The following is a 121896-nucleotide window of genomic DNA, read 5'->3' as shown; positions in this document are numbered from 1 at the left end:
TCTTTTGACGGATTTAGATTTTATATAATAAATATTTTTGTTTGTTTACTCCGGCCTATGTGTCTAAATAAACAACAAAATCGCTTGAAAAGTTTCTTCGCTCCAGTTTTAAAATACTTATATGCATTTCTGCTTATGCATTGGCGCCACGTTCATAGTTCTGCACGTCCGGACAGCACAGGCGTGTTCTGATTGCTAGAATGACTGAATGACGAATCACAAGTTTCTATGGAGATCCGTAGTTGCGCGAGAGCCAAGGCGCGCGCTTCCCAGTCAGCTGTCAGTCGCAAGCAGTGCCAAAATCAAGCGCGCGGATGGGGTTGGTTCCATTGTGCTTTAGATGCAGCTTCTTACGATAAATCAAATGGCCAGTCGTGTCACTTCGAGGTGACTACGTCGTGGACATGTTCTGAAAAAAACAGTAAGGCACGCGCAAAGCGTGGAGGAACCGCCACCAAACCTTTTAATTCGCTGCATCTCTGGCTTCCCACAAGAGCTCAAACATGCTCCACTCGTCGAGGGATGACAAGATACCCGTGAGTCTGATATTTATGCAATGCACTTGAACGTTGTAGTTGCGTTTTTGTTAAGTTAGATCCTAAATTAACAGAAGCACTGATTTTAATGAACGTCGCACCTTTACGTGCAAACTCGACAGACCAGTGTTGCTCTCTCTCTCTCTCTCTCTGTGTTTCGTTCTATATTTAAGCGTATTGAGAGCAGCCAAATTAAGAAGCAACAGTCTGACCTACATCCATGCGTGTCATACTCCCCCTTTCTCCGACGTGAATTTGAGACGCGCACAGTGCAGCGCGCGCCGCGTCTCCGCTCATTGCGCTCGTGCTCTCGCCGTTTCAGGTGGTCAACAACTTCATGGACGCGGGGCACGAGACCGGCAAAGGGCTGTACTTTGCCGACGGGAAGAGGAAAGTGGACTATGTGCTGGTGTATCAGTACCGGAGACCTTCCTCCGTGCATGAGTCCCCGGGTCACCACCGGCTGTCCGTCATCTCCAACGGCAGCTTCCCCCGGGTGGGTAGCAAGGAACCCGACGGGGTTAAGGACGAGCACGCGGAGGTGGTGGTGGACATGGGTCCCATCGACCCGGTGGAGGGGGAAAAACTTCTGATCCGGGAAGAGTTCGAGGCCAACCTGAAGGAGGCAGGGCTCGATCTGGAGCGGGACAGCGAGGTGGGTGAAGGCTGAATAACTCTCCGGAGTAATCCGAGTGTTTCTGTTGACTCTCTGTTATGGTGACAAACTGTGTTTCACTTACTGCCAGTTCAGCGCATGGTGTCAGCCTCCCAGAATACACTAGTGGCTGTAGTTTTGTAAAAAGAAAAAAAAACCCCAAAAACAACTACTGTTATTGAGGTTGACGTTTAGAATGTTAATATATTTTAACAGAACCGTTGTACTATGTGCTGGATGGATCTTAGATGGAATGATTTTTGGCAAGCTGTTTACAGGAGCTGTGTTTCTGTCACCAGGCACCCAGTACAGAAGGACTTTGATACTTTAGACTTTAGCATCAGTTTCTTGAAGTTTCATCTGGCTGTTCTTCATAAGCAACAATCAGTGTTACTTTCCAGATATTTAGTTCATGTCTGCCCTTGCTTCATGAATCATGGTGTTAAGTGGTGTGTGTCGTGCGTATCCGAGAGAGAACGGGTGGGTGGATGTGTGTGTTCAACCTCACATGTGCATCACAGCGGAGTTTCGGTGTGTGGGCGTTTGGTTTGGGTTTCTCCTCTTGGCTGTGTGTTCAGTGTGCAGCAGAATCAATGCCAGGTTCTTCTGAGAAGGTCACTCTCTGGCACTATACCAGCCTGTGAGGGCCAAAGAGCACCTTGGGTTCATGGTGTAACCGCCCCAGCATGTATGGATAAAACCCATTAAGCGCTTGAGCTCTGTGTACGAGCTGTTATTGATGATCCTTCTACAGCTAATGCTGTTACTCATTTGCATGGTTATTCTCGGCGTCTGCTTGAGGCAAAAAAATATGAATAGGTTATAAGGAAATTCATTTTTTGCACCCAACCTACACCTGATCTGAAGTGTTTTTTGTTTGAGTGTGAGAATCACCCTGCTGACGTGAACGTGTACCACTTTGTAGTTGTATCACATATTTTTTGCAGATCAGGCGTCTTCGTCTTGCTTGATACTATATACAAAAATTTAATTACAAACAAATTCAATACAGGTGAAGGGGCTGTACTGCCTAATTAGTAGTCAATTTCAATTTTTGAAATAGCACTAAATGACCAAGCCTCCAATATTACTCTAAAAGATCCTTTATATTGGATATTCTTTGCTGCCCTTTTAGATGTTGGATTTGACATTAACAAACAGTGACTGAACACTGGTTAAATTGCAAAACATACCAAATGTCAGGTAGGTGTGATACAGTTGAATAGCACTGAGCAGCAAAATCTTCACTATTTTGGTGCCCCACAAACTAAAATGGGTCCTCCTTAAAGTACTTTATGCTGAATTTGAAATCTGTTTTTAGACATTTTTAAAGTGGCAGAACAACTTGTACAATATGTATATTATTTATTTATAAATAAGGTTGCTATGATACTATAAACCTCCCATTTCAGAGTCCAGCAGTCGTAACACTTTTCCGTGGTTCCACTGTTCCATACCGTATATAATGCAATGCAAGTGTGCTGGAACTAAACATCTATGAGTGACAAATTCAGCAATGGCAGAATTTCTTGACTCGGTTCACCTGATCGTACATCTGTAAACGTGTTTCAAAAGACTGAAGCAGCAGGAGACATGGGGGAAAACAAGACACAGTGTGCTTCAGCTAGACCCATTATTGTATATTTAATCATTTACATTGTAATGCTGACTGAATATGCAGATCTTAATCAGATTGCCAGCGCACCTTGCCAGAGTACATTTTAAAAGCAATGGAACTCCGATAAAAGGCGCGTTGACGAAATTCAATTGCACTTAGATGGGTTTGTTTTCCTTGACTTTAATAAACAGTTTATAACCTGAGACCGGAATTAAAGTGATATTGAAGTGCTGTTGCGGTGCCGTGTGTGTGTAGTAAGCCCCTGGTTGGCCGATGTGCTGGGACTCGTGCGGGACCGAGCTGTCGGTCCGTCCGCAGGTTCTGAAGGTGCAGCAGGCTGTTCTCAGGTTGGCAGCTGATGAGCCATTTCGTCCTCGTCGTCATGGCTGATGATTTGCGGAAGAATGCTGTGTCACCCTTCAGGAGCAGATACACCATGCGCAGTGTGTGTGTGTGTGGTGTTTTTAGACATGAGATTCAGGTGAATGAACCTTTGAGACCAGAGCTGAGGAATAGAGCAGATCGGAGAGGGGCTTCCTGGACTCACACTGAGGGCTTGGCCGTTCTGGGAATGGCACTTTGGTGGAGAAAGACATGAGACGCCAGAGCCCTCCGGGTTACATAAGTAAATGAACTTATTCACACTACCAGTCCGTCCCCTTTACCAGATTTCCATACGGAATCATTTGCTGTTGTTAATGCACGTTAGAGTTGGTACCACTTTTGATATGAAACTGCATTTTGGAGAGTAAACGCTAATAAAAGCCCTTGGATTTAACACCATGGTGTGTCTCTTAACTGACCTGAAAACAGGTCTCCCCGGGGCTCTCTTTAACGCTTATCCTACTGGTAGACAGTATTTTTCTTTGTCAGCAGATCTCAAAAAAGATCACTCGTTTGTAGTGTTTAAACATTTGGCAGCAGGCTTCTGCAATCACGGGGCTGTTTGTCGTGGCTTTCTCAGCATTCATTGCTAATGAAGCTTTGTTTCGAAACTCTTAAAAGTCCAGCGGTCTCGCGTTTCTTGAGGCTGTGCACTGTGACTGTGGCTAAACGCTGGAAGCTACAGCCTATAAATTATTCACCTGTCAGGTAATGGGTTAAGCAATCTGGACAGTGAAGTTCTCCTTTCACCAAAGTATCACAAGAGTGATCAACATCATCATCATCATCATCATCATCATCATCATCATCTTATTATTATTATCGACTTCATCTTCATCATCATCAGTCAGGTCTATATGTTGCTGGAGCCTCTTTCACAGGCCTCATGGCTGTCTGCCCTTTACCGCTGTCATGAACTACTATTTCAAATGTCAAAGGCAGGATTCACCCTGGCATGTGGGTCTGCTTCCCCTTTTGGGGCTTTGGAAGCCCCTGAAATGTCAGGCCCAGTTTGTGCAGCTCCTCTTCAGCCCAGGCAAAAATCGACCTAATTGCCTTATCCTGCTGAGATGGAGGACTAATTGGAATATCTTATCCTAATTAACCTTCTCAGATCCACATGTTATTTTTATCCCATTTTTGTGTGTGCACGGGCGAGCGTGCCCGTGTGTGTGCAGGGGGACAGGAAGGAGGGGGAGGGGCGTCGGAGTGCGGGACAGAGGGAGGTCGGCCTCAGGTTTCCATCTGTCCATCTCTCCGGCCCTGTCGTTTATAGTCAGCGTCACCTCCCCTCTTCTGTGAACACCCGCATACGCGCTGCTCACGATGGCATAGCCGAGTGTGGCCGAACAGATACAATTACTGTCATCGCCATGTGGGTAGGAGGGAGAGCATCGGGGTCCTGTTACACTACCAACACACACACACACACACACACACACACACACACACACACACACACACACACACACACACATACACACACACGCACACACACATACACACACACACACACACACACACACACACACACACACACACACACACACACTGCATGTATACTCCAGGCAGGTAATGTGTATAGAGTCTCCTTAAAAATATGTATTATGGAGTGACCTCTTATCTCCATTAGTGGCTGTTGTCTGCATGCAAAATATTTTCTAAATGTAATTAATCCCTCGGAGAATACCCAAAGAGCACCCTATCAAAGTGCTGCCCAGTGTGTCAGACACGCAGACAGATGCGACCCGGGTTCGTGTCCCAGTTGTGCTGTGTGCTGTCTGTGTTTGGATGTAGCAGAGGTAGCCCAGGTTCCTTAGAGCTGGAAAAGATGGCAGGGTCCGTCTCATCATTGTAGTCATGCCTGCCAGGCAGGTTTTTGTATGGTCGTATGTCACACCTCTACACTGTCAGAGTTTTGATACATACTGCCTGACTGCTGGTGCAAGTTCATTGGCAGGCATTGCATGCATCCCAAGAAGCCTTTATCCCCCTGGACTTACGAAATACGAATGAGACACCTGCTGGTGCAGTAGTGATCCAAACTAAGGAAATCAGTGTTAATTATGCGTAATGGTGATGTCGCCTCTGTCAGTGCAAACGATGTCTGGTGGGCAGGCTTCTATAGCCCAGAAATAAAGGTTACCTCTGTGCCCTGAGGACATGCCGGGGATCAAACCTCCCAGACTGAATCTCTCTCTCTCTCTCTCTCTCTCTCTCTCTCTCTGTCGCAGCACAAGGTCCACGGGCATGGTTTCGTCCGGCTACACGCCCCCTGGCAGGTTCTGAGCAGGGAGGCGGAGTTCCTGAAGATCAAGGTGCCCACCAAAAAGGCGAGTGTCCTTCTGTTCCACAGGTGTATCCACACCTGCATCCTTTCTGTCTCAGCTTACCTGTGTGTTCACCTCTCGCCTTCCCGCCTCCAGAGCTACGAGCTAAAAGAGGAAAAGGGGCTGTCGGCCACGATGGCGTCAGTGTGGAGGAAGCTTAACCAACCCTTCCAGCCTCACGTACCCAACCTGCACCATCAGAACCGCACCAAGTTCCTCTCACACAGCTTCTCCCGGGACAAGCTCCACCTGTGAGATGCCACCTGGGAACCTCTAGAGGTGGAGGGAGGGGAGTGGTGGTGGTTCATAGCATGTGGTGGGGGAGGGGAATTTAACGAGCTTTCTCCTAGTGCCGTAGGCATCCAAGCAACTCGAAAACATAAACCCTGACTCATGACTTTTGCTAGACCTACTTTGAACCTTAATGTGGTTGTCTGTTTCAGCTACAGCATCGAGTGCAAAGACACGTTCTTTGACAATGCCACAAGGAGTCGGATTGTGAGTTCTTTATTGTTGTATGTTTGTGCATGTTTTATACATATATATAATACTACCTTCAGAAATCCTGCCTTCCTTAAACTGGGCAGCGTGTTAAGTTGGCCGGTCTGGATGTTGCGTGGAGCTGCTATAATGTGCTTATTTACCAGCAGTCTGAGATGACGCTACTCTCCAGAGGGCCATTACTAGGATACCGTCCCACTGAGGCCTTTCCGGGAACACTTTGTTGTGTTTGCCTCTCTCACTCTCTCACTCTCTCACTCTCTCACTCTATCGCTCTCCCAGGTGTACGAAATCCTTCGACGCACCGCCTGTGCACGGACCTGCCAAACCATGGGTTAGTAATGCAGCGATCTGTAATGCAAAGCAGCACGGGGCTTTAGAGGAATCCTGAGGAAAGCCAGGCTGATGGCGAGGGGTCCGGCACTGGCCCGCGTTCTGGAGGGCTCTCCTCCATATGTTGGCTTGGACCGCTCTGCTTAGCAGATGGACACTGCCGGCAGTCATGAGGAGATTGAGGCTAGCTGTCGACAGGAGTTGGGTTCACACACACTTCTTTTTCTAGTCCTCTCCTTCTCCCTCTCTCTCTCTCTCTCTCTCTCTCTCTCTCTCTCTCTCTCTCTCTCCCTCGCTCCCTCGCTCCCTGTCTCTGCCCTCACTCAGCCTTCTATCTCTTCTACTCCACAAATTGGGTCATGCTAACCCAGAAACTAGCTCAGAATTGAAGCAGGGATCATTGGATGAGGAGGGAGGGGTGGGGGTGGAGGAGGGGTGGGGGTGGAGGAGGGGTGGGGGTGGTGGGAGGGGTGGGGGTGGAGGAGGGGTGGGGGTGGAGGAGGGGTGGTGGTGGAGGAGGGGTGGGGGTGGTGGGAGGGGTGGTGGTCCCTCCAGCTGGTTGCTATGGAGTCACTTTATTAATTGAGGGCTAGTCACAGGAGTGTATGTGTAGTTCCTTTGAGGACTGATTAATTACTTTGATTAAAGGTTGTGTTCTACATGTTAGCTGCCTTCCATTTCAAACAGGACCGGTGTGTTGGCTTCTCAAAAAAAAAAATCCATCAGGAGTCATCTTGTGTGCCATGGTGATCTTTCACTTGAGTTCCATGGTGATCTCTTGTATTCCATGGTGATCTCTGGAAATCTACAATGACCTATCTCATATTCCATAGTGATCTCTCTCTTGTGTTTCATGGTGATCTCTCTCTTGAGTTTCATGGTGATCTTTCTCTTGTGTTTCATGGTGACCTCTCTCTTGTGTTTCATGGTGACCTCTCTCTTGTGTTTCATGGTGACCTCTCTCTTTGCAGGCATCACCACCCTAGTAGCTAAAGGGGTGTACGATTCCGCCTTCCCCCTGCATGATGTGAGTCAGCCGAGTGCATTTCTCCTCCTCATGACCAAATGCGCTTCATTAAACCAGCCACTTTGCGCTCACTGCTTGTAGTGACTCTGATTGTGTGCTGACAGGGAGACTTCAAGGACACAGTACAAGCAGAACGGAAGAATGACAGACAGGTGGGATGTCACTCTATTGGGCTTTTTATTTCAGCATTATTTATTATTATTGTATTATTTCACATTATTCATGTATTACGTTCAGCATAATCTCTTCCACATGTTTTTAATTCCTGTGCCCCTTTTTTATCGTTTTCAGCTCTTACACGATGAGTGGGCCAAATATGGAGCTTTTTACAAATATCAGCCTATCGACCTTATCAGGTATTTTTTAACATGTACTATATTTAACATGTACTATATTTAACATGTACTATACCACAAGGCTCCTCATGAGAGATGAGGCTGTAAGGGCTAATCCACACACACGTAGCGTCTACAGCTTCTGCCCTTTGACCTCAGGAAGTACTTCGGGGAGAAGATCGGCCTTTACTTCGCCTGGCTTGGTGCCTACACTCAGCTGCTGGGCCTGGCCTCTTTGGTCGGCATCATTGTGTTCCTGTACGGTTGCTTCACCATTGACGCCAACGTGCCCAGGTAGGAGATCCCACACACCTTTATACAGAAATGCTCCGCTAGCAACTATAGGCCGCATAAGATCTGAAGACACGGTGAAAGCATCTAATTTGAAGCTGCATTGGACACTGTCTTATTAGATTAGTAAGCACTTTAAAAATTGCCACGAGCTTGCTGTGTAAACAGGACGCATCCCTGAGGAGTTCTGTGATCTTTTGAAAATGTCAGTACCAGAGTGAACACAGTTTGAGTTTCCCAAATGCAGAGATTTAATTTTATTTGCTCCACAGAGAAACATCTGTAGACCCCATTCATATAAAAGGGACAGGAGAACAGAGTAGCTGAGAGTTCCTCTTCCTTACTGCCAATTCACCGGTTGACATCATGTGTGTGTGTGTGTGTGTGTGTGTGTGTGGTTTGTGTTCCCCCAGCCTGGAGATGTGTGACGAGAAGCAAAACTTCACCATGTGTCCTCTGTGTGACCGCGCGTGTGACTTCTGGCACCTGAGCACGGCCTGTGGCACAGCGCGGGCCAGCCACCTCTTCGACAACCCGGCCACCGTCTTCTTCGCCATCTTCATGTCTCTCTGGGGTAGGCCTGCTCATCTCCTCCCTCACTTCAGCCCCCCCCCCTCCACCCGGTCTCCTCCCCTCCGCGCTCACCTCCCCACCCCCGCCCACGTGTCCTGGGGGGGGGGGCAAAAGAACAGGACGGGATGCACCCTCCGCCGCGAACGAAAAACCACATCGGCGAGCGGATCTGTTGTGTTGCGTCGTCTCTATGGAGATGCGGATAAAGGCTCGTTGCGTGCAGTGTATGCAGGAGGTGAATGGGCCGGGTGTAGGGTTACCTGTGTGCGCCCGCCGGGCCCCCAGACTCTGTCCCCGTCTCGCCGGACCTCCTCGCTCTGCCCTTTGTCGTGATGCTTTGTCTCCTACAGCTGCGTGTGGCAGAGGGGCATATGCATTATTTCTCTCACGCAGACCCCCACCGAGGGCCAGGTGGAGTGTGTGTTTGTGCCTTTATGTGTTTCCGAGCGCAATCACTCTCCCGCGGCGGGCCGACGTTTGTTCAGCTTTGTCACGTGTCTTCGTAGCTTTTGTCGAGCGTGAATGGCGTTATTTCGTAATCCCGGTTTGTAAACGTACGATGAAGAGATCGAAGTGTGCTGGTGGAATGAGAGCGATGGGGTTTCCACCAGACCAAACGAACCACTAACACAACAAATGAGTCACTTATTCATTTTGTTTCATGAATGGTTTGGTCTATCCCCCCCCCCCTGCACACAGCGGTCATGTTTCTGGAACACTGGAAGAGGAGACAGAACAGTCTGAACTACAGCTGGAATATGACTGGCATGGAGGAGGAGGAGGTGGGTGGAGCTCTCTCCCAGTGGCTGCTGGGAGTTCACCTGTGGACACGCCCAGTCACACAGTATAATGTGGTAGCTAGGAGTTTTTCCATTACATGTTTTCATCATCGAGCACTGAATGTGTTTTAAAAATATATTCACAAAGCTTTAAAGAGGGAATCTGTAAGAGGCACTGAACAAGCATTTGTGTTCATCAGATTAAATGTGCTTGTAGTTAGCTTGCTGTAAACGTCCTGTAAGCTAAAACGATGAGCACAGAGCTTTGCAGATCATATAGATTTGATTTTAATTTGAGATATTCCCCTTTCCCTTCCGAAAATGCAATCTTCCTCCGTCAGGAACGAGCAAAGGTTTGAATGTTTTCAATTCCTCTGCTAAACTCTCCCCTTCAAGGTTCCATTGATAAGTCTTGGAGCTTTTCTTCCTTTGCGTCTCTGAGTTGCAGTGGGTTTTGACCTGTCCGCATGGTTTCAAAATCCTCCGAATATAGTTTGGACGGTCGGCAGGCATGTCACGTTTCGAACACGAGATGAATATCACCGTTTGGCTTCTCGTCTGCAGGAGCACCCGAGGCCTAAATACGAAACCATCCTTCTTCAGAAGAGGCAGAGGAAGAAGAAATGTAGGAAAAAGAACAAAGCTGAGGTGAGTAGCTTGCTTATCAAAAGTGGTACGGTTTCATGTTCTGGTCCCTACCAAGTGGTTTATTTTTTTCACATTTGGGTTAGAGAGCGTCAGGAATGCCTTCGAATCTGCTGTTCAGGCTCTTTAGTAAAGGCTGCGTTTGTACCGACGTGAATCGTCAGATGCTGTCGGGTTGTTGTTTGGAGCGGTGACGGAGCAGATTTTCTGTGTTGGTTTGTGTCCTCTGTGGAGAACCACCATCCAGCAGTGCAGCGATAGCAGCGGACAGCCTTTGTTTTCTTGAAAGGAATTAGTATACAGACTTATGGGTTCGAGGGCTGGTGCCAAATGTTGTAAGCTGGCAGCCAAATCCCCCACAATGCAATTCTCTGGCTTCGGGCTTTTGGCATGGGAACTTCTGGAGGTTGGTAGGCCGCTCCCTACACGGGTTCGGCCAGGGCAGAAGGGACAGGGCTAGGGCAAGAGAGAGAGAGAGAGAGAGAGAGAGAGAGAGAGAGAGAGAGAGAGAGAGAGAGAGAGAGAGAGAGAGAGAGAGAGAGAGAAAGAGCTGAGCAAGTAGTGAGAGGATGGTGAGAGCACAACTTCTTCGCCTACGAGCGGCACCGTCGCCCGGACACCTACCCCTACTCGTTTACGTGCTGTCACCTGTGAGTGTGTGATGAGTGAGCTCTGTGTGTTCCAGCCTGAGAAAAGTATGGAAGAAGGCGGCGATCTGGGCAAAGACAAATGGAGACAGTGGTTGCTGTCTGCCGTGGCTTCGGGGAACCCGGTAACTGCACTCTCTCTGTGTCATTCTCTCTGTCTCGCGCCTGCTGCCGTTCTAGAACCTTCTGCGCACCTGCTGCTCTCCGAGAGCCGCTCGCTGTACTTCTCTGCCGCTCTGCCTTGCTGTTCCTTCCCTTCCCGAACTGCGGGGTGACCGGGGTGACCGGGGTGACCGGGGTTCCCTCTTCCGCCGCTGCTTGGCTCTTCTGTGGTTGGCTTAGACGAACGCCTTGGTTCCTGCCTTAAAAGTGTCGTTCTTTCCGCGAGACGTTCTCAGGCATGGCTGCCAAAATCTCTTGCAGACTGCACGTGTTTCCTTTCGCTAGATGTGTAGATGGAAAAGCATTTCAGCACGTGGTGGCTGGGAGCAAACCGTGCGGAAGTCGGTTTCGTGTCGCTGACTACACTTGCTTGCTGCAGTGTGTCTTGTTACCCCTGTAGTACCTGTCATGAAAACCCGAGTGTGCCTAATGTATTTGAATCCTGAGAGTGGTTTATTGTGTCTTACAAAACACATGAAGGTTTGCCAGAAACTCCACAGCTCTGCATTGCCATATGGAGCTATAAAAGAAACTTTTCACAACTTCTCCAAGATCCAATTCACAGGGTTACATCCAATCGTCTCTACTGATATGTAACTGGACACGTAAGTGGGTCAAAGAAACAGTGGGAGGTGCACGTGTGACTGTGACTGAACGGAATAAACGTAATTTGTTTTAGTCCGTTTCATCCCTCAGAAGAAAATCGCCCTCAAGGTTAGGCCAGATATTTTTATTTTTGCTTTCAGTTACAGCTAATGTCACTTTCAGAAGTGGAAGCTTGTGGGTGGATGTCTCTTGCTAGTTCCTGCGTCATGAGCCATTGATGGCTGGGAAAGGTTTTGACATGGTGCACAGCCTAGAGTGAAACCAGCGAAAGGCTTTCTGATATCATGGAGTTCTGAGAAGTCATGTCTTTGAGGATCACTTTTTTAATCTTAAAATTGGTTAATGGGATCATTTCTGCTGTGTGGAAAAGATGAAGGATGCCAACATCCACTCAGACCATTGTGTTATAAGTGTATCAAGTGGTGTTACATAGGGTATATGAATATTCATAGTATTCAGAGAGACTGTTTGTGATTGGACTATGGAAAACTAGTGGATTCCCTTAATGATTATCATGGCTATCTCTGTTCCTCTAACCCTTGCACTATGGGTAATACCATCAGATCAGCTCTTCTCCTCCATTAGGCATGGGGTTTGGCTCACCAGCTCCCCCTGTCTACATAGTTGAAAACTACATGCCCACAGGATCCTGTCATTGGCTGGACTTGTCATCCAGAAATCTGTGTCTATCTTCTGGGCCCCTGAGGCGTGATACTGGCACTCCTGTCAAGATCGAATGTTGTGTGGACAAAGGAGTGCACATGTTCCACTCATGTTCTTCCCACTTGTCCTGCCCAGAGTATTTAAATTACCACAGGTATCATTAGATAAATTAGTCAGGTTAAGCAAGACTTGTTAGTAAGAGGATGGCACACGGTGATAAGGAACACAGGCCAACAGGCAGACAGAGGTGTGGGAACAAACATATATATATATATATACAACCATAAAAACCATTTAAATCATGGAAATAATAATCAGTAAAACCGTCTGTACCGTAACACATTATTATTTAATCCTCAAGGTTTCTTGATCCATGTTTAAAGAAGAGCATATTATGTATGAATATGAGAGAAGGAGGGAGAGAGAGAAAGAGACAGACATTTGAATATCGCTCTCTCTTTTCCTTTACACGCACACACACACACACACACACACACACACACACACACACACACACACACACACACACACACACACACACAGCTCAAATACATTTTTAATAACACTAAACCCTGAATTGGATCGAATCGACTAAATCGGATTAAATCGAAATAAATCGATTCTTAATCTTCAGAATTGGAATCGGATCGATTCTTGGAATTTGAATCGATATATATATATATATATATATATATATATATATATATATATATATATATATATATATATATATATATATATATATATACAGAGAGAGAGAGAGAGAGCATTAAGTAAGGTTAAGTCCAGACCAGGTACAACTGATAGATGGCATTGACTAGATGACTAGAGGCATACAGATGATTCAGAAGTGTGGGGAACAGGGAGATCTCTCTCCCGGGGTTTTCCCAGGGCCATGCTGTCCTGACCGTGGCCTACTTTCTTGGGGTTGTTCCTAGATCCGTCTGTCCACAAGTTAAAGTGACTTTCTGCGTGAAACCCTTGTCTTATGTGAAGGTCACATGTGATGTATTTGGGTCTTCTGTCCGTGATAGTATGGCTGACAGTCGGACTCGATCTGTCAGAAATCCACATCTGTGTTAAAGGACGTCTCTCCCGGTGTGGGAGTTGGGTGTGGAGTGTCGACCACCGTGCTAAGGGTCAGGGGACGTGGGCGCCTCTGGGCTTTTACGCTGTAGGAGGCACCCATCATTCCCAAATCACTGGGTCTGTTTTTAGTGCCAGCGTCACATTCGAAGAATGTGTGTAACACGCGAGGTTTGAAGAGTGTGCATAACACATGAGATTTGAAGAGGATGCGTAACAAGTGAAGTTGGAACAGTGTGTGTTACATGCGAGGTTTGAGGAGTGTGTGTAACACGTGAGGTTTGAGGAGTGTGCGTAACACGCGAGGTTTGAAGAGTGTGCATAACACATGAGATTTGAAGAGGATGCGTAACAAGTGAAGTTGGAACAGTGTGTGTTACATGCGAGGTTTGAGGAGTGTGTGTAACACGTGAGGTTTGAGGAGTGTGCGTAACACGTGAGGTTTGAAGAGTATATGTAACTGTGAGGTTGGAACAGTGTGTGTAACACGTGAGGTTTGAAGAGTGTGTGTAACACATGAGATTTGAAGAGTATACGCAACATGCGAGGTTGGAACAGTGTGTGTAACACGTGAGGTTTGAGGAGTGTGTGTAACACATGAGATTTGAAGAGTATACGTAACTTGTGAGGTTGGAACGGTGTGTGTAACACGTGAGGTTTGAAGAGTGCATGTTACATGCCAGGTTTGAAACGCTCTGAGTAAGCAGTCCCGTGGGATGATGTTGTTGCCGTCATACACACGCACATGAGGGACACATGGTGTGTGTGTGTGTGTGTGTGTGTGTGTGTGTGTGTGTGTGTGTGTGTATGTGGTTGGGAAGAATTGAAAAAATTCAGGATGTGGAAGTAATGTATTTGAAAGGTATTTGGGTCATGGACTCTGAGAGTTTGGGGAATGTTTTTTCGAACTTGAGATGAAGAACTTGAGATGAAGAACTTGAGATGTACTTAAGGAAATGTTCTGGAGGGACTGTTCTTCTAGGATCTGTTGTTTCCCCAGACACATCTAGCTGTAACTGTAGTCAACAAGTGAGCTTATGCTTCTCATCCTTCATCATCGTTCTCTAGACTCCACACTGTGCAACAGCTGTCCTGAGTTGTGTACACACACTGGCCAGCAGAGAGAGCTAAACTCCAGCCTAATGTGTGGTGTTTAAGAATATGTGTATCTCTGACTTCATACGCGTGTGTGTGAGAGAGGGAGAGACGGAGGCGGAGAGAGAGAGAGAGAGTGAAAGAGAGAGTGAGAGAGTGAGATAGAGGAGTGCGCTGTCACAGCTCGCTACCTGGCGTTGAGCCAAACCACCGGATTATCTGCGGCTCCCGCCCCATCACCGTGGCAACCCAGCGACACTCAAATCTTTCTTCTCTTGGGTGTGGAGTGGGGTTGTTCTTATCAGGCATATTCCAGTGGCCTTATATCTTTCTATAACAAACAGTGCCATTACTAACTTCTATTAATAAACAGCAGGACTTCTGATAAGAGAGCGTATGTTAGGCACAGCCACACCCCCCTCACAGATAAACATGCTTTGATCGTTACCATCTGGGAGTAGGAGAGTGTTATTCTGAGAGTGATCTACCCCTGCTCTGTTTGTTTTTTTGATTTGATGCAGTAAAGATGCTCACTTCTAAACATGTAATCAGATCTCTCTGTTTCTGCCCTGCTTTGCTGTACAGACTGACCCAAATCAATAAGCTGGCTGTTTGCTGCAGGTTTTTACGTGGTCTATATTGACCTGAAGTGGAATTCTGCTGGTCTGTTTGTTCGAGGCCCGTGAGCTTGGTGACACGGTGACAGGGTCTGGGCTTGTGTGTGTGTAGGCGTGTGTGACAGTGGAGTGGGAGCCAATCAGCTCTGGGGTATTATGCAGGAATGAGAGTGTGTGTGGGTGGGGTGTGTGCGGGATTTAACAATGCGTGTCCCATCAGCTTATCCTACCAAACGCCCCGAAGTCGGTCATCACTCAGCCCTCTCCAGACATCTTTCACATTCCCTCACCAGACCCAAAGTGTGCATCTCTGGAATTACGTCCCGCAACCACCCCCCAAAACCCCCCCCCCAACCCGGCCCAGGATGGCATGTGCAGCGCTGACCTGGCCATAATCGTCCTGAAGATCCTGCACTCTACTTAGCGTGATGCGTGTCATGGCTGAACAGTGTGGCCAGCGAGGGTGCAGTTCAGCTCCTCCTCTCTCTCTCCCTCTCTCTCTCTCTCTCTCTCTCTCTCTCTCTCTCTCTCTCTCTCTCTCTCTCTCTCTCTCTCTCTCTCTGTTTGTATGGCTTATGGCTCTGGACATTGGGAGAAGGAGAAGAAGGCTGGCACACGCTGTGGCATCAACTATGCAAAGCATCATGGGGCCTCACAGGACATCCCTGCGATGCCAAGCTTTTTACTGGCTACCAGACGGGCTTGGTGCAGCCTGGTCCAAACCCCCCCCACCCGAACCCATGGGTCTGTCACCATGCCAGCAGAGCTGTGGGCTTGGCTTCGGGGTGATTGCTTTCAAGGCGATCTGGAGAGGAGTGCGGAGAGTGCGGAGAGTGCGGAGAGTGCGGAGAGTGCGATGAGGCCCACGTTCCCTCTGCTGACACACAGGGTCACGAGCGCCCCGGCGTCGGGTGAGTCTCTTCTCCCTCACAAACGGGCTCCCCCACTCACGTCGCTCCACTTCCAGCCCACGTCTGGGCGCGGGCCGACCCTCGCTGACCTGCAGGACCAACCCAGCGAACCGGATCCGTGTCCCGATGGCCCTGGCCCACTGGCGGGGAAAACACACGCTCCCAGAGGCTCACACGCCCCGGTCCAGATGTACGACTGCAGGCACCACACGTCTGACATTGGGGGACGGGGGGGGGGCCCTTTTCACCGCTGCTCACGGCCGCTACTTTCTCCGTGCACAGCAACTGGTCAAATTTTCACTCATGAATAAGTTTGTCTGCACATTTTTCCACCTTTTCAGCCATTGATTCTTGGAGTGTGTGTGTGCTAGACTGATGGCATAGTTGCACCATAATTGAAGGTGGAAAGTTTTCCCATGGATTGCACTTCTGAGATGCCCTCTGCCGTGCGACTGGTGGTGTACATCCTTCCGCACCACTCCCGCCCGCCTCAGGAGGAAGCCCGGCTCACCCTGGTCATCTTCCTCCCCGGATGGCATGCTGGGTAGCCGATCGCCGGGCTTTCGCACGCGTGGCAGAGGTCACCGGCCAGTCGTCCTGCTCCGAGGTCCGCAGTTCGTTATTTCACAGACGGCAAAGCCGCGGCGTCCCGACAGCTTCGCTGGAGCGTGGCTGAGCGGCGTGTAGCCGGCCCGGAGCCTCCCGTCTCCTCGCGTGGTTTAGTCTCGGCCGTCTAGGGGGTGCTGACGCTCACCTAATGGGCCCAGTCAGAGCAGCAAGAGGCTTAGAGTGTGTGCATGTCCCAGAGCTCTGACTGCTGCATGGAGCGTGCGTGTATGTGTGTGTGTGTGTGTGTGTGTGTGTGTGTGTGTGTGTGTGTGTGTGTGTGTCAGTCATTTAATGATGCCATTTGCAAAAGTTTTGCCACTTTAACAGTGTTTATATTTCTCCTTGTTTTGGGTATGCTGAGGTGCTGAGAGACTGGGACAGTGAATGGCACTCTCTTTCAGCCATACTGTTTGTGTGCCAGTGATTAACCTGACTGTAGCTTTTAAAGTTATAAAAAACAAGAAACAACAACAGATTCACTGAACTCATCAGCTTTGATCTCTAATCATAGGGGTACGCGGTGGGTTAAGGCCTCCTGCCAACGCCCCGATCACCGGATTTGCTTCTTGGGCTTGTGCTGATTTATGGTAATGCGTGACACCAGTTCTCCAGGTGCTGTTGTTCTTGGCTTGAGTGCTTTTATTAGGAAGTAAAAGATAACGTTAGAAAAACTAAGCTAGTTGAAGCATGTTGTTTTTGTTCTCATGGGTGTCTGAAGGTTTTTAGCCATGTCTGATTCTTCTGAGAATCCTTTGGCGAGGCTTGAAATGCATCTTGCCATAGTGGAAAGTCATTAATGTATAGCGGTAATGTTGCTCGGTTTTTGCGCAGGTAACACTGTAGTCATTACAAGTAACGCTGTCATAATTAAAATAACCCTGTAGGGCAGCATGAACATGGGAAATGTCATTTAAACTTGAACAACGTCGGGCAATAACTTGGACAAGAACAGAAAAGCCAAAACATATTCACATTAACAAACACAGACTGTACGCCAGGTGTACACACACACACACACACACACACACACACACACACACACACACACATTCACTGAATACACAGTTCCATTAGTCACCATATGCTATCACACGGTTTACATTCCTGTCAGGTTGTTACTTAATACCCCTTCTTTTCTCTCTTTCTTTCTATCTCTCTCTCCCTCCCTCCCTCTCCCTCTTTCTCACCCCACAGCCTGGAGATGAGAAGCTTACCTGGTGGGACAGGGTGCCTGGATATTTCATTAACATCTCCTCCATTCTACTCATGGTGAGCACTGGTGTTTTAAACATAACCAGCTCAGCTTAAAAAGTCAGTTCCGCTGCTTCAGAAACCGCGTATTTCCTCATCCTGGCTTCTTGGGTCTTTCCTCTTTCCATCCCTTTCTTTCCTGTCTTGGCCTGTGCCGTCTCCCTCCTGTGGCGTGGCGAAGTTCGGCGTGACCTTCTCCGCCGTCTTCGCCGTGATTATGTACCGCATCACCATCTCCGCCCTGCTGGCCATGAGTCCCGACCCGCAGGTCAAGTCCAACGTGCGCGTGACCGTCACGGCCACCGCCGTCATCATCAACCTGGTGGTCATCCTCATCCTGGACGAGATCTACGGCTCCGTGGCGGTCTGGCTCACCGAGCTGGGTGAGACTCCCCCCCCCCGGACTCTGCCTACACTCATTTATTTCCTTTTTAAAATCCCTTTAAAGTCACTCCAAAGTCACTCATTTGCTCACCATATCAGAACAGTACCTGCCAACATACTTGCTGTCTGTATCCGGACACCTCCTCTCTCCTCCCTGCCCTCCCTTACGCCCCCTGTGGGTTCTCCGTCATACTGCGGCCATGAAAGTGTGATTGTGCTCATTCCTGCCCATGCAGAAATGCCCTGAGAAAGAGGGCTCGGATGTTCCCGATATTTCCTTAAGAGACCTTTAAATAAATGAGCGTGGTGGGGCGTGGTGGGGCCTGGACATGTTTAACCACCTACTGAATAAGGCATAAACACTCCACCACATACCACACGGCTGTGGCAGCCATGTTTTAACCTACTTCTTAATGCACTTAGATAGTGTATTAGTTTGGTTTAGATCACCACACACTCTATATTATGTCTGAAGTATTTTAAATGCCTTTCTCTCACAAAGTTTATGAATACAGGTTTAGAACAAACACACAATCTCTCTCTCTCTCTCTCTCTCTCTCTCACACACACACACACACACACACACACACACACACACACACACACACACACACACACACACACACACACACACCCTCTATCTCATATGCATTATGGATGCTGGTGCTATGGCCTTATTGTGCTTTTACTACCGGCATCCGTGCAGCCCTGACAATAATCTGCATTGTAAAATGGAAGATTTAGCTGCAACTGCCTTGAAGCATGTAATTAATCCCAGAACAATTTACACTGTAAACTGGTTCTGCTGGAAGCCCCTAATATCCCCAGTGGGCTTATCTGGTGCTTCTGAACGTTCGAAGAATCTTTATATTGACCAGATTTCTTAGACCATGACAGGTCTTTCTTTACCTTACCTTGGTGTGTATGTCACATATACATAAAAAGAGGGTCAATGTAGTCTGAAAACAATGTAGCACAGAAACCGCTTTTTCCCGCCTCAAGGATCCTATTGCGATGTGCTTGCAGAGATTCCAAAGACGGAGAGAAACTTTGAGGAGCGTCTGATACTGAAGGCCTTCCTTCTGAAGTTCATGAACGCCTACGCCCCCATCTTCTATGTCGCCTTCTTCAAAGGGAGGTAGGCGAACGTGGTCCGCCCTTAAAGCAAGAGCATTTTACCACTAGCTGGGGGAGAGAAATACAAAAAGATGAGACTGGGTAAAGAGATGGGAGAAATACACACACACATAACCACACAGACACACACACACACACACACACACAGACACACACACACACACACTCTTGTTCTCCGTATGCTGTGTGATAATGAAGGATACAGGTGGTCAGGAGGAAGCCCTTTGAGTCATCTCTCCCTGCGGAGGAGGTTTGAGTGCGAACACTGCTTCTAAAATAAACCAGACACACTGCTCATTATGAGGGCTGCGGGGAGAGGCAGAAAAATGAGGAGTTGTTTAACCAGCTGGGACTGTTGGCTTTCTCTGTCTCCTTTCAACAGGTTTGCTGGCCGGCCTGGGGACTATGTGTATATTTTCAATGAATACCGCATGGAAGAGGTAAATTTAGTTGGGTGTGCGTGCATGCGTGCATGTCTGCTGTGTGCTGTATGCTTCTCCTCTCTCTTTGTGTACTTTCCTATTTAGATTTAGATTTAATATTTAGAGCAAATTTTTATCTCTCTCTCTCTCTGTCTGTCTCTCCCCCTGCCCCCTCTCTATCTGTCTGTTTCTCTCTCTCTCTCTCTCTCTCTCTCTCTCTCTCTCTCTCTCTCTCTCTCTCAGTGTGCTCCCGGTGGTTGTCTCATTGAGTTATGTATTCAGCTCAGCATCATCATGTTGGGGAAGCAGCTCATTCAGAACAACGTCTTTGAGATCGGCATTCCGTAAGTGCTTCGTCCGCTCCACCCGCACACCTCCGTCAGACGGGGCTCGCTGTGAGACGCTCACATCCTCCCTTTAAAGTGGAAAAGACTCGCCAGCAGATGGTGGGACGACCTGTTCTCCTCTGATAATGACTTTGTTAGAGGACTCCATGGTTATACCTCAGGAATGGGCTCAGATCAGAGATCTCCTGGCTTTTTCCTTTACAGGAAATCCTCTGGGCCTTTAACTGGTATTCATTACATTTTAGTCTTGGCGTTATCTCTCTCAATCTGTCTCTCACACACACACACACACACACACACACACACACACACACACACACACACACACACACACACACACACACACACACACACACACACACACATTCTTGCTGCATGCCATGTGTGTACATGTACAGAGGCACCTGAGCAATCATCATGTTAAATACTAATTAGACATGATATTATACGAGATCAAAGGTATTCATGCTTGGTTTATTTCTCCTCTGGTGCAGAACTCACCCCTGTGCACAGGGCTTCCATGTCCACACAGGAGCTTATGCAGAAACAGACATTTTGAGCTATACATCTTATGCGCTTATGTCAGAGACAGTAGGGATTAACCAATTCTGAACTCCAAGTGGCCCTGAAACCGAAATATCCCGCTTTCTTTCTTTTTTGCATTTTGTTTTTGTTTTCAAAGTAACAGTGGTGGATGCTTTGCTAGACGATTCTGCATCTAACTGAAGTTGTCATGTGTCTGATGACTTTTCGCCATGAGGACTCAATAGTTCTTGAACAGGAAGGGTGGAAAACTAGGACACGACTTCCCCGGAGCAGAACGGACCTTGGGCCGCGCGTTCCCCACCACTGAAAATCCCTTTTTAACCTATTTCTACCCCTCCGCTGTTCTTTAGAGGAGCTCCGCCCCCAACCCGACCTCCCGTCCTGCACCCCCTCCTTCACGTGTCCCGAGGAGCACGTGGGCCTGAGTTGGAGCACGTGCCCCGGCGTTTTGGGGACATCCTATATCTGGATTTGGTTTCCCAGGCCCAGGAGCTGAACCTGGGTCAAAGCTCCACGTCACTCCTCATCCCCACCCCTGTTTCGCATCTATACCATACTGTGTTTCAGACTCCTTTTAATTAAACCGATGTGCCAGTTTCATAGCACGCGTGCCCCTTCCCGCCCCTTTGCCGGCCCGGCCCGAAACGGCGGGGGCGTCTCAGGTTTCGGGCCTCGCGACTCGGCTTACACCTGTCGTGGTGTGCGGCCGCAAAACGGCTGTTTACACTAACAGGCACACCACATGCTCATACAACAGTGGTCGGAATCAATCATTCATTGGCTCCTGAGCCTGCTCTATCTTTTGTTTGTTTGTTTGTGTCTGTGTATATGCTTGTTTGCATGTGCAAACACCTCTACATTCTTCTGGAGATTTCCGAAGTGACATTTCCCACTATGTATTGAAGTGTAACTAGTTGATGTGATGACCGTGATCCCGCCAGCACCGTGTGCACCGGAGATGGTGATTGGCTCCTGATATGACCAACCACCATCAGTGCGATGCCCGTCACACTGATCCTTCTGTCAGACGCACTCAGTCTACACTTATGGCTGTTTAAACTTTCAAGGGAAAAAAGTCCTCGCATTAAAGTAGTTTGCGAAAGAATGCAGATGACAAGAGTGGAGTCCTTGGAAAGGCCCGAGAGAGGAGGAGGAGAGCGTGACTTTAAACCAATTCTCCTGTTCTGCTCTATAAATACCCACCTTCGTTACTGGTGAAGGCACGGGGCTGCAGTGTGCCTGGTGCCAAAGCACTATGATGGAGGCCAGGGGGGACAGGAGGACTCAATATCCCACAATTCCCTACACAGACCTGACCTACATCATAGTTCTAATCTCCCCACAGACTTCTCTACTGCCTATCATACTCTTGTCACATCGTACAGGCTGTGTGTGTGTGTGTGTGTGTGTGTGTGTGTGTGTGTGTGTGTGTGTGTGTGTGTGTGTGTGTTGTGTAATTTTGCTCCGTTAAGTATTGTCCATCTAGCTGCACTTTAGAGTTTGCCAGGCTTTCTGTGTGTGTGTGTGTGTGTGTGTGTGTGTGTGTGTGTGTGTGTGTGTTTGTTGGTCTGGCGCATGACCAAATGTGAATGCACCTCAACAGCTGCTTAATGACAGATGTAACACAGCTGGAGGAAAGCACTTATGCTACAATGCCATTAAAAAGTAATGCGCCGTAAAAAGCCAATGTTTTGGGGGTATAAATAATGCATCAGTTACATTTAGTGGTTTTGACTGGGGCCATTAATCGGCAGAGTTGTGGACTACATTGTCCGTGTCCTCCTGAATGCGTGGGCCTTTGACAGGACTATTTCCACAACTCTGTCCCCTTGTTTTCTCTCCTTGATGTATTTTCACTCACGAGGTGCGTCTCACGTCGGCTCATGTAGGTACTTTGCAAAGTGTCCAGTTTTTTACTTTAGAGAAGTAAAAAAAGATGTTTCCTCAATAAAATGTAGAGGCAGTATAGCGGATGACGTAAATGAAAGCTACAGGAAAATGTAGCTTCAGAATTGTTGGCTAAATTGTTGGGAAACGGTGCTGTAGGTCTAGAAAGTCTTTACAAACAGCTGTAGGAGGTCTTTATGAGCAGCTGTAGGACGTCTTGACCAGCTGTAGGATGTCTTGACGATGAGCTGTCGGAAGTCTTTATGACTAATGTTAAGAAATCTTTAAGGCTAGCTATATAGCACATTTTTCATCTGTGCGTCATAACTTGTGTGCTTAAGATAATGATTTTACTCACATGAAACCATTCTGTTACTCATCTTAACCATTCTGTTATTCACTGAACACTGCTATTTTGTTATGACATGCCTTTGTGATGAAGTACGGTTATATTTACAGATCCACACGCTGAAACTAATATCCAGGTTGGCCAACAATGAGTGACTATGTTTTATGGTTCTTGGGCAGATTTGTTGCTGTTACAGTCACTTTCGCCATAACCTTTTGACATCACCAAATAACTTTTTAAGTAAGATATATTCCACATGTAGTCAAGAAAACACATAGCAAGCAATGTATCCAGTTTATTAGCAGCGTGGCAGGGTATTGATTACTGAGATGAAATGTCTGCTATTAGAAGGCTGGCACTGTTCTCTTACACTGTAACTTTACAGCACAAAGCAGTTTATGGGCACCGGGCGAGCTACCGTTCTGTGACATGCAGAAGCATCGTACCACGCGGGGCACCTCGCGGGGCACCTTACAAGTATTGCCCCTGACAGCAGTATACAGCCTGGATGCTGGTATATGCTTTCTTTTATTTTTCCTTTGGTTGAAGGTTATTGCATTTGGGTGTATGTGAGGATTAAAAGTTACTGTGTCATAATGAGGAAGAGGTGCAGTAGGTGAGAGTTAGGAGAGACGGGTCCAGTGCCGTCTGCTGCCTAATTCCCCTTTGGCGGAGTCTCAGCGGTGCCCTCGTGGCCAGCGGTTCCTGCTTTTACACCCGCACGTTTGGTAGCGGCCACCCGTGCTCCAGGGCCTGGATGATGGATGGGGTGGAGGACGGGTGCAGGTGTGATACCTGCTGTCTGGTGCCTGGTGTGGAAGAGTCGGGTCCACACAGGTGAGCCGAGGGCGTCTGCAATTAAACATCCATTTGTCCTCGTGCGTGTGTGTGTGTGTGTGTGTGTGTGTGTGTGTGTGTGTGTGTGTGTGTGTGTGTGTGTGTGTGTGTTGCAGTTCACTTTCAAAATTTGGAGGAAGAGACAGATCTGAGCTAAACAGCGTTAGGCACACATTGTGCAACAGTGAGGTTTCTAAGGCATGATCCAGTCTTAGGCTCCTCTGGGATGTTTTGTCTGGATGATGATGATGATGATGATGATGATGATGATGATGATGATGATGTATGTGAGCATTTGCGGATCTTTCTCTGTACTGCCAAACTATCATGGATTATGTACTATACTTAGACCTGGCTTGTGATATTTCTAATCAGGTAACAGCAAAAAACAAAATCCAAGAAAGAAATATTGACATCATAAGTGGTTTAAATTATACAAACTATACAAATCAATTGGATGAATTAAGAATTAATTGAATCATTAGGCACCAACATAGCCATGAACATTGCAAAAGACATTATGTAATCATATCAACTTCCAGATAGCATGTCCTTGTGTAAGATATATGCTGAAGTTAAAGTTGATCAGATGCCACGTTCATACGTTATTGACATAGAGATTTTTGTTCTCTCCCACCCTCTAATCTCTTCCCTTGCCATCATCTTCCTGTCTAACCCGCCCTCACCTGGCCCCGCCCCCTCACCTGGCCCCACTCCGCTCTCACCTGGCCCCGCCCTGCAGCAAGCTGAAGAAGCTCTTCCGCTCCCTGAAGGAGAAGAACCTGAAGGACCCAGAGGAGCGTGTGGAGCAGACCAGCAGAAGTCTGCGCCAGTGGCATCTGGACTATGACCTGGAACCCTTTGAAGGCCTCACACCTGAATACATGGAGATGAGTGAGTGATCTCTCGTCTGAAGGGGGGCGGAGCCCTCGGGAAGGGAGGCGGTGCCGACAGAAGCCGAGCCCCGTAGGAATGCACGCGTCCATGACCCCAGGCTCCTGGTTTTCATTTTAAGACCCCTTGGGCTTGTAGAGTGTGCATGCTACTTACAAGTATTTGCACCGACAAGTTGAGGTGGGCTGCGTTTTAATTTCAGTCATGTTAACAAATGTGCAGGTCGGTTTCCATTAGAGACTGATCTGTATTGAATTTCATGACTCATTGCTTATAGCAGTCGACGTGAACACGTGCGCTTGGCTCCACGTGCATTCGACGGCACTTTTCACAATGTGTATGACGTCCAATAAACGTGATGGGCTTACAGTTCAGCTGATTCATATTCTCCAACCGCTCAATAGGATTTTTACATGCCAGTAAGATATTTATATGTATTATAACTAGAAATAAGAAATAAATGCAGATGTTTGAATCAGGCTAAACATGTTAGCATAACAGGTTGTATTCTAGTGCTGTAGTTGGAGTTTTCAGAGTTCTGACAGACATAAAAAAATTACTTTCTGTTGATATATGACACAAAAACCAAGTTCTCAGATTTCATGTCCATATTAGCCTTTAAATCCTTTTTGTCTTGAGTTCTGATTGTTGGCAAAAGAGGATTTGAGGTCATTGATTCTAAATAGGATTGTACTGTATGTAAGAATCATTGTAATTTTGTAGTGGATCTACCTGGCTCAAATGAACTTCTCTAGCAAAGAGAAAGTGTTTGAATTTAACTAGGCATACATTTCTTACATAATGTAAGACAATGTTTCAGAAAGGTTTCAAAAAAGGCTTCAGTGATTTCATATGTGACTTGTAAGGACCTTTTAGCCTAATACAGTTACATGAACTGTGTGACTATGTATGATATGAGGAAATGCAAGAGCGATAGAGCGAATGAGTGAGATAGAGGAAAAGACACACATAGAGCAGGTCAGATAGAAACTGTGAAACCCACCGTGCAGGTCACATGGTGCGACAATGTGTTCAAACTGCACTTTTGTGAACATGCACAGCTCGCAGATCTGAAAGAGTATAGCGTCACGGTCTTGGGTGTTTTAGTAGTATGCCCCCCGGCCTGATCTGCACAAGCAATTGTTTCGTTGTGAAGAAATATGGCGAACGTCAGTCAAGTGGAAGCTGGAAATGCTATTTCCCACAAAGGTTATGTTCCATGTGCGTCTGGGGCCACAGAGGAGAAGCCTTTGTGTTGAGGCACAGCAGTCAAACACTGCACCCTGCTGCCTCCTATGACCGGAGCTCTCTGGTTAATTGGAGAAAGTCGCCAGCTCACCACACTGTTGGGACTCTTACAGGTTTGAGTTGCTTGGGGGTCCTTTGTTGTTCAAATCATGTTCTAACAAATGGCTAGATATGTTTGACAAGTCGAGGGCTAGTAGACTAATTATAGGCTTGATCTTGGTCTCAATACGTGCAGGCATGACTAGATCTATGGCGTCTAGGCATGGTGTGTTTTGACAGATTATAAAATGGTTTTTATAGACGTAGAAATCACAATCCAAATGGTCTAAATTTAGATTCAATTCATAGTTCAATTCAATTCAGAGGAATTGAGAAGGCTTACTGGAAATCCAAGAAGTGTTTCAAATGTTTTAAATAAGTCAGCTTACTCTGAGCTCACTCTGAGCTTATGTTTTGTGTGAGGCAACTTGAGACTCTTTTCCCCCTCAATATGCATATAAGCAAATGTAGGCTTCTCTCCCTCCTCTCCTCCCCTCTCCCCTCCTTTCCTCCCCTCTCCTTTCTTCTTTTCACCTCCTCTACTCTACTCTCCTATCCTCCCCTCTCCTCTCCTCATACTAATTCAGTTTTATAGGCCACAGTAAAGTACACATAAATCTTTCCCTCAGTGATATACACAAAACAGATGAGGGTGTAAAATCCACTTTGTAGTGGGTGTTTATGGCCTTAACACTTCTAATCAGTGCAGGCTTTTATACCAGGTCTGCTCATTTGTGTCTCGATGTCTTCTCGCAGTCATCCAGTTCGGTTTCGTCTCCCTGTTCGTGGCGTCCTTCCCTCTGGCCCCGCTCTTCGCCCTCCTGAACAACATCATCGAGATTCGCCTGGACGCAAAGAAGTTCATCACAGAGCTGCGCAGGCCGGACGCCGTGCGTGCGAAGGACATCGGTAGCCGACCGCGCCCCGCTCGCACCTCGCCAAGCGCCTGTTCAAGATGTTAGCTAGCTGTCAGTGCTAACCTGAACCCGCGTGTCAATGTTCTCTTGCAGGGATCTGGTACAACATCCTCAGTGGCATGTGCAAGTTCTCCATCATCATCAACGTGAGTGCCAGGCCCAACCCTCAGGCTGTCGTCCATGGACTTGGCTTACCCCAAACTACACACGTCTGGGTCTGATGTGAACTCCCCCCCCCAAACAAGCCCATTATTCTCAAAGATTCAAAAGCTGGGGAGACCTGAGAGGAATCACGGCACAGAAAGCCGCGCCCTAATGAATTGGTAGTCAAAGACCCCAAAGGAAGAGTTACCCAAAAGTTGGCCCAGTTGATACTACTTTCATTCCATTATAGGGTAGAGTTCTGTCTCTCCCTGTGACTGTGAGCTTGTAATGGGAATTGTTCAGTCTCCAGTGTCAGATAAGGACTCTGCTCAATATGGGCAAGAGACCTCCAAGGAAAACATTTGATGGAATGCTTTGAAGTGTGCCGTATTAAGCAGGTCGTCGTCAAAGAGAAAAAGAATGATCTTAAAATGATGTGCTTATTTTTTTCACATATAATGTTTCACTCATAATCGTCTGAGATCACTTGATATAATCTGGAATTATGCTTCCAGTATGCTGTGTACATTATTTAAGTAGAGGCCCTTTAGACATGTTCACTCTCTAAGCCCTGGCAAGGTGACTTTTATACAACTGAATGTAAAAGTGATTGGTGTGTGTGTGTGTGTGTGTGTGTGTGTGTGTGTGTGTGTGTGTGTGTGTGTGTGTGTGTGTGTGTGTGTGTGTGTGTGTGTGTGTGTGTGATTGGCTGGAGAGAGCAGTGACAATGATCTGCATCTCCTCCAGGGCCTCATGAACTGTGTTAGCTCGCTATGGAATCAGAACAGTGTTAAAATGATTCTGAGCTTTGAAATTGATTTTAAGCTTGCAAAATGATATCCACCAGAACAGTTTAGAAAAAGAATTTTGTAAAAAATGTAAAAAGTTGCAGTTGTATTTTTCTTCAGGTTTGCTTTACTTGCAAGTATGACTTTCTGACCATGTTTTGAGTTATGAAACTCAAATTAACATTAACAAACCATTTCCAGTTATATATAATACTATAGTGGTTGCAGTCAGTCTTGTTATAGTGTTTTTTATTAGGTAGTCACAGCAAGCTCATATATCGTGGTCAAAACAGGATCACAACATACTTGTAAAAAAGGGTCCTAAATCCATACTGCTCAACTTGGTCAATCTTTCTAGGACATTTACACAATTACACAATTTACGTATGAGCTTAGCAGGGAGATTCCTCCTGCATGCGTTTCCACTAGCGATTGCTTAACCTGACTAATCTGTAATCCCGCACGTTCTGTCTTCTGCACAAATGTGAGGTTGACATTGACGCCTGAGGTGAACTAGGGGGATTACGCCTATCATTCAATGTAATTAAGAAAACAGTTACCAGCATAGAGTCTCTTTAATCTGCTACATATACCTTTGTTTACTATTCAGGCCTTCGTCATCTCCTTCACGTCTGATTTCATCCCACGGCTTGTTTATCAGTACATGTATAGCGAGACCGGCACCATGAACGGGTTCATCGACCACACCCTGTCTTACTTCAACGTCAGCCATTTTAAAGAAGGCACCGCACCTGCCGGCGCCACGGTGACCGTGTGCAGGTGAGCCCCCCGCCGCACCTCTCCGCACCTCTCCGCACACGTTCCTAATGTAATGCACACACCTGAGTGGCGGGGGACCGTTAAAATGAAGCTGGGAGGAGGGGAAATAGGGAATTAAATGAAAAGTAGGACAAGCGCTTGTGTGCGGTGTGTATCCTAGGTGAACTTCTGATTCTGGATCTGCAGGGTAGGCCAATTTAGCTGGGGAGTCAGACCTCGTTAAAAAAAAAAAAAAAAAAAACGTAAAGAAAATGAGAGTTTAACTCTTTACCGTCCTAAGTTTTGCAGTGTTAGGCTGTGGCTAAAATAAAGATGTCCTATTGTTTTGGGCTACAGTGTGCAGGGCAGGCGGGGTATTGTGTCTTCCCCATCAACCTTTCGCCATTTCTGTACCCAGAATGCAGCGCTGCATCTTTCTCAGCTTCTCAGCTCTACAGCGTAATGCCGCGTCACCTCTGTGGTGCGATGCCAGATCTTTGTTTTGGTCTAGCATGTAATGAAGATGAAGGGAAAAGATTACTTCACACTCTCCTCCTAGCATCTGGTCTTAATGGGCCAGACGTTACAAGGATTTAAATGTTTAACCGCATATCAAAAACACTGACATCACGCCTGCTTTCAGCACCCCCCCCCCCCCCCCCCCCCCCACACTGATGGACAGTGGACTCCATCTTTTGCCAGTGGCTCCAAAATACAGTAGTAGTGACTTCTAGATCAGCTATATTATCTGCATTACTCTTAGCAGCAGCGTGAATTAAACCGACACACCATCACTGCCCATTATTTCATTCCTCGGCACTTTGAGTGACACTTTAATTGTATGTTTCTTTCACAGTCAGTAACAGGTCTGACCAGAAAGAAATGGCTGTTCCCACAGCACTAAAACTACATGGGAGTTACATGTCCTCCCAACATCCATAACTTCCACAATCCATATGCTTGAGAAGTATGAATTGTTCTTGGATTCTCTCACCTGGATTTCCAAGTCCCGGGCATGAATGTTTGCATACCTGTGATTATCTACCTTACTTAGTGACTAAATAAATCAAGCAAAATCCATGCTTGAGTTACTGAAATATCCTTCAGCGCTGCCAGTTCAGTTTGAAGTGCAAGTCATCTGAATGATATTTGTTTCCCCAAACCGCATAATGGTCAAGTCCTATGGGACACAATCTCCAGAGTGGTGAGCGATAATTATCCTCATCTAATTTGGTCTCTTGCGAATTGGGACTTTCCTGTGTTTTCCCAGTAAAAGCTGATGGGAGGTAGCTGCATCGCTGTGCCAGCTCCATCACATCCAGCCGTAGATGCCTGTTTGGGCGGGGCACCAGGTGGAGCACGCGGGTGGAGCACGTGGGTGGAGCAGGATGGTGGAGGACGCCTCTCCTGGCTCAGGCCGCTGGGAGTGGGCTGACCTCTCTGCTGAGGTCCCTCCCTGGAGGTCCTGGTGGCAGCGTGATGGCGGGTTTTACGAGCCGTGCGTGTGCGTGTGTGTGTGTGTGTGTGTGTGTGTGGGTGTGCGTGTGTGTGTGTGTGTGAGACTGTCAGAGGGAGGGTCTGTGAGAGCCAATGTTTCTGTATGAGTGACGGATGTAGCCGGGTCTTAAAGGGGTTCAAGTGCTGTTAAACGTCTATAAATAGTCTTCTATAAATAGTCTAAAACATCAACAAATCAAATAAATCCTTATCTGTGCCATAGCATGTTCTTTATTTCAGCTGCGTAAATTAAATCCCAGGCAGTGGAGGGCCACCAGCCTTAAAGATCCAAGCTTTACTGTATATGGCAACAAACTGAAGAATGGTCAGGAACTCTGCACTGAAGCATTGTTTTCATAATTCAATGCAGGACATCAGAAATATGATGGCCAGGCAGACTGCAACCGATTTAATCTGCAGATAAATATTTAAATATAAGGAACTGGATGATGATATCTGTTCCGATAGATCTATACAGAGCACTGTTGACTTTAGGCACTAACCAAACTCTTTACGTATTTTGTGATGACTGCCGATACCTGAAAGCTCTTGCAGTGTCCCTCCACTCTTTGCTCCCTCGTGAAGTCCAGCACGGTACTGCGAAGGAACCCTGGAGGAACCCAAGGAGAAGTCAGGGTGTTCGTGCCTCCACGATCCTCTGCTTTAAATCACCTGGAATAATCAGTGAAGATGTCTCAGACCTAACATGCTAAAGGAATGTGTGGAGCATGTGCGACTGATTCACCCTCTGTTGTTATCGCCAGCCAGAAGAAACAGCCGGCGGCTAAAGACAGCTACCGTAAATGCCTCTCTCTTAGCCCACATGTTTAACTGCTGCTCTGCCTGCAGGTACAAGGACTACAGAGAACCGCCGTGGTCGCCCCAGCCGTACCAGTTCTCCAAACAGTACTGGTCAGTCCTCGCAGCACGACTGGCCTTCGTCATACTGTTCCAGGTGCGGCATTTAACATCGGCAGCAACCAAACACCGTGACGTTTTTTAAACCGGCCTTTCTCAAACGGCAGGCTTAGCTCGAACACTACGTAATAGCTGCATGCGAAATCCAGGAAGGATTTTCTCTGTTTCCCCAGTGGGTTGAAATACTTTTTCGCCCGATCACAGTAAGCAATTACATCACATTATGCATGCTGCTTCTTGTGTAACATGCATCCCAGGGAGCAGCAGCTTGGCTGTCATTGCAGCACGAGCTCACGTGTCCCATCTTTAAAGTGCATTGCCCTGTGTTTATAACCCCTATTTGGAACACCGCAGCACAGACAATTTCCCCATTTTTTTATGCATCCGCATCATAAATTAGTCTGTTGACCACCACTGCAGGTACCAGTTGATTGGACCTTGTTAGTGATGTTGGGCAGTAACAGAATACATGTAATAGTATTCTGTATTTAAAATATAACACGTATTTAGAATATAAATGTGAAAACAGTGAACTTCTATAGTGTTAGGGTTATGTTTTTCTAGAGAAAGCTTAAATTGCAAAGTATGTGGTTCTCAAATGGAAAATAATTCAAAATTAATGGACCGTAACTTGAATAGGTCGCTGATATTGCAACCTATTTTCTTCAGTTAGCTAATCAGTCATCTGTAACACAATATGTTTTGAAAGTAATCATCCTAACCCCACTGGTGGAGACCAGCTTGACGAAGGGAGACACACTGAAATGCAATGCCATTCAGGTCAACAGACGTCCAGCCTCTGTTTTTTAACACCAATTATCACCCTGTGTGTGTGTGTGTGTGTGTGTGTGTGTGTGTGTGTGTGTCAGAATCTGGTAATGTTCATGGGTCTGCTGGTAGCCTGGGTGATCCCGGACGTGCCCAAGAACATCAGTGAGCAGCTGAAGAGGGAGAAGACCCTGCTGGTGGACGTCTTCATGAACGAGGAGAAGGAGAAGCTACAGCTCATCCACAGTCTCTTCTCCAAAGAGGTGGAGCCCCTGCGTCCGCAGCAGCCCCCCCGGGTGGAGTCTGACCCAGCCTCCGAGGTGCAGCTCCCTCTGCCCCACGCCCCCCTGCCCGACCCCCCCGGCTTCGGCCCTCTGGCCCCGCGGCCCCGCACCCGAGCCCGGGCCGCCAGCTTCAGCCAGTTTACCCGCCAGGCCTCCACGTCCCCCCACAGCGACGCGGGCAGGCACACGGCTGTGTGAGCACAGGGAGGGGCGGGGTCGGGTTGGGCGAGCGGGGCGGAGTCTCCGGATCGCCCACGCTCGGAACGGAGGACTGAGAGACAGGGGGAGGGCGGGGCCGAGCCGCCCGTCTCGTTACCCAGGGCGCCGCCCCCTCTTTGCAGTGTTTTTTTTTTCCACTGGACTTAAGAAACAGAAGAGGTCGTTATTTTACCCGTCTCTGTACTGCATGTCCGACCATATGACCACAAGCCACCTGTTGGTTTTTTTTGCTGTTTTTCTTTTTTTTTTTTTTAAACCGCGACATATCTAAGCAGTCTGTGGAAGAGGCCCTGCGCATGCGGCCCGGTCTTCCCTGGACAGCTTACGGTCATCCCATGCACAGAGTGACTGGTTGACAAGCGTGGACAGTGGAGTGGGAGCGGGACTCTTCTCCAAGGGGCCTCCCACATATTTTGGAATGTTTTCTCCCTCCATCTGTTCTTGAACTGAGAAGATGGTGTTCCTTTCGGTTTTTTTTTTTTTTTTTTTTTGGGGGGGGGGTGGATCTCGAACACTGGTGCACATCTGGTCCATACTCATGCAGTCATTGCACAATTCAGGAAACTGCACAAACAGAAAACTGCTTTTGCAAATTTGATGAGATGTAGCGTATCACAGCAAATAAATAGAACTCATCTTCTCAGGTAATGGCGTCACTGTAGGCTTCATGTGTTTATCTGAATAATGTGACATCACTTGGTTTAATAGAGAGCCTGAAACTCTTCAGTCAATAAGAAATAAGGAGCGAAAAACTGTACTTTAATCCACAAATTGTATTGTACAAAAATGAATACATAAAACTGAATGAGTGTCAAATCTTGTTACAGATCTCTTTCTCTAAAGATGCAAAATCCTCATATTTTACATACACAGTGATTTGTTCAGTTTTTTAATGTTCATGTGTCGGTTTGTTTAGCTGAGGTAAGTTGCTGAAGTATGTGTTGGGGGTATGTTGATAGGTAAGGTCTATTGTACCTACTTATGGCCATATCATAAATCTTTTTAATCTTAAAGCTCATTGTTATGTTTTTTTCGTGGGCTTCTGTGGTATTTTTTACTTACGTTGCAGCACATCTTACCTGACGAAGATCAGTCAGTAACCCGTACCTACTCTGAAGTCAACTAGGCCAACTTTATAGCAGGTTATAAACATTAAGACAGGATTTAACTTCTTCCATGATGCTGTCATCACCTATTGGTCCACTTTTCTAATTCTACAGCTTGGTGCTCGGGACACTGCTGGATGTGTTTATGACTGTGGGCCCTCCCGGGACCTTTTAATGGCCACATCTATAACCTTTCCTCACGTTTGATCGCCATCACTGAAGGAACCATCACCGCCATGTGGCCTGGAGCCGGAAGGATAAAGACCAGCCTCTAGCCGGCACATTCCCTGCTCCTTAAAGGACTTGCAGGACTTAATATTCATGCAAGAGGCTATTTACATAACATGCGCATGCAATGTATTCCCAAAAGCAACATCTCTAGGCTGCAGCTATGTCTGCTCCCAGTTTAGAGTATTTAATGTCCAGTCAGGCCAAGGAAGACTTGCCAATAAGGAGCAAGGTGTCGTTTGTATTTGTCAGACACATTTTATTTAAAATTAACTTAAATTTTTTTAAATTAAGTTATGGAAAACTTGGTCTACAAATATCAGGCTTTTAAAAGTCTCAGGTTAACTTTGGTTTTGTCTTTGCCAATCTTTGTGACTCTGTGGGACATTGCAATGGCATGACAATGTGGAAAGAAAACATTTTATTTGATGAGAGCACCCTCAAATAACACCATAGCTTTGTAATAATACTGTAGCAATACCGTCTCTGTGTTCTTAAAATCTATATTTTAAAACAGATCTGAAGGTATTGTGACAATCCTCAAACGTCCTTCAGTTTTAGAGGTCCTGTGATTGGCTGAAGTCAGGGCTTCTCTTCAGCTTGAGTAGTGTGTCTGCTGGATACCAGAGGCTCTTGTCAAACGTTCCTGCTTCACGTTGGAATTGTTGTGCACTCTCCACTTCTTCTGACTGCAGTGGCTCTCTGCTTGAATCACCTCAGGCTCCGGGCAGCATGTGAATTGCTTGTAGACCCCAATTCTGTGCAGCCATGCCGAAATTGCAGAGCAGTTGTATAGTGATTTCATTAATAATAGAGGCCTTATCCTGACAGCCACGTAACATACCACATACCCACCATCAAACTGGAAGAGTCGGTATTCAAGGCCTCTCGATATTTTGTTGTTGTTTTTTTGGTAGGGAATTTCTTCACAACACCAGCAAGGTGTGGGATAATGTTAAAAGACTTTTGGCTGACACATTTTCAGAGCAACACACACACACACACACACACACACACACACACACACACACACACACACACACACACATTTATAGTGCTAGCACCTTGCTCTTCCTGCTGTAGCAGGTCAGCTACAGGAGCACTAAAAGTTGTTTATTTATTATATATATTGATATTGTATCTACCTTTCTCATAGCATATAGCATATATAAATATATATTGTCAATGCTTGGAGCTGGATGCTATATAAATGAGGGATAATAGAGGCTGTATGTAGGCTTTCAAATCTGAGGAGCAGCGGTCACAACATCTCAGAATTTGCTCAAGGGCAGCTTCTCTGGAGATGTTACATACTTGTGTTTCACCTGGTTTCAAGTGTTAGCTACACAACTCTGCGTGCGCGAGTGTGCATCTCTAAATTCCTCCATTTTGTGTGTGCAGGCATGTAAAGCCTTGCCTGTAGCACATTCCTTAGTGAAACTGACAAAACCCCAAGCTGACCTGATTTGTCCACGCGGTTCCTCTGTCATGTCTCTTGGTTAGATTCCTAGCAATCGGTGCGGCCATGGAGAAGCTGCCTCCAAACCCTGGCAGATGGAGACCATCTTGGTAAAGCTCATTGTTTGCTGTACCACTGAGAATTAGGGCAACGTGAACGAGCGGAAGGCGACATGAATGACAGGAGGCTTTTATTAACTAACAAGAAAATACAGTGGGAAGATGTGTTAAGGCGACGTGCGTGATAGCGCAGCTATAGGTCAGAGCAAAAAATATACAACATTACACCCAGTAATAGCTGCCTAGTTCCAAAGCGTTTGTATAAGTGGCAGTGTAGTATTGTAGCATCTCGGTGGTAGCAGCCATGTCTCTCAAAGAGAGGTCGAGCGAGAGAGGCTACAGCCTGGTCCTTTTCTGCCCTCAGGGTCCAGACACGCTGCAACATGATTCTACACATTCTCTTTTATTTAATACCCAACCTGCCCTGTTGCCCCCCACCCCTTTCTCTCTCTCTCTCTCTCTCTCTCTCTCTCTCTTTATGTATTTTCTCTCTTGTCACGAGTGGCAGTATAAGGTTCTTTAAGAATCGAAATAAAGATTCACATGGAAAAGGAAACACACCCCTCTTTCAGGGTAACCGCACACATAACCACACCTCCTAGAGCCTTTGTCTGAGATTTGGTCAGTCTGTGCCCCCTAACGAGGGTCACATCGGGGAGCTGGCTTGGCCTGTGCCTATGACGGCAGGTTTTTGACGTTCCGTGATTGTCATTTTGTCTCACAGCCATTTTACTTTCTGCTACCCATGATTCCTAACACTCTTTTCCATTCTCCATCGCTACAGTTTCATGAGGAGTTCACTGAGCTTCTCATTGTCTGAGCTTGGATCCAGGCCAAGGTCTTGTGTCAACACTTTCCGTTGAAAGTTCTGTAAGGTGAAAGTGTAGGGGGTAAAAAGATTTAAAAACAGCAATACAAATATCTAAACTACTCACTCTCCGTGGTTACCGTCTAAATCCATTTTAATCACAATTTCAAACGTGACCTGACACAAGTTTACAAACTCTTCTTTGGTATGAAAGAGAAATTTGAAATTATGAATGAGCTGTTGTGTAATTACTATGGGAGTGTCACAAAGCCTATAAGAATGTCTGCGTTATTTCAAGTGTCTCATTGGCTGTGTTCTCATAGGAATTGTGTTTGTGAACATTTGAATAATGTTAACTTTGGGTTGACTGGTGTATGAACATATGCCTCAGGCAGCCTGACTTGATACTGCTTATTGTGCTGTATGTAACAACTGCTTGGTTAAGTCAGCCTGTCCTTGAATCTCACATCTGTGTATGTGTGTGTGTGTGTGTGTGTGTGTGTGTGTGTGTGTGTGTGTGTGTGTGTGTGTGTGTGTGTGTGTGTAGCAGTGGGGTTACCTCACCCTGAACTCACGTAGCCTGTGTGATCTGTCACGGAGTGACTCGCGTTCAGATGCTAGTTCTGCCACATGCCTCTTCCACAGCTCCTCCTTCTTCTGTAGAGGGCCCTCCCCAACATACACACACACACACACACACACACACACACACACACACACACACACACACACACACACACACACACACACACACATGCACACACACACATCCGGGACACAATTTAGTCTAACCCTCAGTTATCTGCTTGGCAAGATGTTAGTGTATATTAGTGTCACTCAAAGCTCTTCTTTGCCAAAGCTGTTTCTTACTTTAAATTGTGTTATTACACTTCAAAGAAACAAACTGCAAACGTGAGTCTTATTTTATTTGAAAATAGTGTCTACTGGTCTTGGGACAGTAACTCACTTTTTTAATAGAGGTTCTGGCATTTTAACGGCCCTTTTATGAAAAGGGATGTCTTTTCCTGAACGTTAGGCCAATCCCTAAATACAGAAAAACACCTAATGCTGAAAAATTGCTTCCTGTGTTGCTATGAGACAGGCCTTGCTGTCCATATTGGGGCGAATCAGTTGATGTAGTGCGAGGGAACGGGCCTGGCTGTGACCTGTCCGTGACCTCTGCTGTTCAACACTTCAGACATGTCTGCCGGGGACCGTCTTTCCCGTCTCCGCGCCGGTAATAGAGTAGCTTGTGTAAGCAGAGGCCTTCACCTTGAGATCGTCGGCATGTGGAAAACATTGAAAAGCGGCGCCTCCATTTGTAACGCCTTTTAAAAACACGTTCTGGCACTTCATTGTGCAGACAGTTGAAATGTCCACACCCGCCACGCCCCCCCCATCTCCTTCCGAGTCACATATTCACAGATTCGCATGAGGAGAGGCTGTCAGGGGTGTTTGTAGTGTTCTGTTTATTTGTTTCTATGGAAATTGGTGGTGGGGCATGATGAGACGATCAGACGGGGGGGCACACATGGGTACCAAGGGCCAACACTACAGTGCAGCTGTAGTAAGAGCAATTAACCCACTAAGTGCAAATAGCTTGCACTAATAACAACAAGGTGGTCCTTTGGTGTGACCTCCCATGCTGGCGTTACGAGCCTCCCATGCTCGCCGACAGCAGAGAGCGCGCAGCGGGAAGGCCTCTGTCCTTACACACACACACACACACACACACACACACACACACACACACACACACACACACACACACACACACACACCATCCCTAAACCTAGACAGGGGCTTATGATTTTCTTCCCATACAGCCCTGAGCTTTCAGCCAAGCCGCCGCATGCTTGCTGCGTCTGTGGTTTATGGGGGGGTAAGTCCAGACTGATTTGTCAGCGCTGTACCATCCGGGGCAGCAGGGGTCATCGCAAGCGCAAGCTGTAACCAGGAGCGATGCGCAAACAAGCGTCTGCTGGAACACAGAGGTCTGCTGTGCTTAGCACGGCCTGGGCTGTTAGCGGTAGGGTGCAGGTAGGGTTCTCGTCCCCCGCCGCCGGGCGTAGCGAGCTGGACGTGGGGTATCCACACCCACCCTCCTCTGCTCCTCCACCTCCCTCTGCTTCTCCTGCTCCCGCCGCTCCATTTCCAGTCTCCGCCACACCTGTGCAAAACCAGAACGCACGCTCAAACGCTGGACTAGCAGCCAACGATGCTAAGGAAAACGGGATATAAACGGCCCCCATCCGCCCGATGATCTTCACCCTTTCCCCACGGCTGTCCTGTCGTTCGGGTCCCTCGTCCCCCTCGGGGACACTTGTCTCTGGCGTCCTAGTCGTGTCTCCCTTGGCGTTCAGGAATGCGTAGTCCTCTTCTTTGCACATCTCCCTCATGCACTGTAGGGAGGACACCGTATGACAGCACACAGGCGCTGAGCGTTTGGTGTGAGCATTGCCATCGCGACAAAAGTGTCTATTTCACCTCAGCACACGCACGGGGCCCTAACAAATAGATCCGACACTAAGCCGGGTTTGCTTTTTAACGAGCTGAGTGGTTAAAATTCACTTACCACCCACTTTTCTAGAGACATTTGCTCATATGAAACATTTTGTATACACTTGGAGAAACAGCCCGTCTGTTTAATGCTCAGCTTGAGTTAACCATCATGCACCTCATCAGTGTTCAGCTTCTGACCACATGGCATGTATTTGCTATTTGCTGGAACTTTCTGGAAGGCAGACCGCTCTCAAACCAGCAATCACGCTGACACATGTATAAACTGTCCGGTCATGAGCACAACAACGTGATTGAGAAATTGTGCATGTCAAACAGGCTACGGTCTGAAATCGTATGCCTATAACGTGCCTACTACCAGTGGATGTAAGTGAAAGGTCAATTTTTCTAATAAAGGAGGAGTTTATATGTCACATTACCTTAGACATAGGAATTGCAGCAAACCTCGTCATATGAGCCATCCTTAAAAGAAGAGTTTAACAGTAAGGTATTTTGTTTTTTCACGTTTTTTTTTTCCAAGCTTTTTCTAATAGAACACTTACCAAATTCCCTTTAGATGTAAATGTAATATTGATTGTTCAAATATATCTAACTGAACCATCCAGTGTAAAGCATTTAACAAATCACAAATCTTTCTTCCTTCACATTCACTCTCACGGTGCCCCACTGTTCCGTCTCCAGTTTGTACCTGTGCTGCCTTACGTGTTAACGGCTCTGCTGTTAGAATAATCCAGCTCACTCACCTGGAATAGACCCATGCAGTGTTTCTTTTTTCTTGTGTGTTCTCCTTTGGCTGTTCCACTGATGCAGTGGGGTCCTCAGGCTATTCCAATCAGTAATATATCCAGTCAAAAAAGAGCAAATATTACAGCTATTTCAGCACAACCGTGTCAGAACTGCCACTGGGACACTAATAAAATCCCTCCGTCCCATCAATCTTAATGAATTGCGCCTGCTTCTGTCATGACGGCCCCTGTGCTATGTGGTTAAAATCTGCCCTTTTGTACTGTTCCAAAGACGCATAACCCTAGCCAGCACCTAACCCTTAATCACGAGAGGAGACACCTCACAACTGGTCGAGGATCAGTGGGAGGCCAACCGCTCCCAGCGGCCTCCCCTCGGGCCCAAGCCCTCATTTCTGCACCGAGGTCAGGAGTTAACTATGACAGCACCTTGGTGTGCACCGAGGTGCACGTAACTTCCGCGGCAGGGGACCGGGGTGAGGCCGATGCCAGTGAAGGCTTTAGGGCTTCGGCACTTTTGTCAGTAAGCTGCCACATGCACCACATTCAGAAGAGAGAGGGAGAGAGAGAGAGAGAGAGAGAGAGAGAGAGAGAGAGAGAGAGAGAGAGAGAGAGAGAGAGAGAGAGAGAGAGGAATGAATATCGCTTATTGAAAGCAGGGGGAGACATAGGTGGATGATCTCAGCAGGGATGGAGTGTGGTATCTTGTGAATGGTTCACCCTCGTGTGCTTTCGGACAGGCGTTAAGGTGTTAAGAGTCATAGCCCCTGGCACAGTCGCTGAAGTGTGAGGTCAAAGGCCACTGTGACTCATCATTTTGGGATTCACTCTTGTTTTGTAAACATAAGACTTATTTAGTATTTAGGTAACACGTCCTGGTATCATTAAATGCAGCCGAAGCTGAGACAAGGAAACTTATAGGTGCAATAAATAGGTGAGATTACAGTGCTCACCTCCTTGGTTACTCCAGTGGAAAATAAATCCCATTCTAACTTATACAATTCACCATGAGCATTGGCATATCTGCCATGAATATGAGTCTTAAGAACTTTTCAGGACAAGATGCTCGAGGATTCCACCCTAACTAACCACAGTCCACAGCTATTTCCTCCCTGTGCAGTTTGGCCTTTGCTATATTTATGGGCTGCCAAATGTTGGTGGTCCCTTATCCTTGTACTGGTCTCATGGTAGCATGCCCAAGGGGTCACTTCCTTGATAGCTCTAATCTAAGAGCCCACCCTGATGGCCCATATTTACTTTCTCCTTGTATTTGCATTATCTGCCTTTGGTCACATGGCGTGACCAATTTGGCTTTTACCCCAAACAACAAGGCAACCCAAAATAAGTTTTCATAAAATGTGGGAACTTCACCCTTAATTCTGAGCTACTGTAAAGGTCACATGGTGCTAACTGGTTTGTGCTTCATTGGCTTTCTGCCCAGCACATGACACATGTAAAAAAAAATGATTCCACTGCTGTTGTTTATATAACTCAGTAAACATAGATCCGATCACATGGAAGCAGATGTTATAAAAACATGTTTATTCAGAGAAGTCCTTGGGGTAAAAGGAGGAGGTGTCATTGTGTTTAAGTGGCAGTTTCACTCACAACACTCATTCAAGTATCAGAGAGAAAGAGGTGAGAAAATTTGGTCAGACGTCCAGAAAAAAAAAAAAAAACCTCAACGTACAAGCGAACACAGGAGAGAGACATATGGATGCAAAGATGACAGGTGAGTGAGGGTTCAGTACTTATCAAAAGAACCTACTTCACTAAACAAGACACGTCCAATACAAGTATTTTCCTTACTAAAATAGAAATCTGTTTTTGTCACAGTTAACTCAGTCTTGATATACCCAGAGAGGAAAAGACATTTAGAATAAGTATGTGGTCCATGAATACATTTTTTTGGCACATTCTCCTTTTGAAAAGCTGGAAGTATTCATCAGCAATCGAGAGCGATCCTCGGTGTGCTCCGGCGTTAGAAACGGTCGAAGAGCCGTGATCAGGATGCTTGCATTTGTTTAAAGCAGCAGGCGTTGTATACAGTATGCACAACAACAGCAGGGTCTTTTACACACAGTAAAAACATGTGGAAATGTTTTACTGAACTAATCACAATCCGAGCACGAGGGGCGTGTAGGACTGCACGGTTTCCAGACTGCAGTGCTAGATTCAGTCTTACATCAGGAAAAGCAATAAATGTGAAGGCTAATTCCTTGGGAAATGAGAGCAAACCGAATTCATCTACTGTATGAATGTTCTTTCTATAGCTGCAGTCCGAGATGGAGTAGGCACCCCACTGGAATATTGAATGAAACACAGGAGGTATGTTTCCTGTATGGTGGTCCAGAGCTCTGTTGATTGCTTTTTCCTGAACTCTTTCCTAACCTCATACCCAAAGCTGTCACTCAAAGCAAACAGCATCTGTCAGTCATGATGTCTATCAGCATTATCCTTTTTCATTTAAAAGTTCTGTTCATTTCTTTTTGTTGTGTCACCCCTGTGTCTTAAAATGCTCCAGCACTATGTTTCCTACAAGGCATTACAGAACAAGATTATTAATGTTTAATAACCATGTATAATTTGATACAAGTTTTTATAATTAAACTTTACACTACATGGCCTTTTAGACGGAAGCGGCCTGTCTTAGTTCTGTCTATGATCTATTAATCTTTAATCGTATCATAGTTTCATCCAGATTGCATCCTGTTCTTGTATCCTCCTCATTCCATTCACTTGGAAGCAATGGAATAATGGATATAGTTTAATGGGAACTTAGAGTTTTATCCATTTCTTTTAAGTCACGCCTTTTGAAAGGCCAAGAGGTGAGTGGAGACTAATAGTAACAGCATTTGCCAGCATTCTTAGAGGGAGAAGGGAATTTTCTTACACTGGTCTTCTGGGATTGCTAGTGGAGGGTGTAATAGTCTTACAGTCCTCTGTGTTACGCACATTGGGCTTCCTAAGCTCAACTGACCCCTGAGCTGTAAAGCACCAGCTGTATGTGCTTTCAAATATCCCTTACGCAGTCCAGTCCTCTGAACGCAACTATATCTGGTTGTCAATTAAAAAATTTTCAATAAAATTAAAAGCTATGACAAGTATTAACAAGTGTGCGACTGGAATGGGCATTTTTGTCTCTGATTTGCAAAGCAGGAACTGGTGTGTCATTCACCAAATGATAGATGATGATACATTTGTCTTTTTTCCATCAACGTTAACCTCAACATCTGAGACCTCAACATCACCCTCATTTTTACGGAGTCATCACTGTGGTATCAGGTTTCCTCGTTGTAGCCAATCACAGCTACACAGGTATTCATCCCAGCGTGTTCGGTAAATGGCCGTAACACAACTGAAGCATGGGCCATGATTAATTGATCAGTCATAACATTACTTATGTTACACCTTGTTCAGACATCTCCAACTTTAAAGAAGGGTACGTGCCGAATTTACGGGCACTTTATCTTCACGGTGACACCTAAATCGTTTAGCTAGCTATCACCACTTGCCGTGGAAGCATTTTTGAGGGACCTTTTATCTGGGGGTGAAAAAAATAGAGAGAGACTTTTTGTTGTCAAATAAGTACTGAGCACCATTACTACGAATCAGATATCACTATGTTTAGCTCTGAAGTCAGATTTATGAGTAACAAGATGTCTCTGCAGATCTCAAAGTTTCATATAGACAAATCGGAATTTGCTGTGCTGCCACTTAAAAAATCGTAACCCAAACGTGTAATGGTGAAATAAGCCAGGACTTTTTATATTGCGAGTGCCCAGGCTAAAGGCCTGAGGCCTAAGATAAACCTAAGAGTGAAGCCCTCTTTTACTCCTCTGTAAAACTGCAATGTCATTAACACATTTTAGAGCTGATTTGTCGCCTATGACTCTTCCTACAGACTGGTTGGATTTTTTTATTGGATGGGGGCAGGACAGGCAAAGTTACAGGCAATACTGGTGGACTAAACATGAAGTGGGTTTGCTTTGGGGGTGATTCCAGGCCCGGAGCTGGTGGGAAGCCTCCAGGAACTAGAGCATGTCTCTGAGAGCATGACCAGTCCTGACGGATGGCCATGGCTCCTCCGTTTGCTGACTGATTTTACTCAAGGGGCTTCATGACGTTGTCCCAGCCATAACCTCACACGTTGGTGCTTTGCTCTTTGTATTATCTATTACCTTCACTACATGGATTCAGTGTCCATGCACTGGAGTTTCGCTTTTTTACAGACCCGTCCCGAATAATTTCATGTGACACGAAAGTTCCTCATGGTTAGGCCAAGGAGGGCCCTCCCAAAACAAAAACTCTTATGTGCAAAACTAGTAAAAGAGGATGTGATAGGTTGAGTAATTAATGAATTATTGAACTGATGAATTTGGAACCAATGACTTAATAAGCAGTTTTACACAAGGCAAAATATGCTGCTTAAAAAAAAAAAATTCCATAGCAACAACTGGACATCATCCAGTCCATTAAAATATAAGACCACCATTGTTAAGTTTTGTTTTGTTACTTTCTGTATTATAACAACCAATCTCCAGTGCTAAAAGATTTTCTGTGAATGACTTTTTTCTGCACAGTTTAGCCTGTATACCCGTGTGCACCGTGGTTTTGTTTGTGCACAACTAAATGAGTGATATAAAAAATATATTTATATATGTATTTCTTGCTTATTCCATGCGTTTATGTGATATACATAGGTGTCATTATTCTCTTCAAAGTAAATGACAGAATCTCAACATTGACTCCCCCCCACCCAACCACCGACTTGATGGCGATACTGCTAAAACAGTATCAGTAGCCCAGAGTATGTTTCTTGAGCAATACTGCAGTAATGAGAATGTAACTGACAAATTTATACTTTTATAAGTATTCTTATATATATATCATGTAAATTGTATTAAGTTCTAGTACATTTTCTGCTTGGATTGCAGCTGATCCCAGGGTTCAGATCTAAAGGTGTGATATGTGTGAAGACGCTTGACCAAGGCACATATTTTCATGTAATACTCCTGTAGCTTAATGGAACTGGGCAGTTTTTTTATCATGAGTTCATATGCGTTTCTCTTTTTAGATTTTGCTCTGATAACAACTTCAAATAAATAACACAAATACATTTATACATCATATAGACATGTGTAGACTACATGCATTTCATATAACTTAAATAATAATTTATATTTATATATTTACAGCCCCCCCCCCCCCCCCCCCCGTTCCCCCAAAGACAGTGGAGTGGTCGCGCAACCTTTCGCTTACGTCCTGCGGTGTTTGCGCGAAAGCGCGCAGACGCACGAGGTGTTAATCCGTATCCAGCGCCACTTCATCACGTTGTTGTGCTTGGTGAGCGCGCGCACGTACGTTTGCGAGGTTTTGCACTGCGAGTTCCAGTGTTTGTCGTCGATGCCGCGGCACCCGCTGCTGAGAGTCTTGCTGTTCTGGCAGCTCGTCTCGTAAAAGTACTGCTTCATGCTCGGCCACACCATGTCAACCTCCGTCAGCACCGACACCTGCTCCCCATGGATGTCCACCGCCGTGGTCTTGTCCGTCACCCAGCGGCTCTTGCTGTCGCACACCGAGTACTCGCCCCGGTAGCTCTTGTGTTCGGCGTAGCGCTTCTGCCGCGTCTTGTTGCCGCCGTCGAAGTCGTCGATGAGGTAGAGCGGCGGTGGCTGCAGAGGGGGCCGCTCGCTCAGCAGCACCCGGGGCGAGTTGTAGCGCTTGTGCTGCTGGAGGAGCTCGTTGGCTCTCACCCTGCTCGGCTGTTGCTGAGCGGACGGGCTGAGCCGCAGGGGGCGCTCTGTCCCCGCGGCGTTAGGCAAGGGTGTATCCTGAGTCCCCTCGTCTTGTCTCTGCCGGCTTCGGCTGATGTCCGCCTGCAAGAGCTTGACGATGAGAGTGTTGATGGGGTCCTGGGTGGGCCTCTGCTTGTTCATCGTGGTGGCGGAGATGCCATAGAGGTACGCGAGGAACATCACATACAGCAGGATGGACATCACTAGATTCACCTGTAAGATCTGTAGAAAGAAGGCAGAGAGAATCTCTGTAAGGAGGCAGTAGCACATTTTAGCATCCAGGGAGTCGTGAAAATTTCTGCACCACTATATGAATTTGATAGACAGTTACAATAAACGTGGCCAGGTGGCTGGATATTCAGTGACAGCATATTATATGTTTGTCAGTTTACTTTCATGTTAAAATTTATCAAACTCTCTCATTTATCAGCTATATAGGCTGTTGATTGTAACATTGTTAAATAGCATTCACAAAAGAAAGAAAAGAAAACACACATTGCAGGCTGATTGGTGTTAACATTTCAAACTAGCTCTAGGCTGTTATTTGTATAATAGCTCTGAACTGTGCTTTCATCTTCCTTAATGCTTGCTGTGAAGGAATATGAGTGACTAACCAAAACAAATAAATTTATTTCAAGCTTTTAGGGAAACAAAGTTTCTGACAGGACAAGCAATGCCAACTGCTGGTGAGAACTAGAAGCAGTTCCAGCCTGCCAGATTCCTGTAAGAATATGTAGCAGTTAGCTTGTCTGCCTGTTTAGCACTGATAGCTGCAGCTACAGAATGTACCATTTTAGATAACACTTGGCACAGTGAAGTTGATGAAGGCAAACTGGCTCCAACATCAGTCAAACTGAAAGATATACAGACACGTCTGAAGGGAGCAACCGCCCTGTCTATCCCTGTTAGGACTGGCCGTGCCCTCCACTCACCCTGCTGTTGGTATCTGTGTCTTTCTGGCTTCCAGCAGTCTGCACCCATCCTTGTTTGTGCATTATGTGTGTATGTATGTGAGAATATGTGTGTACCTGTGAGTGTATTTGTGTGTGTATGCGTGCAGGTTCTGGTTGTTGGTGCTATGTTGTCACACGGTTACGGTCTTAAATCTTATTAGATTTATAAGCAACCAATGAATACATTATTAATTTAAACCATTAATGAAACCTGTATCTACTCCAGTGGTACACGCAGGTACCCCCTACTCCCCAGAGTTTCAAGTATAGACCCACGCACACACGCATGTACACATTCAGCAGACGTTCTTATCCAGAACTGCTGTTTAAAACCAGACGACATCCTGTGCACACCCTGGGCCGTGAAGCCATGACCTTGGAGGTGTTAGCGCTTTGCTTTAGCTGCTGTGCGGGAGCATATCGACTGTTCACTCTGTTGTGCTGAGACAGGGAAAAGATAACATTTCATATAATAGTGAGTTCCCACGACTAATATATTGACTAATGACTAATGATAAGGACATTTAATAGCCAGTATGACATCCGGAATGAGCAAATCATAGATGGCATTATGTATCCAGTGCAACCAATACGCTAACATGAAGGACATCACATATCAGCTTTAAAAGCCTCAAGAAGAATTGACGCTCAAGTCATCATGCCAAATCCCACAATTAAGACATCAAAGAAATAAATGCTGGCCTTTGAGCCACATCTCTCATGCCTGGCGTAGTTGCTTTGGAGATCCAGGTGAGTCAGAGATGAAGAGTGCAGAAATCTTGCAAGCAGTAACATGCACTAACATACCATGAAGAGGAACATGAGGAACATGGACCCTCTGCCTGATTTACTGGAGTGAACGGCACTTCCGTTGGCCCTGTGGATTTTCCACGCATCCATTTGACCCCTCTGTGTTCCATATGTTACCGTTGTGCCTCCTCCCACAACCCAAACTGCAGTTGCCCTGAAGAACTCCCTGAAGACTATTCGTTCCCTTAGCAGCTTCTGCCCTCCACATATCAAGGTGGGAGAAGTTTCCTGCTAAACGCATTCGCGGCGGGGCATTTTGGAGCCTGGCTTGTGTCTCGTCTGCTGTTTGCTGCTGTATTCTGCATGTCTCTGAAGTCCAGTAAAGGCTGCTTTTCAGAAACGTCTCGAGCACATCTTCACCCGACAGATGCTTTCAAACACCGACGCTGTGTTTATGGCGATTGCTTGTATTCTGCTATAAATCACCATGAAGTCAGTAGCGATAGCTGGCGTTAACAACTTTACCTCCTCTAAGACGTCTACGCTGGTTCTGTGAAGAAGTAATGATTCAGTGTCATATTACAGTGACACTTTTTAATGTGTCATCGTGCATGTAAGCAGCTCTTGACAGACAGAACCTAAGCAGGACCTGCAGTGGGGGGACAGCATGCTTCTGCAGTGGACATTCTTGGCTGCTTGGTCACAGTACTGGGAATCATCAGCACACACTGTTTAAACAGAGAGCTGGATACGGTCAGCTCTTCTTCTTTTAATGACCGACTTTACTGATTTCCGTCACAAACGTGCTTCATTCTTCCAGCGTGCCCGTTAGCATGACAGCGAGAGAGAGAGAGAGAGAGAGAGAGAGAGAGAGAGAGAGAAGTGTGAAATCTGTGGGGAAAGTTATGGAAGATATCTTACCACGCCGCTTATCCCGGTCAACTGGGAATGGCGCTAAGCCCGAATTCCAACTCGAGGAAGCGTGAGCCTGACTAATGCCGAGAGACCGCGGCACCGCAGACGTCTGAAGCTGCAGCTGGTCCTACTGGCACCCGGCGCGCCTGGCCGCGGTACCGAATACACGCAGCTCTCCCGGCTTCCGAGGAGCTCCGCGTGTTTATATCTCTTTTCTCCAGGAGATCCCACAATAGGCCCTGTGATTTACGGCTTAAAAGAAGCAAACAGGGGGAAGACACAGGACTCGACAACATTTCCTCCGAGGGAAAGTATGCAGAGATCCTGCCAGGGGTGCATTTTTTTTGTTATGCAATTAAAGTTTTGCTTGATGTTAGTGTCTTTGCTAGGGCTGCGGAGCGAAATAAAGAGTGTTTAAGTGTGACGGAGTGAAATAAAGAGTGCTTAAGCGTGTGTAGCTTCGGCCTCATAGGAATGCCCTTGTTCTGGGATGGCGAACTTGAAGCCAAGGGTCAGTAACAGAAAATTCAACTGTTGTGCTTGTGTGTCTTGAAGGCCGTGCACACTGTACAGAACCCTAGAAGCAGCCACTTCTGTTTGCTGCCAGAGATTCAGACAAAAGGGCGGAGATAAAGTGAAAGAGTTGCTTTTAGGTTGAATGGTATTGTTAGTCCTCACAGGTGTCAGTGACTGAATGGACAAAAAGTGCGTGTGTGTGTGTGTGTGTGTGTGTGTGTGTGTGTGTGTGAGGGTTTGTCTGGTGCTCACAGAACATTTAGTAAATCACACACTTTACCTCATAAGGCCCTGCTAAATTTTCTACCTGCTGCTGTGACCCATCATTTCAGACCATGGGTCAAAGTCACCTTAGGCACTAGCACAGAAAAATACTAAGGACAATTTTATAGCCTTTTCAACTAATACACTGTCTACTTGCTTTGCATCTAAAGCTCAGCTCACTGGTTCATTCTTCTTCAAATAACATTTGGTGTAAAAGAAGGTTCATGTTACAACTCTAATGCCGTCTCCAGCTCAGTGGATGAAAAGGGAGTTACATTTAAGAAAGCCAAAGAAACACAAGACAAACACAACTCATTAAACACATTGTAAAATATTTCACTTATAGTTCATCTACATGCTGCACTTATCCAAATCATTAAAATGCTATATCCACAGTACAGAAGTAACCAAATAAAGGAAAATCAAGCAATATTATTATTGCTTGAAATGATTATTTTTAAAAAGATTTTAAAAAGAAATTTATATTATTAAAAAGATTAAAAACATGAGAATAAGTACATAAGAAAGTGTGCTGCATACATGAAACTAGATGTTATCTTGTACTTAAATAATAACACAATAGCCACAAAAATTGTGTCATTTTAACTAAGGAAATATAGTTTCTGGCACTTTGTTAATACAACATAAATAATGCAACATAAACCTACTAGATACTTCATTTAACTATTTCAAGCAGACAACACACAGACTTGCTAACTTTATTGCTTTTATGTGTGTTCATCCACAGGCTTGAGGCAGATAATACCAGGCACATTGTGTTACGTATCATTGCATAGTACTCGCACACAGAGATTTCTACAGTTCACTTCTTGTTAGTGTTGAGTATAATGCATTACATGTTCATTCCACAGAACAAACTCGCTGGAGGATTGAGAAAACCTGCTTTGCAGAAAAAAATTTTTTGCTCCACTGTTTGGAGTTCACGCTCGTATTTCGTGGCAGGCAGGTGGATGCAAAGTGGAACTCCACTGTATGAAAACCCAAACCGTGTATCATCTTTCTTGTCTTTTATTATGTGGGCAGATTCTCAGCTTTCTTTTGGATATATTCTGGTTAGGTGGCTTGTGGGGTTTGATGTTTGTTAAAACATGGAAAAAAGGTTTTCTAATTGCTAATACAAAATAATATCATGCTCCTTGCCTCTTTTAAAATGAAATACAGAGCACTTGATATTGTCATACATTTTTATGTACTTTATTTCCCTCACACTAAGTTGTGAAGCAGTAATCCTGGGTATCTTCTTACATGCTCTTACCTCACTGTGTATTCTTGTGTCCTGAAATCCTTCTCTAAACAAGCAGAAGGGTTGAACTGTATCACAGTACAAGGGTCATTTCCGCAGTCTCCCCTTAAATCACTTGGCTTGTAAATTGGCGTGGAGTCCCTGTACTGAAATGCATGGTAATCCCATATCTTCCTGTCATCTGTCACTGTGTTGCATAAGCAGGGGAAATAGAGGCCTCGTCAGAGCACAGATGTGGACGTGGTCTTGGTGAAAACAGGAACGGGAGAGAGGCTTCAGTGGGGGAATGGGGAACATGGAAGAGGCTTCATTTCACCTTTTGAACAACAGGAATGCCCCATTTCTACTGATCCACAGTCAGTTTCTGGCTGGTTCAGCCAAGATGTTCAGTAAAATAGTCCTGATATCCAGAGTATGCTCATCTCAGCCTTACTTGATACACAGAGCAGACAAGACAGTTTGATATAACACAACTTTAAGAATGCCAAAGCTAATTGTAGGTTTATACTTTGGGTTGCCAGTTTACCATCAGACTGGCTGCAACCAGGCAACCAGATGTACATTTAATTTAATGTGTATCTCAATTTGCACACTGAGCATGGCCACTGAGCACTGTTGATGTCATCAACAGTGCAACACAGCACATTTTCGTTGGACATAGCTGGATGAGGTCATGTTTCGTGTGCATCATCGATGGGAGAAATTTGGCAGGTCCATCAAGCCATCGTATTTGTTGTCAATAATACAGGCCAGTGGTGTTGGGCAAAGATTTGATTGGACACATTAGAGCTCTTCATACCTGTGAAAGATTGTCTAAAAGGTACAGTGTATCTGAGCATCGCTGTTGAAGTTTATCCCATCAGAACTATACATAGACGCTGCCAGTACTACACCATGTCACAAGATACGTATCAGTAAATGGTTCCAGGAACATGGCAGTGTGTTTTTCACTGACTTGCAGGGAAGACTATTATTTTATTAAAAAATCAATATGCAAATGTATTTATATATCAGTGTAGACTACAGAGGCAAAGGCAGTCAGTATGAGTGTGGGCTGAATTAAATTTCAACAATACTCTCATATTTGTTCTGCAGTCCAAATACCGCTCAGTATTTGTCATTTACCAATTAGAAAAAGATCCAAAATCCTTTTCTCCCCCTGGTTGGGGTTGACTCCCTCACCCTGTGCCCTGTACTGATGTGATGTGTACTGGTGTACTTATATATATTTACTCTGTCTCTCAATGTTTGTGGCTATTATTTCCCTGTAAGGTATCTCACTATATCATGCATGTCTATTAGATTAGGTTTCTACCAGGGCCGTGGACTGCTATGAGCTCACGAGCCATTTAGTACCAAGCTGCAACAGTTGCCAACTAACACATAGTTCAGGTAGTAGGATAACTGCGGAATGTCCCTTTTCATTTTAAGACTTAATTAAAACTCATAAAGTAATTATATGTGAGTTTTATAATATCAGTCATGACAACAGTAAAGTTGCAAATGAAAACCAATGCAGATTCTGATAAGTCCTCTGACAGTATTATGGGAACTTCAGTTAAGCTGAACACAGTCCTAGCCCAGCACCTGAGGAGCAGTTGGGATTACTCAAGGGAACTTCAGTCATGACCTAGGGCCTGGGAATTAAACCCACAACCCTCTGGCCAGAAGACCATGACTGCCCCATATACAGCTGAGCCATGCAATATTATATGCACACAGACCAACAAGGCTGGAATAAGTTCAACCCCATTCAATTTGTTATGGGGTCCAATTAATGAATTAATGAAGGTATTACCTTCATTACACCTTGGCAACTCTGCTGCTCCTTCTGTGATACGAGCTAGCAGAGTAGGGTAGTGTGTAGTCAAACCTAGCAGAGTAGGGTAGTGTGTAGTCAAACCTAGCAGGGTAGGGTAGTGTGTAGTCAAACCTAGCAGAGTAGGGTAGTGTGTAGTCAAACCTAGCAGAGTAGGGTAGTGTGTAGTCAAACCTAGCAGGGTAGGGTAGTGTGTAGTCAAACCTAGCAGAGTAGGGTAGTGTGTAGTCAAACCTAGCAGAGTAGGGTAGTGTGTAGTCAAACCTAGCAGGGTAGGGTAGTGTGTAGTCAAACCTAGCAGAGTGGGGTAGTGTGTAGTCAAACCTAGCAGAGTAGGGTAGTATGTAGTCAAACCTAGCAGAGTAGGGTAGTGTGTAGTCAAACCTAGCAGGGTAGGGTAGTGTGTAGTCAAACCTAGCAGAGTAGGGTAGTGTGTAGTCAAACCTAGCAGAGTAGGGTAGTGTGTAGTCAAACCTAGCAGGGTAGGGTAGTGTGTAGTCAAACCTAGCAGAGTAGGGTAGTGTGTAGTCAAACCTAGCAGAGTAGGGTAGTGTGTAGTCAAACCTAGCAGGGTAGGGTAGTGTGTAGTCAAACCTAGCAGAGTAGGGTAGTGTGTAGTCAAACCTAGCAGAGTAGGGTAGTGTGTAGTCAAACCTAGCAGGGTAGGGTAGTGTGTAGTCAAACCTAGCAGAGTGGGGTAGTGTGTAGTCAAACCTAGCAGAGTAGGGTAGTATGTAGTCAAACCTAGCAGAGTAGGGTAGTGTGTAGTCAAACCTAGCAGGGTAGGGTAGTGTGTAGTCAAACCTAGCAGAGTAGGGTAGTGTGTAGTCAAACCTAGCAGAGTAGGGTAGTGTGTAGTCAAACCTAGCAGGGTAGGGTAGTGTGTAGTCAAACCTAGCAGAGTGGGGTAGTGTGTAGTCAAACCTAGCAGAGTAGGGTAGTATGTAGTCAAACCTAGCAGAGTAGGGTAGTGTGTAGTCAAACCTAGCAGAGTAGGGTAGTGTGTAGTCAAACCTAGCAGAGTAGGGTAGTGTGTAGTCAAACCTAGCAGAGTAGGGTAGTGTGTAGTCAAACCTAGCAGGGTAGGGTAGTGTGTAGTCAAACCTAGCAGAGTAGGGTAGTGTGTAGTCAAACCTGACCAGAACGCCCTGGTGACACCCCAGGGGTACGTCCTCCATGGTAGTAAGTGTCCTCTGATGTTGGTGCAATGCAACTCGCACAACTTGTATAATGAGACTCTTAGTTTGATGTAGACAGAAAAACAGCTCCTGAAACTATTTAGGTCATTTAAATCACTTATTTTACGGCTTACTTTAAGCAATGAAAACCCAGACATGAAACAACCTGTCTGTCAGTTCTTAAAGAGGCATACCAAAATTACTATTCTATTTGTCATATGATCGATAAAACCCATCCTACAATGGGTGAAGTGGTTCAGGTGAGGTCGTTAAAATAGGTGCAGCAGCAAACTGAAATGCCATTCTCAGTACCATACCTCCTACCAACATTAGCCATTCCTCCCCAGCTGAGTTAGGCCAAGCTATAGCTGCAAACAGCCGGTGAATGACTGACACCATGAATCATTTGGTCGTGTGATTGGCTCAGTCAGCTGACCAGTTATCAATGGCCTCCAGATTTTTATTTTTATCTGAAAGGTCTATATGCTTTCTGGCCTTAATTGGTTTAAATTAAGCAGAGGGTGGGAGACACTGTTTACATGCATTGCAAAATTACCACCCTGTCATTCAAGTGCTATTCTATACCAGGTAATTCATATACCTGATTTGTGGAACTTCTCCACCATGTTTACCTTTCAGCATTTTCTATCTGGGCTCTGTTTGGCTTTTAACATTTAAAGAGCCCCTAGGAGTTCCTCATAGTCTAACAGCCTTTCTTTGATGACTCAACATTATGCAACAGTTTGCATGCATTCTGCACAGGCAGACACGTCAGCAGTCACATGATAGGGCGGAGACCAGAACAAATAGCTGCAGGAGTGGACTGATCATCAGAGGATCGGAGGTGGCTGGTGTTTTGACGCCGTGGCCCCCGTTTCGGCCGCACTTGGGCCTACTAAGGGCAGTGGGGTGAGAATGTGACGAGATACCCAGTGCAGAGCTTTGTGGTTCCATCTGACACAAGGAGCCTGTTGTGGAGCAACTCTCGGGCATGGAGCTCTCTGCCAGTGTGAAATGAACAACTTCGGGCTAACGACCGATTGTAGGGCATCAAGGAATTCTTTCACTGGTGCACAATAGACCCTCACAAACTGTCCTCGACAATCTGTTTGATCTAAGCACAGAGGCATTGCTAATAAAGTTAACTTTTTATATAACCTCAGTCTTGTGATATATGGCAACTTTTCCCCCTGGTTTAAATAATAAGCCTCCTGGTGAGGGTATTGCGTACAAAAATGATCGTAATGGCATCATGTTAAATCATGTTTAAAGAGTATTTGTGCTCAAGGTGTTCAGGCCTCATTCCAGGATACAGGAGCATAGTTAAGGTCGAACGCTGTGCGCTACTGTGCCCTATACGACTATAATAATCCCCAGGCCTGAATTAACACCTGCAGCATTCATTTACATCCACCTGAGCTCAAATGAAGGCAGGGATTTTTGCTGGGTGGGGGTTCTCCCTCAGCCATCTTCATGCTCTAGGACTGACCAAGAAGGCTTGCAGCCCTCTGAGCTTTTAACTCCCCAAAGATTGTCCTGGGATTAATTTTGAGCTCTGACCTCCCCGATATTTTGCGAGCCCCTCGTTTAAGCACATGCAGCTGCTCTGGACTGCTTTACTCAGAAGGAGAAGATACTCCACCGACTGGAGCAGTTCACATAAAGCTGATCTGAGAAGGAAGCAGAGCATTTTAGAACTTACGTTTGGTTTTTATTCAGTTTCTTCAAGTTCTCTCTGTGTATATATGATGCAGGAGGACACATTGGATTTCATGATGAAGGTATTAAGCAGAATGCCCTGTGTAATCAGACAGTAAGTCCTGTCTGAATCTTCTGACACACATTCCATGCTGTATTTATAGTATTTGGCAGACTGACCTATCTAGAACAGCTTGCATCTACAGTATATTAGCCAGACAGTATACAAGATTCCTGGGAATGGAGGAATCGATGACCTTGGTGTTGTAAGTTCTTGCTCTACCTGATGAGCAGCAGGAGTCTGTGATCCATACATGGGCATTTACAAGAGACCCATGTTGGCTTAACATAACCTCAGTAGTTTGAGAACTCTAGTGATAGCTACTCTGGGACTTCATACTTCATACCATATGTTGTTTCCTATCAAGTTACTTGTTCTATCAGATGAAGTCTGATATAACAAGCAATGGGAGTAGGGTTGGATTTAACCGAAAGAAAGTTTGAACTACTATATGCTATTCTATCCCTAAACGTATCCTTTCTTAATCTTTCAGATGTATTTGTAAAATTTCCTATGGATCTGTGGTTGTGAGAACTCCCTGACCTGATGTGCAATAACTGAATTGTTATATTGGAAAATATCTTGATAGGTGTACAGTCAGTGATAAAAGCACATGAAAACTGCTAATGAACATGACAAAAAAAGGACATGACAAAAAAGAAATTATTAATAAGCATTAGGTAAGATCTTTAACTTCAGAATGAAGAATTCATGCTGAATTCTCTAATGAGTCAAATTTACTCATTTATTTATGTGACATGAGGGTTGAATATATTCTGTCTCAGGATTCTAAGAATGGTTAGCAGCAAAAAAAAAAAAACGTTTTTCAAGAACGATCGTGTAAACCCTGCCGCCTTCCAATTATCTCCAGATGTTCTCATAAAGTGGGGAATCTCGAATCTGGACCTGTGACCAGCACCCCACAATAATTCCCATGTGGTGCAAGAGAGAGGTGGAGAAAGAATGCTTTGTGCACACCTCCCGGATTACATTCTGAGGCCTGGGAAATGACTTCCAGTGCTCAGACCTGACAGTGTTTGTGATTTCCTCAAGATCAAGCAAAAACATTTCCTTCAGTGAATTTTTTTACAGAATTTCTGTAGTGCAGGGTTCACTTCTAACTTCTTATATAAGGATTCCAGTTTTGATCTTTTTTTAAGCTAGAAAATATTGCCTGCTCTTTTACCATTTCCGGCCACATGCTAAGCCTAGTCTCAATTTAGTATGTGCCTACATAACCCAACATAAAATATGTCATCTTCGGATCAGCCGTGTTGACATACACAGAATCAACCTACGATCACTTTAACCCACTTTCTCCCAACCTCCCCTTCAGCCATTCATTTATTCTGGAATAGTATGGACTTCCATGCATTACTCAAAAGCCCCCACGATCGGTGCAAACAGACAACAGGTGACAAGCACACAAAGAACCACAAGACTCTCCCTAAGGATCAGTGAAGCAGTGTCCAGGAACGGTGTCATCTGTGCAGCCTGTGACCTCCCAGCTCTGGAGCTGTCCACATTTGGGTGTGGAGTTCACTGCAACTCCCTGGTCCTGGAATCTGCACTCATCATCTCCCATTAGCACTGATAGCTGCAGACTTCCACATGTGGGCCCTGAGTGCGCTGGCTTCTTGCCCGTGCCTGAAATGCTATATTCTCTAATGATTTTAATGTGCTGAGTTCTGAGTCAAGGCTTTTATCAGCCAGCGCTTCCCTGACTTTAACAAAATATGTGCTGTATTGTTGTTCCACTGATCTTTGGAAATACATAAAGTATGTTTACATACACAAGGATCTCAACAATTTTTATAGAAGTTAATGCCAAAGAGAATGCTGTGGTTAAAGTACCTTTACTCCCATTCACCGTAAATCACACAAAAATAAAATCTACGTAAACCGTGATGGCATTGCCATGTTTTTCAAGTGTTTAATTAAAGACACGTCCATTCAATCTAGGTTCCAGAGCACAGATGTCGAATAGTTGGTCTGGAAAAAGAGTCCAAATTCACCCAGGATGCCTTTAAAAGGCAAAAAGAGGAGGGTACAGTCTCAGAGCCCCCTCTGTTCTAAGGCATTAGCATGGATGTGTCAAACTAAACAAAAGAAATAAGCATTCAGCACAAGAACCAGCAGTTACTAAATGAGACTTGTTTTGAATGAATGACAATGACAGTAATACAAGTATAATCTATGTAATACCTACAGTATATTAGCATATTAGCAATAGTTCTACTCGTGAGATATTTCTTGCAGTGGTGATCACACACTCTAGAGTGCGTGATCACCACTGCAAGAAACTTGCATCTCATCATTTTATCTCATCACATCATGGTTTTAATAATATTCGACTTTCTTGATCTTAGTGCTGCTTTCAATATGGTTAATCACAGTTTCCTACACATACCTAGAAAATGGTGACACTTTTTTAGGTAATACCAATCTGAAAGAACTTTTTGTCTTCAATGGCAAATAAAACTGCTCTGGTCTTCAAAGGTGATCCTCAGGGGTCCGTCTTAGGGCCCATTCTATTAGCTGTCTCTAGGCTCCCCGTTGGTTCTGTCGCTTGACAACAATGTCTCATTTCGTTTCTATGCTGATGACACTCGTATCTCTTGTAACAAAACCCACTGCTCCCTTACCCCCTTTTCCTGTTCGAGTGCCTTCAATATTACAAACACTAGATGGCATCAAATTTTCTTAATTTAAACCACAATTAAACTACAGATTCCAAAGCGAGTTTTTCTAGTGATTTCTCTCTTTTAGGGAAATATATTACCTTCACATTCTTCCACCTGTGCAATATTGCTGATCTACACTGGTCTCTCAGTTTTCATAATTCCAAAAGTTTAGTGCCTAAATTCATTTCTTATTTTCTTATTCTGCTAATAAATCCTCCAATTAATTGCAAAACATCCAACATTCAGCAATTCAGCTACTTTGTCATACAAAGAAAACACAAATGACCACTGATCTTGTTACATTGGCTTCCTGTAGCTGCCTATATTCAATTCATACTCTTGGTGATTACATAGAAAGCACTGAAGGACCCTCTTCCCTCCCACCTCTCTGTACGGCTTCATCCTCACACATCAAGCCGGTCTCTTAGATCCTCTTGCACTGGCCTGTTCTCTATTCTGTACAATAAGAGCAGGATTATTTAGTGCTAGGGCTCCCTAACATTGGAACGTCCTTCTTTTATTCCTTAACATCTCCCTGATTGCACGACTGTTCCTTCTTTTGAAACGAATCATAAGATGAACCAGTGCACTGCTTATGGAACATTTACTGTACATAGTATCCACAGCAGAGGCAGTATAGCTGCTGGGATGTATTGTAAGTTACTAATGCACTTCTGCAAACAGCACATTCAGCACCAGGTTTAGGGATGTTGCTCAGGAGACAGCTTGCTGGTTAACCCCACCCAGTCTGGATAATTTAAACCTCTTCTTCATGAGTTTGAATCCCAACAAATTTTCATGAATAAATCATGAATGTAGCTACAAATGCTATGAACCACATCAGTGGCAAAAGACGTTAAAGCATGGCAAAACGTGCAACGTACACATCTGGTCAAAACGTTATGCAGCAGCAAACCACCAAAGCCTTTTCCAAAAGTTACTTATCAAATCATCACGCTATAATTAATGTATAGTAATGTAATGAATGTAATGCATTCTGCAGTATAGTTGGGTCTGCAATATCAGGTAGTGATTGTAGTAATTGTAATTGTAGCAGTAATGTAATTCAATTACGTTTAATTAAATGTAATTAAAATCAAATGCAGTATAATGGCTGAATGCAGTTCAAGCAACTGAGGGCTAAGGCCTTTGCTCAGGTTCCCACCAGTGGCAACTTGGCAGTAGTTGACCTTGAACTGGTACTAATCATAGTACCAGTTGAGTACCATAACCACTGTTTTAGGGCATTTTATCTGTGATGTGGTAAAATGGAGATGCAACAAACTATTTGCAATATGTTTTACTTGTATCACTGTACTGGTTTCAGGCAGACATGTATTTAGACTTGGTTGCCATGATGGGCCTATATATAAGCAATACAGTTACAGTTCCTTCACAATAACCTACCAATGTAACTCAGCATTCTTACAAAGCAAACTGTTTGTTTATTTAAAATAAAATAAAAAAATCTAATGTGTGATCATGCACAATCTTCCAAAATGTTCCAGACAAAATTATACAAAAAGACAAACCGGGGTAGCTGCTCATCCATATATAGACATTGTGGTACATTTCCCACAGTATAACCCTGGAGACAGAGACAGCCTGGATGACTACTGACGATCAGTGTTTGAATGGGTTGGATGGGATGCAACTCTTCATGCAGTACCACGCACCTCTGACCATGGCCATCGTGCACATGCTATAGGGACAGGCCAGCTGTGGAGGAACATGGTCAGCGTTTACCAGACAACTGGGTCAGATCATGTCTGGGAGAACAGAGCAAATGGCCAGTGCAGGGCTCATATATGGATATAAGACATGTGAAGTCTACAGCAGTGGTGAAAAGAGGAGTGTAAATCTCTGACCTATGGCACCCATGCTGTTTCTTCAGACAGAGTGAAAACAACAGCAGTAAAATATACTGTAAATGGCTAGCTGATTTTTTTTTGTTGTTGTTTTTTTACTGAAGTAAAAACTAATTTAAAAAAATGTATAAACTGTAAGAATAAAAAATGCACGGTGGCAGCTGAATTATAATGGTGTATAACACCAGAATTAGACTTCTAAATAACCCAAATAATGCACATGAATGTACATGAATTCATTTTCCTCTTACTACACAGAACATGTATTGTGTGCTATATGCCCGTGTGCTATACCTGGACATAGTAGAAACCACAAAGCACAATTAGATTATCTTTGTAAGGGGAACATTACTGATAGGAACTTTACTGTTCAAACAGTACTTTATTTATAACATTTTAAATACTTGTTCTATTACATCCACAAGAAATAAAATCAATGGCAATAAGGAACTGATTACATTTATTTCAAGAAGCCAACTACAAACAATTATGAAGTATGTGTGTGATTATTATGATAATATTGTTGTTCATATGTTGAGGATTCTTTCGTTAGGCTACTTTTTGCTCCACTTGAATTGTCTTACATGCCGAACGATAATTCCAGAGGAAATACGATTATAATGAAGATGTGACCACCAGAAACGTAAAGGTAAACAGAGTAGATTTAAAGTTTCAGATGTTGTTTGTCTTTACTCACATCTGTATGAGATTTTACGGTACTCAGGGTATCTACAAAAATTACACATTAATATGTATTCTGAATATACAGTGTCAGACATTTAGACTGTCGTCTGTGGCGACATTTTACAGGGCCCTGCCGTCCGTGGCGTAAAGGCTTTATGCAGCTGATGTTTACTACGGTATAGTATACTATTATAAATATCTCGACAAATCTTTTAGCTTCCATAAAATATACCATTTAATCTTCGACGGATCTGGTTTGGGTTTAAAGTGTAATACGAATCATACGAAACATACGTTTCGGGTTTTCGCACTGTTAAACGTTACAGAAATGTCATATTTCATGTAGCCTACTCAGCTTTCTGGGTGAGCCCAAAGATTTTCCGAATTGAGTGATAGTGATTTCCTGTGTATTTGCTAGTAAAAAATGACTAAAACCAATAGCGCAGTGTATAAGAGGCAAACGTAGACTATTCTCCCAATTCGTCTTCTTCACGTTCTCCGTTTTGTTTCAGAACTATTAACCATTTTTGACAGACACCACAGTGCGGCAAGCCTATACAAGACTCCCTTTACGCGCCCTTTTACGCAAGGTGACGAGATTGAAACCCTCTCTCTCACTCTCTTTCTCTCTCTCTCTCTCTCTGCGCGCGCACTTGCTCGAGCTGTTGTTGGTGTCTTCGTATCACACACATAACTGTGAACGTTAAGTGTAGCCACAGCCCAGAAAGGAATTGCTTTACGAGGTCAATAACACATTCCGAAGTCAACGCAGAACTCGCAAAACACCGGCCAGACTGCCGGTCTGTAGTACAGACCTTTCTAGGACAGGGCTGTACGAGGTTCCGAGAGGAACTCAGTTTATGCCCGTTTTGTTGTGAGTTCGGCTGCCTGCTCGGTAGCATTTTGAATATTCTCATTCTCATATAGGACAACGAGGTTTCCAAATAAATACGTACATGTCTACCTTGTTTTCATGTAAGCTATTCTGTTCATATCAACCTTTTAATCGTTAATTAATAAATAAGCACAATGACTGACTTGGCAAAAAAATGTTCAGAACGTTTCAGAGAAAAAAGTTTGGGTCTCATAATCGTTTTCCACCCAAAGGAGGAGTACATACCACGTAAGGTAAGACGTGAATTTGCCCGTACTGGTTTCCAGCTACCCTGGGGCTGTGCGCAACGCATAGCACTCCACATTCTTCCCAAATCGACATTTACAGCAATATTTATTTAGCTTGTACAGACACACCACTACTGCCTTTACGCACAAGAATAAAGGAGGAAGAAGGTCAACGATAGAAATACAACACTAAACCGCTCATATTTCTCTGTGAAAATCACTTGTCCTTATACGACGCCTTTTCTGATGTAAGAACTCGGTGACCAAACTTTCTAAATTCAAGAAACTTTCGTACGCTGCCCACTGGCTGTCTGGGAACCTCCTGTACCAACACCAAAGCGCACCGTGCCAACTCCGATCATCAACCCATCAGGTTCCCACGATATAACGAGAAGATCAAACAACTAAAAATACATACCGTAATAAAGGTAACCATAGCATCGGTGGGGAAATATTCAGCAGTCCCGACATTAAGGTGACGAGTTTATAGAGGATCCTTTGAAACTTCCCAGATAAAAGCGCACTGCACGTGCGTGCTGCTACAACAGTCTTACTAGAGTGTACGATGCACAGCGATGTTTCTCTCTCTCTCTCTCTCTCTCTCTCTCTCTTTCTCTCTCTCTCTCTCTCTCTCTCTCTCTCTCTCTCTCTCTCTCACTCGCTCGCTCACTCACTCACTCACTCACTCACTCTCTCTCGCTCACTCGTAATCTGTTGCTCTGCTATACACATTCATCTGGGACAGATGGCTTTTAAGAAGTTGCTGTTTGTACTTTGCTGAGTGGCGCTGTCCACTTTGACCAAATTAAGCAAAGTAATAAACTGCTTTCAGTAGTGTGTAAGGTGAGGAAAATTCAGCCACAGGAACTGTCTGTGTGTTACTCTCTCTCTCTCTCTCTGTGTGCGTATGTGTGTGTGTGTGTGTGTGTGTGTGTGCGTGCGTGCATAACATCTTAAATAATACATGTTAGATTCTAATCAGAGTGGATATTTAGCCTGATATCTAAAATGTACTGGATTTTGGATTTGGACTGGAAACAATGTGGTTTAATAGGTGACACAATAATAGCATTATAAACACTTTACCTACACTGCTCCCAGGCAACTAGCATGAGTCACGCCAGGCTTCTGTAATCACTACACTGGTATGTTGCTAAACAGTAATGAAATATTTAGACCGCTTTCTGTGGGTTAGTCTCTCTCCTTTTCCTGTTGTTTGTGTAGGACCATGGATGTATGTACAGCAGATGTAAGTAGCCACAGGGTTACTCTGTAGTATTTAATATATCTCTTTGAGCAACCTCTGACCTTTTGAACCAGAGTCAGACTGATATTACAGTTAAAATGCATGTACATGGCACTGTCTGGCTTATGACTTATCAGGGACGTTTATTCATTGCTATTTCTGTATGTTTGAAATGTTTCTCTTGTCATAAATGAAATACCAACATGGTTGTAGATGAGGTTATATCCAGATATCAGATCATAGCTTCACCCTCCTGGGTAATGGACTTTCCAAAAACCTTGTTTGGAGTTAATTTTAGAGAGTTAATATACGGTGTGGTATACAGCATGTTGCCATGGTAAGTACAGCACCCCCAGCCCACTTTATCCTGGAGAATTTGTTTGCTGTGATCTTGGGTCAGTATGATTGTTTTTTCTAAGCAAATGTCATATTTGGGAATCTGATGTTCTTGGGGATACTGCTTTCACAAGAAAATGAATGAATGGTAGCATCATTCAAGGGTATCCTGAATTCTGGCCTATCCGCACTTTTACTAGGATAAATTCTGTGATCAGATGCAAAGCACTTTGTAAGTCGCTCTGGATAAGAGCGTCTGCTAAATGCCGTAAATATAAATGTAAATTCAAGGAATCGAAGGTAATTTTACAATTAACATACACAACCTTTACAGCAGTCATATGTCTCTGAGAAGCGGTAACCAATTGTGCACTGCATACTCTCAACTTGGAAGTTTCAGCCCCCTGGGGAACTGAATCAGGTGCAGGGAGGGGAGAGAGGACACCCAGGACACCATCCACCCCTGGACACACAGACAGAGAGGGGAGAGAGGACACCACCCAGGACAGAGTACCATCCACCACTGGGCATGCAGACTCACAATCGTTCACACACACTCATACAAGGACAACTTTATTAGGGTAGGATCCACTAATTGCACTATGCACACACACACGCACACGCGCACACATACACACACACACACATTCACACTCACCAGAAGAATTTTAGGGGGATAGTTAGTTAACCTAAACTCCATGTTTTTTGACTGTGAGGGGAAACTGGAGACCCAGTTCGACGTGATGCTTGTTCAGAGATGCTCTTCTGCATGCCTCGGTTGTAACGACTGGTTATTGCATTACTGTTGCTGTTCTATCAGCTCAAACCAGTTTGGCTATTCTCCTCTGACCTCTGTCATCGACAAGGAATTTACACCCACAGAACTGCCACTCACTGGATATTTTCTGTTTTTCCGACCAATCTCTGCAAATCCTAGAGATGGTTGTGTGTGAAAATCCCTGAAATACTCAGACCAGCCCGTTTAGAACCAACAACCATGCCACGTTCAAAGTCACCTAAATCACCTTTCTTCCCCATTCTGATGCTCGGTTTGAACTGCAGCAGATATTCTTGGCCATGTCTACATGCCAAAACGCATTGTGCCATGTGATTGGCTGATTCGGCATTTGCGTTAATGAGCAGTTGGACAGGTGTAAATAATAAAGTGGCCGGAGAATGTTAGGCCAACGAAGACAGCTAACCAGAAATGACAGAATGGCACATCTCTCTAGCAGCCCTTTGATTGACTAATCTCACCAGCAGGCCACCAAGCCCTGGAGTCTTAATGAAACTGTCAGAAAATTACAGTCAAGTTGAAGGGCCACAGTGCTAATGGTCAAGCCATGAATTACTCAGTGAGAATTCTGTCAGAGAGGCATTAAAGTATTTGCTCCTGGGTGTTCTCCTCGTGCATGTGGGCGTGACCTGACACGCACTCATTCATTAGAACACACATCGAATTGTACGTTTCACCGAGCGTAATGTTACTGATGCACACGAGCCTGTAGAGTAGAAATCAATAGCTCCTTGACAGGTCGTAAAATTGACTGTGTAGTGCTGTGGATAATTATTGGTGTTGGTATATAATCCTCTTCGGATCTAGCTCCAGATATATAGAGCGTGTTTTCAGTGCACCGTCTGTGACTGTGTCTTTATTTCCAGAGATAATAAAGAATGTCCAGTGAGGAATTGTGGGATAGGGGACAACACATTTTGCAAAGAGGGTTTAATTTATAAAATAAGTGTGTCTAATCATTTTCCTGAAATCTTGTATAAGAGGATGGTAATAACCACAGACGTAATTTTGGGGGGGGACGGGGGGGACATGTCCCCCCCACTTTTTCAAAAGCCGGCTTTGGTCCCCCCCAGTTTTTACGGTTAAAACCAAATATTTAAATAGCGACGAATCTATGTCCCCCCCACTTTTGAAATCAAAATTACGTCCATGGTAATAACATAACACCGCCTTTGAGTCTGAGGTTAAGAGTGAAACCCAGTAGATTTACATTTGGCAGCAGTAGCAGGCTGTTAGGAAGCCTGATTAGGATAAGGAAGCCAAGGCAGCCTGCCAGGGCCTCGTAGATACTGCTGCTTAGTTTGCATGTAATCACAAACAGCTACTGGATACTCCGAGTTACTGCAGATGGACCTGATTAGTCTCACGAGTCGCAACAGTAAACGTCTCTCGGTCGCAAAGCCGATGTGAGCACAGGTGAGGATCACCTGCCATAGCCATTCTTCAAACATAATAACAGACTCTTTCACTCTGGAATGAGACTCGTCAAGCATTGTTTGAGCAAGTACCTCCTTCTTTTTTTCTTTTCTTTTCCTCTTTGTCCATTTTGCAGAACGCAAATTATGGCTTGTCGTATTGCGCGCACCCTCGCCAACGACAAATCCCAAGGACCGGCGGCTGAAGTTCTGGTGACGTCCATCGTCTTGTGTACACACACACACTCACACACACACGTGCTCGTCGCTGCCAGGGCCGGTGTAACCCTGGACACGCCTGGCTGACACAGCCACGCATGCATCACTCTGGCATGGCTCCACAGCACCGTACACAGATCCCGCCGTCGTGCACACAGTCGCCAGGAGCATCAGAAAAACGACATAAGAGATGGGGCGTGTTAACGCAGCACCGGCAGCCGTGGCCGGTGAAGGAGCTCCCCTGTGTGCTGGTGGTGTGTTTTTACCTCACGTTTCATGATGACACGCTTCTTTTCTCAATCGCTCATCCTGTGTGGTGACGTTAAAGCTTCCTGTTGACATGTTCATAAACACTTTGCTCTTTGTTGCGCTGTTATTGTGCTTCTTCCTTTCTAGGTCTCTGTCAGTGCAGAACTTCACAGCAATTTAAAAACCTCACACAAAAAGGTTTTTTGTCATAGACCATGTAAATCCACATTTTTTCCAGAGGAAATATTTTCTGCTAGTACAGTATATGCAGTTAGGAAACATCGGATAATCGTTCGGTACTCACTGACCCACACAGTGGGCTCATGAGTTTCACCAGTCACCACAGTCAACCTTTTGTTTACAGGGCCATAAAGGTTCGGTCACGCCTTCCTGAAGTCACATGCGTGTTACTGGTGTAACAATGCAAGGCCTCCTCCTGTGGCCGCCTGTCCCTGATGGACGTGGAGGGAGTCTCCCACCTGTGTTCCCCGGGCCCCGGGCCCCCCGGGCCTGGCGTCTCAGTGTGTGTTGTGGCTGCAGGGAAAGGCGGGCAGCAAGCATCAGAGGGGCAGAAAGAAAGAAAGCATAAGAAAGGGAGACGGCAGAAAGGCGAAGGGATGGAGGTGGGTGGGGGTGGGTGGAGGGGGGTGGAGGGGGCGGTGTCTTTGCTGGCCAGATCAGGTTTCTACCAGTTTACATGGGTCACCACACAGCTTTTCACTCTTTTTCATTGCCTCATTGCTTGCATAAACACACACACACACACACACACACACACACACACACGCACACACACACGCACAGTCACACACACAAGTACGCATTGTGCCTATATACATAAACACGCATATAACTGGCAAATAAACGCGCCATACCCCCCTGTGTAACTCATGTTAACGCTGCAAACCTGACAATGAAAGCCAGCTTAAAATAATAGCCTGGTTGTGTGGCCTTCATTTATTTGTGGTGAATATGTGCTGAAACATGTCATATCCATGTTGACACAGTATCCACATGCAGCTCTGTGTTGGGGTGAAACGCTAGCGGTGGTACCCCAGGTCCCCCTTGAGCTGTGGTGGTCCTGAAGCCCCGCCTCCTCTGTCTCCAGTTCAGCCTCCCTGACCTGTCCTGAATCTTTCTACCCCTCATCATTCGTTCCTCTTCCCCCAACGCGGCGGTTTCCGTCAGAACCGCTCCCGTCAGAACCGCTCCCGTCAGCTCCCAAACTGGGTCTGGTGCTCAGAACGTTCACCTGGAGAGCTCGTGTGTTTGGACTAGCTCGAGCGCGCCGTCAACGGCGACGGGTCCCGGTGCCACGGAGGGGCCGGGATGCACCCGCCAACGTACACAGGAACCCTCTTGTGCTGCTGGGGAGTCAGACAGCGCAAAGCACTGACCTGGAAAGCAAGCAGGGGAGTTTGGCGTAACTCAAGGCCCGGGGTTCATCTTACCAGGCAGCCACTGGCGGGAGCTGAGTGGAGTGCTCTCTCCACTGGGTTAGATTGCCCATTGAGATTAGGGCCAAATACCATATGGGAGTTGTTAAGCAATACTGCTACAATACAAGCCAGAGATAACGCACCATCGAGAGCCCAGTGGGAAATTTTACCTTGGTCTGTTAGACAGTACAGAATTTAGAATCAAGTCTCTTCAAGAGGTGGGAAGAGGTTTTTTGAAAAAATGTCTCCCTTTTTTAACTTACATGGCTAATACCCAACACATATAAGATGCATAACGAAGGTTTTTAGACCATTTCAAGTTTTGGAACACTTCAAGCACATCTTGAAAATGTACAAGTTGAACCGTACAAGTTCAAAGCAAAACATTTTGCTCTAAATGTTCAGGTCTGGACTCTAGGCAGGGTTTTTTCAGAGTGAATTTCAGAGTTCTCTCAAAGCAGTTTGGCGGTACACTTCAGGTTTGTTGAATTTGCCCAGCTTAAGATCTTGGGGACTGTCACACTCGAGGGAGGAGGCACGACGAGTGTTGAACGGTGCAACACTGAACGTTTATTAGACACAAAAAACACGGTAGGCTCCGTGCGGAGGGCAAGTACGCTTGAACGACTCTCACACAGGCACGAAGCTTTAGACAAAGACGAGCACAAGACATTGCGCGAACGCACATTAAATAGGTGATTAGCACATACCCTCGTGATCACGAGACAAGGCACAGGTGCGACTATGAACACGCTCACAAATAGCCCACACCCACGGAACTACAAACGGACATAACTGCATGCAGACGACATAACGACACACCCACAAGGAGGGGTCCGGAGCTGTGACCGTGACAGGGACACTGGAAAGGGTTGCTCTGTATTTCTGCATCCTTATTTCTGTCTATCCAGACAAGTCTCCCAGTCTCTGTGACAGAAAAAAACGTGTCCACCTCATGATGCTGCCACCACACTCCTTGACTGTATGAATTAGATGATGCTCGGTGTCTGACTCCCTCTATACTCCGCTGGGAATTGTTGCCAGAGTTCATGTTTGTGGATCTTATGGTCTGACATTAAATGTACAAATGAAGCATCTGCATTTTGCAGTTAATTGACTTAGCAGATGTAATTATTTCTACTGTGCGTGTGTTTTTGTATATGACTTCATGTTCCCATAACATGATGTGGGTTCTGTGGCAGGAATGGTGGGAATATTGTTTCGGAAGTTTTCCATAAACAGTAAGTCCCTACAGACTTCTGGCCCACTCTAGGCTGATTTTAGGTTGAAAATGCATAAAATACATTTAAAAATTGTTTTGTAAGAATGTGCAGTGTGTGTGTGTGTGTGTGTGTGTGTGTGTGTGTGTGTGTGTGTGTGTTGTATAGTTAAAATTCATTAAATCATTAGACTACAACAGCAAAAATAACTAGGAGTGGTGACGGAGGAAAATAGTGTCCTGGCTACATGTGCAGAGTGAGTCTACAATAAATTCGTACTCCAAAGGCAGACAAACTTGTTCAAACCCAGACAAACCTAGAACCCCAAGGACAGAGTCTAGGTGATGGAAACTAGGCCCAAGAAGGCTTGAAAGAATTGGTAAAACTGTAACGAATTACTTGGGAGAGGATCTTCTACACGTAGTCCCGATGAGTCCTGACAAACTCTTGAATGACCTGCAGGTAGTGGTGATGATCGGTCAGCTGAGCCATCTTGGATCCAGAGGAACAACAGACCAATACGGAACAGAACGGCACGGAGTGGAGCCTCTCCCACTGCAGCCTGTGTAGCCTGAGCCAACATCCCCGTCCTTCCGTGGCCCAGGGTGAAGACAAACAAGGACCATGCTGCAACTGCCTGCATGTGTTCACCTGAGGGTAGCAGTGGGAGAGATTGTTTAGGACAGAAATTACAAGAAGGCACACTCTCTCTCTCTCACACACACACACACACACACACAAATATCCTTTGGGTTACCAATAACCAACCTTCTAATCATTTAAGATATTTTATGCCTGCAAGGTAAGTCAGAGTTTTATCATGACTTGTTTTGATTTCATACTTTTCATGGAACAGTATGAGGTAAAAAGTACAAAAACACACATACACCAGCACAGCACAGCACAGCATAACACAGCACAGCACAGCACTAGCGGTTGTTACCAAGGAGTGATTCACACTTCCTCAAACCCACAGACAGTGTAAGTGCACCTGTTCCCTCATATTTGTGCTGTTCCCTGCCTGGCGAGGTGTGTGAGTCCGTGTGTGTGTGGCGTAGGGGCATATAAGTCTTTACCTGGATGTTGTGGGAGAGTGAGAGATGAGTAATGTGAATCCAGGATCAAGGGTATCTCCCAACACGCTCTGGGGTCAGACCTTTCCTGGAGCTACACAAACTGCAATGTAGTGTCCTTTTTCGAAGCTTCAGGTTTCAACACAGATCAAAGTTGAGGTTTATTATTCACCGAGTTGCGCCAGCGTTTGGCAAGCATATGGATTTCATTCCTCGTTCTCTTTTTTTCTTTTGGGGTCCGTAAGGTATCCGAGTCACCCCCCACCCCCCCTTAATTGGAACAGAGAGGCGATTAACCCCGCATCTCGGACGCAACAGGGCACGTCTCCCACGTAACGTACAAAATGGATTCCAGCCGCCATCGCCGCCCCACCTTCTTCTGTCAGCTTCACAGTCGGACGTCGCTCTGTTGCGTTAAGCCGATACAGCGGAGCTGACCCTAAGGTCACAAGTGTCATAGCCCTCAGGTCAGGAGCTACGGCCTTCCTAAATTGAAAGATAACATGTTTTGGCTTGCTTTGGAGGGATTTCCGGCGTGCAGCAGGTAGTAACACTGACATTAAAATGCAGAGCAGTTTGTTCACAGCACCCCAGAAGTCTGACCACAGCAGCTGCAGCCTGGGCACTGCAGTGAATGTAGTACTGTGGTTAAAACACTAGTTGGCGCCTTTGCAAACCTGTAGTCCCCGTGCAGCTGACGGAGCAGCTTAAAAGAAATCTCCTGGATGTCCGATGCGTTTGGGCTCTGAAGGGAACGGCCAGGTCTCTGCAGGAGTGAATCAGTTCGGTCAAGGTTGCATCACTTGTCATCCGTGCTAGCCGTGTGCTGGGCTCCAAACTGAGCCTGTCCTGTCGTTGCTGTTTGTTGTTTGTGTTTACGATCTTGATGTGGTCTTGTTTTCCAATACCTGGATCACCATTTTATTAGTCATGATCTTAGTAACTGATACTCTTTTTCCCTTCCATTTACGGTAACTGTGATAACAAATGGCAGATAATCCGGCACGTGAGGTGAGATAAGACATGTCAGAAGTCCTTAAGCAGCACAGCTGATGCTGGGATCAATGAGTTCAGCCCATCTCGGGAGAATCTCCTGTGTTCTGTCCCTGATAGGACTGGTCAGTCCGTGAATATGGCGGGAAACTGCGTTCATCGGCTCCCCTGTCTGGTCCTTTTAACGAGCACGAGAGGTCACCATGTTGTTTCCTACTGATTAGAAGGTCACTGGGGTCTAACTGGCCCCCACGGCATTTAGATAAGGACTTGTGTTTGGCTTGTTTGTCTTCTGGTGTCTATAAATGAGTGTTAATATATAATTTTATGTTCCGTTAATGTTCAGTGTACACCTTATTTTAGTGAAGCACAGTACATAGGAGAGGGGGTTGTAGGTCTTCAAATGACCCATTTCATTGTACTGACCTGCTCTCACCTTCAGGCAACACTGACCACTCCAGCAAAAAAAGCTCTTGAACTGTCGACATCACAAAGTATCTTTGTATCTCTACTGCCCTCTCTACTGTTACCCCTCTACTACCCTCTAAACTACACCTCTATACTGCCCTTTCTATTACCCTCTCTACTACCCTCTAAACTACACCTCTATACTGCCCTTTCTATTACCCTCTATACTACCCTCTAAACTACACCTCTATACTGCCCTTTCTATTACCCTCTCTACTACCCTCTAAACTACACTTCTCTACTGCCCTCTCTACTGCCCTCTCTGGACTCCATCCACACTTTTTTAATTGTTTGATAGATATTTTAGATATTTTGTAGCAATACAGGATTCATTTTCTTTCCTGTTTATTTCTTTCCTATTTTCTTTGCTAACTGGCAAATACAGCTATGCAAGACAAGAATGTCTCCAGAGGCCCAACAATGATTAATGAGAATGATTAATGAGAATGATTAATAAATAGTTTAAATGTTTAAACCAATAATCATTAAATTAACATTAACAATTCTGTTCTTCTTGTACAAGTTTTTTTTATTACACAATGAAATTACATTTACACAATGCCAACATTTAATTTTATTTGCCTCACCGCACTTCAGTGTTTGCCAGGTGTTTTATAAGAAGCTGAAACTCTTTCAGTGTTTCCTTATTTCCTGCCAAATTGACCTCTACAAGGCCCCAGTGCATTAAAAAGCAGTGAATCATTTCTGTTGATTTAAGGTTTGACAGTAATTTTAGGATGTTGATGGCCAATTCATACGGCGAAAATTCACTTCTGGAAATGTACTGTGGACTTTGCCAAAGTTTCCACATAACTAGCGCTGTGTGTACACGTTCCAATCTGCTCGAAGATGCTTTAAAGTGTGAAATATTGTGCTCTTTTTTGATGCTTGTTTGAATGAGAACACATTAATATGTGATGTGTGACAGCTGTGGACATGTTCTCCTTGCTAGCAGATAAAGTCGCCCTTTCATTGTTAAGTACCTGCCAAGTATAGTCTATAAATATTGATATTAGGCTTGAAGCTACAGGTTGAACAGTTAGTCCAAAGCTGGGCTAGGGTATTTGGGTTTTGGGAGGGTGCCTGTCTCTATCATAAGATCTTATCATACCTGGCACCAAACGTGAAAAGCAAGCACTGGCATTGGTGTGGCACATGTTATAAATGCTTAAAATTTGAGCATTCGCAGTTACTATGTAACAAATTGTTACAAGTAATTACTGAGTAATTAATGGAGCCAATTACAGTTCACAAGTGCTCTTGACATTACAGTTACTGGAACCTTTGGGAAATGGTACTCTAGCACATTGAAGGAACAGAGGCATTGGTAGATAAACCCCCCGTGATCCTTGAGTCTGACCTATAGTGAGATCTTTCAAACCCCAGCTGTACAAATCCCTGCCTGGGTTTTTGTAGCCCTCTAATCCAGCCCACAGGCTAGTAATATTACACAAGTATTTACCTCATTAGCTTGTTTTGTGTGGAAGTCTTGCATCACAGCAAATGGCTGCCATCATCATTTTTTTGCTCTCTGCTGATTGGATAATGAAATATGTTTGGCTTGGTGCCCTATACTTGATCAGTGCAAGTGCCAGTGTGTGCACATTAATGCTTAGTGAAGTTTATCAACCGATATCGACTTGGAGCTTTTACTAGGTTTGTTGTATATGGGCCCTGTTTTAGCCATCTGGACTTCTAGAAGACTCTGCTTGATTATGTTATGTGAATGAAAGTAACTTGATGTCCTCCAGCAGCTCAAAAGGCATAATTCAAGCCATGTCCAGACTTGCTAAGGTGGCTGTGTGTTTGGGAGTCTCTGTGTCTCACCTCCATACCCCACCCCACCCCCTTATCCCCCCCCCCCCCCCCCCCCCGCCGCCCTTTTGTCTCTCTCATACACTTCAGTGACCCCTCTCCCCCCCTCACCCCTCGTGCGCTAAGCTGTAACCCCAGAGGTATTACTTACATTATTTGCATTGGATTCTTAGAGATTCTCAGCCATTAAAGGTCTGGTAATGGTCAGCGACATGTACCTACCTGAAGAAGAGGCCGCATTGTTCTCCCGTATGGGCAAAGATACTTGTGTGTGTGTGTGTGTGTGTGTGTGTGTGTGTGTGTGTGTGTGTGTGTGTGTGTGTGTGTGTGTGTGTGTGAAATGCTTCCTCATTTAGTAGTGGATGCTGTGGTTCATCTTGCCTGATGTTTGTGTGTGCAGGTTCATGTCTTCAGGTTCCTCTAGGGACACCTACAGGTGGACAAAGAGAGGTACAAAGTGCCGGAACGAACGTGGGTCTGATTGTGGGTTTGGAAAGGAAGGAGATGGGTGATGCTGTCATACACTGTTTCTCATAAGAAATCCTTGATTGTCCAATAGTATTACCTTGCGAAAGTCATTGATTAGCCATTAGTTCCTGACTCATCATTCACAGGGCAGCTTGGTACAGAATGAAGGTCCGTTATGCAGTCAGCCTGAGATCAGAACTGGGCCAATAAGGAACAACAGCACATTTGGAACGAGTTAAACTAGCGATTCTCTTCGTTTCCCTCCTGCCGTGGGTCAGAGGTCGTCCCCTAACCTGCTGCTGCCTCATCTGACCCTGGAACAGTTACTGAAGTGAATATGCACAGCTGATTGTACTTAGTGCTGAACTCATGTTGCTGTGTTACAATCTGGTGCACGATACAGTTAATATTCATTCATATTTAGAATGAATCAACCAACAAAATGTTTAGCAAATTGAGATGTGCTCACAGTTTCATAGTTCATAGCCCATAATTGTATAGTGTTTCAATGCACCAATAATGATAAAGTTCCTAACATGAAGAAATCACTTTTGTCTACATACAGTAAAAAGCAAAACTTGAACTGGCAGTCCGGCGGTGGAATCCTTCATGGCCCCAGGGGCCTTCAGTGGTCCTCGTGCGTACCCTCAGGAAGCTGTCGTCATCCCCAGGCATCGTTTTACTGCTGACACTAAGAAAGACTCGGGAAAGGGGGTCACGGGTCTGGTCTAAGTTGAACAGCGAAAGACTTTCCACAGCTCAATTAGAGCTATGAGGGGATCTAGATACCTGACACCACTCTTGTTGATGTTTCGAAGCCAGTCCAGTGCTGTTCACTGGATCCAGTGCTGTTCACTGGATCCAGTTCACGTGTATGTTCTAGCCGGGGGGGGTGTCACCTTTATTCATCAGGTTTTGATGTCACCTTTATTCATCAGGTATTAGCTTGGCCATCAATCATCTGCTTCATGTAAACATATTTTGAAAATATTCCATGACAATGCCATATTCTGCAGAATAACTGGTTGTTATTCTATACAGTGCACATGTGGGTACTGCAGCACGTAAAGGAAACTCATATATGGATGCAGTGAGCATGGGTGAATGCCATTTTAAAGCATACTTCAACATTATTCATTGCGCAGTATTTTTGGCATTGGTGGGAAACTACCTATGTCCATGTGATTTGCCGCACCGATGTGGGAACATGGTTAAGAAGTCGCTCGCTCCAGGATAACTGCAATTTGCTGGACTCACTCACAGGAATGTGCTCCACCCAAGCAAAATGGGGCTCGAAGAGTTGACTGTCCTATAAAAAAAAGTCCCTCTGCTGGGAAGAGCACACAAATTCTTTCCCATTGAGTTTACGCATGAAGCACACGGTCCTGTCTGCATACATATATTGCTTTTAGAGGGAGTACGATCCTGCCGTGACTTGCGATTTGTCAGATATTGGCACTCTGTCAGACACAGAGACTAAACAGACAAAGTAAAGAACATAATGTTTAGCTTTTCTTCATATTCACAGTTCACTTGACATATTTCTAGCATGTTAGGAGTTCAAGAATCAAATCATGTAAAGCAGGCCGATGCCTCTGCATGAATAACTTTATACGGTGGCCTGCCTGAAGTCAAGATTAAGCAGCAGTTCTTTCTGTAGTTGCTTGATAACTGATATTTTTTTTATGTAATTGGAGTTCTAAACATAATTGAAAATGGTCTTTATTGCAAATGTATGCGTTCCTTATAAACCAAAACAGCCTTAACAAAGTAAATATGTATCTGATCCATGTATGAGTTCCTCTCTGATTGTGGATTATTATAGTCATTTTTACGATGGCCTTCTCAGTACTCTCTGTACTGTAAAAAGGTTTGTGGGTGAAACACAACATGTAGAAACAAAGAGAAGAGAGAGAGTGTGTGTGAACAGAGGAAGAATCCACATCTAACTGTCATTTTGGGTAACATTAAACTCATCACTGAAGCATGCCAACACTCATTAAACCGAAGCATCTCCCCCCCCCACACACACACACACACACACACACACTGCCATCTCCCTTCTACAGAAGACAGACATGTGGACATCAACATGCGCAAATGTGTGTGAGCACACACACACTCCCACAAACCACTTCCTCCGCACATAATCCAGGAAATACTGATGAGCTTTAATCATGTCTTGTCATGCACACATGGATTACAATGTGTGAGATTATGTCAGGGTTGTGATGGGATAGGACAGGCTGTGTGTGTGTGTGTGTGTGCGCGCGTGCGTGTTTCCATGTATGTATGAATAGCCACTGCAGAGTGAATTACCCATAAGAAGGATCATCATTATTGCAGGCCTGTAGTCATTCAAAGGCATTTGGTCTTGACATTGGTGGAGTCCATGCCCGATTATAAACAGCTTTGGCTTTAGTGATATGACAGTGATATGAGTTTAAAGATATCTAGCTACAGTGGGGAAAATAAGTATTTAGTCAGTCACCAATTGTGCAAGTTCTCCCACTTAAAAAGATGAGAGAGCCTGGTAATTGACATCATAGGTAGACCTCAACTATCAGAGACAATGTGAAAAAAAAATTGAGAAAATCATTTTGTCTGACTTTTAAAGAATTTATTTGCAAATAATGGTGGAAAATAGGTATTTGGTCAATAACAAAAGTTCATCTCAATACTTTGTTGTATATCCTTGGTTGGCAATGACAGAGGTCAAACGTTTTCTGTAAGTCTTCACAAGGTTGGCACACACTGTTGCTGGTATGTTGGCCCATTCCTCCATGCAGGTCACCTCTAGAGCAGTGATGTTTTGGGGCTGTCGGCGGGCAACACGGACTTTTAACTCCCTCCAAAGGTTTTCGATGGGGTTGAGATTGGGAGACTGGCTAGGCCACTCCAGGACTTTGAAATGTTTCTTACGAAGCCACTCCTTTGCCCTGGCAGTGTGCTTGGGGTCATTGTCATGCTGAAAGACCCAGCCACGTTTCATCTTCATTGCCCTTGCTGATGGAAGGAGGTTTGCACCCAAAATCTCACAATACATGGCCCCATTCATTCTTTCATGTACACGGACCAGTCGTCCTGGTCCCTTTGCAGAGAAACAGCCCCAAAGCATGATGTTGCCACCCCCATGCTTGACAGTTGGTATGGTGTTCTTTGGATGCAACTCAGCATTCACTGTCCTCCAAACATGACGAGTTGTGTTTTTACCAAATAGTTCTACTTTGGTTTCATCTGACCATATGACATTCTCCCAATACTCTTCTGGAACATCCAAATGCTCTCTAGCAAACTTCAGACGTGCCTGGATATGGACTGGCTTAAGCAGGGGGACACGTCTGGCACTGCAAGATCTGAGTCCCTGGCGTCGTAGTGTGTTGCTGATGGTAGCCTTTGTAACGTTGGTCCCAGCTTTCTGCAGGTCATTCACTAGATCCCCCCTTGTGGTACTGGAATTTTTCCTCACCGTTCTTGTGATCATTTTGACCCCACGGGCTGAGATCTTGCGTGGAGCCCCAGATCGAGGGAGATTAGTAGTGGTCTTGTAGGTCTTCCATTTTCTGATTATTGCTCCCACAGTAGATTTCTTCACACCAAGCTGCTTGCCTATTGCAGATTCAGTCTTCCCAGCCTGGTGCAGGTCTACAATTCGGTTTCTGGTGTCCTCCGACAGCTCTTTCGTCTTCACCATAGTGGAGTTTGGAGTGTGACTGTTTGAGATTGTGGGCAGGTGTCTTTTATACTGTTAACGACTTCAAACAGGTGCCATTAATACAGGTAATGAGTGGGGGAAAGAGGAGCCTCTTAAAAAAGAAGTTACAGGTCTGTGACAGCCAGAAATCTTGCTTGTTTGTAGGTGACCAAATACTTATTTTCCACCATTATTTGCAAATAAATTCTTTAAAAGTCAGACAAAATGATTTTCTCAATTTTTTTTCACATTTTGTTTCTCATAGTCTACCTATGATGTCAATTACAGGCCTCTCTCATCTTTTTAAGTGGGAGAACTTGCACAATTGGTGACTGACTAAATACTTATTTTCCCCACTGTACTTCTCCTGACTGTAGAAAAAAATAGACGTGTGGTCTTCTCTCCTGAGTTGCCCAACACACTCTATGATTTATCATGACTGTACCTGGGTGTGTGCGATCGGTGAGGCGATGGGGAGGGTTGAGTGTGTGTGTGTGTGTGTGTGTGTGTGTGTGTGTGTGTGTGTGTGTGTGTGTGATGGGGTTTGGGGGGTGAGGCTGAATGTGTGTGCCATGGATATTGATGGAGACTCGTCACTTCCGTCCGAGATCATTTTATGCCCTTAAGTTAATTATCAAGAACTAGAAACAGCTACTCAGCTGCAGGAAGCTTTTTAAGGAGTCTTCATCAACACCCCAGGATGTTCCACCAAGCAACTTGGCAAAATAATGACTTTTATATTGCGGTGCATTTGGTTAGCTAAGAGCTTAGTTCCACATGAAGAGAAATCCTTTCAGAGTTTGTGTAATTGCTGTGTCTTCACTCAACAAAAAGGGCAGATACTCCACATTTTATAATATATATTTACATAGCACAGTCTGTTCAGTTCACAAGGCAGGACGTTTGCAAGCTGGGTTCGCCTTTCTTTCTGTGGACTGAGACCATATGGATCACACTTACTAGTCATGCATAAAAATTATACAGTTTTTATTTTACTGTATAATTGTTTAAAGTTATTTGAGAAGTGAAGTGTTTCTTTTGAGTTTTTGCTCCCCAGTCGAAAACTGTGTTAAATATGCTACTGTAAGATGTGTGCTGTAGCTCTCCTCAAATTCTTGGACACATCAAATACTTATGAATCTCCTGTCATCATGCTGAATACGCCTTAGAAGATTTGAAGGAGTATCTGTTCTAATGGCTTCGCAAGGCACCCGGTCTTGTGTAGGTAACGTCCAGCTTTACCCTCTGCTGCAGCAGATAAACGACTCTCCAGAGGAAGCCGACACGCAAGCAGAGCCCGGGCCTGGGTCAGTCCCAGAAGCACCGTCTGCCCACTCGATCAGCACGCAGTCAGTCCCCTGTTCTTCTGGGAAATCGGGGCCCGACATTTTCTCACAAGCACACAGTGATGCATATAAATCCAGCAGAAATGACACACGCTGTTTATTTAAGGGCTCTGGGAGAGAGATCAGAGCCAGAGCTGGAGGTCTTGCCTAGTGATGGGTTTGAGGAACTCCTTCACTCGGGCCAAACTTTATGGTGACAGTCATCAAAATGGAGCCAGTATGTTTGTCATCTTGTCGTCTCGCCTTTCTCCAGCCTGTGTTTATAACTGTAAATCATTATTCAAACCTCTGCTCTGAACTCATGGGGCCAGAAAATGGAGGGACAAGTCACTTTCACTCCTGGTTCCTCTCATTCTGGCAGGAGATATGCCAATGTCACTCCGTTCTCCATAGAAAGAAGCAACGCAGAAAGAGAGGAGAGAGATTAAGCTTCCTAGTGAGGAACAGGACAAGCCCGAACAGCAGATTGGGTTTTTCCCATCCAGCAGTCTTTGTGGTCATTGGTCAGAACTTTGATGTTTCTCCCCAAACTTTTAACCGATGCACGCTTGATTCAACCTACGACATCAACCACAGCTGAAGATATGCATCAGAAATGGATGTCATATACTGTAATCACAAGGCACTAAAACATACACCATTATTGTGCTCGGTGTTGTCTATACACAATAGAATATGAATTAAATTATTATGGGTTTTTTATGTCTCAGGGTCTAGACCTTTCGTATTGAGGCTACAACTAATGACTCCACCCTCTCTATGGAACTTTGTCCCATAGACTGTAGATTATTTAGTTTTCTCCCAGATAGACGTGAAGGACTTGTGGTGGTTTTTAAACACTGTCTCAGATGTCAAATGTTAAACACATGGAGAAGTTCTCGTTTTGAGGCACGGGCTTTTATAGTTCACTGCTTTACTCTACGTCTTGGTACGCAGACCTCCAGACCTCCTACAACACTGAGATGAAGGCCGCATCTCAGTGGTGTAGGAGGTTAAAGTTTGTGCTTTGTTAAAGTTTCATGAGATTCTACACAGGTTCTACCTACATGGTGAGCTGGAGTTCATAACCTGCATCTGGTCTTTAACAGTCAGAAGAGAAATGGCTTCAGTCTTCAGTTGACACTCATCTCCCCAGGATTCAAGGTTTCCAGAGCTGCGGGAGATATGAGGGAGAAGGGGGCGTTGAGCAGCTGTCCAGTGTGTGGAGTGATGTGACAATATCCATCCACCTATCCATTCCTGGTACAACCCATAGAATGTTCCGGAAAATCTGACCTTGCCATGGGCTGATGGCACATTATATACACATTCACATGTATTTTTACACTCTTATATGTTACCTGTCTTGGTGTGGTCTTCTAAACTTTGGTGGAATTTTTTTTGAGGTCCTGCAAAACCTTTAATCCCTGAAAATGCTAAAAAGATCACATTAAACTGTCAGACAATAGACTTTTTGGAACTGTAAAAATGTGTTTGTCCTAATAGGCAAATTTACTATGATAATACACAAATTATGAGCCCCACTTTAACTGTAATGTTCTGACAATGTGGAGTGCTCTGAGAAAAAAATAACCTTTTACAACAGCAGCGCCCTCTAATGGTATATTGAATGAAGTAAAACTCACGAGGGCTGTGTGTGCGTGTGTATACACCCCTTCTTTTCAAAGCCAAACTGACTTGACATCCTTGGAGGTTACAGTCCAAGCCTTGAATGGGCATAAGTTTAAAAATATGTTATTGCTATCTTGCGTCTGAAAAGACCTGTGAAGACAAATGCTGCATGAGTTCAATCTTCTACAGCTCAAGGTTCAGAATATTTTGCCAAAGTTCAGGGGTTCTACGATGACACTACCGATAAGATTCCTTCATTGATCCTCAAGGGAGAAATTTACGTGTCACAGCAGTGGCTCCAGAAGATTTAGACAGGACAGAGAAAAAAATAACAACCCTTGGGGGATTCTGCAATATTATTTATGATGACATTTGCACAAGTGAATCCCACCCCCCCCCCCCCCTTGATAAAAATAAATTTATTTGATTAAAATAAATACCTTTGATTTATACAACAGCAAAAAACTATTACTAATATCAATAATAATAGTAATAATCTCAACTAAAATCAGTGTGCTGTAGAAATTTTATAGTATGTGTAGTTACAGGAGTATATACATGTGTGTTATGTGTGATGATTCACAAGTCTGGTGTAATATAAAATGGGGGAGAGACAGTTGAGTGGCTGTGTGAGGAGTGTGGTCAGTGTACAGACTGACTGTGTCTTCAGCTATTGTTTTATAGTGTGAATGCAGTGGGCGCAAAAGGACGTCTGAAGCGTTCCATCTTGCGCTAGGTGGAACGAGACTGGGACTAAATGAACTGGCCATCTGCCACAGAGCCTCACCGGGAGGGTGAGAGAGTCCAGATTCGTTTTGGTTTTGTCCTTCATCCTCCTCGAGTCTCCAGACCGTTCAAGTGCAGACCCGCCACTGACCCACCTTTACTCACGCGCTGATTCAGTCTGTTAGCCTCCCCGGCCTTGATTACACTCATGTGGAAGCAAACTCAACAATTCTTTAACTGCTTGAATTAGCTGAAATGTTTCTTGCCCCATCTTTGAAGCAAAGTTTGTACGTGCGACAATAGATTATCTGAGCTCATGGATACACGTCATTGAGGAATTTAAATGTGTTGCTCATTTCTCGGACTCAATGTAATGGTACAACAGATGAGCAGACTGCTGTAATGTTAACAACACATAGCAGGACCTTATCATATAATGAGTAGACAGTGAGGTGTGGGTTATTCTCTAAGCAGGGTCTGTGTACAGGGGAAGTTCTTTATCATATTAAATTGGATTGTACAGAACACTGGTGTGGAAAAGAACTCTCAGGTCTTCTCTTATTCATGCTTGATTTTTATTGACTGTGATGACGTGATTAACAGAAAACACGAACAGAAAAAGGACATATTCCATGGTACATTTAGAATATTTACGCATTACATTTCCCTGACTCAGAACTAGTCAGTGAGTTCTAAACATTTTAACCTTAAGAACTGAACTGAAGGGCAGAGATTGGATGGTTCCAGTTCAGAGTTCAGAAACGGAACCATTGTGGGAAAATAGCAATAATGGAAATAATGAAGAAATAATAGAAAACCAAAATGTGACAGGACAAAAGGACAGAAAACATTAGCAAAAACGCAAACAAACATGACAGGGCCTCTTTTGCAAATCCATGAGATAAAGTCAAGTGAGCTGGGTATCAGTAACACACTTTGGGCAAATTAGATTTGTGTCTTCAGTTTTCTGTTCATAAGTGAGTCACAGACAGAGCGAGGTGTTTACTAGTCAACACAGGATGCATGTGGACTCAAGCAAGCTTCTCTGCTCTGTGGCACATACAAAATAATATCCATTTGGTTTGCAGCAAGATCCAATAGCCTCAATATGCAGCAAAAACATTTAAAGTTGACCAATATGCTGACTAATACTAGAGTGAAATATTTTGTTGTCTTGACAGAGTATAAATTCAGAGGAACCTGTTCTTAACACGCCTAAAGATAAAACTTTTCAGAAATTCAGTCATTTATGTTTATTTTATGACATCTCTTACCAACCAGTGTACAACTACAACTCAGTAGCATATGTGATGTATATTTCTGTAACTTTCCATGAGAATCTGCCCAAATTGTCACAAAAAGAGTAAGTGCATACCCACGCAAGGTCAAATAAATGTAGTCTCATCATCGCCTCCTGGTGGCTGTGGATGTATCGGCTCCCAAGCGGTTCACGGTTTTGCTCATGTGTGGAAAGTGCACAGTGGGGGTCCTGGGCGTGGGGCCGTAGAGCCCCAAGTTCCTGGCGGCTAAGGACTTGCGAGGTGCTTTCACGCAGGGGAAGGGAGAGAAGACCTGTTGTGCTTTGGGGGCCGGCACAAGGGCGGGGTCCACCGCGGGGCTCTGCCCCAGAGAGCCACTCCTGCTCTCAGAGCTGGAGGACTCGGTGCGGCGGGTGGAGCAGGGCACCTTTGGGTCTGGTGGTGGATCTTGGAGCTTTGACTGTGGAGTCAGCGAGGCTGGTATGGACCCAGACGATACCGGCCCAGATGATACCGGCTCAGACGATACGGGCCCAGACGATACGGGCCCAGACGATACGGGCCCAGACGATACGGGCCCAGACGATACGGGCCCAGACGATACGGGCCCAGACGATACGTGAGAAGGGCTTTGCTCTGGTGAATCCAGTTCTAGGGCAGACATGCGCTCTTCTGTCTTAATCATTTCTCCCTCTTCCTCACACCCACTGTCCTGCGGGCAGAGCTCAGAGTCTCTAACTTCCACTGTCTCCTGCACGGACTCATCCGGCGTCTCCTGTTCACCCACCTCCTTCCCCTCACCCTGCTCTTCCTCCTCTTCCTCCTCCTTCTCGCCCTCCTCCTTCACCTCCTCTTGGGTCTCCTCTCCTCCCGCTGCCTGCAGTTTGGCCTCTGAGCCGTCGTCATCCTCCAGTGACAGCGAGTCATCGAAGCCCAGCTGGGCCCGGGCCCGGGCCAGATTCCTGCGATGGGCGCGCACATGGGCTCGCCAGGGGGACTGAAGCCTGAATCGAGCACTCTGATCCAGGCTAGGGGTGGACTGGTCTTGGGGCAGGGGGCCGGCGTGGCCTCTGGGTCCACAGATGATGCCATTTCGGGGGGGGCGCTGGGCAGGTTGGAGCTTCTTCCCCAGTAGAAGGTGGTTGACCACAGGAGAAGAATGGACCTGAGACGTGAGGACACTTGTGGCTGGACATTTGTCTGGAACAAATTGAAAGATACACCGATGATGAAGAGTGGCAAGACTAGATATTTTTACTAGTTGTAGCAGCTTGAAAAGCAAAATTCAGTGCAGCTGCAATGCCTAAAATCAACAAAAGTGAAAGAATCACATTGCACAGATGATCGATTGTAGAGAGAGACACATGGTGAACCGAGATTCATAGGAAAAAAGTATCAGATACAAGTTGTCCAAGTTAAAATCATCCCCCAAAATTAAAAAAGACCAAAAACAGGTACAGCATAAATCACCGATGCAGTGATATCAAGAGAGCACTAAAAATGGCCATCAACCCCAGCGCCACGTTCCAGACCACCAAGGTGTTAAAGAATTACTACAGGAGGCCCGACACCCAGAACGGTGGCAGAAGAGCGACCTAGCTGGCCAGTACCAGCGCCATGGACCGTCCCTCTGGTGACCTGATGGGGGGGGACAGCCTCAGCTTCCACTGGCATTTCTGAGGAGACACGTGAACACGTGACAAAACGTGAGCCTAAAGTTGCGTTCCTACACGGCTTGGAGCGGACGGACCTCTCTCGGGGGGGGGGCATGACCTCTGACCTGTGTGGATGTACAGCAGGCCGGCCTGCTGCTGCTGTCGTCTCTTCATGCGGGAGTACTGCTTGGTGAGCGCCCTGATGTCTGTGCTCATGCGCTCCAGCATCATGCTGTTGATGGCGGCCTGGTGCTCCGCGCGGCCCGCGCCCACCGCCCCGGGACTCAGCTCCGCCATGCTGCTGCAGGGAGAAGAGGTGGGCTCGCCCCGCTGGTCTGGAGGGTGGAGAAGAAGCGAAAAGAGGTGAGTTGGAGTTCAGAGGTGCCGATGGGGTTAAAACCTTAGCCCCCGCTAACACAACACGCTTGCACAAAGACACGCAAACTAATTCCCGAGCCCTGCAAGATTCCCGTAAGATTCTCTCTACTTTCACCTCCAAAAAAGGCAGCGTTCTGGTCTTTACTGCTTTTCTTTGATAACCATCCCCTTCTGTTTCCTGTTCTGCAGGAAGTGGAGGAGAGAGCAGGAAAGAGGAGGGGTGCCAAACACAGCGGGCTGCCAGAACAGATCCAAGCCCGTGTTACCACCACACTGGAGAGTGAGCAGCACTAGGTCTTCACTTCTACCTTTTAAGTGCTTCTGGTATCTCTGGATCTCTGGAGCCAGGAGGCCACCCAATGGTCCCAGGCATCCCAGAGCTGTGATGACGGAGTCCTCGTCGTCCATATCACCATCATCATCATCACTCTCCCATCCATACAGGCCCTGGCTACTATAAAGGAAAAGAAAAGTTCCAAAGTTCACAGAGGAAGGAATAAAAAATGATTATGGTGAACACAACAGACATCGGCTTCCTGTTGTTTTGCCGTCTCCTTCTGCATTTAAGTGACGCACTTTGATTGATATAAATGTTAACAGGTGGGTGGCCATTTAATTCATATGCTTACAGTAAGAATACACTTCTTATTGTTAGTGTACAGTCACTCTGTTTGTCCAGAATGATGATCGGGTTCGTTTCAGGCAGAAACTGACCACGCTCCCCTAGTCTGTTGATCCAGTACTCCAGAAATACTGGGTTGTAGACGGTCATTTCCATTGTATCAGTAGAACGTCTGATAATCAGTAGCTGTTGGCTAATCTCCAGCTGCTTCCAGCTAGCATTCTCCCTTATCACTCCCATGACCTTCTCGAACGCACGCACGCACACGCACACACACACACACACACACACACACACACACACACACACACACACACACACCTCAGCCCTACAAATACCTTCCCCTCAGCTGCTCATAAACAGGAGCTTGTCTGACTACAGCCTCCTCTGGCCTCTATTATGAGTCGCTCTCTGAGCTCGGACAGAGAAGACACTGGACAGAAAGGAAGACCGCTTCACGTAGTCTGAACAGACTGAAGAACCCTACACTCACTACACCAAAAACACCTCACTGAATTGGCAGACTGTCAAGCAAGGAATGATTTGCATTTGACATTTGTATGCCCATGATATACACACACACACACACACACACACACACACACACACACACACACACACACACACACACACACACACACACACACACACACACACACCTGCCGTTGGTCCTGACTGGAGCTGGGAAGGGGGTGATGTTGTAGGTGTATTTCTCCCTCAGCTCTGCTAGCGTGGGCATGGGGAAGACAGCCATGGAGTAGACGGTCTGTCAGAGACACACACACACACACGCTGGGATCAAACCAAGGTCACGTTTTTATGATATGCATTCAATGCAAAACTACCATCGCTCCATCACATCCACTGTCCATAGAGCACACGTGACTATCCGGGGCAGGGCCGACACCACCATGTCGGACTCGTGACGGCTACAAAAAGCACGACCTGGATGGATTATAGTCTACGTTGTAGACCGGATAACGCATTAGTCAGCACGTCTCTTACCTGCATGAGCTCATTGGAGTCGATCAGGTTGTGTTCCAGCATCTCCTGAGTTAGGCAGCCCATGGTGCTGTAGAACTCATCCGCACTCTTGCACTCCTCGATCCTCCTAAGGGCAGTGACGTTTTTTTTTTTTTTTGTGAATATATCATGATACATATTTTCCATGAATATATATTTTCGAATGTACAGTACACATGCATATGGAAAATGTGCATATATAGAGAATATATTATATGTATATATTAGTGGTGGGCCGTTAACGGTGTTCGATAACGTGATAATTTTTATATCGCCCGATAAGAGTATCACCATTAATCTATTCTTAAAGTTGGGTTGGGAACTGGGTCAAAATAGGTAAGCAAACTATGATGAATTTCACCTTGATAGTTTAGCTCAGGTGTATTCTTAACCAAATTGCACAGTAGGGGGCGAAATGAGTTTTCAAACCTGTGAATTAAAACCCACAACAAATCGCACGTGTGCTTACTATGGAGCTCTTTTAGTGTCACCAGAACCTGAACCTGAAATCATTATTACTTGAAAAAACAGTCTGTGAAATTCATTCAGGTATGCAAAAATTCAAGGTAAAATTCAGGTTCAGGTCGAAATTCGGGTTCAGGTCGAAATTCGGGTTTGGGAATGCATCCGGGATACTTATGATGAGCAAACAAACTCGAAGCTAATAGAACTGCATCTGGCCAATCACAAAACATCTCAGAGGTCATTGGGAGGCGCGTCTTTCTGTGTGACTGTGGCGTCCATTGTCCAGAAACGCCGCTTGCCTCTGCTAACAGACATCTAAAAAGTCTTTTGGGTGACTGCTACAAAAGTGGTCGACCGTTAACGACAGCACTGTAAATTTAAAGGATTTATTATTATAGATGTATGGTTATCAGTGAATGTTCCTCCATGCCATCAGCGTAATTTAAACCTCTGCAAGCGAGTGGCATCGCATTTGTAATATTTGTGCAAATGTAGATAGTTTAGCTTTGTATTGGTTTCGATTGTTAGTCTAGATTAGAAAAAAGTTATATTAGTACTTCAAAAGAAAGCGTCCAAAACTCACTCTCCCAGTTTGGCCCAGATGGCCAACGCCACACGCAGCAGCACCTCGGAGCCCTCGAAGAAGACCGAGTCCCAGATCTTCAGCACGGTGTGATGAGGCAGGCAGGTGGCAAACATGGTGAGGAACCACTGCATGGTGAACACGTTGGTGAGCGGAGGCTCGTAGTTGCCTGGTGAGACAGGAGTGAGACAGGAGTGAGCCGTACAGAAGGCGACAACAGATGGACACGGGGACGTGGGTGGAAACCCAAACGGAATGCATGTTCATCCCGATTTGAGAGGTTTCTTTTTTTTTTGTGGGTGAAATTAGTGAATAGAGATTAGCTTGGTTACATTTGCTCCGCTGAAGTGGTGCCCAAATCTTACTACCTAATGAAATTTGTGCAAATACATTTACCCATTTTTTCTTCACTCTAAAAATGCATTGGTTACCCATAGCCACAATGCTACATGCTGGGAAGGCCACTCACCCCCACCCGCCCGATTGGCTACTTTCTGGAGGTGATGGAGATGGTGAGAGAGCTCTGGAAGTCTCAGCCTCAGCAGGTCCCTGAACACGGCCATGTCCACGGAGAGAGCCCGCAGGTTGTTGGCGAAGTAGCTGTCCGGGAGCACCTTATCAATCAGATAAATCATCACCTGTGAGGAAGCACAGCGAATGAAATTACAAATCACGTCAAGACCGAGAACGAATCCGAGGAACAGTGGCGACGTCGCCGACCTTTAACGCGTCGCCCTCGTTGCCCTCCGTGACCTCTAGGATGAGGGCGGCCAGCACGTTGAAGCCCTGGCAGTAACCCACGGCCTTGTTCCAGCGCGCATAGGCCAGCAGCACCCGCTTCAGCACCACGCGGTCCTGCTCCGCCTCCTGGCCACAGTAGGAACTGCAGCCCGTCCTGTGCAGGTCCTGCAGGAGAGGAAGGCAGAGGCGATCGTTAGCAACACCCAAGACAATCGTTTCTGCAGCTAGTCAGAAGGCTGCGAAAACACGAAGGTGCACGCGCTTCAGATGCAAAGTAAACGGGATTCTCAGCAGGGAGGGAAAGGACGCAGGCAGAGGGAGTGAGCATGTTTAAGAGGAGAACGGACTTCGCCCTCCTATGACCCGTAAGCTTGAGATGAATCATTCGCCCACAGAGGAGGGGAGGGGAGCGCAGACGTCTCTCCTGTTCCATTACGCACTCGGAGCTGCCACGATGCCCAGAGCAAACATCCTGCTACGACGGCTGACATTTAATCAGAGCGACTCCATGACACGCCACCACACGTCTCCGGCGGCCGGCACCCGCACACCACACGCAGCTTCCTGGGACTAGCTCACAATATAATATTTACACGCACTGGCATGTCAGCCCATTAGGGCCGTTTGGGCTGCCGGGCAGAAAAGCATGACTTGGCAAAGCGTTTATGACACTTGGTGTGTTTAAACCAAGACCCAGACAAGTGCCTTTATTATTTATAAGTAAGGCTATTTTGACATTTGATTACTTTACCAAGGTCGTGACCAAAGAAAGATTTTATCTGACAGTCTAACACATTGGGCAATGTTTTTTTTTATGTGTAAGGATGATTATTACCTTGACAATTTGGATCCCAAGAGAGTCATCATCTGGATTGCTGCGTTCATTGAAAGTAAATCGCATGGTTTTCTCCCAGTCTATGGAGATGCTATGGAGGTATTGATCAGCTAGGGTCAACCACACCTGGCGCAGAACACACAAAACAGAATATTACTCAAGTACGTCACACTGAACTAGTACTACACTATATTATGTTGAACATTAATTATGTACATCACACTGAACTAGTACTACACTATATTATGTTGAACATTAATTATGTACGTCACACTGAACTAGTACTACACTATATTATGTTGAACATTACTTAAGTACGTCACACTGAACTAGTACTACACTATATTATGTTGAACATTAATTATGTACGTCACACTGAACTAGTACTACACTATATTATGTTGAACATTACTTAAGTACGTCACACTGAACTAGTACTACACTATATTATGTTGAACATTAATTAAGTACGTCACACTGAACTAGTACTACACTATATTATGTTGAACATTAATTATGTACGTCACACTGAACTAGTACTACACTATATTATGTTGAACATTAATTATGTACATCACACTGAACTAGTACTACACTATATTATGTTGAACATTAATTATGTACGTCACACTGAACTAGTACTACACTATATTATGTTGAACATTACTTAAGTACGTCACACTGAACTAGTACTACACTATATTATGTTGAACATTAATTATGTACGTCACACTGAACTAGTACTACACTATATTATGTTGAACATTAATTAAGTACGTCACACTGAACTAGTACTACACTATATTATGTTGAACATTAATTATGTACGTCACACTGAACTAGTACTACACTATATTATGTTGAACATTACTTAAGTACGTCACACTGAACTAGTACTACACTATATTATGTTGAACATTAATTAAGTACGTCACACTGAACTAGTACTACACTATATTATGTTGAACATTAATTATGTACGTCACACTGAACTAGTACTACACTATATTATGTTGAACATTAATTATGTACGTCACACTGAACTAGTACTACACTATATTATGTTGAACATTAATTATGTACGTCACACTGAACTAGTACTACACTATATTATGTTGAACATTAATTATGTACGTCACACTGAACTAGTACTACACTATATTATGTTGAACATTAATTATGTACGTCACACTGAACTAGTACTACACTATATTATGTTGAACATTAATTATGTACGTCACACTGAACTAGTACTACACTATATTATGTTGAACATTACTTAAGTACGTCACACTGAACTAGTACTACACTATATTATGTTGAACATTACTTATGTACGTCACACTGAACTAGTACTACACTATATTATGTTGAACATTACTTAAGTACGTCACACTGAACTAGTACTACACTATATTATGTTGAACATTAATTATGTACGTCACACTGAACTAGTACTACACTATATTATGTTGAACATTACTTAAGTACGTCACACTGAACTAGTACTACACTATATTATGTTGAACATTAATTATGTACGTCACACTGAACTAGTACTACACTATATTATGTTGAACATTACTTAAGTACGTCACACTGAACTAGTACTACACTATATTATGTTGAACATTAATTATGTACGTCACACTGAACTAGTACTACACTATATTATGTTGAATATTAATTATGTACGTCACACTGAACTAGTACTACACTATATTATGTTGAACATTAATTATGTACGTCACACTGAACTAGTACTACACTATATTATGTTGAATATTACTTAAGTACGTCACACTGAACTAGTACTACACTATATTATGTTGAATATTAATTATGTACGTCACACTGAACTAGTACTACACTATATTATGTTGAATATTAATTATGTACGTCACACTGAACTAGTACTACACTATATTATGTTGAACATTACTTAAGTACGTCACACTGAACTAGTACTACACTATATTATGTTGAACATTACTTAAGTACGTCACACTGAACTAGTACTACACTATATTATGTTGAACATTAATTAAGTACATCACACTGAACTAGTACTACACTATATTATGTTGAACATTAATTATGTACGTTACACTGAACTAGTACTACACTATATTATGTTGAACATTACTTAAGTACGTCACACTGAACTAGTACTACACTATATTATGTTGAACATTAATTATGTACGTCACACTGAACTAGTACTACACTATATTATGTTGAACATTACTTAAGTACGTCACACTGAACTAGTACTACACTATATTATGTTGAACATTAATTATGTACGTCACACTGAACTAGTACTACACTATATTATGTTGAACATTACTTAAGTACGTCACACTGAACTAGTACTACACTATATTATGTTGAACATTAATTATGTACGTCACACTGAACTAGTACTACACTATATTATGTTGAACATTACTTAAGTACGTCACACTGAACTAGTACTACACTATATTATGTTGAACATTAATTATGTACGTCACACTGAACTAGTACTACACTATATTATGTTGAACATTACTTAAGTACGTCACACTGAACTAGTACTACACTATATTATGTTGAACATTAATTATGTACGTCACACTGAACTAGTACTACACTATATTATGTTGAACATTAATTATGTACGTCACACTGAACTAGTACTACACTATATTATGTTGAATATTAATTATGTACGTCACACTGAACTAGTACTACACTATATTATGTTGAATATTAATTATGTACGTCACACTGAACTAGTACTACACTATATTATGTTGAACATTAATTATGTACATCACACTGAACTAGTACTACACTATATTATGTTGAACATTAATTATGTACGTCACACTGAACTAGTACTACACTATATTATGTTGAACATTAATTATGTACGTCACACTGAACTAGTACTACACTATATTATGTTGAACATTAATTATGTACGTCACACTGAACTAGTACTACACTATATTATGTTGAACATTAATTATGTACGTCACACTGAACTAGTACTACATTATATTATGTTGAACATTACTTAAGTACGTCACACTGAACTAGTATTACACTATATTATGCTACTATACAGGTAACCACAACAATGTTTAATATGCAGAGCAACCCAGAATCAACTGGACAGTAAACAATTTTAAAGTCAATTCAGAGGATGCTTAGTGCTACACTGGGTAACCCACATAGGAATCACAGCCTTTTTAAAAATAAAGGTCCTGCTGTTGGTAACTGCTAAATCCTACGACCCATAAACGTTGCTGGTCACCTTCCCTGCAGAAGCTCTGGCAGCTCAGCTCAGCTCTGCACTGCAGCTATGTTTAGTTTCTGCTTATTTTAAGGGTCTTTCTCCTCCAGTGCGGTTCTCACTACTGTAAATGATGGGTGAGGCTTGTGTTAGATGACTTGATCAGTGAGGACCATTTCTCTTTTAGCATCTATTCAGTCCTTTCAGTCCTGTTTTAATATGATCAGTTTAGTTATTTTACTTATTGTCCTTTTGCAAGGGAAAATTTATAGTCCAATGAGGCTGTGGAAATTTGGTCGGACCCGAGATGTAATGATATTTCAGTTCACTTCAGAATGCATCATAGATGTGTATGAGCTCCACTGGAAACCACACAAGGTCAGGGTTCTCTCATAAGAGAGTGCAGAGATTCCTATACGGTTTGCCCAATACTGATCCAGATCCACCGTCCAGCAGATGTAGATTGCACCATACATGTGTTAAAATGACATGCGTTTAGGACATACCTTCCGTCTCCACTCTTTGGGAATGCCTGTCGGGAGTCTGGCCACTGCCTTTAGGGCATCATACCACTACAGGAAGTACATCAGTGAACGTTCCATCGGAAGCACAAGGCAATACAGTAAAAAACCTTTCAGCCCTTCAAGTACTACGTCACAACAGACACTCACCTGCTGGAAGCCATTCTTGCCCAGAGAAGGTTCTAGAGTGAATTTCAACCTGGTGTCGACGCCTACCAAAGAAAGGCACAAAAGTGAAGATATTATAAAGGTATGTTAAAAGGGTGCAGACAAAATGAGGGGGAAAAACGAATGGAAAATCTATTAAATAGAAGATTAATATAACATTATATATTTGGGTTTAAGTACATTACAATAACAGCTAAGCCACTGAATGTCAGAAGACATGGTGTAGACAATAATATGCAATGACATTTTATTACTTAAAAAAGCTCAGGAGAGATAAACTGTGAAGTTATGATTGTGCCTAAAAAATGACAACTGCATCCGTAAACTGATAAAAAACTGTAAAAATAACAAAATAAACATATAAATAGAACAAGATCACAAGTTTTTGTTTACTCCAAGCCAAGGTGTAATTGAGCTTATTCAGAAGTGATACTTACACCCTATAAAGCCAAATATAGCCTTTGTATTTTTATACTTGTTGTGTGGATGTGTTATCCTGGCCTGCACATACTCGAGTGCGATTGTAATGTACTTCCACATACTCTAATGCTTTTGACTTTAGTTTGCATTTAGGATTGGTGTAACACCAAAACCTGTGACTAGCGAGTTCTGCTACTGTAGCGCCAGCAGCACACAGGTCACCATTTCTGGATGTAAAAATGTGCGACAACACTGTACCGTCAAATTATACACCAAAAATCTATTTATGTTTCCTTATATTTAAATCTCTAAAACTGCTATTTAAATAGTGCGTGTAAACAACTCGAGAACAAGTCACTGTACAGTTTTTTTAGTCACATAATTCTGTGGTCACATTTTTTGTTGAAACACCGGAAGTCCTCTTCACGTAACCATGCAAACGACTCATTTTAAGTAACGAAACTACACCGAGACGGGGATTTAAAAACCTCGTCAATAAAGAACGAAGCCAAGTTCAATTTCAAGTAGGGAACATGAGTCACTCGATGTTTTAGTCTCCTCGTCTGTCTACATTTAACGTCACTGCTCTCGGACAGACCCATAATCAAACTACAGAAACACAATTACTAGTTTTTCTACATGTGATCGTAAACATCGTTTAAGCTCCTGACGACCGTATGAGATGAAACCCGCTATCTCTGTGTCGCTGTCCGGACCGCTGTGGTGCTGATTATCTACTTCCGCTTTTCATTCAGAAACGAGTGGCATATTTTGAATGTTAAATACTGATGATGTATCAAACTGGCAGAAATTAAGAAACTTTAATACACTGTAGTGAAAATAAATAAATTTACTATACATATGCCAGTTATTTTAATAAGCCTAAACCAGTTATTGTACCCCTCACAAAACGGCAGGCTAACAGTCACTGGAAATAGAAAGACCAAAAAGCTACATCTAAATGCGTTGTAACTTCTTTGTCCCAAATACCCTCGGACTACGAAGACAAACCGCCTGCGCTTACGCAATGGCCTTCAGTTACAGTCTATGGGTAACCCACCAGAGTACAACAGCCATTTCTGTATTTACACTACTCCTCTTCTCAAACCCATTGCGAGGGATTAACCGGCACGATTATCGTCTCTGGTACAGCCTACTGTCCACCCTTAGAAAGTCTTAGCGATAGACATTTAAACTTCAAAACAAACATACATAGATAAAGATTATGTGTGCGTATTAACCATAAAATGACAATGTGAAATGATATAGTGGACCTTTTAAAAGTCCCCGTGTTACGGCAGAAAAGACAACATCCTGGGAATATTCCACATGGCATCTTAAGCATAGTAAATTATTTCTAAAATGTTAATATCGACGTCAACCAGACAAATGTAACTGACAATGTAATTGAAAAGTACGAGGACATTGATTCAATAGTGGACAGACTTATCCAGAATAAAGGTCACCTGGTTCCAGTGTGCACAACAGCAGAGGGGCTCTCCGGGAGATACCATTGCGCTTCTTGAGGACATTACTGATGATGTTACCGACTCCTCCAGCACTCTGTCGTTTTAAACAAACCTTGGACCGTTTAGAGGAGACAAACCTGTCCTTCATTTAGAGAGGAATCAATCAATACCCGCAGAAGTGAAGTAGGTTCGGTATCCACCTTAAAAGCGCTCCCACGCTCCTTTCTCCCGCCTCTCTTTTGATTTCTCTTGCGCATTTAAATCGTTTTAAATGGTTATATATTTATAGATTCATATATATTGCTATGATAAGCTATTTTTTATCTAAATGCCCTCTACGCAAGTAAAAATGGCGATCTAATCAATACATCTAACGATAATGTCTCCGGTGATAATATCGGTCTGCTGCATCGTTTGCTCTTGTATTCAGCGCGCAGTTAATCCTCCTTCAATTACGAGATACTCTCCAACCTTTCAGATTCTGGAGCATCATAAATGTATTCCAAATATCTAAGTAAAATGCGGCTTCCGCTTTCTAAATGAGCGTGCGCGACGCGAGAATAAGGTGCATCCGCAGCGCGCAGTTCACGGCGGTGCACGCCCACATACGCGGCGTCACATGCACGCGGGAGGGGGCGGGGCAGAAGGACCCGCAGATGCAACGCTGCAGAACCAACCCACGACCGAACACACACGCAAAGACCGCGGGCATCTGATGAGTAACTCTGGCAAATGTAACTAAGGTTAACGCGGCTCTGATTAAACGTTTAAGGGGCCATAAGGGGGTCCAAAGTTATGAAGAATTTCACTGCCAAAGGAAGATCAATATTGATTAGAAAATAAAGATTAGCCTAAGTCATACAAACTCAGTTTGTAAATCACGGTTGTTATAAGAGAAGCTTGTTTAAGCAATCATTCTCCATCATGCCTAAAAAGGCATAACTCTAAAAAAAAAAAAAAGAAGCATGATGGATGTATTTTGCATTTTATCTGTAATTAAGTATTCAAGTTAGTGTCCCACTCTGAGATACACAAGGACTACACAGAGCAGAATTATACTTCCATCACCACCACTATTTGCCAGAGAACGCACTTCAAGATAGCACAACTATCAAATCCTGACTATCACCTACAGGAAGAATGTCTGTGTCTTACAGAAGACACAGACACAATGGATTTAAAGAATTTTAATAATACTTCATTGTATTTTCTCTGCGTTTCATGTAATAATTGGGAGGATAATAGTAATCTGGGTACATCACGTTTCACAGCATGAAACCACTAAACTACACGGTCACTGAATTTATATTCAACCGTTGCAAATGATTATTGCACAATATAAAGCAGCACATCACTCAGCCCAGTCAATGATGTTGGCATCGGTTCATTCAGTGAGGAGAGTACAAACAGGACGACGTCATGCAGGGCTCGACACGTTTGTTTTCAGACCATTCAACATACTGTACCTGCTTATTACTGGCTGACGTGCTGCATGTGGATAAAATAGAAAAGAAAGCAATTAAATGGGCAGATTTAGTATTGGCTGCTGCTGTCTACCTGAACTCAGAATGTTATGGCATAATATGAAAAATTACTTAAGTATTTGGAAAGCCTTGTCAGTGTATTCCTACATTAATAAGCTATTTTTACAACAATTCATCTTAAGGAAGAATAAAATATAGAACCACCATTATACTGACACCTACTGTCCTGGATGACAGTCTACTAAGTCTATTGCTAGGTTTTGTGGTAACATGCATTCTTTTAGGCCATTTTCCATTGATTCCTGAAAACTTTATATGTGTCTTGGTTCCTAAATTTATACTATTCTCAATAAGTGCAGATCAAATGGACAGCAGTTTGGGTTCACTGGTTGATAAACATGCTTTGCCAATCCAAACAAGACTTTCAAGCTTTCGAATAATCAAAATTGGTAACATGTAGCAGTAAGTATTTCAAGTCCGAGGCAGCTTACTGTATGCAGTGGCGGACTTAGCAATTTGGGGGCTCAAGGCGAAATTAGCTAGGGGGCCCATCAACATTAATATGTGAGAAATAAGTTAGCTAGTCAGGGGGCCCCTACAGTGGGCTGCAGTGGGAGGGGCCCAAGGCAGTTGCCTAGCCACGCCTCTATGCAAAGACCGCCTCTGACTGTACGTCTCTTTCGCCCATTCAGAAATCCTAAGAGTAAAGAGTCGTGTCCTGCCTATTTGTGCAGGCAAAATCCTCATTTACATATAATCAGATCTGACAGTTATTTAGTTTTAAAGTCAAACGCAAACAAAACACACACTGGCAGTCAGCTGACAAAATGTCACCAGAGTAGTACAAAGCGGTTCAGGTACATCCCGCCTACAGGAGATTCACTTGATAAGTGCCTAAAACTCTACCTACACTACCATGTGCTTCTTTAAAAGGAAACCACAAAGACCAATGGTTAAAGCATGCATAAAACATCATCCCACATAGAAAAGTCAGCAGCTTAAAATATTCAAATTGATTTTCACACATTTTTTCGCATGCGCAGCATAAAATTATGCAACCCAGTCGTATCTTGAGCACAGGACATGGATGAAATAAGGAAAAAAGATGAAGGATTACTTCGTTTTTGGGAGACGGCTTGCAGGCAGGCAGTGACTATGTCACATTTCTTTTGCTGTTTGTGATGGAGTCTGTCCTTCCTCTTCACCTGCCGTACCAGTTTAGCAGACTGACTCCCAATCCGGTACTTCACTTCCTGAATGATCCACTTCAGTTCCTCAGGATCTGGAGAGAAATATCACGCAAAGTCTGTTCATAATCCAATCCTGCAAACCATATATCTGAAGTACCAGCTTTGGGCCTGAGATTCATGTAGCAAGGTTACAGGCCTCTGTCAACTTTGAAACACAACAGCTGTGAATGGTAGAATTAAAAATGTATCTATGTCAATTGTGTAGAAACCAGTCGCTATAGTAAAAGTTATTTTTCAGTATATCCATTTGTAAAAGTAGTGAGCCATAGTAATCAAGTTATCCATCGCTATCTACCTTTTAAACACCTTTTGGAGGGGAAAGTACATAACGAAGGTGTACATGTGTGCTTTATTGTGCATTATATATGATTTCATCTCTGAGAAAACGTTGAAAGAGCGCTGACCTTTTTGCGCGAGATACTTCATCTGATGTCTCCTGGTGTGTTTCTCCTGGAGCTCCTGCAGGAAATTGGATCCAGTGTTGCTTCTCCCGAGAAACGCGTCCGAGCTTGACGCCTCGGTGGAACTATCCAAGCTGTCCGCGCTCACGCGGTTGGTACTCGTGTACGTATCATAAAGTTCCACCAGCAGTCGGTCCACGATCGACGCGCGAGACGCAGCTCTCGTGTCGTCCGCGTCGGACCAGTCGCCGCGTGCACGCGACTCTACCTCCACGCCACCAGCGTCTGCGGAGTTCTGGGAGATCTTGGGTACATCTTCTAATGTCGATGCCCCGTTCATGCACTGTAGGCCCACGTCTGCTACAGTGGCACTAATTCCATTGTGGTTGTTAGAAACCCACTTGTGGAACGCCGAGAAACCCTCAATAAAAGACGCACCCGAGTTCACGAAAACTCCGCTCTCCTCCTCAGAACAGATGTCACCATCGCATATGTCAACTTCTTTCAGGTCCAAATCACTAACTTCCACACTAGACATTTTTGCCAAACGTCTAGAAAGCTATTTGACGCGTTTTTCTTTGCCACTCGTGCATTATTTGCGAGCGTGTACGCAACGGCAATACTTTTTTTAAAGAAACAAGGAACTTAAGTTCCGGGTGCATTCCGTTTGTTAAACTGGGTTGAGCTGCGCCTTCCCAGGATCTCCTGTCCTTCCTGCACGCGCTGCTGCGCGCGCCCCAGCAGACCTGAATAGTACAGCCCACTTCTGAACTTCTGTAGGAGTCCCACTGCAACAGGTGTTGGGTAATGATTCGCACAGGTGAAATCCACGCCATAGGCCTCTATGCGCCCTCCTTGTTATCGGAAATGTATTTTAATCCAGTTTACATATTATAATAAATTGTAAATAAATTATTAGACATAAAAACTGTGCGGTTGTGCAGTTGAAGTTTCAAAATACAGCCCAATCACAGAATACTAATAAACGGGATTTGTTGTACTTTGATTAGCTACGTTAATTTAATTAGCTATATGTTTTATAAGAAACGAATAAATAGAAGTGGACTAAACACCTAGGCTATAAAAGAACTACAAGCACGCGCAGAGGCAGAGGCCGTCAGCTGACCGGGACTTCCGCTGTCGCGCATCACGTGACGGAAACAGGAAGTGCTCGGCGAGAGTGTTTAGTGGCTTCTGCGGAGAAGCATCTTATTAATAAAACTTCTCGCTTTCTTCAGCCCCAAAAGTCCCTCTGCGTGCTTTTAAACGTGTCGACAAACATGAGCTCGTTTCGTTTACGTCCCCGGACTATGTTTTATTTTGGTCTTATCTGCGTCACTTTGAGTAACCTGTCCGTTATGGGCAAAATGTACAACAGAGCGAACATTATTTTAATATTGACGGATGATCTGGACGTGTCGAGTGGAGGGATGGTGATGTGTGTGTGTGTGTGTGTGTGTGTGTGTGTGTGTGTGTGTGTGTGTGTGTGTGTGTGTGTGTGTGAGAGAGAGAGTGATTCACCTCCTCGTGGGTGATGGGCAGTTATTAACGGAGTTTCCATTATTATCCCACAGATTCCTTTAAACAAAACTAGAAAACTCATTGGTGATGCTGGAATAACGTTTCTGAACACGGTACGTAGAAGAAACAAGAAAAACTTCTCCAAACTACAGAATTAATTTCAGCTTGTTTCTTGTTGTCTATGTAACTTGATAGTCTGTTCCCTGGTCATGCAGCTCAGCTAGTATTTCATCTCTGAATAATTCTCATTTCTACTCCAACAAACCTCTTCTTCGTCCTCTTCTTCGTCCCCCAGTTTGTGGCCAGTCCACTGTGCTGCCCCAGCAGGGCCAGTATTCTCACAGGCAAATACCCCCACAACCACCATGTGATCAACAACACGCTGGAGGGCAATTGCAGCAGCCCGGCTTGGCAGAAGACGCAGGAGCCTGCCTCCTTCCCCGCGCTCCTACAGAAGTATGGGTACTACCAGACCTTTTTTGCCGGGAAGTATTTGAATGAGGTAAGGGCATTTTTAACGTTGCGTTTTGAACTATATTACGCCTGTAGTGCCAACACAGACCAGGTTTTTCCAGATGGTTACAGATGATCGCTGTGTTTCCCCCCCCCATGTCACGCAGCAGTGGGCGCTTAGAGACGCCACAATGTGTTATTGGCTCAGTTACAATAAACGATTATGCAAATATATTATGCATGTAAATGAAGTAATTAAATATGTAATATTAATATGTGCTTCCAGGCATAATACATTTTGGTGTACAATTATCAATTATCCATACAGTGACCTCTGTAGGATATTTGTAATGTAATTATATAGGATTAACGCACTGCTTCACCCATGACTAAGCTGATCTGAGCTCCATCTGACTCTGGACCCCCCTGTCTCTGCTCTAGTATGGTAACAAAGAGGCCGGAGGGGTGGATCATGTGCCCCCAGGCTGGGACTATTGGTTTGCCCTGGTAAGGATAACGCCTCCATCACCTCCCACATTTTAATAAGTGGTCATCAGCACGCTGATCCCAAAATTGTTGGCATCGTCAATTTTTGCTATATGCTCCAGCATATTTTTAAAATTCATTAATCATTAATGTAATTCATTAATCTGTTTCTTTGCAAACCTTGTTCAAATGTGCTGTATTTCTAATATTCCATGTCTGTTTTGATTAGGTTTTGTTTATTTATGCTGTTAAAGGCAGTAGCTCTGGCTTTGACAGGCATGGGAGAGGCTGGTGATTAAGTACAGACTGCACAACTTGACAGACTCCACAGTCTTTGACCTCTGCCCTGAGAAAATCTAATCACAGGCAGCAAAGACAGTTGAAAAGCACATTTATTAAAGCTCATGTTTATTTAGAGACTTGTATAAATAAATTTGGCTTAAGCCCTAAATTTCCAGTGAACTGGAGGGAAAAGATAAGGCATAAGATCTTGATTGCCATTCCAATACATGGAGTTGTGCAGCCTGCAGACTTGGTATCTTAGGTGCTTCTCAGTGGATATCAACTTGTTGCCTTTGTAGGCTGTAGGCTGTAGGCAACTGTAGGCTGTGTGTCATACCAGTTCTGTCTCCCTTACTGCCTTCCACAGGAGAAAAACTCAAAGTACTACAACTACACATTGTCTGTAAATGGCAAAGCACAGAGACATGGGCAAAACTATAGTGAGGACTATCTGACTGACGTCCTGGTGAGTACTGGCTTTCAATGATCCCGACCCTAGACCACATAAGACTCCTCAATTAAGGCAGAGGTGTGGCTGGGGAAAATAAGGTGAAATGCAGTTGTTCAAAATCCCTACTTGACTTTATGCTCTCCTAGGCCAACATCTCAATAGAGTTCCTCCAGTACAAGTCAAACTACAGGCCGTTCTTCATGATGGTGTCCACACCTGCCCCTCACTCTCCCTGGACGGCTGCCCCACAGTATGAGGGCCAGTTTTCCAATGTCAAAGCCCCAAGAGATCCCAATTTTAACATCCACGGCAAGGTACCTTGTGTTTCAGATGCACTGGATGGAGAGTTTTCTTCTTCTTCCAAGTGTCTTAAATAAATCCGTTTTCCCTATTAGGACAAACACTGGCTAATCCGACAAGCCAAAACTCCAATGGCTAACTCGTCTGTGGAACTCCTTGACGATGCTTTCAGAAAAAGGTATGAATGTCGGGCTGTATATTCTCTTGAGACGTTGCGTGGACTTGAAGGGTTTCTGAGGTTTGGTCTTCCAACAGGTGGCGCACTCTCCTGTCCGTGGATGACCTGGTGGAGAAAATAGTGAAGAAACTAGAGGTTCGGGGCGAGCTGGAGAACACCTATGTCATTTTCACGTCGGACAACGGCTACCACACTGGTACATCGTGAGCAAGAATCCGGACTCTCTGGAGCCGACACACTCATAGCTGTCCTCTCTGTCTGTAATGTGGCTCTTTCCCTCTCAGGCCAATTCTCTCTCCCCCTGGACAAGAGGCAGCTTTATGAGTTTGATATCAGGGTTCCTCTGCTAGTAAGAGGCCCCAACATCAAGCCCAACCAGACCAGTCTGGTAAGGTAGTCAGGTGTTGAAGTATCCCAGCCACCACTATACCCATCACAGGGTTTTCTGCCATCACTTAATTGCCTTCTTGAACTTTACCCCCCCAGTTACCCGTGGCTAATATAGATTTGGGCCCAACTGTCTTGGACATGGCAGGGTACGACGCCAATAAGACCCAGATGGATGGGATGTCTTTTCTTCCAATTATGGTGCGTAGTTGGGGGGGGGGGGGGGGGCAGTATCCGTAAATATCTGGTATGCTGGCTTTGTGTTGCTTATACACACACCCCCCCTCCCATCTGAAACCATCTCCAGCTGTCTGCATGTGTCTCTCAGACAGGGAAGGGCAATAGCAGCACATGGAGGACGGATGTCCTGGTGGAATATGAGGGAGAAGGACATAATGTCTCTGACCCAAACTGCCCCGTCCTGGGTCCAGGTGTCTCGGTAGGGTACTTTGTGTGTGTGCACACAAGCAAGCATGTGTGCCTTATGTGTATCTGCAAATGTGTGTATTTTCAAACAAATTGAACAAATCGACAGCGGGAGCTATAAGTGACACTTCACATACTCTACACTGACCCCACCATTTTGTGGACCAAATGTACGTTTGTTCCTTTATCCAAGCTTAAAATTACGGGTAAATGTGGAGTTGAGTGTGTTGTATTTGTAATTGTCTTGTATTTATTGTGTCACAGTGTTCTGGAGCAATGGGTCTCCACACAAAATATTTCTCCAAGGGATAATGCGTTTTATTTTATGCAGTCATTAATATCCTCGCTGTCATTATTTGTGTCTCGCTCTTTCTCCCTAGGAGTGTTTTCCTGATTGTGTGTGTGAGGATTCATACAACAACACCTACGCCTGTGTCCGCACGCTGTCCCAGACAGCCAACTTGCAGTACTGTGAATTTGATGACAATGAGGTAAAGCAAAATCAGCACATTGACAATCAAGGCTCCATCTTGAGACAAAAAGCCTTTTACACCAGGCACCTCCCCACACCCCCCTACTCTTCTACCTGCAGGTGTTTGTTGAGGTCTACAACCTGACCGCAGACCCCTTCCAGCTGACTAATATCGCCAAGACCATTGACCAGGAGGTCCTGGAGAAGATGAACCACCGTCTGATGATGCTGCAGTCGTGCTCAGGACAGTCATGTCGAACTCCAGGGGTCTACGACTCACGGTAGGCACCGCTTGGCCTCAGAGTCTCTGTGAACTCTGATCCCAGTACATCTGTAACTTCTGTTCCAGCTTCCTACACCTTACCTGTATCAGGTGTATAAGGAACTGGAACAGAACAAAGTGTGGTCCGTTTGGGGTTCTTAAGCCTGAGAACCGCTGCTGTCTCATGAGCTCTCGCTGACCATTTCCAAAGATCCTCTGCACTTCGAGACAAACCAAACCCACACGTGCGTATAACGTACATGGGAGCGGATTGACCTGCTTGCTTCTTTCTGCTGGTCTCCATTCTATCAGGTTCAGATTCCAGCCTCGTCTGATGTTTGACAACCTCGGCCCGCACGTGGGCAGACGGAGACTGATCCTCAAGTGAAGGTGAGAGGGGGAGTGGAGACCCTGAAGACCCCCCCCCCCACCTTCATAACCTGTTCAACCCAACTCCCAGTGCCACACCTCCCCAAGGCCTTGCCTGTATTTCCACATGCTTCCCCCAACGGGTGAGATCATTGCGGGCTCACCGACGGGGACGGTGGGACACGGCCACCTGCACTCTGGATCCACATTCCCACAGGAATGCCACGACTGAATGATGCTGCATTGTGATTTCTCAATCACCTTTGACTATAGACGACTATAGATGGCGATCACGTTCCCGAGACCCTCTCATTTTTCATCGTAGATTATCTTAAGAAAACGGAGCAGGCAAGGGAAACGACACTGCTACACAAAGGTCTTGAGAACATGTTTAACGTCACTAGTCTGAGTAAAGGCCTGAAGCCTCCTTCTAACTATGAAGCAGCGTGCCCTCTTCAAATGGAGCTCAAGAGATTAAAACCAGGCCCCACTTACTGATACCACACCTCTTCACAGGTGGAGTCTATGTTGACAGATTCACTGTAAACATTACATACAGTGGTGGGGTGTGGGATCACTACAATTTAACACTGATGAGCAACACTGTCCATCTGAGTAAAAATTCTTAGGCCGGAAAATAAAGTGTGTGTTTGCTGCTTCATGTTTGCACCCAATGTGCAGTGATGTGAATTTTTATTACTAAATTGTCTATTTTACTATGCGTATATTGTACGGAAAGTGAGGATATGTTGCTTTGCTTATTAAATTAGCTGAAAATAAGATGCAAACAACAGCCTCACAAAATGAGGATAAATCTTTTCCACTTTGGACTGCTAAGCTTTGGAAAATCCATTGTGTTCAACCTGTTAGCAATAGCGCTGTACTATCCTATGTTGGTTTAAACCATAAGTAATGGACATTAATAAAAATGTTTCCATTGCCTTTGGTTGTGTGCAGTAGGGCCTGTTTATGTTAAATACTTACAGACAGTAAAACACAACAACAGACTTCTCACAGGAGTCCATGTAATTATGTCCATGCGTCTTTCCACTGAGGCACTTTCTGTAATGAATGTTTTAGTTTTGCACATAATTGTATTTTGTGTGTGTGTGATCTTGTTTTTTTCTGTAATTGATATACACATTTCTAGATTTTGTTGACTCAATAAAGGCTATTGTGAACTCTAAAGGCTATTAGTGACATCTCTTTAAATTTTCACTTTAAAGTTATTTTCAATGTGTGCATAATGCACTACATTGTAAAGGGCTCACTGCTGAACATGAATTATACATTTTTTTTATGTCTTGTGAATCTTCAAATGTACGAAAGGTCTGAAGTATAATTCTAATCTGAAGTAATTAGTTAATGAGTTAAACATTAAATAAAAGTGCTTGTGAAGGCATGTACCTTATATATCCTAAATTACTGGTTCGAGCGGTGCTTCTTTGACCCTAACACTTGCCAGGGCTTCCCCTTTGTTAAAATGTGCATAAATAAAAATTTTCCAGTCAGCATAGAGACAAGAATGTTAAAAGCAGCTAGCAAGGAATCCTAATGAATCCCAAATCGCTTTCACCAAGTCAACACAGGGAACAAATATTGAAGTTTCTCACAAGGTACATTGTTAAAATACCCACAGCCCTCATCTCCAGGACAGACTCTCCCCTTTGGCCAGTACCTTGCACCCCTGGGTCCTAGAGCATCCCGTTTCCGTCTCAGGTCCACCTACACAATATCTCCATCTCCATAAACTCCACTGCTCCAGGGCGGACAATTGGACCAAGGGCAAGTGGATACTAACCAGGCTAGAGGGCTCCCCCTGCAGGAAGTCATAGCTTATGAACTAGCTGGCGATGGCCATAGGGGTCACACACAGGGCATCATGGACCTCTCGACTGGGCCCTGATCCTGGATCCCTTAGGAAGCATTAGCAGCAGCAAGTCATCCCAAAAGCCCAGTGGAGTGATCTGACATGCACTAAAGTCGGAAGTTACACAAGGTTTTGCCAATATTTCCAAGGGAGTACATGTAAACTATCATAATTATATATTTGGAAGTTGCTCTAAGAGTGCCTGACAGATTCCACATAAGTAAATCTTCACATTATTCACAAAAATAAATGTATAAATATTATTACTAAATAACTTCCTCAAAGCTGTGTAATATATATTTTTTTTACTATAGATGCTACAGAGAAAAAGGCTGGTATTCAGTTCAAAAGCAGCTCAGAATATCTATTATTTAAATATCAATATCTGAAAAGGGCAGAAATATGTATTCTTTATTCTACTCATGAGTCGAGAAATGTTTTTGGTTAATTATTAATATTTGACATTGATAAATAACTTGCAAAAAATTGTTTTTATTGCATTTTATGGTAACACGAGTAACTGCAAAACCAGGCTACGTACGGGTAACTGTGCTCTAGTTATTTACCAGAAGGTGGCAGCATTGTGCAATAAATAATTCATCATAACCAATTAGCCTTCCCTTATCTGAAATTGATACCATTTGTTCATTAGCCAGTCAATTAGCAAACATGCGTGCAAGCATGTTCCACATATTAGTCATACATAATAGTTTATACTACTTATATATAAGAATCTATTCACAGTCAAAAGAATTACACTTAAAACGCAATTAGAGAAACAATTTAAACTTTATTCAGTGAAACAAAGTCTTTAATCAGAAAGGCCTCAATCGGTAACAGTTTATGCTTAAACAGCTACCTACAAAAACAGACCTGCAGAAACATCACAAACACAATCTTTACAACATCCTGCAAGTCAACTCTGTAGCACTGAGAAATTTACATCAACAGTAGCCGACCACATCCTAAATCATCTCTGCAGTGAGACTGGCCTTCATAACAGCAAGGAGAGAATCAGAACCCTCTCCAGATCCGCTGTAGTCTGTAGGTCAGCTGTTCAAAAGGTGTGATCGGACTTCTGTTTCACAATGGAAACACCCCCAAACCAACTTGCTCTGTGGTCTTCATTAAAGCAAATCATAAACGCACGTCAAAATGTACGCCCACAATCTTTCAGGTTCCCAAAAACTAGCAACGCAAATACAGGAACAAAACTCTATAGCGATTTCTATGCGAGTGAACCGTGTTTGGCAAATGAAGATTAAGTAGATTTGGAACATCTTTCAATATAATCATGTGCTGTCAAACACCCATGTTAACAACACTGGCCAGTGACGTTCTTCACAGCCAAAAAGAATGTGCATGGATTAATATAATGCATGCATTCATATACAGGTTTCCTTTAGTAGTACTCACACATACCCACAGCCTTTCATATAGAGTAGAAATCAGAGTATTAAAATAGAACGTAGCTAGAATGTTCACAGTCTTGCTCTACTAATGGGCTGTGGAAGCTTGCTTGCTCTTGGAAAATCAAGTTTAGAAACAACTTCCACAGAAGAAAGGATGTATAGTTGAACAATGGAAGAAAGAAAACAAAAAAACCCCACCACATCCAAAATGAGATAATAAAAGACATTCCCTGAATTACAATGTAAAGTGCCCGATATGCTTTGTAATTCTTCTCGAAAAATATACTACTGCCCCGTGTAACCATCAGTTTTAACCTACTAATACTGGAGGAACACAACCGTGGGACCATGAAGATTAGCTTCTTGATGCTAAATTGCTGTAGCGATTAAGCATTCAATTCTAAAATTATATTCAGCCCAGTGTTTAGAAGTATATGTTGCCATGGTGGTGTTTTTTTCTTGAGAAGCTACATCGTGTATTGCATAAACTGATTGCACCAGGCACATTTAAATTAAATTGCATCTTCCTTACATTATATCTTTGGTTATATAGGAAACGCATAAAAGTATATTTTAAAAGAAATCAGACCTTTTAGTGCGTCATTAAGAACAAACTTGACACAAACGAGTTATAGGACGGCAAAGACGCTATTACAGCAGGTGACCACAAGATGTCTCCACATCACCACACGTATGCTTCAATGGATATTGCAACATGTTATGTTCCAATATACCCATCAAAAATAAACCATCATGCAGAACTAGCAGGAACATATTAAAATAAAATATGCATATACATAAAAAAAATCAACCACTGATACACAAGTATCATTTAACATACTTTAACATGGTGTAATTGTTAACCTTGACCGTAGCATAGCCCACTGACAGATTGTCTGCTCTTAAAGACACATTTCTGTTCAATTCTGCATAGAGTAAACTACTGTATATTTACCAGCATCTGGGGGAGAACTATAATCAAATCTGTTCAGACTGAAATCCAGCTCTGCCTTTAACTGAACTGGAAATGTCAGTCAGTGAACTACGCACTCAGCGGTAGTATATGGGGCAAAGCACATCATATCGAGGACAAACAGATTTACACCATCAAGCAGACAGCTCTCCAACAGCTGCCAATGAAATGTACACTCCCTAGCAAGCCAACCCCAGGTCCCCAGCCTAGCCCCAGACGGGGGGTGGGGGCCCTCGGATCGCCCTCCAGCAGCGGGGCCGGCCCGTTCAGAGCTACGTCAGCTTGACATCCACCCCCCATTAACAGCACAGGCTTTGTGCTTGGCGATCATCTCCGTCGAGGGTTGTCAAGAGACGGCGATTGCCATCTCCAGAAGCTGACCTCCGTCTGGGACAAAGTGGCCGACGGACAGGTGGCGCTGTGCAGCTAGCCAGGGTCAGCCCGAACAAACCGGTCCTGCTACAACTGGGTTTGTTCCTCACACCAGCCGCACTTCAGTTCCTCTAAATGCAGCCCCGCTTCGTTGGTACTGACCCGTTGACTTCCTGCATTCTTCTCCAGTGACAACGTGCCCTACTTCACTGTCTCTCCCCCTCTCCCTCTCTCTCTCCCCCTCTCTCTCCCCCTCTCCCTCTCTCTCTCCCCCTCTCCCTCTCCCCCTCTCTCCCCCTCTCTTTCCCCCTCTCCCTCTCTCCCCCTCTCTTTCCCCCTCTCTTTCCCCCTCTCCCTCTCGATTCAGAAGTCTCTTCAGTCTTTACAGGTGGCTCAGTCTTAGCTTTCTTCTGAACAAACTTTCCCACAATCCAACATTGCCCAACGCGGGCCCATTCCCATACATTCCCCATCTTCCTTCTTGACTTCCTGCCTTAATCTGGACTTGCATTTCCACATATAATCTATTCCCCCTCAACATCACACTCCTCCATTGCTAACAAACACTCAGTCAGACTGCCGAGCCATTTTGGTTTGGTGTATCACTCAACACCGATAATGCAACTTCTGTGTTCCTGGTCAAAATCTGCCCCTAAAGCCTCAATCTAAAACAAGCTTCTTAGGTCCCAACCTAGAGTCAACTTGGACTTGTACCAACAGCGAAAGCCTAATCCTAGCACATCTATCTGCTGATGGTGCTGTGAACTGCACATCAAAGGCCAACTTTGTTTACCCCTCGGTAAACAGTGGAGCAGTGACTGTGAGCACAAGTCAGTGGGCCTCCGTACTGGGCTGTTGCTACGCCTCTCAAAAAAATAAAAATACAAAAAATAATAATAATAATAAGACTCTCGATTAAAAAAAGAGCACACTCACCCACATAAATTAAAAACAAGGAACAAAAATATGTACAAACCATAGTATCTACCAATTAAATAAAACATCAGGCTTGCATCATTCACAAGTTTGAAGGTAACAATACAGAAAGAACCAAAAAGACACAGAAAAACAAAACATACACGGAAAAGAAGGCGAGAGGGAATTTGGCACTAGGGGTGCATTCTGGGAAAGTGTGCAGCGACCCAAGTGCTCTCTGAGCATCGGCGTGTTTAGAGTTTTGCCACCTCGATCTAGAGTTCACGGTGGCACAGTGTCCAGTGGGGCTGAGCCCTGCGATCCGCCCCTCCCCCCCCCGCCAAACCCCTCCCCCGTTAGTCGTGGCCGCGGGCCGCCCCGATGGTCTCCTCCAGCCTTCGCCGGTACGTGTTGTAGCGTGCGGTGATCACCCGCACCTGGTCCTGCTCCTCCTTGTCCAGGATACGCAGGAAGTTGTGGAGCTCAGGGATGGAGAAGGCGTCCCACTGGAGAGGGAGAAGAGGGGAGAGGGCGGGTCAGGGCGGGGCGTGGTGGGCGGGGTCTGCAGCCGAGCGGGGGAACGAGGGCGGTGACTCACCATGACCTCGCCGGTCTGCTGCTCTCTCAGCACGAAGCTCAACATGTCGAGGTTGGGACCCGCCAGCAGACGCAGGAACAGAGGGTGCTCTCCTTCAGAGAGTTTACAGATATACACTACAGGACACACACACACACACACACACACAGTTTATTTGAAGAGGAATTACTCCCAAGATATTCACATAGTAATGCTGATAGTACCGGTTACACAGGTGACACATGCCTGACAAAGAAAACAAAACACAGTTACGAAACCCTGATAGGAAACTTGTTCAAACAATGATCATGGGGGGGGGGGGCGTCTCCAAAGGAAAAGCACAACCTCCAGCTTTAACTCCTGCCAATACAGTCTGCTGCCTTCAAACAAGCCTGCTTAACAAAGCACCGGCACAGTGGATTCAGTAAGCCAGGGATGGTGGTGTGCTAGGACCTGGTCCTGGTCCTGGTTCTGGTCCAACAGCAGCCTTCACCACTCATTAACCACACCGAACATTCAACCAATGACTTCACACCAAAGCAGCACTGCGCCTCTCCCAAACCTCCTGTAGAGGCAGGAGGGGCCCAGGGGCCCCTGCAGCACGGGGCCATTGCTACTTTTATAACTAGGCTGTGAGCACGTGTGTAAAACCAGGCCAGGCCCTCTGTGGTGGTAAAGAGGCTGAATGCACCAGCTGTCAACAGGCTGGCATGGATACCAACTGGGATTGGGTGGGTGTGTGTGTGTGTGTGTGTGTGCGCGAGTGAGTTTATGTTGTCACAGGATATTCTTGGCTCGGTAGGTAGAAATGATGTACAGCTGGAGCAGCAGAACTATCCAGAACCATAAGCAGCCAACACAGCAGCGAATACACAAATGCACACGTTTATTCGCTGGAGCGATCTTGCTGTGGCATAGCTGATGTACTGGACACGGACACACGGACACACGGACACACACACGCCTCACCATGGTCCTCTCGGCGGAAGCGTTTGTAGAGGGCGAACTTGGCCGGGTTGTCCGCCACGGTGAACTTGCGCAGCAGGGCCTCGATAACCTGTCGCACCGTGTTGGCGCTGCTGATGTGTAGAGTGTTGACGCAGCCTCGGGGCAAATAAAACGCCTCCTGGCCCTTCATCCCTCCTCCTCCTCCTCCTCCTCCCGTCACGGTGATGGGTCGCCGTAGCTCCAGCTGCACCTTGATGAAGCCCGTGTACAGGCCATCTGAGTTCTGATACACCAGAGAGAAAACCGGGGGGGGGGGGTCAGGTTCATGTTTAACGTCTCCATTATACCATAGCAGTTCCCGTCAACGCCGTCATGCAAACCGCAGTCTTTTCTCAAGCTACAAAGACTCCCGCTGTTGTGTCATCAAGGACAAACTACCGAGCCTGGCGCTGAGGTTTGTGCGTGTCTGAACAGAAAAACTATAATATACACTCCCCAGAGCTGTCTGCAAACTCAGGATGACGGGATGAACAAAACAACAGAACAGGGTTTTTGGGTCCAGATGGACCTCAGACTGGAGGCGATGAGATCTCTCTAAGCCCGCTGACCCAAATGTCAGTGGCGAGTGTAAAGTAGGTCAAAGGGGAGACGCCGAGGGCCCTCACAGTTATATGTCAGCAACCAAGAGCCGAAATACAATGGAGCAGTCACGACCACACTGAAACATAAGCATGGCACTGTAACACGGGCCTGGAGCTTAAAGGGCCAAAACAAGAGACCTAACTAAACTAGTAGTATCAACACACCCAGCCACACACACACACACACACAGCCACACACAGACACTTATAACACTTGTGCTAGTGATTTGAAATGCAATAAGAATCCCTACTGTTACTGAGACAAGTGGAAACTTATGACCGCCTCTGGCTTTAAATAAAAACACACACACACACACACACACACACACACACACACAGAGAGAGAGAGAGAGAGAGAGAGAGAGAGAGAGAGAGAGAGAGAGAGAACAAAGTCTGCATGAGATGTCTAGATACGGAAGAGAGGCAAGGGAGTGCCTTCAAATGAGGAACGTGTGATTATGCGAGCGATAATGTTTCTCCTGTACGTTTTCTGCAGCGTCGCCCTATACTCCGTTCACACAGCGGCCCATAGAAGAACATTCACAACGGCCCTCTGTGGCCCATTCATGTTGTGCACGGGGCCCGCCACCTGAGAGCAGGGCCACCCACCGACGTGGAAACGGGTTAAACCAGACAAAAGTCACGGCCACGCCACCACAGGGCCCTAGAGTCGTGGTCTGGGACAGACCGAGACACACCAGCACCGGCATGGGTGACCACAATGCTCACCTGGTCAGGTAGCAATGGGGGTGAAGGGGAACTTTAGCAGAGTTTCTACATACAAACACACACGACAGGGGAAGGACGTCGTGGCAGGGTGCTTAACAAAAGCACAGAAACAGACTCCCCAATCCTGTTTGATACGGCCTTGAATGTGCGCGTGTGGAGCGGAGGTCAGGAAACTTGATAACGCGATGCAGGCAGGTACAACAGGGCTTCGTATGGTGCACACAAAGGACGTCTTGAGGAAGTGGGCGTCACCGGGGAGGCAGGAAGGTGGCGGAGATGCCCTCACCAGTGTCATTTTGAGGTGGTCCCGCGTGGCGGCGTTGTACTGGTCGATCTTCTGCCTGGTGTCCTCCAAGCTGAGGTGAGGGCGAAGCTCTTTTTCCTTCTCCACATTCTGAAGCACAGAGATAGAGAGAGAGAGAGAGAGAGAGAGAGAGAGATAGAGAGAGAGAGAGAGTGTCAGCGTGGAGAACATGAATAACAAACAGATGGAGGGTGAGGTCATCCCAAACCACTCTGGTCACCTGCTTCACTCGCACACAGGTGAAAGCTCCTGAATGCTTTCAGGTGCGTACAGTACGTGTGACGGTGTGACGGACGGGCACACGGCTCACCTCTCACCTGATGGCCATCAAGATTCACAGGACAGACAAACGTCCCTCATGCTATCGTCCGGCGTGCCACAGGTGTTTAAAATACCGCACATTCCATAACTATTGTCTAAATTAACTCCAAGCTCACATGGTTTGGTCGTCGTAGGACGCATTGTAAAACAGGCCACGTTCAGACGTTCAGACGTTGGGCTGAATTATTAGAAACACGGAACCAAAGCACGCTTGGCCCGTCGACGTTCTCTTCTGCGGCCCGGAGCGCACCCTGGTCTTACATGGTCATGAGGCGATGGGCTGAAGTAGGGCTGCTATTGGCATGAGAGGAGGAGAACACAGCTGGGAGGGCCAGAGCGGGGAGCAGGAGAAGCGAGGAGCCCCTTATAAGGCAAGGCTGCGCCAGGCTGAGGGCAGGAGAACAGCTGGCCCGCTCCTACACGGGGGGGTTCTGTTTCTGATACGACGTAATCCCCTCCTCCTGTGAGGGAATGAAAGTCCCGCAGGGCATGATGGGATCGGCAAGAACAGGTGGCTTTGGGGATTTTAAATTCATATGGTCAAAATGTGTTACTGAAACAGTTTAAATAAATGAACGGCACACTCGTGCTCCAAGCCCGTGTCTCAAACTTAAAGCCCTGACGCGTCATAAGCTGCAACCTTGTCAGAACCTGAAACTCGGGCCGACTTCACCTGCTGACTGGGTAATTCACAGGTGGCACAGCCAGGTGCTACGGTCAGGTGATATTCCGGTGCACCACTACGGTGTTACAGCAAGTGATTTTCTGAACATTATTGACTGCAGAGCCAACAGCGAGAGAAGCAATCTGTAGATCTAAAGATCAAAACCCCCTACATGGCATGTTCACAGGCCTCACACGAGTTGTCAGGACAGTTGTATACCTGTTTATGTACCCGACAGGGAAGGCTAATTCTGTGAACTGCTACTTGCAAAAGGCTAGGCTAATAGATCAGCTTTGCACCCGTGCACAAGCCTCTCAGCTTTAATGCATTATACCACCCACTTTAGCACAGTGTTCAAAACAAAGGAGGTTAAGAAAGCCCATTTGAACCGCAGGCTTTCTTAATGAAGGTCTAGCAGCTCTGCCAGCCAATTAAATGCACCGCAGAGGTCTGAGCTGCAAGCAAAGAGCCCAATAAAGCCATTAAGCAGATTTAACAAAATGTCAGAGACATCATGGGGGCGGAACCAGAGCCCTACTGTACGAGGACTGCGGGCTGCACCATTAGTGCGAGCTTAATTTGATTTGTGACACAGAGGGCACCATTATTTTGATCTGGTGGGCTTTGTGACGTGTGCAGCGCTCAGCTGTGTGGAGCCTGCTCATTACTTGGGCTGCTGTGAAAGGCTGGACGTGTAAACTGTACGGAGACCTGCCGTCGCCGTCTACGACCAACACGTTCCAATTCATTTCCAAACCGTCGAGGCTGCGCAAAAATGCGTGTCCAATCCAACAAAGAGTAACGCGATCACGAGGCGGCAGGTCGCCGAATGTTCCTGCGGCACACGTGATCTCGATCTCGCAAGTGGAGTCGATTATTAGCTAATTGTACGTCTCGTAGCGGCTCTCGGGAGATCTTTCGCCCGTGCGATCGGGACAAAGGCACGATAACCACGCAGCTAATGAGGTAATGGCACGGAAAAATCTTTGCCGCCTCCCACACACACAACGTCCCGTGTCCTGCACCTCCCCCACGCCATGAACCAGCACAACCTGAGGAGCCTGAAATGGCAATCAAGGTCCAGCCATCCACTCCAGTCCGCCTTATTTACACCCAACAAAGGCCCATTTCTCAGAGGATGGCCACATTAGGTGCGGCCTGATGCCAGCCAGAGTCAGAAAAGAGGCTGTACGGTATCCTTGATTGGCGAGGAAGGTCCAAAACTAACGCGCTGATGGACGGACTTCTCGTGATGAATTAGGTGCTTATTTCGACATGGAAGCATAAGTCACACTGTGCAATAAGATCTGAACCATGCAGTGAGACAGGTTGGTTGAACCTTCCATCTGACTACAACTACCGGAGTGATAAGGCACTTGATGCCATCTGCCCAAACAGGGCTCAGTATGTGTGTCAGCAAAACAGAGAAGCCAGACGCAGACAAAACAGTCCGAATATAACCTACTTTTGTCTTTTCAGGGTTGGGGGAGGGTGGTTAGACTTTTGTAGGGGATTTTGGGAAGAGCTGCTCCCACTTCCAAGAGGATAAGCAGGATACTGTATGGGCCCGTCAAAGGAACCTGGCGTGAACGGTGACCTTTGACACAGCAGGAGTGGCCGTCTCCTCACACGCCTTCCTCTCCCGCTAGCTCAGGAAGTCCCCGGCTGCCGCACCTTTCCTCCCAAGCACATTCCTCAAGTAATTACGTTTCTCCGCAAACGGCCCCTGGGCTCCTAGAGCACACTCCGAGAGAGCCTTCGGCCGTCTCCGCTGGCCGCAGGGTACCTTGGCAGCAAAAGCGATGCCAGGTTGGAGTCGAGAAGGGCCACTCGTCACCGCCCGCCGGGGCGACTTCCTGCTCGGCTGGGGACAGAGGACCGGTGAACGGTCTGAGCTGGTTCCCATGGTGCTTGGCTGTTCAGTGAGTGAGCCAGTGTTTATATGGAGGAAGAAACTGTGACGAGCATGAGAGAAAAGAGGAAGGGAAACCACTGTGGAAGACAGCGAAACATCTAGAAGTCTTGCTGAAATATGGAGGGGGATTGTAGGAGGGGAAAACATAGATCTGACATCTACTGGCCTGGGCATGCAGAGTATAAGAACATGACATATACTGCAGACAAACATAGCATTTGAGCAAGTTCCTGTTGTGAAACCCAGTTGTTCATCGCTTTTGCAAAGTAGAACAATCAAAGATCGCGGGCATGTCAGTGCCTTCAAGGCATGAGCACCAAGAATAACGAACTAAATGAACTACTGAATGAATGTAGACCTGCATGTGTTATACTTACTAATATATTTATTAGCAAGGGTCGCTGCACAATCCATAAAACAAAACTTAAGAATGTCCATTCATCACAGCAGCCGGCCAGGTGACTGGAAACTCCCTAATCAGTTCCCGTTAGCGTTCCTTTGTAGAATTTAGTAGGTCTGCTTTTGGTCGTATGGTCATCAATTAATCACAATGTGATTTGGTAAACCACAATGTTGACATCAAAAATGACCCTGTAAGAAATACCTAAAAATACCTAAAAAAATGCCCATTTGGTCTTGTTGTTTCAGGTTCCACTGATGGCACTGCACCGCAATCGTGTGTAAGCTCCTCTATGGCATGCCTGATCAGGTTTCTAATGCAGGGTGTGATACAATACTATTTCAAATGGGGAAACTCCTCCTGAGTCACCCCAGAGGCACCAGACGGCGACACTGGCCCGTGTGTTCTGAGGAGAGCAAAGGTGCACGAGCTCGTCAGCATGAAAGAACCCAAAGGACATTCAGGACTTCCTCGCAACAAAAGGTTTTATGACTGCACTTATAAGAAATGTGAACCTACCAAGCAACTAGGCATTTCCCTTGAACATGTGCCCTTTGCTATGGTGAGATTATCAGGAAACTTCAGATTCAGATTAAAGTGGTCAGACCTGTTTATCAACTGTCCGTGACACAAGAGACTCAACAGTGTGGAGACACGTGACCAATAAGGAAAAAAAAATGGGCCTGACATCAAAAAGAAGTATGAAAAATATCAGGGCCACAGCTGAGCCATTTGAAAAGAGGGTGTGCGGTAGACTTAATCCGCCAGTATGCCACTCCGTATAGAAGCGCCATCATCTGTCTGAAGGGGAGGTTTATCTAGACCATTCTGCAGTCTCCAGTGGCTCACAGAGAGCCAGTGAAACCCAAACTCACTAGGACATCATAAACCGACACCACACTATCTGGGACAGATCCGAAATATCTAGAGGGCGCAGTATACTGAAAAATGAACACCTTCCACCCTTAATGTTTCGAGGGGATTTAACACTGCTGGATGGATCTAGAGGTGTAGACAACCAAAAGTCTTTTAATGTCACAAACCGAAATGTCTTTTGAATCCTTTCAAAAACCTTTGAATTGTGTAATTCTGGGGGATGTTTTAGGGCTTTTGAGAGCTTTTTCAGTCAGGCTGTTTTCCACACAAAGAGCCATAAAGGTGTGAAGGCTACGTTCTCACAGAGTGTGTGGAGTTACACCCAGGCTACAAATACCCACTGTGAACAGGGGTCCCTCTGTTGAGCATGTCTCTTGTTGGAGCTGAGGGGAAAATGGTATAATGTAAAACCATCCAGAGACTAAGCTAGTTGTTGTAATTAAGCCTCACTGCTACTTCTGAAGAAATTTCATTGAAAAAAATGGCATTTAGCAACTTATTAGGCTGTGCACTATAGGGATAAAATAGGGTTCAACCTAAGCAACAATGTCAACAAACAGGTAGCCTACGGTCACAAAATGTCTGTTGTTTGTTTTTTTTAAACAACAAACCGTTTTCCGTCCTTGAATTACAATGCTGATTAAAAGGAAAGCATGTGGATTCTGTGAGCAAAAGTTAAACATTATGCGAAAAAGTTTTTCATGAAGAGCTGACCCTGGGCCAGAGGTGAACAATGGCGGCTGTCTCTAGCCTAAGTGCTGCAGGACTAACCGCCTGTGCCTTTATCATTAACAGGATACTCCCTGGGCACCATCAATCATGAACATGTTTAACCCAGAGCAAAGCCTTGTAGCTCTCTACTTACTTTACAGTCTTGAAAACAAACCAAATAAGCCCTAAAAACACAGATAGCCCACTCAAATGCTTGTAAGATTGAACTAAAATAATGGCAGTAAACATGAGGCTTTCTGCGATACATAATAGCCTATCTGAGTGAAATATATCAGAGGCGATATGACAAATGAGAGAGACCTTTGTTCGGCCGGATATCTGAGCCTCTAATTTACTCACGTCTACTGCAATACTGAGCTATGAGGTCACTCGCTCAGGGAAGTGACGGCTAGGGAAAAGATTTCAAAGCACAGGACTGAATGACACCACCAGAGATGAGGAGACGCACGCCAGGTGCTGCATTCACTGTGTTCGCTACACCGCAGCCACAGCAAAGATCCGGTTACAAGGACACGTTTACCAAACCGTCCTCTGTTCTGGTTTGCCCATCTGCGCACACGTCTGTGGGAGTACATTTTCAATGTGAACAAATTAATGCAGACGAAGAGGGACGCTTGAACATTACTACTAAATAGTCGTGTTTGCGTGTGGAGAAGCTACGCTTTTATTTGCGGTTCCAGTCCTCGACATCGTCAGCAGAACCAGGGCCTCTGTCAGGTCAGAGGCCGGACTAAGCTCTCTCCCGTCACCATTTGTATGCAATTCAGAGAGCCAAGCTTGTTTTGATCAGTCAAGATCAAGGAAGTGACGAGACCCAACAAAGACTGAAGCCGAAGCTGGTTGACACCACACCTCCATGTGTTCATATGGCCGCGGCTGTTGAACCGGGTCTCGTGTCCGAGAGGTCGCACAATGCATAAGTATAAGAAACCGTACTGCTCCCATTGAAAACGCGCCACAGAACTGAATTTAAAAACGCCTTTGCACTAGTGTACACTTGGCCTTCACTTCAAAAGCACACAGAGACCGTAGCTGCAGATAGCAGGCGGGGCCGAGGCTTTGCGCAACCCTTATCTAATTTAGCTTGTGCCTTGGAAGAATCCCGCACAAAACGAAACATCAGCCGGTCTCGCTTCTACGGTCATCTTCTCTTACCTCCCCCCACCGACTTCAAAGGTCTGCTAAGCCACGGTCTGCAGCCTGTGCACTGGGGCCTACTGCCTTTACTCGATGGCTGTAATTACAGCTCTCCTTCCAAAAACTGCCTCCAGATGCTGCATGGCACTCCGCGGCTCAACACGTCCCCAGCACAGCTCCACCAGAGCGGAGGTGGTCTGCCTAAAGAGACAGCCTCAGCCTGGGGTCAACCGTAGCCGCTTGACCACATTTCAGGGTCCCAGTGGTTGATTTACAGCATCACGGCATCGTCAGGTAACCCAGGTGTGGTTTCACTCCATCTGCAGGAGACTAGGACACACTGTTGGTGAACATCGCAAAAACTGCCTATTTTAGACATAACCATGCTAAAGCACTAAAATAAAACCTTAAATCTTACATATTCATCTGCAATCTCACACTATATTCCTTAACAGACCAATGCCCATGACAAATTACCACAGATACGACAGATACGGTATTTTCGTAAAGTGTTCCCATCAAAGTCTACTCGCAGATGTAACTGCACACACGTGTGCACACCTGGCCCATCACCGCACCTCTAATCTGCTCCATGACGCACGAGGGCCGTGTTGCTGGCTAATCACTTTAACTCGCCACCTTCTCTTGACCTGCGATGAAATCCCAGATGAACACAAACACCAAGGCTAACCTCGCAGATGATGCAATCTAATTTTCCTAAGAACAGGCGGTTCTTTTAAGTGACATTCCTGCTGCAAAACCCCCATTTGTTCAGTTCGTAAAACTAAATCAGCCGAGACTTTTCGGGGAGATGCTCTGAAGTTTCCATTGATTTATTGACAGTTCAGCTTGGAGCGCAAGTTTTCTGAACTGTGTGAGGTTATAGCAAAACAGCCAATCACCCGAGAGAGACACAGGGGGAATCCATTCTATTCCATTAAAATAAAGAAAGAATAACATTGCACAACAAAACAAATAGAGAGAAGTGGGTCTGTATGACATCAGCACACTGAGCTTTGGGATTGGACCATCTCTGGGTTCCACCCAGTGACCATTGTAAATGTAAACGCAAGAGCACGTTGAGGACTTTGCTTTCCCTCGAGCAACTCGCTGCTCCCTCCGCCCCGGGCATTTTAAACCGGCGACATAGGGCAGCATTAAAAGTGAAGAACAGACACGTCAAATGTCTTTTTTAAAAACAAGTTCAGCCTTAGTACTGGAGCTTACAGCACCAAGAAGCCAAATGACAAACTAGAGAATCCTGCTTGGAGTCTGCTTGTAAATTTCACAAGGGTTTGCCAGATTTCTTTTCAAGTCACATATCTTTATAGCCTGAAGCTTTAACCAGTTCAACTTTTAGTTTGGTGGGTTGGGGGTACAAATCTCCTTAAATGTACCAATTTAATCCTTAAATGTTTTTTTTTTCCCCTCAGACAGACAAAAGCTTAGTCCTATATTGAAGTTTATCAATCGATTTGACTCAATCAGAAGCTACTGTTTCTGATACGGACATATATTCCCTGTGGCTTATTGTGAACAGCAGCACCAAAATCATTTAGGTATAGTTTTGGGGCACTGCAGTCACCGGTCTACAACAGCACATTAGGTCTTGGCTTCTACACTTGGGCTACACATTAAAAAAAGACCACTGGAGTACAGTGTACAGGATAAACCTGGAGAACGTTCCGGATCTCCTACACAATGGAGCAGAAACCCTTAAGAGGGGAGGGCTCTCAAAGATAGGGCTGCACAACACATCATTTCTTAATCGCTAGCAACACCACTGGCCTGTGAGACGCTGGAATCACAGACGAGTGTTTAAGTGACTCTCCATCAAACCAGTTTTGCTTTGTTGTGAACACCAGCAGATATGCAACATTCTGGATAACTTGATCATTTCGCACGATCTAACGAACGTGAATGCTTTTGGTCAGAGTCACGTAGCTCACTCTTACAGAACAATATAGTAAGTATCTTATCGGGGAAGACTACGAGAGGCCGGGGACAAAGGTGTACGGTCTGCCCATTACTGCATGTGAAAGGTAAACAGCTTAGATACGCTTCAGCTGCCACACCTCATGAAAGCTGAAGGACGATGATGTCATGCGTAAAGCAGCCTGTAACGGTGAGTGGCATGTGAGCTCTTGTACACAATCCCAAATAAAACAATGAATTTCCAAAGCGCATGTGAGCGACGTCTCCAAACAGGAGAATACACACACTCTAGCAAAGCAGCATTCGCATAAAAGGATCGAGTTAGATTGAAGCTGATAAGAACAACGCTGCTGTTACTCTGGGTGCCAACTGTTAGGACTGGACAACTGCGTTAAAACCGGTCAACTCTGCACCTGGGCCCTCAGGGTTACTGATTTCATTTTTCCTCACTCAGGGTCTGAGGGGCCAGCCTGCAGTGTTGAGATAAGGGTCTTGTTTCTCCCAGGCTGTCGGGCGTCGTCCCTGACTGCCCGGCTAAAGCAACACTCCATGAAAGTCCAGGAAATGCGTGTTCTTGCCATAGTGTGCGGAACACGACCGACGCACTCACAAGGGCCGAAGTGCTGGGTGTTCTCTGGGTCACAGGAAGCTGTCTGTGCTGACACTGCATCACGGGCCCTCCAGAACCGTTAATGGAAAGCGGCTGCAGCTGTTGACTTCCCGACACAAAAGAATCCAGTCTTGGCTTCTGTTCAGCTACCCCCGCTAGAACCACAATATATCACACGGAGCACAACAGGACAGCTTTCCACTGTATGGTTAAAACAGGCAGTGGGGTCTTGTAGTGAGACAGAGGCAGTGGTGTGGGTCTGCAGACACTTCATCTCACTGCCGTCAGGAGTAACATTATGCTCTGGAGCCGTTACACAGGCCCATGGCTTTTGCAGCTTCTGTTAAAATCAATACAACTGCAACGACTGGACAGGTCAAGTCCAGGGCTCTACCTCTGTGTCTCAAAGATGGACAGCAGATAGTCAAAAAACTTCCACAAAAAGCTCAGAGAAGTGAAACTAAATGACACACTGCTTGTTAATAAGGTGGGGGAACCTTTAACGCCTGTGCAACTAGGGTGAGTAGTGATGAAATCATTACAGTAAAGCAAGAGGAAGTGATCTGTGGTAACCATGCTGATGATGATGATGGAGCTTCGTCAACCATCCTTCCACAGGTTTGACATTAAAAGACAGACCAGACACAGCAACCCATACGCAGTCAGGCATTAAAGGACATGGCCGAACCTTCGTAGAAGAGGCTGGAAATATAGCTCCGCCTACTTCAGGGGTTGTCCATGCGAACTACACTCTCTGACATTTCTCACACAATCTGAGTGCTTATCAGTGTGGGGGTGAGACCGAGTGGCTGTTGGGCTGCAGAGTTCTCAGAGCTCCCCTTTCAGACACACACGAGTGTGGAAAAAAGCTGTGCGAAGGGCATATTCAAATTACAGTAGGACAGGCACTCCACAGAGTCTCAGCAGACATGGGCACGGCATCAAGCCATGTGATGAATGCAGTGCAGTTGATCTTCGAGAGGGGAATGCTCAAGTCAGCCAGTTACAATACGAGAGGGGTGGGGGGCTTGAACCACACATATCCTTCACATGCTGGAATAAACCAGCACCAAGGAAAATAGCATAATGAGCATTAACAATACCAAGGGGATTCGTCTTCATGAGCACATGTTCAATTCAACAGGGGCATCTGCAAAATGTATAAATGCTGGACACTTTTGAGTCACAAAATAACAAGCATCTCTTATTATTACAACCTCTTTGTACATGCTGCTGTAACCATCAACTGAAATCTAGGCTAGATGATGCTGGCTGCATACAATAATGTAATTGAATTATCTTCACTCCCATGCCAAGATTCAAGACAGCTGGATGTATCTGGTGAAAGGTTAGAGGTAACTTGGTTAGCTTAGTTAATCTAACCAGGTTACCCGTCCATGGTGAAACCACTCAGCAAGTGAATCAATATTACTAACAGCTCCCTAATGTAAATATGGCACATGGCCCAAAGTCAGTGTTAAAAAAAACAGTAAAACTGTAACTGTGAAGCTAAATGATACGTAAATAAAGTTCTACTTTAGATAAACGTCTAATCAGACCTTGTGATCTGCGAGTTTCGCCGAGGGCCTCTTGAAGAAGGAGGTTCTGGCCGTGAAAAAGTAGTCCTCGGAGTCTTCCTCCAGACTGCTGTATCCACTACTCATGGTGCTGCTCCACGTCATTTGAGAGCAAAACTCCCGTTTTCAAACCCCGACACATTAACGGCGAAAGGAGACGTCCTTCGACCCGAACAACGTTCGTCCACGGGACGTTATACCGTATTAAAGACACACAGACCAAGCGGTGGTTCACGTAAGGCGGTAAAACTTTCTAAAAAACGACGTTACCGACCGGTCCATTTGAGAGAGTTTTCGGAACTTTTGTCAGTTGGCTCGCGGGGCTGAAGGGAGCAGCGCGTGCAGTAGAACACGCCCACAGCCACGCCCACCGCCGTTTCCTAATGATCTCATCCTCCTCTAGGTGCTGCTTCCTGGTTGAACTTTTTTTTTTTTTTTTTTAACGTATCAAACAACAATTCTCAAAGATAACATACGATATCCAAAACATTATATATCTACAGATAAACATATCACCCTTAGTGATATACATTTTCTATAACATGTACCTTGATATATTAATTAGTACAATAATTATCCCTTATGGTCACATAAATTGTTACAATACACATTAGATAAAGGATCATAACAGATACTTCAAAAAGAACAACAACATGTCTACAATAAGTTGCATGACATAACTTAGAGACCAAAAAATAACAACAAAGAAATAACAAAAAAAAGAGAATAAAAGAGGGAATTTTGTATAAATAACAAACTGAGTGGGTTAAATTAAGCAAGAGAGGTGACGAGAGTTTTTTTGCTTGAGGTTTATCGATTTTGACCAAGGAAAGTTCTTCCTGGTTGAACTTTCCTCACACGAGAACGTTTCATCGTCCTTCACACCTTTTCTTAAGAATGCACTATTTTTCGCTTCGTCTGCCGTTTAGCTTTAGTTACTTTTCGCAAAGCACGAAGTGCGTCTTGTGTAGTGACCGTATTAAACGCGTTGATTTATAATTTCCCCCTAGTTGATGCACCGGTTACCATTGGAAGTTTTGTAAATGTAATTTATTGCGAAAGGCGCAGAGCCATTTTAAAATGCACGAATAGACACAACTTGACAACTGAGTCCTACGCGTGCGTGCGTGCGTGCGTTCTAGCGCGCATGCTCCATACGCACGCGCGTATAAACGTTATAACACGAGTTGACCGG

The 121896-nt window shown here is 45.0% G+C and overlaps 6 protein-coding genes and 2 long non-coding RNA genes across 21 annotated transcripts in view; 3 read left to right on the top strand and 5 right to left on the bottom strand.

Moving 5' to 3' along the window:
* Positions 1–311: 311 nt before the first annotated feature.
* ano2b (anoctamin 2b) lies at positions 312–33294 on the top strand. 3 transcript variants are annotated; one of them, XM_077004898.1, is made up of 25 exons: positions 312–536; positions 859–1191; positions 5428–5526; positions 5620–5774; positions 5967–6021; positions 6307–6358; positions 7329–7384; positions 7489–7536; positions 7676–7740; positions 7879–8013; positions 8424–8584; positions 9283–9365; positions 9927–10010; positions 10693–10779; positions 17598–17672; positions 17836–18037; positions 19065–19176; positions 19558–19615; positions 19841–19941; positions 24306–24457; positions 26501–26653; positions 26755–26807; positions 28204–28373; positions 30699–30804; positions 31637–33294. In XM_077004898.1, the coding sequence occupies exons 1-25, from the start codon at positions 504–506 to the stop codon at positions 32015–32017; spliced, it is 3009 nt and encodes a 1002-aa protein (XP_076861013.1). In that variant the 5' UTR covers positions 312–503; the 3' UTR covers positions 32018–33294. The 3 variants fall into 3 exon arrangements, with proteins under 3 accessions (XP_076861013.1, XP_076861014.1, XP_076861015.1); XM_077004899.1 differs by lacking the exon at positions 10693–10779; XM_077004900.1 differs by lacking the exons at positions 30699–30804; positions 31637–33294 and adding an exon at positions 29623–29749.
* On the bottom strand, positions 30129–30911 carry LOC143514104 (uncharacterized). The gene is made up of 3 exons (XR_013130762.1): positions 30742–30911; positions 30389–30521; positions 30129–30263 (listed from the first exon to the last, which is right to left on the bottom strand). It is a non-coding gene; the product is annotated as an uncharacterized LOC143514104 (long non-coding RNA).
* Positions 33295–35361: 2067 nt separating the features above from the next.
* Positions 35362–38679, bottom strand: LOC143513762 (uncharacterized). Its single transcript, XM_077004496.1, has 5 exons — positions 38638–38679; positions 37969–38100; positions 37800–37868; positions 36263–36355; positions 35362–35758 (listed from the first exon to the last, which is right to left on the bottom strand). Exons 1-5 carry the CDS (start codon positions 38677–38679, stop codon positions 35669–35671), a joined length of 426 nt encoding a protein of 141 aa, XP_076860611.1. The 3' UTR covers positions 35362–35668.
* Positions 38680–40488: 1809 nt separating this feature from the next.
* Positions 40489–68115, top strand: LOC143514097 (uncharacterized). Of its 3 annotated transcripts, none has more exons than XR_013130759.1 (3): positions 40489–40693; positions 41235–41289; positions 67918–68115. It is a non-coding gene; the product is annotated as an uncharacterized LOC143514097 (long non-coding RNA). The 3 variants fall into 3 exon arrangements; XR_013130761.1 differs by lacking the exon at positions 67918–68115 and adding an exon at positions 49626–49901; XR_013130760.1 differs by lacking the exon at positions 67918–68115 and adding an exon at positions 49623–49901.
* On the bottom strand, positions 44191–61142 carry ntf3 (neurotrophin 3). Its single transcript, XM_077004897.1, has 2 exons — positions 60954–61142; positions 44191–44981 (listed from the first exon to the last, which is right to left on the bottom strand). Exons 1-2 carry the CDS (start codon positions 60969–60971, stop codon positions 44220–44222), a joined length of 780 nt encoding a protein of 259 aa, XP_076861012.1. The 5' UTR covers positions 60972–61142; the 3' UTR covers positions 44191–44219.
* A 12076-nt stretch (positions 68116–80191) lies between the features above and the next one.
* On the bottom strand, positions 80192–97225 carry tbc1d30 (TBC1 domain family, member 30). Of its 7 annotated transcripts, none has more exons than XM_077004889.1 (14): positions 96210–97225; positions 95673–95837; positions 91165–91226; positions 91000–91065; positions 87211–87336; positions 86355–86540; positions 86104–86272; positions 85635–85803; positions 84569–84674; positions 84223–84329; positions 83250–83392; positions 82689–82898; positions 82519–82584; positions 80192–82108 (listed from the first exon to the last, which is right to left on the bottom strand). In XM_077004889.1, the coding sequence occupies exons 1-14, from the start codon at positions 96742–96744 to the stop codon at positions 81054–81056; spliced, it is 3165 nt and encodes a 1054-aa protein (XP_076861004.1). In that variant the 5' UTR covers positions 96745–97225; the 3' UTR covers positions 80192–81053. The 7 variants fall into 7 exon arrangements, with proteins under 7 accessions (XP_076861004.1, XP_076861003.1, XP_076861008.1 ...); XM_077004888.1 differs by having other exon boundaries at positions 83250–83395; positions 96210–97220; XM_077004893.1 differs by lacking the exon at positions 82519–82584 and having other exon boundaries at positions 96210–97223.
* A 90-nt stretch (positions 97226–97315) lies between these two features.
* gnsa (glucosamine (N-acetyl)-6-sulfatase a) lies at positions 97316–102981 on the top strand. Its single transcript, XM_077004896.1, has 14 exons — positions 97316–97639; positions 97781–97840; positions 98023–98229; positions 98622–98687; positions 99316–99414; positions 99546–99713; positions 99795–99877; positions 99955–100073; positions 100162–100265; positions 100364–100465; positions 100593–100703; positions 101071–101181; positions 101283–101443; positions 101737–102981. Exons 1-14 carry the CDS (start codon positions 97487–97489, stop codon positions 101810–101812), a joined length of 1620 nt encoding a protein of 539 aa, XP_076861011.1. The 5' UTR covers positions 97316–97486; the 3' UTR covers positions 101813–102981.
* A 3782-nt stretch (positions 102982–106763) lies between these two features.
* Positions 106764–121896, bottom strand: part of rassf3 (Ras association domain family member 3) — a 30966-nt gene continuing 15833 nt past the window's right edge. For 3 of the 4 annotated variants that reach the window (XM_077004884.1, XM_077004886.1, XM_077004885.1), the window contains exons 3-6: positions 110517–110624; positions 108882–109143; positions 107934–108049; positions 106764–107841 (exon numbers count right to left, since the gene is read on the bottom strand). In XM_077004884.1, the coding sequence (XP_076860999.1) occupies positions 107692–107841; positions 107934–108049; positions 108882–109143; positions 110517–110624 (636 nt within the window). In that variant the 3' untranslated portion in view covers positions 106764–107691. Of the gene's footprint in view, positions 107842–107933; positions 108050–108881; positions 109144–110516; positions 110625–120683; positions 121063–121896 lie in introns of those variants that run through there. The other variant, XM_077004887.1, reaches the window with a different exon arrangement.

This window comes from Brachyhypopomus gauderio, chromosome 5 (genome assembly GCF_052324685.1).
Source record: "Brachyhypopomus gauderio isolate BG-103 chromosome 5, BGAUD_0.2, whole genome shotgun sequence".
Taxonomy (NCBI): Eukaryota; Metazoa; Chordata; class Actinopteri; order Gymnotiformes; family Hypopomidae; genus Brachyhypopomus; species Brachyhypopomus gauderio.
This window is presented reverse-complemented; position numbering and strand designations above follow the sequence as displayed.

What these genes read in the sequence shown, in the direction of transcription:
- ano2b (XM_077004898.1), top strand. Translation starts at nt 504, where the DNA reads ATGCTCCACTCGTCGAGGGATGACAAGATACCC. An exon ending in TCCCGGGACAAGCTCCACCT is followed by an intron (nt 5,775 to 5,966) that starts GTGAGATGCCAC and finishes TGTCTGTTTCAG; the next exon opens with CTACAGCATCGAGTGCAAAG. An exon ending in ACGGACCTGCCAAACCATGG is followed by an intron (nt 6,359 to 7,328) that starts GTTAGTAATGCA and finishes CTCTCTTTGCAG; the next exon opens with GCATCACCACCCTAGTAGCT.
- LOC143513762 (XM_077004496.1), bottom strand. Translation starts at nt 38,679, where the DNA reads ATGGCTCATATGACGAGGTTTGCTGCAATTCCTATGTCTAAG. An exon ending in AGGACAGCCGTGGGGAAAGG is followed by an intron (nt 37,869 to 37,968) that starts GTGAAGATCATC and finishes GGTTTTGCACAG; the next exon opens with GTGTGGCGGAGACTGGAAAT. An exon ending in AGGTGGAGGAGCAGAGGAGG is followed by an intron (nt 36,356 to 37,799) that starts GTGGGTGTGGAT and finishes GGCCCTCTACAG; the next exon opens with AAGAAGGAGGAGCTGTGGAA.
- tbc1d30 (XM_077004888.1), bottom strand. Translation starts at nt 96,744, where the DNA reads ATGTCTAGTGTGGAAGTTAGTGATTTGGACCTGAAAGAAGTTGACATA. An exon ending in CCTGCTGTACATCCACACAG is followed by an intron (nt 82,585 to 82,688) that starts GTCAGAGGTCAT and finishes GTGTCTCCTCAG; the next exon opens with AAATGCCAGTGGAAGCTGAG. An exon ending in AGGGACGGTCCATGGCGCTG is followed by an intron (nt 82,109 to 82,518) that starts GTACTGGCCAGC and finishes AATTTGTTCCAG; the next exon opens with ACAAATGTCCAGCCACAAGT.
- gnsa (XM_077004896.1), top strand. Translation starts at nt 97,487, where the DNA reads ATGAGCTCGTTTCGTTTACGTCCCCGGACTATGTTTTATTTTGGTCTT. An exon ending in CCGGGAAGTATTTGAATGAG is followed by an intron (nt 98,230 to 98,621) that starts GTAAGGGCATTT and finishes TCTCTGCTCTAG; the next exon opens with TATGGTAACAAAGAGGCCGG. An exon ending in ATTTTAACATCCACGGCAAG is followed by an intron (nt 99,714 to 99,794) that starts GTACCTTGTGTT and finishes TTTCCCTATTAG; the next exon opens with GACAAACACTGGCTAATCCG.